Source organism: Ovis aries, chromosome 15 (assembly GCF_016772045.2).
Source record: "Ovis aries strain OAR_USU_Benz2616 breed Rambouillet chromosome 15, ARS-UI_Ramb_v3.0, whole genome shotgun sequence".
Lineage (NCBI taxonomy): Eukaryota > Metazoa > Chordata > Mammalia > Artiodactyla > Bovidae > Ovis > Ovis aries.
The window spans coordinates 58,302,800-58,446,978 of NC_056068.1; the positions used below are offsets into that span (position 1 = coordinate 58,302,800).

Consider the following 144,179-nt stretch of genomic DNA (forward strand, 5'->3'; position numbering starts at 1 on the left):
TATGGTTTCAGGTCTTACATTTATGTCTTCAGTTCATTTTGAGTGTATTTCAGTTTTTTTGCACACGCAGCTATGTAGTTTACCCAACATTCTTTTTTAAAGAAACTCTCCTTACTCCATTGGGAAGCATTTTCACTACTGTTTAAAACTTCACACTTAAAAATAGGGTGGGCAGTGGAGTCTTGGGATGAGAGACACCTGGGAACCAGAGTGTAGGGACCACCCCCCACCCACCCGCCTCCTCCACCGCTGCTGCAGGGACTTCTGTAAAGAGTTTGGCTCACATCACCTGGCATACAATCCCCAGGCTGCTGTGCTCTGTACCCCAACCCCCTTCCCACTCAGAGCCACAGGTCTGTAGTTCCTGGCCACAGAGGCCAGCCCCTGAACAAACCACGTCGGCTCAAACACCCAGCAGCCACAGGACAGTGGGAACCAGAATGAGCGAATTGTGTATGCATGAGATGCACAGCTCTAGCCCTTTCCAAAGGGACCCAAAGGGCTTAGGTAGGGCTACTAACACTAGCCTGTCACGGTCAAAGCTGCAGCAACTCGACCAACCTTTCTGCTGTTCTTGAGTCCAGCTGTTTATAGCAGGAACTTGAGTGCCTGCTCAGTCGCTTCAGTTGTGTCCAACTCATTGCGACCCCCATGGACTTAGAGGTATCTAAACTTCTTCAGTTCAGTTCAGCCGCTCAGTCGTGTCTGACTATTTGCGACCCCATGAATCGCAGCACGCCAGGCCTCCCTGTCCATCACCAACTCCCAGAGTTCACCCAAACTCACATCCATTGAGTCGGTGATGCCATTCAGCCATCTCATCCTCTGTTGTCCCCGTCTCCTGCCCCCAATCCCTCCCAGCATCAAAGTCTGTTCCAATGAGTCAACTCTTTGCATGAGGTGGCCAAAATACTGAAGTTTCAGCTTTAGCATCATTCCTTCCAAAGAACACCCAGGGCTTATCTCCTTTAGAATGGACTGGTTGGATCTCCTTGCAGTCCAAGGGACTCTCAAGAGTCTTCTTCAACACCACAGTTCAAAAGCATCAATTCTTTGGTGCTCAGCTTTCTTCACAGTCCAACTCTCACATCCATACATGACCACTGGAAAAACCATAGCCTTGACTAGACGGACCTTAGTCAGCAAAGTAATGTCTCTGCTTTCGAATATACTATCTAGGTTGGTCATAACTTTCCTTCCAAGGAGTAAGCGTCTTTTAATTTCATGGCTGAAGTCACCATCTGCAGTGATTTTGGAGCCCCCAAAAAATGAAGTCTGACACTGTTTCCACTGTTTCTTCATCTATTTCCCATGAAGTGATGGGACCAGATGCCATGATTTTCGCTTTCTGAATGTTGAGTTTTAAGCCAACTTTTTCACTGTCCTCTTTCACTATCATCAAGAGGCTTTTTAGTTCCTCTTCACTTTCTGCCATAAGGGTGGTGTCATCTGCATATCTGAGGTTATTGACATTTCCCCCGGCAATCTTGATTCCAGCTTGTGCTTCTTCCAGCCCAGCGTTTCTCATGATGTACTCTGCATATAAGTTAAATAAGCAGGGTGACAATATACAGCTTTAATTTACTCCTTTTCCTATTTGGAACCAGTCTATTTTTCCATGTCCAGCTCTAACTGTTGCTTCCTGACCTGCATATAGGTTTTTCAAGAGGCAGGTCAGGTGGTCTGGTATTCCCTTATCTTTCAGAATTTTCCACAGTTTATTGTGATCCACACAGTCAAAGGCTTTGGCATAGTCAATAAAGCAGAAATAGACGTTTTTCAGAAACTCTCTTTCTTTTTCGATGATCCAGAGGATGTTGGCAATTTGATCTCTGGTTCCTCTGCCTTTTCTAAAACCAGCTTGAACATCTGGAAGGTCACGATTCATGTATTGCTAAACTTCTTAGAAGTATCTAAACTTCAGACTAGGAGACCAACTCTGCCTGTCTCTCAAACATCTGCCTTTAAGGGCAGCTTCAGAGTGTTACTTAATTTCTGACCCAGCCCAACTGGTAGCAGCCTGGAGAAGCTAGTTCCTCCACTCAGTGTCCTCCATCAGGAACTATTTTCTCCTTTAACATCGTCAGAGGGGCTCGCAGCAGGGACTGGGGGCCTGGTTCAGGTGAGTGGTGTGTGGAATCTCTGAGGAGGGCAGGGACTCTGCAGGGTGTGTTCTGTGACTTCCGGCTCATGTGCTTTGTTCACCTTTCTGGGCTCTGTATTCTGTGCCATTGATCTATGTTGGGCATGTGTGACAAGTCATGTCTGACTCTTGCGACCTCATGAACTGTTGCCACCAGAATTTACAATGTTACCTCTGTCGGGAGGATTTCCCAGCAAGAATACTAGAGTGGGTTGCCATTTCCTACTGCAGGGGATCTTCCCACCCAGGGATCAAACCTGTGTCTCCTGCAATGGCAGGCAGATTCTTGACCACTGAGCCACCTAGGTCTATTTTATGTTGGGACTATATATAATTTTTTTTTTGCAATAGTTTTGCTGCTATCTTTTGAAGTCAGGAGCATTGGATTCAAGCTCTACTCTTCACTTTCCCCACTTTCCTCCAAGCTGTGCTAGTTCTGCCTGTTGTACCCCTGGTCCTCAGGAACAGCAGCAACATGCCCAGTTCCTTTTTGTTCTCTGTGGCCCTCAGGCATCAGGAGTACTCTGGGTTCCATTAGGGCATTGAGATAGGCGTAACAAAAACCAGTCTCTGGGGCAGCCATTGGGAAAAGCTAGAACATTGCTGCGTGTTCCAACTCTCCCTCCTCTGGGAGAAGCCACCAGCTGGGGATTTCTCCCTGCTCCTTCGTGCTGATCTGGTAGGAGGGGACTATGGGTGGGGGGAGGGATGATGGCTGTGAGTGTGTGCTAGTCCAAATTGTTGCCTTTGTTCTCAGCAGCAACCAACCTGACCTTTTAGATGCAGGCAAGATAGAAACTGGCCCCTTGGGTACCTGCCCGCAATGTCTGCATGTTAACCTGCATATTTCAATCTTTTCTTTTCCTCCCCAGGGAGAATCCAGGAAGTGGGAGTTTTCTCCTGACTGTGCCACAGGGCCCCAAGGGTGAGGACTAGGTGAGTGAGTGCCCTGGATCTTCTTACCAGCTTCCATACAGCTAGTTTCGCTCTTCCATACAGCTCCATGTGGGAACCTCTTAACCAGTTCATGGAGATTTCACAAAGGGAATTTGTTCCTGTATTGCTGTAGAGTAAATGGCTCCTTAGGGAAAAGAGGGTCTAGGTCTTCCTATTCTGCCACGTTGTTGATATCCTGTCCTCTGTGTGTGTGTGTGTGTGTGTGTGTATTTTGCATTTTATCTTTTTCTTTCAGTTTTTGAGATATAATTGGTGTACCACACTGTGTAAGTTTAAGGTATACTGTAGAACGCTTTGCATTCATTATGAAGTGATTATCAACCATAAGTTTAGTAAATATATATATATATATATATATATATATATATATATATATACACACACACACACACACACACAATTAAAGAAATAGGAAAAAAGGCTTTTGGTTTGTGTTGAGAATTCTTAGAAATTACTGTGTTAACAACTTCCATATCTAACATATAGCATATCTAACATATAGATCTTTTTCTTGTGAGTTTGTTTGTTTTTGAGGTATAATTAATCTAGAACACTATGTTCCTGTTACACAACCTGATTCGGTGTTTCTATACATTTCAAACTGATAACCACAATAGTGTTGTTATTGTATGTCACTATAGAAAGACGTTACACAGTTGCAGACTATATTCCCACACTTATGTTTCATACCTGTGACTCATTTATTTTACAGATGGAAATTGGTACCTCTTGATTTCCCTTACCTATTACTTTGCTCCCCTAACTCCTCCAGCAAACACTTGCTTATCTTCTGTATCTATAACTCTGTTTCTGTTTAATTATATTCGTTCATTTTTTTGGTTCCACTGGTTTAGATTGGTTTATGAATATCTCATAAAGGTATTTGTCCTTGTATTACTGTAGAGTAGGTCTCTCCTTAGGGTAAGGAGGGTCTGGGGCTTCCTATTCTACCATCTTGGTACAAAATTCAATATATATGCTTTAATTTGATACCATCATTAATACTTTATTGTTAAATTCTCTGTGCCCTATTTATCTTTTCAAATATTTTCTTTGGCTACATATTAAAGAATTAAATTCTCTCAGATATTGAGAGCTATTATTATATCCCTGCATTTCAAGCTATTTTTAATGTACATACTTCAGTGTTATGGGCTTTTGTTTAACCTTATTCAGACCAGGGATTTATCAATTATGTTTAAATTTGTCAAAGTCCACGAATTTATCAAAGTCCATGAATTTATCGATTTATGTTTAAAAATAGACTTGATCCTTGTAGAATTCTACAGTTTACTTTTTGTCTTAGATTTTAAGGACTTTGCCTTAGATTGTTCTTATTTATTTGTATGTATTTTAACCCCTGCTTTACTTTATGTGTTTGCCTAAAACATATGTATTCATTCTTTTATTTTTAAACTTTTTTATTTTAGCTGTGCCTCTTAAGATTATTTATTTTTGACCTAATCAAAACCTTGTTCTTTTAAGAGAGTTTAAACCATTTGTATTTGACATGAAGTTGTTAGTTGCTCAGTTATGTCTGACTCTTTGGGAATACATGGACTGTAGTCTGCCAGGCTCCTCTGTCTGTGAAATTCTCCAGGCAAGAATACTAGAATGGGTAGCCATTCCGGTCTCCAGATTAAAGTAATAAGTATATATTTTGATATATATTTTAAAATATTTTAAATATTCTTAGTGTTTTAGAAAGTATATCTTATAGTTGTAATTATGTAAGTGGTTTCCTTAGCTTTCAAAATATTTCCTAATCATTAAAGTCGCAAGTTTAATGTTCTCTTTCTTCTCTGCAGAAAATACAGGATTTACTAGAACTTTGTTTTGTCTACATCTCATCTTTATAAATATAGCATTAGTTGTATTAGTTGTATCTTAGTATTATTGTAACTGATTTTTAAAATTACAGATGTTCTCTTCTAATCTTAATTTTATATTTGAATTTGGAGTTTCATATCCAGCATCAACTCAGATATTTATTTTTACTACTCATTTACATTCTCTTCAGTTCAAATACTTCTGTTTTCAAATACTAAATTTTGATTACCCTGTGGGCCATCTCAAGTCTGTCTTCAGAAATGGTGAAGTGAAAGTCACTCAATTGTGTCCGACTCTCTGAGACCCCATGGACTGTAGCCTGCCAGGGTCCTCTGTCCATGGGATTATCCAGGTCAGAATACTGGAGTGGGTTACCATGTCCTTCTCCAGGGGGTCTTCCCAACCCAGGGGTCAAATCCAGGTCTTCCAAATTGCAGGTGGATTATTTACTGTCTGAGCCACCAGAAAATGGGTCTGTAGTCTTTTTACTTGTATCCCTGATAGTGTCAGTCTTGTCTTGTTCTTGCCTTCTCATTTATTTAAGTCAAATTGACTGTTTCACTTTTATGTCTTCCAAAACTTTATCTTGAAATAGAGCTATGTAGCTTTATTTTTTCATATAATATTATAAAACAATCTGAACAGTTCTGATGTTTATTTTTATCTAGGCATCCTGTTTTTTTTTCTTGTTAATTTTTTGAGGTTGGATTTTATTCAGTTTTTTTATATTTTGCTTTTACTAATTCTGTGTATATGAATTCAGTTATTTAACTTTTCATTTCCTTATTATTTTTCCTATTCTAGCTCTCTTTTTATCCTATTCTATGGTATTTCATTCTCAGCATCTTCTGTTTTCATGACTTCCTGATGTTGTTTCAAAAGGTCATGTTTTTTTGCCTCACATTGTTAGATCTATCTAGATCAAATTTGAGTCAGCATCCAAGTATAGAGATTTGTATTGGTTCACCGTTTCCATTCAGGTGATGGGTGAAACTCTTTCCAACAGATACAACTGGATGGAAACTTCTTTTGCAGTACTAGCCCACATGCTTTTTCACGCCTCACAGTTTGGTTCTTTGAAACTGTGAGAGAGATGGTGCACGTGGAAAGAAAAGACTAGAATCCTAATTGTATGACAGTTCTCAGTGCTTCTCTTTCTGTATTTCCTCATATACTCCTTTATTTGTGGGTTCCACACTTCCCAGGGCATCATGCTCCAGAAAATACCTTTCAGTACCTTTCTTATGGGCTTCCTAGGTGGCGCTCGTGGTAAAGAACCCACTGCGAATGCAGGAAACATAAAAGATGTGGGTTTGATCCCTGGGTAGGGAAGATAACCTGGAGAAGGAGATGGCAACCCACTCATGTGTTTTTGTCTGTAGAATCCCATGGACAGAGGAGCCTGGTGGGCAACAGTCCATAGGGTCACTGAGTCAGACATGACTGAAGCAACTGAGCCCACATCTTTCTTATATTTGAAATCTTCAACTGAATGTAAACAGTAAGATGCTCTGACGCATAGGATGTGCTAATTTTTCTGTATACACATCTTGGTTGTTGTGTTTTTTTTTTTTTTTTTTTTTTTTTAGCCATTGAAAAAGTAGGTAAAGAAAGACAAACAATATGCTTGCCTACTTTTTACAGGATTAGTGTACTATTGACTAACCTTTTCAGGAAAATTTTTCATTATTATAATTTATAGAAAATTTCCTAGATCTTGACCAGGGTTGGATAGCAGTAGTCTTATTTTGCCTTTATTTTGCTTTTGATTTTACGGTCTCTCAGTATAATTTGGTGGGAAATTGATGGGGGCTCTGTCGTGAAGAACTAGCCAGTTATCTTATACCTTTCTTATAATTTAATAATTGTGAATGTCAGGATCCTCCATAAAGTGGACTCATTTCCCCTTATCAAATGATGCTTTTCACTGTTCCTCAGCAAAAACTTAATGTACCAATAGGGAGAAACACAGTGTTCTTTCTCTGTTGCTTATATCTTCCTGTTTTTCTCATTCATGTATTGCTGATCATCAAGGGTCAAATAATATGTCATTATGAGGGTTTTTAAAATTAAACTCAAAATGTATTCTTTATATCATAAATCGAGTCTCTAAGTTACTATTTTTGTCTTCTGACTGTTCCATAGGTTTAGCCTTAATTCCATGATTTTAATTTTTTGGCACCAGGGCAGATGTATCCTGCCAGGTTTGCTTATTAAATATTCTTTAAAAATCCACAGTATGTTGTGATAGACTTTGTTAAGGATATTTCAGGTTAAAAAGTCCCAGTTCCAAAGAGTTCAATATCCAGTAAAGAAAATTCTTTGTAGATTTCTCCATAAAGACTCAAGTTACTGTAGTTTGGATAACAGATTACACATTCCATATGTTATAAAATCAAAGGCGGGATAAATGACTTTCTCTAGTATCGATCTGACAGTGGCCTTAGTGATATATGAGGGAGTGAAGGGGTCACAAGCATGGACTGATTAGTCTAGTGAGAAACCACCTTGATCAGTTGGTTATAACCTCCTAGACATGTGCTTGGTGGGTGAAAATAAAAAAAAAAAATCTTGGAAAGTTACTAAAGAAAAGATGAAAAAAAATGAGGTAGCATTTGGCAGTTTACTAGATTTATGAAGGGCAGAAATGATTATATTCCCTGGGCTAACATATTTTAGATGTAAAAACAACCAAGCTGCTAGCAGAAATTTATTTTCTCAACTCACTTTGCCTGCTAACTAAAAGTTTATGGTAATACTATTCAATTAGGGGAATAAAGTGATGCTAAGTCACGTTTGAAATCTGAATGTTGCTCAGCAGGTATCAGATTTTTGTTTGAACTGCAAATTTGTACCTGGATTCCATCTTTCCTTTCATTGCAATCTTATTCTTGCCAATCTAAGTGACACATGATAATGTAATTAATTAGTCTAATTTGTCTTCACTGAAGCTTAATTTCATAGTTTCAAAATGTATAGGCTGTCATCTTCTAACAGATAATATTGAGTTAATAAGTACATGTGCTATGCTGCATTTACTATAATATAATGATCCATGTAATACAATCAGGGTGTCACAAATTAAAGCACAAATGTTCAAATAATATTTGCAAAGACTGAAAATGGTATTTTCCTTTTAGTCTCCTTTGAATGGACAGCATTTGAATTTAAATGTTAGATACAATTTGATCATTCCATTTACGGTTAATTCCATGCCTATTTTTATTTAATTTGAAGGTTTTATCTCTGTAATCATTTTTAAAATTCAAAGGATCAGACTACATGTTGTTTAACATATTTGTTGATATCGATATAACCAGTATTTCTTTTTCTGTTCTTGACAGAGCATTTAGCAACTTTGTAAGCTTTGAGGCATTGCTTCTTGGAATCTAAGAGCTGGCATTCACTGGACCCTTCTGCTATACCTCCTCCATTATTTTAAGTTCTGAGAAATGAAGCATAGATTTGTTAAAGGATTTGCCCTTCTTTGTATTTGTGTTTTATATAGAATCCATATTGAAACATACATATTTTTTGATGAAGCAATTCAGATTTTTGCCCAGGGTCAATGTTGAATTAACTGATAACGTAGATTTTAGTGCTCACTGTTATTAAAAACTAGGGAAAGATTTCCCTGATTCCAACATTTTTCTTCTCATAGAGCTCTAATCCTGGCTTGGTATTGCTTCATTTCCAAATTTACCACTCTGGAACATAATTTATTTGGGCCAGGACACTCAAATAACAGGACACTCAAGCTTATTTGGTTCCTTCTATCTTCTCAGTACTTTGGGGAACAATGTTCTTTTAAAGTTTCTTTCTGACATGAGAAAGCAATGAGTGTTAATTAAAACTATAGAATTGTTGATACCTGTGTTTAAATTGAATACTGTGAAAGGCTCTCCTTTTGAAAGTATATATAGCAACGTTTAGGCTTCCCTGCTCACTCAGACAATAAAGAATCCACCTGCAATGCTAGAGACCAGGGTTCAATCCTTGGATCAGGATGATCCCTTGGAGAAGGGAATGGCTACCCACCCCAGTATTCTTGCCTGGAGAATCCCATGTACAGAGAAGCCTGGTGGGCTACAGTCCATGGGGTGGCAAAGATTTGGATATGACTGAGCGACTAAGCACGATACCAGTGTTCAAGCACAAATTTAGCCAGTTATTAGCTGTTATTGTTTTTTGAAATATTTCCATGCCTTCAGAGCTACCTCATATTGAATAACTAAATATAAACAATTTGCTGTTTTAAGTCCTTTACATATAATAAATTATTTAATACGTAATCATGACTACCATTATTCCTATTTAATAAATAAGGTGATCAAGACATAAAGAGGTTAAGTAGTTTGCCACAAAGTAACTAGTAACTAGTCACAAAGTAACTAGTGGTAGAACCGGAAGAGAAACTGTCTCAATTCAGTTTGGTCTTTTTACATTTGTATTCTACCATAGCATCCCTAATTATTTTTTTTTAATTTTAGTTTTTTATTTTTTAAATTTTAAAATCTTTAATTCTTACATGCATTCCCAAACATGAACCCCCCTCCCACCTCCCTCCCCATAACATCTTTCTGGGTCATCCCCATGCACCAGCCCCAAGCATGCTGCATCCTGCGTCAGACATAGACTGGCGATTCAATTCACATGATAGTATACATGTTAGAATGTGATTCTCCCAAATCATCCCACCCTCTCCCTCTCCCTCTGAATTGCAGATGATAATAATTTAACCTTATTGAATTGTGATTATTATATGAAACAGGACATGTAAAACAGAAATAACTAAGGGCCTGGTATGAACACAGTCAACAGATGTTGTCTTCTCCTCCCCTCCCCCAACTTCTTCCTTCTCTTCCACTTTGCCTTCTTTAAAATATTAATCAGGGCTAAGTAAAAGAATAAACAGCTTGCAGAAACATGGAGTTCTATACATTTTTGTTGTTGTTCTTAGTAGCTCACAAATTATGAATTTTGTCAAGATTTGTCTATGAATCTTTTCCCCTCCACTTGATTATTCTCTATCTTTTCTATTAATAGCCACTTCACATGTGGAATTGTGTCCTATACACAAAGGAATTTAGGAGATTGTAATGACAGAAAGTTGAAAGTGAAGGGACTTCCCTGGTGGGCCAGTGGTTAAGACTTCGCCTCCCAATGTAGCAGGTGTGGGTGTGTTTGCTGGTGGGGAACTAAGATCCCACTTGCCTAGCCGTCAAAAAACCATACATAAAACAGAAGCAATATTGTAACAAATTCAATAAATACTTTAAAAATGGTCCACATAAGTGAAACCATATATTGTAATTTGTGTGTGTGTGTTTGTGTGTATGTCGACTACAGAGAGATTAAGTTATAGTCTTACATTCCAGGTTGAAAAAATATGTTAATGAAATGGTCGGGGTTAGCACAACTTGGTTTCTCAACAGAAATATCATTTTGAGTGTTGGTTTTGAAAATAATTAAGAAACTATCGTCAAGTGTTAGTAAGATGATTAGCATCATTGTAATATTTTAGTTAGATCCCTCCCTTTAAAAAGTATGGTTTTCTCAGAAGAAGTGAGAGACTATTGGAAATTTTTCTGACGTACTTTGAAATATGGAGAGAAAGTGATTCAGATTGTATTGATTGATGCCTTCTGGTCATCTTGACCAGATTTGCAAATAGCCACATATTCTTGTTAATGCAATCAGCATTTGCCTAATGAAATGAGAAAAGTCTATTATTTGGATCCTGAAAACAGTTTCTGTGGGAAGAGACTGCTTTAAATGATTTCCCCCCTACTTTTTAACTAAAAGCACTGGCAGCCTGAGCAGGCAGTGTCTCTTCTAGGTTGGAGGTACGAGTAGTTATCTGGTTATCAAGAGTTTGCTCATCTCACTCCCAATATTTTTATAGGAAATGGGATCTTGGGTCTGAAAGAGGTAAAGAATTAAGACTAAGATGCCTGAATAGGCTATCACCTCATCAAAAGATAGATTGATCATAATCTACCACATCACAAAGAACTGACAAGAAACTATATCTAGGCCTGGATTCTTGACTAGGGTGGGAGAAGAGTCGCCTGAAACGTTGCAGACTTGAATCTGTATTTACAGCAGTTTAAAATTTGAATTTATGCTATTAAAACATTTTAAAACACTTCACACTCAGAAATGACCATAAAAGTAGACCTAACTGATGAAAATTGCTGCACATACGGTAGAGACGAAAGGAAAACCATCCTGGAAAGATGATTTCACAATGTAGACCACTGGGACTCTCACACATAATAAATAGCCTCTGACGAAGATCAACTCTCAGTTAGAAACTTTAAAATGTATGATCAGCAGTGCAACATCAATGAGACTTAAATTAGATATAGAAAAATACTCTGAAAAAGAATATAAAATAGTTAGGCTTAAATGATTAAAAACATAAAAGAACTTAAAATGACTTGTAAAAGTAGCAAATATAATTTTGAGAAATGAAGGAAAAACTATTGATATTAAAAACTAAACAAATTAAGTAGATTGAAAGTGAAGGTGGAAGGTTAGTTGCCCAGTTGTGTCCAACTCTGCAATAGATTTCTTTGTCCATGGAATTCTCCAGGCAAGAATGCTGGAGTGGGTTGCCATTCCCTTCTCCAGGGGATCTTTTTGACCCAGGGACTGAACCTAATTCTCCCTCGTTGCAGGTAGATATTTTACCATCTAAGCCACAAGGGTAAGTGTTATGTAGATTAGGCATATCTGAAAAGAAAGTTAATGAATAAGAATGATACCAAGCAAATTACCCGAAAGTGAAAAAAGACATCCAAAAATTAAAAAGAAAGAAAAATAGTGTATAGGCAAAGCAAACAGAATGAAATGTTTAACATATGCACAGAAAAAATTATAAAAAAAGGAATGGGGGAATGGGCCATTGATGGTATATGAATAAAGAATACTTTAGATTTTCCTTTATAAAATATATAAATGTTTCAATTAAGAAGTTGTAATTCATTTTAAGTCATTTTAAAAATTAAAGTGTAGTTAATTTATAATGTGTAGGTTTCAATTGTACAGCAAGGAGAATGAATTATGCATACGTGTATATATGTGTGTGTGTGTGTGTGTGTGTATTTTCCAGGTTCTTTTCCATTATAGGTTATTGAATATATTATAGTTCACTGTGTTATACAGTAAGTCCTTCTTTATTTTATAGATAGTAGTGTGTACATGTTAATCCCAAACTCCTAATTTATCTTCGCCCTCTTCTGCTCCAACTATCTCCTTTGGTAACCATAAGTTTGTTTTCTAGGTCTATGAGTCTATATTTGCTTTGTAAATAAGTTCATTTGATCATTGTTTTAGATTCCACATATAGTGATACTATATGATATTTGTCTTTCTCTGATTTCCTTCATGTAGTATGACAATCTGTAAGTCCATCCGTGTTGCTGCAAATGGCATTATTTCATTCTTGTTTCATGGCTTAGTAATATTCCCTCCTGTGTGTGTCTATGTGTGTGTGAGTATATATGTACATATACAAATTTTTTTTTCTTTTAATTTTTATTTTGACTTTATTTTACTTTACAGTACTGTATTGGTTTTGCCATACATTGACATGAATCCACCATGGGTGTACATGAGTTCCTAATATCTTCTACATCTTATTTATCCACTCATCTGTTGGTGGACATTTAGGTTGCTTCCGTGTCTTGGCTATTATAACTAGTGCTACTGTGAACATTGGGGTGAATGTATCTTTTCAAATTAGAGTTTTTTATGATATATATGGGCTTCTCAGGGAGTGCTAGAGGTAAAGAACCTGCTTGCCAATGCAGGAGACGTAAGAGATCTGGGTTCGATCCCTGGGTTGGGAAGATCTGGAGGAGGGCACAGCAACCCACTCCAGTGTTCTTGCCTGGGAAATCCCCATCGATAGAGAAGTCTGGTGGTCTACAGTTCATGGGATTGCAAAGAGTTGGACATGACCAAAGTGACTTATCATGCGCACAAGCATGGATATATGACCAGGAATAGGATTGCGGGATCAATTTTTAAGGAAACTCCATACTGTTTTCCACAGTAGCTAGGCAAGTTTATAATCAAAGCAACAGTGTAGGAAGGTTCCTTATTCTCCACATCCTCTCCAGCATTTATTATTTATAGATATTTTAATGATGGCTCACACCAGTATTCTGACCGGTGTGAGGTGGTAGCTCATTGTAATTTTGATATGCTTTTTTCTAATAATTAGCAATATTGAACATCTTTTCATGTGCCTGTTGGCTTTCTGTACATCTTCTTTGGAGAAATGTCTGCTTAGGTCTTTGGCTCATTTCTTTGGTTGGGTTGTTTGTCTTTATAGTAAGCTATATGACCTGTTTCTATGTTTTGGAAATTAATCTGTTGTGGGTCACATCATTTGCAAATATTTTCTCCCAGTTCATTGGTTGTCTCTTCATTTTGTTTATGGTTTCCTTCACTGTGCCAAAGGTTTTAAGTTTAATTAGGTCCCATTTGTTTAGTTTTTTTCTTTTTTTATGTACCTTACCCTAAGATGTGGATCCAAAAAAACATTGTTGTGATTTATGTCAAATAGTGTTCTGCCTGTGTTTTCCTCTAGGAGTTTTATCGTATCCAACCTTACATTTTGCATATGTGTATATGTGTGTTTGTGTGTGTGTATATGATATTAGAGAATACTCTAATTTTATTCTCTTAAATGTAGCTGTCCAGTTTTCCAAGCACCACTTATTGAAGAGACTGTTTTTGCTCCATTGTATATTCCTGTCTCCACTGTGCTTTCTTTGTCATAGATTAATTGACCATAAGCGTCAGGGTTTATTTTTGGCCTTTCTGTCATGTTCTATTGATCTATATGTCTGTTTTTGTTCCATTGCCATACTGTTCAATCAGTGTTGCTTTGTAGTATAGTCTGAAGTCTGAGAACTTGATTCTTCCAATTCCATTTTTCTTTCTTAAGACTGTTTTGGCTATTCAGGTCTTTTGTGTTTCCACACAGACTTTATTTTTTTTTTTTTATTTTTATTTTTTTTAAGAAAACAAATTTATTTGCCAGATCAAAGAGAATAAAACACTTAGAAATAAACTTAGCAAAATAAATTCAAGTCATATACTGAATACTAAAAATATTGCTGAGAAATTAAACATTTAACAATTAAACATTTACTGTTCATGTTCACACACTGAAATAGTCAATACTAAGGACAAGTTGTCAACATGGCAACTCTCCCCAAACTGAAATTCAATACAATCCCTATCAAGCTCAACAGATTTTTTTTTATAGAAAATGACAAGCTTATTCTAAAATTTATGTGGAAATGCAGAACTCTTTTTTTTTTTTTTTTGGTGCTCAGCTTTCTTTATTTTATTTTATTTTTTAAGCTTTTTATTTTTTAAATTTTAAAATCTTTAATTCTTACATGCATTCCCAAACATGAACCCCCCTCCCACCTCCCTCCCCATAACATCTTTCTGGGTCATCCCCATGCACCAGCCCCAAGCATGCTGCATCCTGCGTCAGACATAGACTGGTGATTCAATTCACATGATAGTATACATGTTAGAATGTCATTCTCCCAAATCATTCCACCCTCTCCCTCTCCCTCTGAGTCCAAAAGTCCATTATACACATCTGTGTCTCTTTCCCTGTCTTGCATACAGGGTCGTCATTGCCATCTTCCTAAATTCCATATATATGTGTTAGTATACTGTATTGGTGTTTTTCTTTCTGGCTTACTTCACTCAGTATAATCGGCTCCAGTTTCATCCATCTCATCAGAACTGATTCAAATGAATTCTTTTTAACGGCTGAGTAATACTCCATTGTGTATATGTACCACAGCTTGCTTATCCATTCATCTGCTGATGGACATCTAGGTTGTTTCCATGTCCTGGCTATTATAAACAGTGCTGCGATGAACATTGGGGTACATGTGTCTCTTTCAATTCTGGTTTCCTTGGTGTGTATGCCCAGAAGTGGGATTGCTGGGTCATAAGGTAGTTCTATTTGCAATTTTTAAGGAATCTCCACACTGTTTTCCATAGTGGCTGTACTAGTTTGCATTCCCACCAACAGTGTAGGAGGGTTCCTTTTCTCCACACCCTCTCCAGCATTTATTGCTTGCAGATTTTTGGATCGCAGCCATTCTGACTGGTGTGAAGTGGTACCTCATTGTGGTTTTGATTTGCATTTCTCTAATAATGAGTGATGTTGAGCATCTTTTCATGTGTTTGTTAGCCATCCGTATGTCTTCTTTGGAGAAATGTCTATTTAGTTCTTTGGCCCATTTTTGATTGGGTCGTTTATTTTTCTGGAGTTGAGCTGCAGAAGTTGCTTGTATATTTTTGAGATTAGTTGTTTGTCAGTTGCTTCATTTGCTATTATTTTCTCCCATTCCGAAGGCTGTCTTTTCACCTTGCTTATATTTTCCTTTGTTGTGCAGAAGCTTTTAATTTTAATTAGATCCCATTTGTTTATTTTTGCTTTTATTTCCAGAATTCTGGGAGGTGGATCATAGAGGATCCTGCTGTGATTTATGTCTGAGAGTGTTTTGCCTATGTTCTCCTCTAGGAGTTTTATAGTTTCTGATCTTACATTTAGATCTTTAATCCATTTTGAGTTTATTTTTGTGTGCGGTGTTAGAAAGTGATCTAGTTTCATTCTTTTACAAGTGGTTGACCAGTTTTCCCAGCACCACTTGTTAAAGAGATTGTCTTTACTCCATTGTATATTCTTGCCTCCTTTGTCAAAGATAAGGTGTCCATATGTGTGTGGATTTATCTCTGGGCTTTCTATTTTGTTCCATTGATCTATATGTCTGTCTTTGTGCCAGTACCATACTGTTTTGATGACTGTGGCTTTGTAGTAGAGCCTGAAGTCAGGCAAGTTGATTCCTCCAGTTCCATTCTTCTTTCTCAAGATTGCTTTGGCTATTCGAGGTTTTTGTATTTCCATACAAATCTTGAAATTATTTGTTCTAGTTCTGTGAAAAATGTGGCTGGTAGCTTGATAGGGATTGCATTGAATTTGTAAATTGCTTTGGGTAGTATACTCATTTTCACTATATTGATTCTTCCAATCCATGAACATGGTATATTTCTCCATCTATTAGTGTCCTCTTTGATTTCTTTCATCAGTGTTTTATAGTTTTCTATATATAGGTCTTTAGTTTCTTTAGGTAGATATATTCCTAAGTATTTTATTCTTTTCGTTGCAATGGTGAATGGAATTGTTTCCTTAATTTCTTTTTCTACTTTCTCATTATTCGTGTATAGGAATGCAAGGGATTTCTGTGTGTTGATTTTATATCCTGCAACTTTGCTATATTCATTGATGAGCTCTAGTAATTTTCTGGTGGAGTCTTTAGGGTTTTCCATGTAGAGGATCATGTCATCTGCAAACAGTGAGAGTTTTACTTCTTCTTTTCCAATTTGGATTCCTTTTATTTCTTTTTCTGCTCTGATTGCTGTGGCCAAAACTTCCAGAACTATGTTGAATAGTAGCGGTGAAAGTGGACACCCTTGTCTTGTTCCTGACTTTAGGGAAATGCTTTCAATTTTTCACCATTGAGGATAATGTTTGCTGTGGGTTTGTCATAGATAGCTTTTATTATGTTGAGGTATGTTCCTTCTATTCCTGCTTTCTGGAGAGTTTTTATCATAAATGGATGTTGAATTTTGTCAAAGGCCTTCTCTGCATCTATTGAGATAATCATATGGTTTTTATTTTTCAATTTGTTAATGTGGTGAATTACATTGATTGATTTGCGGATATTGAAGAATCCTTGCATCCCTGGGATAAAGCCCACTTGGTCATGGTGTATGATCTTTTTAATGTGTTGTTGGATTCTGATTGCTAGAATTTTGTTGAGGATTTTTGCATCTATGTTCATCAGAGATATTGGCCTGTAGTTTTCTTTTTTGTGACATCTTTGTCAGGTTTTGGTATTAGGGTGATGGTGGCCTCATAGAATGAGTTTGGAAGTTTCCCTTCCTCTGCAATTTTCTGGAAGAGTTTGAGGAGGATAGGTGTTAGCTCTTCTCAAAATTTTTGGTAGAATTCAGCTGTGAAGCCATCTGGACCTGGGCTTTTGTTTGCTGGAAGATTTCTGATTACAGTATCAATTTCCGTGCTTGTGATGGGTCTGTTAAGATTTTCGATTTCTTCCTGGTTCAGTTTTTGGAAAATTGTACTTTTCTAAGAATTTGTCCATTTCTTCCACGTTGTCCATTTTATTGGCATACAACTGCTGATAGTAGTCTCTTATGATCCTTTGTATTTCTGTGTTGTCTGTTGTGATCTCTCCATTTTCATTTCTAATTTTATTGATTTGATTTTTCTCTCTTTGCTTCTTGATGAGTCTGGCTAATGGTTTGTCAATTTTATTTATCCTTTCAAAGAACCAGCTTTTGGCTTTGTTGATTTTTGCTATGGTCTCTTTTGTTTCTTTTGCATTTATTTCTGCCCTAATTTTTAAGATTTCTTTCCTTCTACTCACTCTGGGGTTCTCCAACTCTTCCTTTTCTAGTTGCTTTAGTTGTAGAGTTAGGTTATTTATTTGACTTTTTTCTTGTTTCTTGAGGTATGCCTGTATTGCTATGAACTTTCCTCTTAGCACTGCTTTTATAGTGTCCCACAGGTTTTGGGTTGTTGTGTTTTCATTTTCATTAGTTTCTATGCATATTTTGATTTCTTTTTGATTTCTTCTGTGATTTGTTGGTTATTCAGAAGTGTGTTGTTCAACCTCCATATGTTGGAATTTTTAATAGTTTTTCTCCTGTAATTGAGATCTAATCTTAATGCATTATGGTCAGAAAAGATGCTTGGAATGATTTCGATTTTTTGAATTTATCAAGTTTAGATTTATGGCCCAGGATGTGATCTATCCTGGAGAAGGTTCCATGAGCACTTGAAAAAAGGTGAAATTTGTTGTTTTGGGGTGAAATGTCCTATAGATATCAATTAGGTCTAACTGATCTAATGTATCATTTAAAGTTTGCGTTTCTTTGTTAATTTTCTGTTTAGTTGATCTGTCCATAGGTGTGAGTGGGGTATTAAAGTCTCCCACTATTATTGTGTTATTGTTGATTTCCCCTTTCATACTTGTTAGCATTTGTCTTACATATTGCGGTGCTCCTATATTGGGTGCATATATATTTATAATTGTTATATCTTCTTCTTGGATTGTTCCTTTGATCATTATGTAGTGGCCTTCTTTGTCTCTTTTCACAGCCTTTGTTTTAAAGTCTATTTTATCGGATATGAGTATTGCCACTCCTGCTTTCTTTTGGTCTCTATTCGCGTGGTATATCTTTTTCCAGCCCTTCACTTTCAGTCTGTATGTGTCCCTTGTTTTGAGGTGGGTCTCTTGTAAGCAGCATATAGAGGGGTCTTGTTTTTGTATCCATTCGGCCAGTCTTTGTCTTTTGGTTGGGGCATTCAACCCATTTATGTTTAAGGTAATTATTGATAAGTATGATCCTGTTGCCATTTACTTTATTGTTTTGGGTTCGGGTTTATACACCCTTTTCGTGTTTCCTGTCTAGAGGATATCCTTTAGAATTTGTTGGAGAGCTGGTTTGGTGGTGCTGAATTCTCTCAGCTTTTGCTTGTCTGTAAAGCTTTTGATTTCTCCTTCGTATTTGAATGAAATCCTTGCTGGGTACAGTAATCTGGGCTGTAGGTTATTGTCTTTCATCACTTTAAGTATGTCTTGCCATTCCCTCCTGGCCTGAAGAGTTTCTATTGACAGATCAGCTGTTATCCTTATGGGAATCCCCTTGTGTGTTATTTGTTGTTTTTCCCTTGCTGCTTTTAATATTTGTTCTTTGTGTTTGATCTTTGTTAATTTGATTAATATGTGTCTTGGGGTGTTTCGCCTTGGGTTTATCCTATTTGGGACTCTCTGTGTTTCTTGGACTTGGGTGATTATTTCCTTCCCCATTTTAGGGAAGTTTTCAACTATTATCTCCTCAAGGATTTTCTCATGATCTTTCTTTCTGTCTTCTTCTTCTGGGACTCCTATAATTCGAATGTTGGAGCGTTTCATATTGTCCTGGAGGTCTCTGAGATTGTCCTCGTTTCTTTTAATTCGTTTTTCTTGTTTCCTCTCTGATTCATTTATTTCTACCATTCTATCTTCTATTTCACTAATCCTATCTTCTGCCTCTGTTATTCTGCTATTTGTTGCCTCCAGAGTGTTTCTGATCTCATTTATTGTGTTATTCATTATATTTTGACTCTTTTTATTTCTTCTAGGTCCTTGTTAAACCTTTCTTGCATCTTCTCAATCCTTGTCTCTAGGCTATTTATCTGTGTTTCCATTTTGATTTCAAGATTTTGGATCATTTTCACTATCAATATTCGGAATTCCTTCTCCGGTAGATTCCCTACTTCTTCCTCTTTTGTTTGATTTGGTGGGCAACTCTCCTGTTCCTTTACCTGCTGAGTATTCCTCTGTCTCTTCATCTTGGTTATATTGCTGCGTTTGGGGTGGCCTTTTTATATTCTGATAATTTGTGGAGTTCTCTTTATTATGGAGCTTCCTCACTTTGGGTGGGGTTCTATCAGTGGCTTGTCAAGGTTTCCTGGTTAGGGAGGCTTGTGTTGGAGTTTTGGTGGGTGGAGCTGGGTTTCTTCTCTCTGGAGTGCAGTGGAGTGACCCGTAATGGGTTATGAGACATCAAAGGTATTGGGATAATTTTGAGCTGCCTGTATATTGAGGCTCAGGGGAGTTAAAATTATTTGTTTTAGTTCTGTGAAAAATGCTGTTGGTAATTTGATAGTGATTGTGTTGAACCTATAGATTACCTTGGGTATTACGGTCATTTTAACAATACTGATTCTTCCAGTCCAAGAACATGGTGTATCTTTCCATCTTTTTGAGTTATCTTTAGTTTCTTTTAATCAGCATTTTATAGTTTTCAGAATACAGGTCTTTTGCCTTCTTACATAGGTTTATTCCTAGGTATTTTATTGTTTTTGATGTGATGGTAAACCAGATTGTTTCCTTAATTTCTCTTTCTGATATTTCATTGTTAGTATATAGAAGTGAAACAGATTTCTGTATATTAATTTTATACCCAGCAACTGTACTGAATTCGTCGATGAGCTCTCATAGTTATCTGGTAGCATCCTTAGGATTTTCTCTTTGCTATATAAAAACAGTGACCATTTTTCTTATTTTCCAATTTGGATTTTTTAATTTCTTTTTCTTATCTAATTATTGTGGCTAGGACTTCCAATACTATGTTGAATTAAAGATGATAGAATGGGCATTCTTACTTTGTTCCTGATTTTAGAGGAAACACTTTCCATTTTTCACCATTGAGTATGATGTTAGCTATGGGTTTTTCATATATGACCTTTATATGTTGTGAGGTATATTCCCTCTATACCCACTTTCTGGAGAGCTTTTATCATAAATGGATGTTCAATTATATCAGAAAGCTTTTCCTGCATCTATTAAGATGCAGAAAAAAGAAGCTATAATTCAGAACAAGAAATCAGACAAATAAATTAATAAAAATACTATGTGTAGTCTGTAGAATAAAAAGATAAATATGATGAGGTGAACATCTAAATGTAATTGAGGACAAGAAGTAACAATTAAACCAATTAAGCTAGATATCATTAGTAAAAAGCAGAGAACATATAAATGTTTGCAAATAAAGGGATAACTTGTATGTGTTACTTTTTTCATAATAGCTTTACTGAGCTATATCTCACATGCAACACAGTTCACACATTTAAAACATATAATTTAATGGTTTTTAACATAGTGATGGAGTAGTACAGCTGTCATCACAGTCAATTTTAGAACAATTTCATCATGTCTGAAAGACATCCCCAAACTTCTAGCTATTAACCCCAATTCCTTGTCCCATACTTCCAGCCTAAAGCAATTATCAATCTACCTTCTATCTCTATATATTTTCCTCTTTTGGCAATTTCATGTAAGTGAAGTCATGATAGGTGATATTTTGTAACTGGTTTCTTTTACTTAGCATAAAGTCTTCAAAGTTTATCCATGCTGTAGTATAATCAGTACATCACTTCATTCTTATGGCTGAATTATATTCTGTTGTATGGATATACCACTTTTGTTTATTCCTACATCAGCTGATAGACATTTGCATTGTTTCTGCCCTTTATCTAGTCTAAATAATGTGATACAAATTTTTGCATGGACATACATTTTCATTTCTCTTGGGTATATATGTAGAATTTGAATTGCTGGGTAAAAAGGTAATTTTATGTTTAATTTTTTGAGGGAGTACCAGACTATTTTTCACTGTGGTTGTACCATTTCACCTCTTTGAGTTTTTACTCTAATGTCACCTTTCAATTTCTAATTGCCCCCCTCCCAGCTCTGAATCTTCCTTACTTTGCTCCATTATTTCATTTTTCTAGAGCATTAGTCACTCACTCACTGAATATAAAATATACTTATTAATTATGATTGTTGATTATAATCTGTCTCACCCATCTAAATGAGCTGTGAACGGTCAACAATCTTTATTTCTTTAGTTTGCTGATGTGTTCCAAATATCTGAAATAATGTCTAGCACATGGTAGGCATTCATCATATAGTTGTTAAATGTTTAAATAAATGAAATAACATCAGAATATTGGTTATTCTTGGGGAGGAAGAGAAGAAGGCAAAAGGGATGGAAAAGTGAGTCTTTAGCTGCACTATACTTCATGAAAGAGGGGTAGCAGATATGGTGAAATGTTAACATACATTTTCAGCGGTATGTACATACAGAGGTCTATTGAATATTTGTACTTTTAATATGCCTAATTGTATACTTAGGACTCAATATGGAAATAGCATTTAAATTTACAGTGAAGTCAGAGACCCAATGAAAACAGGTGTTCATAGTGTTGGCAAGAAATTAACCTGTGAATTATATACTTGAGTACTTTCTACATCAAGGGTATATCTTCGATATGATAGATATTTACACATATTAAAATCATGCAGAAATGTGTTTAGAAAGTCCTAAAACCATTGTTGATTCTTCATTATTGTTATATTTTTCTTTTATCTGTCATCATATTCTCAGGAGCCTATCCTGACAATAGTCATTCTTGCAGTAATATCACTTGAGATTCTTGGGATGGACCAACTACTAGCTGATGGCAGGAGCCATGACTCTTTCTTGTTATTCCATTCCTACTCATATAAAATGTTCTTGGTATATATAAAAAAGTAAATACTTACAGGAATATATTGATAAACTTCAGCAAGGTATTAATCATCTGTTGTAGTCTTAGGAAATAATATATAAAGTTGTAATAGGTAGACTTTGAGGCTTTCCTGGTGGCTCAGTGGTAAAAAATTCGCCTGCAGTGAAGGAGCCACAGGAGACATGGGTTGGGGGGATCCAGTAGAGGAGGGCATGGCAACCCACTCCAGTATTCTTGCCTGGAAAATCCCTTGGACAGAGGAGCAAGGTGGGGTATAATCCATAGGGTCGCAAAGAGTCAGACACAACTGAAGTGACTTAGCGTGCATGCATTGAGGACATATAATATATATTTGGTAAAATGATTGACTCATAAAATGCTGTTACTTTAGATGCAGTGATGGGGCATATCATAAGTTACATGGAGATAAGGGACATTTTAAGTGACTGCACATCTTACTAATGAGATGGCTGTCAACTTTATTCACTTTACATGGCCAGCTAAAGGGAGGGATATAACTAGTTTATGCCTAGTTATTGTGAATTTTTCACAGGTAATTAACGTATTATAGACTGAAGGTTAGTTTTTTGCTAGATCATTTTCCCCCTGTAAATCTAAAGTAGATTTGTAACCCCTGAAATACTTCAGTGTAAGTGAATCTGGAATTGTTTCATCCCTATATTATTTTAAATAGAATTTAGGGTGTCTGTAAAATGCCTTTCCACTAGTGGCATCTGGTCATGACACTCATCTATATGAGAAGTGTGATAAAGCTTAAAGAAGAGGGCAATTCCAAACTCAGCTATTTTCCTATGTGTGATGACTCTAAACTTCTTTGATTTTTTTTTTAACAGAAATTACAGAATTCTTCTGAGTAGAACAAATGCTACCATTGAGATTGGCAGACCTTATTTATATCACTCTTTCTCTTTGGAGAAGGGAATGGCAACCCACTCCCGTATTCTTGTCTGGAGAATCCCTTGGACAGACGCAGCCCATGGGGTCACAAAGAGTTGGATGTGACTGGTTAACTAAGACACACTCTTCTTCTTCCTCCTCTTCTCTCTTCTCCTTTTTTCTTCTCTGCATGCTTATTGCTCTCTTGTTTTTCCTTTTTGTGCACTTAAAGTACATTTTCTGAAGCACCAGGATCAAGGAACTTCATTTCCATTCTTAATGAAGTTATGCAGTCTGGTTTCTCAGGAAATCACTGGAGGCTTTACAAACTTTGCTTTTTAATTCAGATTTATATAACCTACTCCACTTAGTGTCTGACCCCAAAATTGAGATATGAGAATATCATTCTTTGAGCAAATATACTATAAATCAGGGTTAATTTCTTCCTATTGCCTAAATTCCTTGGGGGAGGGGAACAAAGAATGACTTTGAAATTATAAATTTTGTGTGCTCCATTTTGTGTGCTCCAGGCTTACTTGGGACAAAAATTTCATTTTAGAGATGGCTTATGCTCTTGGCTGTTTTACTAACACAACTGTGATAATGTAGAAAAGAATGTTGCAGTAGTGGAAAGGGTAAGGTAACACTAATGTTCCTACACAATTGATGCCTGAAAGAATTCTCTCCTTAAAGATGGCCATCTATTGGTTAATGAGCATTTGGTACCTACTAGGCATTGTACTTTGTGCTTTATATACATCATTTAAAAAACCCTTAAAAATAGAAAACATTTTAAGGATTGTTCATGTACTGTGATCTTAATTTCATAGAGGAAATTCAGGGAACTTAGTAACTTGTCAAAGGTTTACAAATAATAAGTAACAAAGTCCTAACTCAAATCTATTTTTCATGGCTCCAAAGCCACACTCTTAGTACTTCAAGATACTGCCTTCTTTTATTTCCATCCACTTTCATTGGCTTTACAATAGATTACAAAAAAACTGTATGTATTCTGTTTTATGAGCATAAAAGAGAAGATTTTGGTTCCCTTTTATAAAAATCTATGATGACCTACATTCTTCAGAAGGGAATTTGTCCTCAGTTGGCTGTATAATATAAGCAGAAAATAATAGAAAATTTGGAAAATTATTAGCTCATTAATTGATTATGTTAGAGTCCTTCTGAATATTGATTTCTTAGAGGAAAAAATGTTTTGAAAGTGAAGTTTTTGAGATACTGTTTTAAAAATCACTGTTGTTTTGGATTTTTAAAATGGTTCTTGGTGGTCAAATACTCTAGACAATGAAAGAATACCATTTTTAGATTCTCTCACTGCATATACGAAGTTTTGTCAAGAACAAAGGGAATGGACATAATTGGCATTTGAAAAGTTGTAGTTCTCAAGCACAAGTAAAAGTCTGCAGTTTAACGCATTTACCATAGGATCATATTGGACCACAGTGTTACTGAGGGGGGAAAAAAATCCCTTTAAACAAAAAACATATTAGACAAACTATGTATCGTGACTCTGATATTCTTATCCTTAATAAATTCACTCCAGAAGGAGAATATAAGATGATTTCATCACATGGATAGAATTGATTTAAACCAAAGTAATCCCTAAATGGATTGTACTTTATCTTTGTAGTATAAAAATGATGCTCTCAGGTAGCATCATTGGAAGGATGCCTAAAGACTGAGCAACTAATACTGCTACTACTAAGGGTCTCATATGTTCCTACACCTATTAAAAGGCATAAAAGTCCTTTTTTTACACTATTAATTGGTATTGAAGAACATAGGAGAATTATTTTGAAACTTCATTAAATCATATCAGAGTAAGGTCATTTATTGGGTTATTATTCATTAAGTGCCTATGTTAATTGATTATTTCATTGATTTTTAAAAAAAATCGGTAATACTTTAAAATATTTTAGGCATCTCATAGGAAAAGGCATACAGATATCAAAAAGGCTTCTAATGGAAGTTATGTGTGTCAATAATAGTAGCATCTCTGACTAAAGAGTAGGAGGTGGCCAAACAGAAGTAGTCATGGAGGATACTTTATGTAGACAGAAAAGAGCAGATTTCAAATTCAGGTTTCCTCCGGAGTGAGAAGATGCTTTTTTTGTATACGGTGAGGAAGCCATAACACTCATCAAAACCCATCTTACACATGATAGAACACAGAGACTGAGAAATGCAGAAAGTCATTGGACCGCCAACATAAAGACAGGGCATGCCCAATTAATAAACAATGACAGCAGATAATCCATGAATTAGACTGAAGGAAGCAACATGCTTACCGTTATCAGTGGTAAATACTTCAAGGCAGTTTAAGCCATGGCACTTGCAGTGACAAATAATGTTTTGCGATTAAAATTCAGACACTTTTGGACTTTAGGATGCTGTGGGAGAGGGAGAGGGTGGGATGATTTGGGAGAATGGCATTGAAACATGTATACTATCATGTAAGAAACGAATCGCCAGACTATGTTCGATACAGGATACAGGATGCTTGGGGCTGGTGCACGGGGAAGATCCAGAGAGATGACATGGGGTGGGAGGTGGGAGGGAGGTTCATGATTGGGAACTCATGTACACCTGTGGCAGATTCATGTCAATGTATGGCCAAACCAATACAGTATTGTAAAGTAAAATAAAGTAAAAATTAAAATAAAAAAAAATAAAATTCAGACACATGTACAGATATTTCTAATGCAGTTAGAAAATATAGTAAATTTTGCTTGGTCCTATGGTAGAAGAGAAACAGACATAAGGCAATCCAATGGAGGTGTGAGGTAATAGAGAAATCTTTTTGGAAGGAGCAATACCTGAGATAGACCTCGAGAACTGAACAGAATTTACAAATACAAAGAAAGAGCATCTGAGAAAAGAAAATCTGAAATTTTTTAAAATATAAATTTATTTATATTAATTGGAGGTTAATTACTTTACAATATTATATTGGTTTTGCCATACATCAGCATGAATCCGCCACAGGTATACACGTGTTCCCCATCCTGAACCCCCCTCCCTCCTCCCTCCCCATGTCATCTCTCTGGATCATCCCAGTGCATCAGCCCCAAGCATCCTCAGAGGGGATGAAATGTTTTTAAGACAAGGTGAATTTTGTCTGTAGAGGGAGTGAGAGAGTGGTGAATTTAGAAAAGGGATACTTGTTTAGAATGGTGGGAGTCTTTCTTGGCTGGAGGGGATTGGAAAGAAAGAAGCTACAGAAGTAGGAAAGGATCAGATTTTTAAGGACCTTGAGTGTCATGTTAATGTTTTTGAGTTGTTTCCCCTATGTGTAAAAGTGAAGTGAAAGTGTCAGTCCCTCAGTGTGTCCAGCTCTTTGTGACCCCATGGGCTGTAGCCTGCCAGGCTCCTCTGTCTGTGAGGTTCTTCAAGCAAGAATACTGGAGTGGGTTGCCATTCCCTTCTCCAGGGGATCTTCCTGACCCTAGGATTGGACTCGGGTTATAGGCAAATTCTTTACGATCTAAGCCACTGAAGAATAGGGCTATTAAAGGATTTTAAGAAAGGAAATAGTATCATTTTATTTTCCATCTTAGCAAACCTTTCCAAGTACATTGAGAAGAATAGATTGAATAACATATGTACAGGAATAGGGAGAAATCTTTTGAGTATCTGGTAAACATTTTTGAGTGAGATGATGAAACACTGGGGACAGTAACTGGCAGGAAAGAAGTGGAAGCAGAATAAAATGGCAGAATATAAAATCAATTGATTGGATATTGAGGATAGGAAAAATAATTATAGAGAACCAGGTTGCTGTTAGTGGTACTCATTAATATAATAATGGATGAAGGGAACCAGCTGGTTGTGATGCAAGGAATGATGGATTCAACTTTAAAGGCATTAATTTGGATTGCTGTGGCACATCCAGGTGGGGATGTCCCGTATGGAACCTACAAATATTGCATTCATGAGTGAGAGTTACGCAGAAAACATAGATTTCAGAGATGCTTCATGGGCATGAATTAGATAACTCAGAAGGATAAAAAGATACCAAGGTCTTTGGCAAAAATTGGGGAGTAAAGGGAGTGAGCTTGAGGAAGAAAAGAGCATCACTGAATATAAGACTATGGGAAAATTGTTTTGCACCTAAAAAAAATTTGTTCCTGTCTCTAGAATTCACATGGGATGCATTTTTAATTTGTCATTTTTAAACCAAAGGAACAAGAACTGAAAGTAAATTGATTGGTCATGAGTCACCAAGTTTTTGAATGTTAGAACTATAGTAACATTCTGGGTATATTAGCCAGAAAGATTTTCAGGAGCAGCAGATGTTTCTGGGATTAAGGACATGGTGGGAGAGATGAGCACAAGGTGAAGGACCCATAAAAACACTTTTGAAAGATGAACAACAGGAGTTGGTAATAATTTAAGTAACAGGGGAAAGGAATGGAAGGCTCGGCGGCTTGAAATCACAGAAAAGTTGATTTCCCATTGCATTAACTCAGCAAAGACTGCATCATTACAGTCCAGCCCCACACTCTGGCCCCTTTGGTAGCAGACTTCATCCATTGGCATTTGAAATTCTTATTTGAATAAATATGGAGAGAAAGGCTATCATATTACTTTAAGAGGCAAATTAGGATAATATGCCTAATATCTTCAGTCTTTGAAATCTTGTGAAATTGATGGTGTCCAAATAATAGACAGATGGAAAGGTTTAGGATTACGGAAGCAAACCAGATCAGCAGCAATACATTATTCTAAATATTGGCACTCAGTAAATTATAAAGCATGTTTACAAATATAGAATAGAAATTAAGAAGTATTAAAACAGGAAATGCTAAATGTAGAAATCCTAAAGCAACATTATTCTCTAGTTTTCTTGAATAATGTGATTTATGGGCAAAGAGCTAGCACCTCCACTAATCTCTGGCCATGAGTCAGCAATGGCTGACTTTCTTCCTGTAACAGGATCATGTCCTTAGTTTGGATTAGTGGGGAAACTACCATGCTGCTATTCTTGATATTTTATAGAGATGAGCCTCAATCTACCTACTCAGGACAACTAGATCACAGAGTACTTTAGGGAGTTATATTTTGGGAATTCTCAGATATTGCAAGTATGTTCAAGAAGATGTCATCAGTTTGGTTAGTTACCTTGTGGTGCTACTGATGGGCTCCACAAGTGGCGCTGGTGGTAAAGAACCTGCCTGCCAGTTTAGGAGACTTAAGAGATGCAGTTTGGATCCCTAGGTAGGGAGGGTCCCCTGGAGGAGAGCACAGCAACCTACTCCAGGATTCTTGCCTGGAGAATCCCAAGGAAAGAAGAGTCTGGTGGGCTGCCGTCCATACGGTTGCATAGAGTCAGACACAACTGAAGTGACTTAGCATGCATGCACACACTACTGATATTCCACTTGTCTCCTTCCTGAATCACCATTGCTGTGTGTCTCTACACTTGCCGGGCATTGCCAGGAACCTTTGTGGCTTCTGTAGAGTTCTGCAGTTTGAGGCTGCAGGGCATGGCCAACACTTGCCAGTCTGATGCTCTGTTGGTATACAAAAACTGATCACTGGGATGCATGATTTTCTCTTGTGAAAGAGAAAGGAATGTCTCTCATTCTTTTGTGACATACCCTATTATAAGGTACTAAAGCAGCAATCCTTGGGCCATAAGATCATGTGGAATGTTGACTCATTCTAGGCAAGTCACCTTGTGTCCAGCTTGAAATAATGGGCAAAAAAGCAGTCAAGTTAGTAGAGGAGCCAGAGGTACTCAAATTCCAATAACAACACATGCAAGTACAAAAATAAAATGGTGGAAAGGACTGTAAGAGGAAGTAAAAGGCTACTAAGTGATTCAAAAGATCAGTAAAAAACTAACTAATAAAGTGCAATGGATAGAGTGGGAAAGAGGGGTAGATAATTCCAACAGAAAGTGAAAAGTGAAGTTGCTCAGTCGTGTGTCTCTTTGTGACCTGGTGGACTGTGTCCATGGGATTTTCCAGGCAAGAGTACTGGAGTGGGTTGCCATTTCCTTATCCAGGGGATCTTCCTGACCCAGGAATCGAACCCGGGTCTCCCACATTGTAGGCAGATGCTTTACCATCTGAGCCACCAGGGAAGTCTAGGCCGTGGTGATTGAAGCACAGATCTTCTCAGGATCTGAAGAAATCCAAGGTGGCTGAAGTTCAGAGAAGACGGGATAGAATGGTGCAGCCTGTTGCTGAAGTCTGTAAGGACTGGAGCGGGCCTTGTTAAGGTCTGATGTCTTCATTCCAAGACTAAAGTGTTATAAGCTGTAAGTGAGAAGTGTGTTTTTGTTACAGTTTCAGGCTTCTGTGGAGAGCTGCTTAAAGAAAGGCAGGACTTATTTTAAATGAAACAAGATTTTCTGTGTTTTATACAAAGCCCACCTCCTTTCCTTCACTCACTCACATTCTCAATAGGACCGAGCAGTGAGTCTAAAAAGGAGGCTGTGCTTAGAGATAAATCTAAGGAGCAGCTGTGTTGTAGTCAGAATTGTTTTTATCCTCTGATAACTGTGGATGTCTGGTTGAGTCCACCTCTTTTTGTGGCTGGCCCTGTAGAAAGCATCTCATGAGAATTAACCTTGTTTAGGACTGTCTCAGCAATTTATCTAGGGATTCCTTGGTGGCTCAGACAGTAAAGAATCTGCCCGCAATGTGAAAGACCTGGATTTGACCCCTGGGTCAGAAAGATCCCCTAGAGAAGGGAATGGCATTCTACTCCAGTATTCTTGCTTGGAGAATTCCATGGACGGAGGAGCCTGGCAAGCTACAGTCCATGGGTTTGCAAAGAGTTGAACATGACTTGAGCGACTCGCACACACACACAACAATGTACCTAAAATGCCCAGCTATCTCTGAGTCTCAACACATTTAATTCCAGCTAAGATCTCCACTCTATTAGCGTAGTGGTGGTTGTTGTTCAGTCACTAACTCTTTGTGATCCCATGGACTGTAGTATGGCAGGCTCCCCTGTTCTTTACTATCTCCCGAGTTTTGCTCAAATTCATGTCCATTGAATCGGTGATGCTATCTAACCATCTCATCTGCCATCCCCTTCTCCTTTTGCCTTTTCCCAGCATCAAGGTCTTTTCCAATAAGTTGGCTCTTTGCATCAGGTAGCCAGAGTACTAGAGCTTCAGCATCAGTTCTTCCAATGAATATTCAGAGTTAATTTCCTTTAGGATTAACTGGTTTGATCTCCTTGCTGTCCAAGGGATTCTCAAGTGTCTTCAGTACCACAATTCAAAGGCATCAATTCTTTGGCACTCAGTCTTCATTATGGTCCAACTCTCACATCTGTACATGACTACGAGAAAAACCATAGCTTGACTATACAGATCTTTGATGGCAAAGTGAAGTCTCTACTTTTTAATACACTGTCTAGGTTGGTCATAGCACTCCTTTCAAGGAGCAAGTGTCTTTTAATTTCATGATTGCAGTCACCATCTGCAGTGATTTTGGAGCCCAAGAAAAAAAAAGTGCCACTGTTTCTAGATTTTTCCCCTTCTATTTGGCATGAAGTGATGGGACTGGATGGCATGATCTTAGTCTTTTTAATGTTGAGTTTTAGGCCAGCTCTTTCCTTTCCTCTTTTACTCTCATCAAGAGGTTCTTTAGTTCCTCTTTACTTTTTGCCATTAGAGTAGTATCATTTGCATTTCCGAGGTTGTTAATATTTCTGAGCTTGTTAATTCTTTGAATGTTAATCTGAGGTTGTTAGTTTTTTGACTGTTGAGTTTTAAGCCAGCTTTTCCACTCTCCCCTTTCCCTTTCATCAACAGGCCCTTTGGTTACTCTTTGTTGTCTGTGGTATCATCTGCATATCTAAGGTTATATTTCTCCCGGGATATTTCTCCCGGCAATCTTGATTTAAGCTTGTGCTTCATCCAGCCCAGTGTTTTGAATGATGTACTCTGCATGTAAGTTAAATAAGCAGGCTGTACAGTACTGTACATTGCATTGTATGGACAGTACAGTACATTGTCACAATATACAGTGATGCACTGCTTCCCCAATTTGGAACAAGTCTGTTCCATGTCCGGTTCTAACTGTTGCTTCTTTACCTAAATACAGATTTCTCAGGAGGCAGGTAAAGTGGTCTGGTATTCCCATCTCTCAGAGAATTTTCCCCAGTTTGTTGTGACCCACACATCAAAGACTTTAGCATAGTCAATGAAGCAGAAGTAGACATTTTTCTGGAATTCTCTTGCTTTTTCTGTGATCTAACGGTTGTTGGCAATTTGATCTCTGGTTCTTCTTCCTTTTCTAAATCCAGCTTGAACATCTGGAATTTCTTGGTTCACCCACTGTTGGAGCTTAGCTTGGAAAATTTTGAGCATTACTTTGCTACCGTATGAGATTAGTGCAATTGTGTGGTAGTATGAACATTCTTTATCATTGCCTTTCTTTAGGATTGGAATAAAAACAGACCTTCTCCAGTCCTGTGGCCACTGATGAGTTGTCCAAAGTTGCTGGCGTATTGAAGGCAGCATGTTAACAGCATCATCCTTTAGGATTTGAAATAGTTCAACTGGAATTCCGTTCACCTCCACTAGGTTTTTTTTATAGTGATGTTTCCTAAAGTCCACTTGACTTTCCACTTCGAGATATTTGGCTCTAGGTGAGTGATCATACCATTGTGATTATCTAGGTCATTAAGATCTTTTTTTTTTTGGTAATAGTTCTGTGTATTCTTGCAACCTCTTCTTAATATCTTCTGCTCCTGTTAGGACCATACCGTTTCTGTCCATTATTGTGTCCACATTTGCAGGAAATGTTCCCTTGGTATCTCTAGTTTTCTTTAAGATATCTCTAATCTTCCCCATTCTATTGTTTTCCTCTATTTCTTTGCATTGATCACTGAAGAAGACTTTCTTATCTCTCCTTGCCATTCTTTGAAACTCTGTATTCAGGTGGGTATATCTTTCCTTTTCTCCTTTGCCTTTTGCTTCTCTTCTTTTCTCATCTATTTGTAAGGGCTTCTCAGATAGCTATTCTGCCTTTTTGAATTTCTTTTTCTTGGGGATGGTTTTAATCACTGCCTCCTGGACAATGTAGTGAACCTCTGTCCATAGTTCTTCAGGCACTATGTCTATCAGATCTGATCCCTTGAATCTATTTGTCACTTCCACTCTATAATCCTAAGGGATTTGATGTAGGCCATACCTGAATGGTCTAGTGGGTTTCCCTATTTTCTTCAATTTAAGGCTGAATTTTGCAAAAAGGAGTTCATGATCTGGGCCACAGTCAGCTCCTGGTATTATATTTGCTGACTGTATAGAGCTTCTCCCATCTTCCGCTGCAGAGTATAATCAGTCTGATTTTGGTATTGACAATCTGGTGATGTCCATGTCCATGTGTAAAGTCATCTCTTGTGTTGTTGGAAAAGGCTGTTTGCTCTTGACCAGTACATTTTCTTGTCAAAACTCTGTTAGCCTCTGCCCTGCTTCGTTTTGTATTTCAAGGCCAAACTTGCCTGTTATTCCAGGTATCTCTTGACTTCCTACTTTTGCATTCCAGTCCCCTATGATGAAAAGGATATCATATTTTATTTTATTTTATTTTGTGGTGTTAGTTCTAGAAAGTCTTGTAGGTCTTCATAAAACTGTTCAACTTCAGCTTCTTTGGCACTAGTGGTTGGGGCGTAGACTAGAATTACTGTGATTTTGAATGTGATTTTCATTTCCCTTGGAAATAAACAGAGATCATTCTGTCATTTTTGAGACTGCACCTAAGTACTGCATTTCATACTCTTGTTGACTGTGAGGGCTACTCCATTTCTTCTAATGGATTCTTGCCCACAGTAGTAGATATAATGGTCATCTGAATTAAATTTGCCCATTCCAGTCCATTTTAGTTTACCGACTCCTAAAATGTTGATGTTCACTCTTGCCATCTCCTGTTTGACACTTCCAATTTACACCCACTCCTGGCCCTAATGTTCCCAGGTTCCTATGCAATACTCTTCTTTACGCTTTGGACTTTACTTCCATCACCAGTCACACGCACAACTGGGCATTGTTTCATGATGGAGAACATGCATCTCCTTCCATGCTCTGTGTTCACTGTCTTTAAAATTGGCTGTATTAATCCATCAGTCTCCCTAGTCAGGGAAGATAGTTCTGATTTTATTACTATACTTTTTAATTTGACCCCATCAATTGGGATCCATGATTCAAATAATAGTCATTTTAATTGAATCTGCAACAGCCACACTAATATATATTTATCTTGTGGTTTCAAATATTTGTTTCAAAACAAATATATATGTTTTGTGGTTGAAAGTGAAAGTTGCTCAGTCATGTCCAACTCTTTGCGATCCCATGGACTGTGCAGTCCATGGAATTCTCCAGGCCAGAATAGTGGAGTGGGTAACGTTTTCCGTCTCCAGGGGATCTTCCCAACCCAGAGATCGAACCCAGGTCTGCTGTACTGCAAGTGGATTCTTTACCAGCTTTACAAGGGAAGCCCTTGTGGTTAACTAACTATATAATTTAAAGGCAGAATAACATAGGGATTTCAACTGATGTTAGACAGATGGGGGTACAAATTCTAGCTTAGGTGCTTAAAGCTCTGAAATCTTCGGCAAATTTCTTTAATCGCTGATACTCAGTCTCCTCATGTGAAAAATAATTGTATGGTAGTTGTGAGTATACATTAAAATAGTACTATATATAAAGTGCTTAGAAAAGCACTTAGTGTATCACATTCAACAATTATTATTATTGCTGTACCATCATTATTAATCAAGTTTAATGGTGAATAGTACAGCATGATAAAGATAAATGACCTTCCATCAAGTCTTTTTTCTCCCTTTTTTCTTGCTATTTAGTGAAAGCTTCATGCCTATAGATATTAGTAATATCTTGCCTTAATAAACAGCACATGAGATTATTTTTACAAAGCTTCATAAGAATGGAAAATTTAAGTTTTGTGTTCTACTCCAAAAGCATATGGGAAAAACAGTTTCAGAGGCTTTAAATATTAAAAGGAGGAACATGGCATAATGATACAGGGAAAAAGTGCGAGCATAAATGCTCAGAATTGCTTTTAGTGGGAAAAAGCAGCCAGCGTTTGTTGAGAGCTAAAGATTTTTTTTTTTTAAATAGATCCGACTTTAATTGGCAGGGCTTGGCATCATTTACAGGAAAATATGTTTTATTTATTTCAGTTTAAATATATTTCAAACACTATTTTAAAATACAGTTCTGCCAAATGATAGGGCAGCTGTTAAGTGGTTCAGGATTTAATGCCCTCGTTAGCCTTTCACCTCTGAGGCCCTTGATCTATCTCCATGTAATTAAGCTCATACATTAAATGAGTTTTATGGAATAAGGGAGCCCCAAGTGGAATATGGACATTTCATACTAGGAAGCCATTTTGGATAATTGGCCTCTTCAACTTGAAAAGCACTTGCAGTGTGAATGAATGAGTGTTGAAGTTTACACTGGCCTCAGCAAAAATAGAGTGGTGAAATTGAACCCTTTTCTGTTTTTAAGCGGGGCCAACTTAAAGCAAAATTCTAAAGTAGATGAAAAGTATCTTCATTGGGATTGCATCTCAAGCAGTATTTTTTCCCTCCCTCTTTCTTCTCTACCCTCAGGTGAGTGGACTTGCACCCTTCCGTGAGATGTAATTTCTTATCGGGGCTCTGCGACTGCAGTATCATGTTGCGGACCTAACCACTTGCAGTTTTCTCTGCCATGCAGATTCATAGCTCATGCCTTTCCTTGTTCTGTTAACTCCTGCTTAGGATGACAGTCCCTAGCTCCCAAACTACTCAGGGCTCCCTGGCGAACAAAACAATTTATCTTTCAAAACTGAAGCAAGAGCACCCTCCAGGCAGATAATCAGGTAGAATCAGGCAATCCAGGCAGAGCTTCATCATCTCTGCCCTCTCTGAATCCTGTACAAACTTCTTTTACAATACAACTACGGTTGTTGCTATTCAGTCACTAAATTGTGTCTCTTTGCAACCCCATGGACTGAGGCATGTCAGGCTCCTCTGTTCTCCACTGTCTCATGGAGTTTGCTCAAATTCATGTCCACAAAGTCAGTGATGCTATCTAACCATCTCATCTTCTGCTGTCTTCTCCTTCTGCCTTCAATCTTTCCCAGCATCAGAGTCTTTTCCAATGAGTTGGCTCTTCTCATCAGGTGGCCAGATTATCAGAGCTTCAGCTTCAGTGTCAATCCTTCCAATGAATATTCAGAGTTGATTTCCTTTAGACTGACTGGTTTTATCTCCTTGCAGTCCAACTACAGTAGTTCCAGGGTAATCGAGTGAAGATAGAGTGAGTTATGGCATGTGGGCCCTAAATTTCAGTGACTTGGCATGACTAAGCTTATTTCTTATTCTCTTGCATATCTGGTGCACTGAGTGGAGGACATTCCTCACTGAGACAATCACTCAGGGGCCTGGGCAGAAAGAGGTGCCACAATCTTAATGATGCTGCCGCATTAGCAGTGGGCATCTAAGATTACCTTGATAGGAAAAGGGAAAAGAGCAAGTATGGAAAATTCACACTAATTTCTAAATGCCCTGGACCAAAGTGACAAAGTCATTTCTGTTTTTGGCCTATTGGCCACAACCAATCCAATTGCAAGGCCTACAAGTTAGCACGAGGCATCAGCTGAACCAGGTGAGGCCAGGTGAACAGGACTTGCTCACACATAACTGGTAACAAGTTAGTACTCTTGCTTCCATGACTGCTCTCTCGATAACCCACATCTATGTTCTCCAGGACTGGAAATTTGCCCTCACATAGTGTTGAAATACTGTGCATTGGCAATGAATTCATGGTAGAGAATTAGTATGTTGGCCTGTAAAGAGAGAGGTAGAGAAAGGAATAAAATACCTCACACACACGAGATCATTAAATTCTCACCGAAATGGAAGACAGTGTTGCTCTCTTCATCTTACAGATAGGACTCTCAGGCTCAGATTACTTAAGTGAATTATAACAAAGTCGGAATTCCAGCTTAGGCTGACTCTTGAATATATGCTACATTTCAAATTTTGAAATGTCTCATTTCCAAAGGAGATATCTGGAAAGACTAAAACAGAAAGGAAGGAATTTCTCATGTGAAGTTCTCATGGCTTAATTTATACCATAAGTAAGGGTAAGTTTGGTGTTTGTGACAAAGCACATTTGGGGAAGCTTTGAATTATAAAATCAATGCGACCCTGACCAGGGTTTGAATGCTGTAGTAAATCCCATGTTTAATGCTCTGACAATCTGACCTTTTGGCCCATCTGATAGTGAATACAGTCTCATGAGTATTTGGAGAGGTTGAAAGGAGATATAAAGTTTATAAAGTGCCTAGAATCATCTGGTGGTGGTGGTGGTTTATTTGCTAAGTCTTGTTCAACTCTTGTGACCCCATGGACTGTAGACTGCCAGGCTCCTCTGCCCATGGGATTTCCCAGGCAAGAATACTGGAGTCGGGTGGCATTTCTTTCTCCGGGGGATCTTCCTGACCCAGGGATCGAACCTGCATCTCCTGCTTGCGGGTGGTCTGCTGCATTGAAGGCAGATTCGTTACTGATTGAGCCACCAGGAAAGCCAAAGATCATCTCGCACAAAGCATATCCTCCAAACCATTGGTCCTGTGCCCGCCTGACTTCTACCCCATCTTGGTTGAATAGAACCTTCGTGCATTCCACAAAGCGGGTATTACTTTTCAAGTCATGCACGAAGATGACTGTTTTATTGGAATGGGAGCATGATAGGGCTTTAGATATGTGGGGGCTTTAGTTTACAGGGCTTTTCGTTTCTGGTTCAAGGAGGAAGAAGTGGCTTCTTCAAGTCACAAATGTGGCAGTAGTAGGAAGAGTCTCAGCTCCTAATTCAGCACATTTCCCCTCTCTGAGCAGTGAGGAGGTGCTCAGTGGTAAGTATTTTCAGTGATTTCATGATTAAGAATATCAAATGCCTTCCATTTGACTGTGTGCATGATTTGTTTTCAGTCTCTACGTTGTATTCAACTCTTTTGTGACCCCCTGGACTGTAGTTCAACAGGCTCCATTGTCCATTGGATTTCCCAGGCAAAAGTACCTGAGTAGGTTGCCATTTCCTTCTCCAGGGGATTTTCTTGACCCAGGAATCAAACATGAGCCTCCTGCATTGGTAGGCGGATTCTTTACCACTAAAACCACCTGGAAAGCCCAAGGTGAAGTCTGAGTTGGGGGAGGAGGAATCTCACTGAAGATTTGGTTCCTATCTTTAGAAAAGTACTCTTCCAGCCAATGTTTTCAATAGAATGATTGCTTTGTATTCATAACCAATTCAAACTCTTCAGCAACTGTTTCTTTCCCATGTGAGAAGCCTGGTGAGCATTTCCATTCCATCTTTTTTTTTTTTTTTTTTTTTTTTTCTTTTTCTGCCTTTTTATTCTTTTTTTTTTTTTTTTTTTTAGTTTTTTATTTTTTAAATTTTAAAATCTTTAAATCTTACATGCATTCCCAAACATGAACCTCCCTCCCACCTCCCTCCCCATAACATCTTTCTGGGTCATCCCCATGCACCAGCCCCAAGCATGCTGCATCCTGCGTCAGACATAGACTGGCGATTCAATTCACATGATAGTATACATGTTAGAATGTCATTCTCCCAAATCATCCCACCTCTCCCTCTCCCTCTGAGTCCAAAAGTCCGTTATACACATCTGTGTCTCTTTCCCTGTCTTGCATACAGGGTCGTCATTGCCATCTTCCTAAATTCCATATATATGTGTTAGTATACTGTATTGGTGTTTTTCTTTCTGGCTTACTTCACTCTGTATAATCGGCTCCAGTTTCATCCATCTCATCAGAACTGATTCAAATGAATTCTTTTAACGGCTGAGTAATACTCCATTGTGTATATGTACCACAGCTTTCTTATCCATTCATCTGCTGATGGACATCTAGGTTGTTTCCATGTCCTGGCTATTATAAACAGTGCTGCGATGAACATTGGGGTACATGTGTCTCTTTCAATTCTGGTTTCCTCGGTGTGTATGCCCAGCAGTGGGATTGCTGGGTCATAAGGTAGTTCTATTTGCAATTTTTAAGGAATCTCCACACTGTTTTCCATAGTGGCTGTACTAGTTTGCATTCCCACCAACAGTGTAGGAGGGTTCCCTTTTCTCCACACCCTCGCCAGCATTTATGGCTTGCAGATTTTTGGATCGCAGCCATTCTGACTGGTGTGAAGTGGTACCTCATTGTGGTTTTGATTTGCATTTCTCTAATAATGAGTGATGTTGAGCATCTTTTCATGTGTTTGTTAGCCATCCGTATGTCTTCTTTGGAGAAATGTCTATTTAGTTCTTTGGCCCATTTTTGATTGGGTCGTTTATTTTTCTGGAGTTGAGCTGCAGAAGTTGCTTGTATATTTTTGAAATTAGTTGTTTGTCAGTTGCTTCATTTGCTATTATTTTCTCCCATTCCGAAGGCTGTCTTTTCACCTTGCTTATATTTTCCTTTGTTGTGCAGAAGCTTTTAATTTTAATTAGATCCCATTTGTTTATTTTTGCTTTTATTTCCAGAATTCTGGGAGGTGGATCATAGAGGATCCTGCTGTGATTTATGTCTGAGAGTGTTTTGCCTATGTTCTCCTCTAGGAGTTTTATAGTTTCTGATCTTACATTTAGATCTTTAATCCATTTTGAGTTTATTTTTGTGTGCGGTGTTAGAAAGTGATCTAGTTTCATTCTTTTACAAGTGGTTGACCAGTTTTCCCAGCACCACTTGTTAAAGAGATTGTCTTTACTCCATTGTATATTCTTGCCTCCTTTGTCAAAGATAAGGTGTCCATATGTGTGTGGATTTATCTCTGGGCTTTCTATTTTGTTCCATTGATCTATATGTCTGTCTTTGTGCCAGTACCATACTGTCTTGATGACTGTGGCTTTGTAGTAGAGCCTGAAGTCAGGCAAGTTGATTCCTCCAGTTCCATTCTTCTTTCTCAAGATTGCTTTGGCTATTCGAGGTTTTTTGTATTTCCATACAAATCTTGAAATTATTTGTTCTAGTTCTGTGAAAAATGTGGCTGGTAGCTTGATAGGGATTGCATTGAATTTGTAAATTGCTTTGGGTAGTATACTCATTTTCACTATATTGATTCTTCCAATCCATGAACATGGTATATTTCTCCATCTATTAGTGTCCTCTTTGATTTCTTTCATCAGTGTTTTATAGTTTTCTATATATAGGTCTTTAGTTTCTTTAGGTAGATACATTCCTAAGTATTTTATTCTTTTCGTTGCAATGGTGAATGGAATTGTTTCCTTAATTTCTTTTTCTACTTTCTCATTATTCGTGTATAGGAATGCAAGGGATTTCTGTGTGTTGATTTTATATCCTGCAACTTTACTATATTCATTGATGATCTCTAGTAATCCATTCCATCTTGAAATAATATTTTCATTTTTGGGTCTAAACATAGTAACTAGGGTAAAGACTTAGTCTAAACTTAGCTGCTAATAGCCCAGGCTGTTAAGTTTGCCATTACAATAATTCTTTATTTTTTCCTGAGTGCAGAACTGTCAGAGTTGGATGAAACAGTCTTTTGTTAGCCTCTGAAGCTATTGCTTTTAGCCATGTAATTTCCATAAAATAAAGAAGACAGTTTAGCATGTTTTACCTCTTATTAACAGATGATATCGTCACAATGTGTTGCATGAACCTTTCCAGTTAGAGGGATGGCGGGGGAAGAGTGGGCAGAAACCACATTAGGTGATGGAGTCTATAACCAGGAGCCTCTGCATTTATTTCCAAGGTGATTGATACCTTTCTGAGGAGGAGGGTGTGATAACGGTGCATATTCTATCACCCACCATAATGTGGGAGGAAAAGAAAGGCTCTCTTGATATTATTTTCTGACTTACTCTGCCCTCTAAATGTGAGTTCAAATTCACAATTAAATCATCTTCAAACATAATATTTTATATAAAAAGTTGAAGTTCAAACATAAACATCAACAGAAAGGAAGATAATCTAAGAGGTTATCTAATTTATTCTGAGTGACATTTTCCTTAAACCTAAATAGCTCTTACTGCTTGTGATAACAAAGAATCTAAACAGTCATAGACAAAATTCCAGCATTCAGAATATCTGTTTGAGGGGCTGACTAACAAACCAAATGTGTGTGTGTGTGTGTGTGTGTGTGTGTGTGTGAAGGAAGGTTATATTTTGCAAAAGCGGGTCTGAGGGTTTAAGACTGCTTCTGGGTTGTGATTATTTTCAAACTAAAGTAGAGGATAATCTATCTCAGTTGGGATATCTCAGCTCTATTTGATGCACTTGCACACCAAACTCAATATCATGTGAAAAAGGAGTCATTCTCTCATAGTTGGGCTTCCCTTCTTGGTGTGTGCATGGGAGCCCAGTCATGCCGACTCTTTACAACCCACCAGGCTCTTCTGTCCATGGAATTTTCCAGGCAAGAATACTAGAGTGGGGTGCCAGTTCCTCCTCGGGGGATTTTCCCAACCCAGGGATCTTGAATTCCTTAGTCCATCATCATAGTTACTCTTTCTCTCACTCACAGACATTGAAATGGGCTGTCCACATTCCCCTTCATGGAAGAATTGGCTGACCAGTGTAGGGAGTGCAGTCACAGGCAGGATCCTGTTCTCAGCCCCCTTCTGAGTTAGCCCCAACCACAGAATCACCTTGCCTGAAGTCTCCCTGCCAGAGCAGTCCTTACATACTGATGGAGCAAGGCAGGGGTATCAATGACACCCAGCATTTTCTACCTGACATGGTCAGGTGGGAAAAATCCTGATGGCAAATATTCACTCCAGAGCACCTCACAAGGTTGAGCAAACTTTTTGTGGTGTCTGCATTTCAGGTGAACTCCTCTGTCTACTGAACCCTGCATCCGTCCTCTTCCTTCCACAGGTACAGATTCCTGGATAACATCTTTCTCCCTGAACATCACCTCAGCATCTGCATCTGGGGAACTTACCTTGTGACAGTCCTAACTTACTCATTCCTATATCCCCTCCATCCTGCATGTCTGATTAAGACTCACCCAGATAAACCCAACAGTTTTTCATCTGTCCCCAAGCAGATGAACAGGTCTGGAGAAAAAGAGATGACCATGTAGATAGACCTACTTTAAATGCATGATCCCTGGTCTCAAAAGAGTATTCAGGCCTGCCACCTTCTCCCATTGTGTTTCCATGGGTCGTACTCTCTCGGATTCTCCGCATTTTCTATTTCTCCTCTAGTATCGTTACCTCAGTACTCTTTCCTCTTCACAGTTTAGCGAGAAAGATCTAGAAGATCTCACTTTACAGTTTGGTGATAAGAAAATACACATCTGGTAACGCCCTCATCTTCCCACCACCAAATGTGTAGAACTACTAGCAATACCTCCGCACGCATGCTCTCTCCCTTGCCTCGGGTGAGAGGTGTCCCCCTCCTCATCTATGACGCCATCTTGTTCTCGGTCTCCTTCAGTCTCGCCCTCTTAAGGACTTTGCTTCTGCACTGTTACTCTCTTTCTCTGGCACCATCAAATATTCTGTTTACTGGTTGATTCTTACCAGCATAACAATACATGGAGTAAAGGCAGACTAACATAGCAAGGGACCCTTCCGAGTAGAAATTAAAACAAGAAACTCTGGAGTCAGGCTGTCTTGGTTGACACACTGTCTCAGTGTTCACCAAGTGAAGCACAGGACTCTGCCCCTCTCTGTCTTACTCCCCTCATCTATAAACTGGGGATCGTATTAGTACTTCCCTCATAGGAGTTTTGCGAAGTTTGTTTGTTGTTTTTTTTTTTTTTTAATAAAATCAGGGAATGCATTTAGAAGAGCGCACCTTGTACATAGTAATCATTAATTAAGTAGCAGGAACCAGTAGTAATTATATCTCCCATCTCAAGTAACATGTAAGCAATCCAAAAACTCTTTTGACGGATCTTCTAGATCCGACCCCATTTCTCTGTCCTCCTTCGACTCCGAGTTGACAGGTTGTTAGTAGCTCCACTTCTTCTCATCCCATTCTCTCCTCAGAGCCCTCTGCTTGGGCTTTATTTCCTGCCTCTTTACTCGTTGCCAAGCCATATTTGAAAAGCCAATGATCCATCTCCAAATCCAGTAGCATTTTTCTGCTGCTTTGCAGGATCTCTCAGCATGTTTGGATGGTGATCATGCCATCTTCTTAGAAAACAGACTAACATTGTTTTTTGTTTTGTTTTGCTTTATTACTGTGATCCCACCACTTCCTGGTTTTCCAGATACCTTCCCAGTGGCAACTTTTCTGATTTCTTTGCAATCTCTTTTAACTATTGGTTTTCCTCTTGATTTAGCACTAGGTTCTTCTATTTTTCCTCAGTCATACTTTCCCCCCCGCCCCCAGGTGATCTCAGCTATCCTGGTGATTTTAAATGCCATCATGTGGACTGTTGACTTTGCAAATAAAAAATTGTCTCTCCTGGCGTATCTATTTAGTTATAAATATGTGTCTCCAATGACTCCGCTGGGTGGCCAAAATGAGCTCTACATTTTCTTCTCTACTTAAACCTATTTCTCCCCCAGTCTCCTCCAGTTAGCAAATGGTAGCATCTGGTCCTAGTTGAAAATGATAGCATCAAATCCCAATTGAAAGAATCTTATTATTTCTGTTCTATTACACTTATATCTAATTTGTCCATAAGTTCTGTGTTTCTAAGATAAAACCTCATATAGTCCACTTCTTTGCATCTCTACCACTTTTGGCTAAGATATTAACTTACTTTCTTAGAATCCTGGAAGAGTCTCCTACTGGGCATTCTTATTTCCACACTTGCCTCATTAAAATCTATTGCCACCTAAGCAGTCCATACAGGTACTTTTTTCTTTTCCAGCTTGGATTCCTTTTCTTTTTCTTGTTTGATTATTGTGGCTAGTACTTCCAATACTGTGTTGAATAAAACTGGTGAGAATGGGCATCTTGTCTTATTCCAGATCTTCGAGGAAATCTTTCAGTTTTTCACTGTTGAGTATGATGTTAGCTGTGAGTTTGTCATAAATGACTTTTATTATGTTGAAGTATGTTCCGTCTTTAATCATGGATTCCGTTTCTAATGTTCACGACTCCTTTTGTGAGTTTTTGCTAATTGTAAATATTCCTAAAACTTGTATGTATTTATTCAGTGCCTATTCCTGATATTGCCCTTGCTTTCCACACTTAATACCCAGGCAGCACACTACTCCTTTAGTTCAATTCAATTCAGTTTAGTCCTTGCTGCTTCAGCTTTGGTACTGTCCAGCCACAGTGGTTTTTTTTTAAGTGGGAGATCATCTCAGCTCCCTGTAGAAAACAACCATTTTCCCTGTTATGAGGATAGATAATTCATTTGCCCTGTACATTTCTGGCATGAAAGGTTAGCTCTTGGGAAAAAACACGAAATCAGGTCCTCTAGGGAAAAATCAAACAGATGCTTTCCCAGTTATCATTTTAACTATTGGCTCAAGCAGACCCTTATTCATAACCCAGTTGTACTGACAATGGTAATAATTATCATAAAAAATAAAGCAATAATTGATAATTCACAGTATGCCAGGAAATATGCTAATATATATTACATATATGACTTAATTTCAATTTCAAACAATACTATGAGGAGATTCCATTATTATCAGCTCTGTTTTCCAGAATATGATAATAAATATGGAGGCGTTAAGTGACTTGGCTCTACACAACTGATGATGTTAGAACCAGGATTTTCATACAGATGGTGACTCCACAGTCCACACACCTAATAACTCCCAAATTCTCTTTTGCAGTGCCATTCTTTCTAGTGATTCTGTAGACTTTCTTCTCTTGCAGGCCTATGGCTGATATGTCTTCAACTGTTATATTTAACCTGTTTCTGTATGTTCATCCTAGGTTGATTTTTCTTTGTAAATAGAGAATCCAGATGCTATTTACAAGGCAGTGGTGATTAGAATAATAGAGAAGGTTGGGTTTTTTTAGATCACAATATTAATCACAAGACATTTATTGACCACGTGCCAAGCATTATACTAGGAATAACACATAAATTTGCACAAATTCAGTGATTCTTAGAGGTAAATGGTAGTATACTCACTTTAAAAATCAGGAAATTAGTCTTAGGTTCAGCGATTTACCCAAGCTCACAGAAATAGTGAGAGGATGAAAATGAAATTTGTACATAGATCTGTCTACATACTAAATCCATCATATTTCTACTGTATTAAATAGGAGTGTTTTGAAAAGATGGCACTGAAGAAGTTTGAAATTGTGAAAAATTCAGTAGATGGTTTCTGAGAAATAGCTCTAATAATGGCAATATCAATAACTTGTTCCATGGATATCATTGGAAGAACAGGTATTACTGCTTTTCTGAGAAAGCTGATCTTATCACTTTGCAGCCTGCTATCCAACCAGGCAATGATGGTTAGTGAGGATTCTTTACCACAAGTGTTTGCTATGCATTTTCATCTTACTTTTTATTTGCCTACTATAATGCATCTTACTGGATCTTCTTAAAGATATCTATCAGAAGTAGACAATATTCCTAAGTTCAAGGGATGGTTATGTGCTAGCCATGTGTAGTGAGATTTTCACAAGACTCAAAGCATGACACAGAAATAAACATATGTGTTTGGCTCCAGGAGTATCTAAATGAAAATTCTGCTTCCAGAAGTTAATACATAACTCCAGGCAAGACCCTCAATGCCTTGAGTCTCAGCTTTCTCATGTGTACAACAGGATGATGTCTACCTCATAGGGCTGTGGTGAGGATTAAAGAAGGGATCTTAGTATGGCACCTAGACTATAGCAGGAATGAAATAAATGTAATTTTCCTTGTTTTTTTACAGAGAGTATAATACAGATAGGAAATAAGACAATTCCAAAATCATTGTAATGATTCATATGAAAGGTCAAAATCGTAGCATGCCTCAATTTTTAGTGGACTGAGGTAGTGAAGATCTGGGATAGCCAAAATTAAATAAATGAATAAATACATATTTTTTGAAAAGCAAAAGCAGTAGAAAGGGCATTCCAAGTGAGGACTTCCAGGAGGAAGAGTATGAGGAGAGGAAAAGATGGGAGGAATTGTTGAGGTGATGGCAGGAGCCAGATTGTAAAAGGCCTTACATTCCCCTCTGAGTTTTACTTAATTCACCAGGTAAAAGAAGGGTATCTAGAGAGTTTCAGTGAAGAAGATTAGTACACTTGAAACACTACTTTAAGAATATTACTCTGCTGACTGACTTTGTAGATAGAGAAGGGAAAATGAAAGGAAGCCTTGATTTCTCCTGCCCCACATTAAAGACTTCACCATTCACAGAACCAGGGACAGTTTATAATAGTTGCAAGTGGACATGGCAACTCACTCCAGTATTCTTGCCTGGGAAATCCCATGGACAGAGGAGCCTGCCAGGCTACAGTCCATGGGGTCACAAAAGAGTTGGACATGACTTAGCCATTAAACAGCAACAACAACAAGGGGAAGTGCAGGAGTTCTAGAAAGAGACAGACTTATGCCTGTTGTGTGACCATGGGTAAGTTACAAGATCTCTTTGAGTTTCATTTTCCTGGATGTAAACCAAGAAGTATGTTACTCATCTTGGAGTTTTGTTATAAGGACCTAACTAGAACTCAAACACATGACAGATACATAGTAGACATTTAATAAATGAGAATGAAATGCATTGTATATTTTCCTGATTTGGGGAAAGAGACAATAAGCTGGATGTGGAAATGAACAAAATTAAAGCAGCCTGTTGGAAATGGTAAAAAAAAAAAAAAAAAAAGAATATGACTCTGGCACTTGCCTATTGACTAAGCAAAAGGCAAAGGAAACAGAGACATTGGGCCCCTTGGAGGAGACAAATGGAAGAAAGTCTATGGAGGGGAACCTATATTATGCCTTTGAGGAGGGAATAAGGTTCTACCCGTGGCCTACAGGTAATTTTTCCAGTAGGCAAAGCTATCCAGTGTTTCCTTTGCAGCTTTTAACCCCTCTCCAGTTTTGTCAATGGCTCTAGCTGGTTTCATTCAATGGCACTGACATCTGCCTATTTTGAAGTCTGAAAATGAAAAACATTTCCCAGCATGCTGTAAGCACAGGGATTGCTTACGTCCAGGTGGATGGCTGCCAAGAGATCTTAGAAGGCAGAGTTTTCCCTGATCAAGTTGCTGTACATCAGAGTTTGGGTGTTACATACTTCTAAACTCAGGTTTTTGTTTTGTTTTGTTGATTGTTGTTGCTATTAATGTTGTTTGGGGTTTTTTGGGTATCAAAGAAATTATTCAATTTGGATGTCTTGACTCATGCTAACTAATTCCACAGGAAATTGATGTATAAATATCTCTTTAATTGACAAGAAGAATATAGCTGAGAGCAGAGCCCCAGACTGGTCAATATTGATTGGGTAGGAGGACATTGTAGAATTTAGGTCGGGAAGTTTTAGAATTCTCCAGGCAATGAGAGCTCCTGTGGGAAATGAAGATACCATCCTTCTTGCAGCTCACACACAGATACTTTATTATGACCCCACCTACACACCCTTAGGTCCATCTTTGAGTCAGAAACCAGTGATTCAGAAACAGGAATTGCGCATGTACTTCATGCTGGAGTGTCACATGGTGACGCTTTGGTGGCAGCCACATCCAGTGTCGAAAGGCAGCGATTTTTAGGTTACTGTCCATGCCCTGTATCAGCGCTGTGGGCACTGAGAGCTGAGGGCTTGCCATGAGGCAGTGGCAGCAGTACTGTCTTAACTTGATTAACTTGCAGTATAACTTTGTTGGTTCACCCTGCCCACAGAGCCACCACCCAGCCATAAGGCTGTTTGTCTGTATATAGTTATTCCTCCACATATGCTTATATGGGAAATGTAAGTAAATAAAGGATTAAAGAGTTACTCTGTAATATCCAGATTTTTTACCTCCAGAGAAATCAGGAATTCATGCAGTTCTGGAGTTTGAATAAGGTTTTAGAAACAATCGCTTACAATAATGTCATACCTTCTAGAAAGTGAATTCCAGCAGGATAAAGGACTATACCTTATTTAATCTATCTTTATCCTTACCTGATGCAGTCAGTAACAGGCATTTGGCACATACTCAATAAATGCATTTTAAATGAATAGACCATCTAGTTCTTGCAAGGTAAGTACCTGGCAAAATACTTTTCCAGGCTCTGTTTCCTCCCACATGTCCAGTAGACCTCAGTAACTCATCAGGTTAGTGTTAGTTTTCCGTTGATTTTATATATGACTGCAGAGCTCTTCTCAACATAAGGAGTTGGCATGAAGATGGAACATTTGGCCATTTCTGAAATGTGCCAAATTCAGTGTTTTCCATAGAGATGAGAAAACTGAGGTGTAAAATGTTAACTATTTTAAGAAAGATCATTAATAGCTGGTTGGTGGCAGAATCAGGAATAAAATTCCAACTTTAGAGTCTAAAACTAGCATTTTCCCACTTTTTCACACTGCCTATTCATTTTTAATACATCTGACTAATCAAGAATGTTTTGTTTTCGAGGAAACTAAAGAATTAATGTATTAATTAATAACTAAGTGAAATAGGGGTTGAAGAAGCCATGTATCTTAATTAAAATAATGTAGAGTCAGACACAACTGAGCAACTTCCATTTCACTTTTCCCTTTCATGCTCTGGAGAAGGAAATGGCAACCCACTCCAGTGTTCTTGCCTGGAGAATCCCAGGGACGGGGGAGCCTGGTGGGCTGCCGTCTATGGGGTCACACAGAGTCAGACATGACTGAAGCGACTTAGCAGCAGCAGCAGCAGCAGCAGCAGCAGCAGCAGCAGCAGCAGCAGCAGCAGCAGCAAGGCACTACAATGCTACATGATTGTGTTGCTATGAAAATTTTCATGAAGCAGTCATTAGAGGGGACTCTCATTAAACAAAAACTTTGAATTGTTTGTCCTGGGACCAGTAATGGGGAAGTTTATTTAAAATCTGTACAAAATTTGCTAATGAATTTAAATATCTAAACCAACATTGGATGTTAAAGAAACTACAGTATTTTCCAGTGATTTTACAATTAATTTTTACCAAGTGTACAGTTCCCTTTCTCTAGTATCTGACAGCACTTTTCTGATAACCATACTTGTACCATATGTATGTACTTGTTCCAACGTGGCCTTGGCTGTTATTGATTGGAGAAATGGTACAAGTGGTACCACTTGTACTAACGTGGCCTTGGCTGTTATTGATTGGAGAAATGATAGACACTTGAGGGAATCTGGGCCAATCACATGTTAGAGTCTTGGGACTTTGATCTCTGAATAAAAGTTGGGAGTTGAGTTGAACAACTGGTAGAGTTTTAGAAAGAATGTCCTTAAAACCTTCTAGTGGATTCTCTCAAGGTGTCTAGTTCTGCATTGTTTCTGAGACCCATTTGCTCTACTTTTTTTAATTACCTGATATCGCTAACAATAAATTCCATTTCCCCCCTTAAACTTCCTTAAATAATTTCATCCCTTATTCTTCTCTAAAAATAAGTAAAAATAGCTGATACATTAAAAATAGTTTACCTGCTTGATTTTTATCCCATTCATCTTATGTTTCCTACTCATCAAGTTTACTTTTTTTTCTCCTATCTTCTTAATGTGGACTTTTCTGGGATCAGTCATTGGACCCCTTCTCTTTTATATCCAAACTTGCTTTTTTAGTAGTATTATCTAGTCTCATGATTTTAAATACCATCTATATGCAGATGATTCCAAAATTTAAATCTACACTCCAGACCTCTTCCCTCACCACCAGACTTATAAATCCAAATCTCAGTTAATCCACTCAGATGTCCAACAGGAATGCCAAGCTTACCATGTCCAAAACCAAACCCTTAGCCTACTTTCCACTGTTCTTTTAGTCCAGTTGATAGTAACTCCATCTGCTTGAAGACATCCTTGATGCCACCCTTCCAAAACCCCACATGTCAACACTCTTTGCACCTAAACCTTCAAAATATGCCCCAAATATGATGACTTCTCACCAATTTCACTGTCTTTACCCTTAGTCCATTCTAGCATGGTTTCTTAGTTTTGCCAACAGTCTTTTTCCATCCTTGTTTCTCTTTGGGCTGTGCTCATCAAAGTAGCTGGGATGATGTTCTGTTAAAAATACAGTGACATCATGTGAGAGCAATGAAGCCAAATTCTTCATGCTGTTTTGTCCAGCTCGGTACCTGACCAACACTGGCTCTTTGACCCTATCTTTTCCCAGAACCTCCTTCCTACCTCTATTCCAGATTTGCTAGCTTCTTTGCTCCTGAACGTGGCCGGGCATTCTTCTATTCAGAAAAGGTGTAAATGCTGTTTCCTCTGCCTAAATACTCTTTTTCCAGCTGAATAATTTGCTTCTCTCTTTCTCAGTAAAGTTTTGTGACTATCCTATTTATATTGCAGCCTTCCTCTATAGCCCAGGAATTCCCTATGTTACTTCCTTGCTTCATGTTTCTCTGTAGCATTTACCAGCTTTTACCATATTATATATTTTAGGTATTATCAGACTTCCCACAAGAATATAAGCCCTAAAGAGGCAGGAATTTTGTTTACTTTTCTTCCATTGCTATATCTCCATTTCTTATGACTGGATTACTAACTGATATATTCTGTTATCAAAAGTTATGACATTTCTTGTTTTGGTCCCACTATATTTGCAGTGACCACAGGCAAGTAGAGGTCAAGATTTCTATAAAGAATTTAAAAGCTCAGTTTTATCTCACTAGCCCACCCTGACATTGCCTCAGTTTAGCCGAGGAAAGATAAGCTTATTTTATTTTTAAGTGTTACAGGATATGGGCAGAACAGGAACTTAAGATGAACAGACCCAGATTCCTGTTTTTGTTTCCATATCAAGTTATTTGCCATCAACTTTGTGATTTAGCCTCTTTAAGCTTCAGATTTCTATTCTATAAAATAGAATTTAAATCACCCACTTTTAAAAATTTCAGGATTAGTGATTATTTTTAAGGTATGGTCCATTGTCTGATACATAATAGATATTCACTTAGTAAATGGTGACAATATTGGCAGAAGTATTGGAATTTTACTTCTGGGTAATAAGTCAGAATTAAAAAAAATATGTGTCTAAGGTTGCAGTTTTTGTACTAGGACCCAGGAAGAGAAGAGTGACTATTGAATCTCATGTGACCAAGGGCATTCTCTGGACCTAACTTCATTCAGTTCTTAGGTTTGCATTTCCTAGATGAGTAATTTTGGGTAAATTATTCATTCTAGGCCTCAGTTTCCTAATTTTAAAAAGAAGTAAAAATAGACTTCTGCCTCTTTGAGTTGCTATAAGGATAAAATGAATTATTATTTATAAAATGCAGTAAGTCCTCTATATGTGACCCTTCAAGTTGAGCAGTTTCAAAGATGTGAACGTGCATTCACATGTCCCATCATGTTAGTTCACATGTCCAGTGTACCTTGTCATGTGCGTGCAGCCTCTACAAGTTGTTGTGCTTTTGTGTAGTTTACCGTACAGTACTGGGCTTCCCAGGTGGCTCAGTGGTAAAGAATCTGCCTGCCGATGCAGGAGACATGAGAAATGCAGGTTTTATCCCTGGGTCAGGCAGATCCCCTGGAAAAGGGCATGACAACTCACTCCAGTATTCTTGCCTGGAGAATCGCATGGACAAAGGAGCCTAGTGGGCTACAGTCCATAGGGGTCGCACAGAGTCAGACATGACTGGAGGGACTTAGGATGCACGTCACTGTATAGAGTACAGTAATATAGTATCTTTATTTCAAGCCCAGGATATTCAGAAGCAAACGTAAAAGCAGCAGTGATGTAGCAGGTACTGAATGTCAGGACTGAGTGAAATAGAAGTTGCCCTCCACCTCCTGTTGCTGACGATCCTTCAGCTCTACCATCTCCCACCTCCTTTTCTGCTTCCAGTCAGTAAGTCTTGCCTGTTCACTCGATGCCAGCTCCTGTATGCCAGCTGTTGTGCTGTACTGCTGTACTTTTCAGAGTACTGTACTATAAGACTAAAAACATTTATTTTTTGTGTTTGTTTACCTTTTATGTATTATTTGTGTGAAAAGTATTATAAACAAACCTATTACAGTACAGTACTATATAGTTGATTTTGTTAGTTGGGTACCTAGGCAATGGCACGCCACTCCAGTACCCTTGCCTGGAAAATCCCATGGACAGAGGAGCCTGGTAGGCTGCAGTCCATGGAGTCGCTAAGAGTCAGACACGACTGAGTGACTTCACTTTCACTCTTCACTTTCATGCATTGGAGAAGGAAATGGCAACCCATTCCAGTGTTCTTGCCTGGAGAATCCCAGGGACGGGGCAGCCTGATGGGCTGCCGTCTATGGGGTCACACAGAGTCAGACACAACTGAAGCGACTTAGCAGCAGCAGCAGCAGGCTAACTTTGTTGGACTTATGAACGTGCCCTCAGAATGGAACTTGTTCATATGTAGAGGACTTACTGCATTTAGAATGGTGCAGGAGATATTGTAAGCATTCAGGAGATATCAACTATTATTAATAACAGAATGCCTGAAATCATGTTGGTTTTGCACCTGATAGTAAAACTAGCCACTTAGCCCATCATAGGTCCTTAATAAATATTAATAAGGTAAAGCTATTAATTAATCCTTATGCTTTAAAGCATCCCATATTTATAAATGTACAAGCTTGCGTTCTTTTGCCAAATTAAACATATACTCAAGAGTATATACTGGGTAGTGACTTGGGGGGCCTACAAGTAGATGACTTGCTTTTTTCTTAGCAGGTTCACAGAGACCATGATTTAAATGCACATCTCTGGAAAAATGATCACAGATTACCTGTCAGGGCTCTTTGGGGTTGCATGAGAAGAGTCAACTCATAAAGTAGTCAAGTGTGCTCATGCCAAGGGTTCACTGTACATCATCACCACTTTGTGTGGCCTGATACATGCTTGATTACTGGCTTTTTCTCCCTCTGCTTTTCTAGCCTTATCATTCCACTAGAAATAATCTGTTTTGAAAAGATGACAAACAACAGGCCATAGAATAAATTGTCATAAATAAATGAAATCAACAAAACATGATGAGCGTTAATAATAAGGCCCCAGTTAGCTTTGATATTAGATGAAGCAGCATCCAGAATATGAAGGCAATGGACTAGAGCATCTTTCTTGTTTCTCAGAAATGAAGGCAGCTCATGGCAGGCTTTTACTGGCATTAGATACCTTCTTGCAGGAAAAAAGTATCAGATGTAGCCAGTGTATTCACACTTGTACTACTTCCTTATGAAAAAAATCCATAGCCCTCTTAAGAAATAAAATTAATATTAAATATTCCATTGGCTGAATCCCATGCAGACACTAATGGGAATCTGAAAAGAGCGTAGCTTTTGGTAAGCAGTCTTCAATGATTTTTTTCTTTTCATAATATTAACAAAAATATGGATCTAGTTCTCACTTCTTTTGCCTCTATGAATCTATCCTAAACTCTTTGAATATAAACTGGCATATTTAGATGGTTTAATGAACAAAATGGATAATATAGCTCAGTTCTCCTAAAAGCTTCCTTGTCCAGCTTCATAGGCAGCCATAATATAAATGAAAGCAAGTGTCAATATCAAATAAGAAGGCCAATGTAATGGTATTGTTTGCCAACTTCATCTCTAATCTCTTCTGGTCTGCAAGTCTGCTTATTTATTTGACGTTCTTCTTTGTATTTATTTCATCAATATTATTGCATATTATCATTAGTTATCCATTATAATAAATTAATAATGAATAATAATGAAGATACAACCAAATAGCACTGGTTCTCTCTGAGCTTGTTACCACTTTGATACCCCATTCTTTATGTTGTTCTTGTACCTAACCAGACTTTCTGACTTTTCTTCCTCAATGGCTTTAAGCCCTTCAGTACAAATCTAGCAATGATCCCTAGTGCATTTCATCCTTTCTCTGATGGATATTTCTCTAATTAATCAAATATTCATTTGAATTATCCTTCTGTTATCTTGTGTTACAGGCAGCCATACTCAAGTTAATGTCATCTACTGATTGCATGAACATAATTTTCATGCTATTAATGAGGTCATTGGTAAGGATAAAATAATTATCTCTGTTCTAAAAGAGCTTCCTTCTAAAGAAGATTCATAGAATAATCCTTTAGACTCAATTGTTGTGTATGCTACACCCACTTTTCACCATCAAAACCAAATTGCACCAACCTTCATCAATTTCCTCATGAACTGATTATCTTGCTCATGTGCACCTATCAAAATTGTAGCATGCTCCTATTGGAAAAACAAATTATTTTATCAGGCTGGGTAATTAACTCTCTCATGATAGTAAATTTGGCAATACCTTAAAGGTCAAATCAGGAAAGTAAATACACTCAATATTATATTGTGTAAGAAATAGCCAACAGCCAGCAGAGACATTACTTTGCCAACAAAGGTCCATCTAGTCAAGGCTATAGAGTTAGGCAGAAAGTGAGCTGTTTTGACAAGGTACATAGTCAAACTCAAGTCAGAGGCAGAGAAATATATTCTGCTTTAGTGATGGAAACTGCAAAAATCACACATTAAAGGATATAGCTACTGGGTAGGTGAAGAAACAGGACCATGGATGTAATCTAGTAAGAGAGATAAACTGAGTGATAATAAGCACATTAGACTGCAAGACAGTGAGGAGTAAATAGGAGGGACTTAGAGATGCTGAATGTAGATGACATACTTCATAAAACGATGGATTACCAGAGTTAGAAGGAAACATGGGTCAGGTAGTAGAGCCTCCAACTTTAGGCTTCTTTCTGCAGGAGCCTCAGAAAGTAATCTTTATGTCACTTCTTGGATGCCTGGATTGACAAGAAATTTCCCACCTTTCCTGTTTACTACACCTTACATTCTTAGAAATCTACATTCCTCATATCTCTTTTACAATTCTTCATGAAATAGGCTGACATATGTTTCTGGCACTGCTTGGTGTTAGTTCTGATCTTCATGTCAATGCAGAATAAGACCTTTTTTTTTTTTTTTTTCATTTGAAAGATCATATGCTAACTGTTTAAAATCAACTACCATGCTTTGTATTTGCCAAAATAGCTCACTTTCTACCCTCCTAACTCAGTTGGCAAATCATCTGCCTGCAATGCAGGAGACCTGGGTTCGATTCCTGGGTGGGGAAGATCCCCTGGAGAAGGAAATGGCAATGCACCCCAATATTCTTGCCTGGAGAATCTCATGGACAGAGGAGCCTGGAAGGCTACAGTCCATGGGATCATAAGAGTTGGACACAACTTAGTGACTAAACCACCACCATCACCTTTTAGACTTCATTAGTTGAGCAAAGAGCTTTTAGGAAAGTTAAGGCTAGCAATACACAGCATCCTAATATGCCCCAATACATAATTAAGTAAGCTAGTTTGTCCTACATGATAGCACTAGCCACTGTGGCTATTAAAATTAACTGTAATTAAGTTTGGGTTCGTCAATTATAGTATCAACATTTAAACATTTTTTAAATTTAATTCTATTATTTATTCTTCTGTGCCAGGTCTTAGTCATGATACATGGGAACTTCCATCTTCATTGAGTCCTATGGGATAATTTAGTTGTAGCATGTGGGATCAGGAATTAAACCTGGGCCCCTTACACTGGGAACTCAGAGTCTTAGTCAGTGGATCAACAGAGAAGTTCCCACAGTGTCTACATTTTAACTGCTCAGTTAGCTACACGTGGCTAATAGGTACCTTTTTGGACAGTACAGAGTGTATTTTCATTGGTGCCGAAAGTGCTATCAGATATTATGGCAGAGCAATCTAATAAAATCCCACTAAATGTTTTAGAGAACTCAGTTGCACTATTTGATACCATCCTGGACTAAAACATACTGAGACTGTTCAAAATGTAAGAAGACCATCAGATCCCTAACTTCTTCAAAGCAGGAAGTTGCTCAGCCTCAGAAATGTCCAGTCTGTCAAGGCTCTCTTCACAAGTAGTGCAGGAAGTGTGATAGAAAAGAAGGGTGCTTCAGAGGTCAGAGCCATGGAGAACAATGTGCAGGGGACTCACTCCCAGAGAGAGAATTAGTGACTAATAAACCTCCCCTACCCAAGAGACAACACCCTTATGGCAGAAAGTGAAGAGAAACTAAAAAGCCTCTTGATGAAAGTGAAAGAGGAGGGTAAAAAGGTTGGCTTAAAGCTCAACATTCAGAAAACTAAGATCATGGCATCCAGTCCCATCACTTCATGGGAAATAGATGGGGAAACAGTGGAAACAGTGTCAGACTTCATTTTGGGGGGCTCCAAAATCACTGCAGATGGTGACTGCAGCCATGAAATTAAAAGACGCTTACTCATTGGAAGGAAAGTGATGACCAACCTAGATAGCATATTCAAAAGCAGAGATATTACTTTGCCAACTAAGGTCCGTCTAGTCCATGCTATGGTTTTTCCTGTGGTCATGTATGGATGTGAGAGTTGGACTGTGAAGAAAACTGAGCGCTGAAGAATTGATGCTTTTGAACTGTGGTGTTGGAGAAGACTCTTGAGAGTCCCTTGGACTGCAAGGAGATCCAACCAGTCCATTCTGAAGGAGATCAGCCCTGGAATTCCTTTGGAAGGAATGATGCTAAAGCTGAAACTCCAGTACTTTGGCCACCTCATGCGAAGTGTTGACTCATTGGAAAAGACTCTGATGCTGGGAGGGATTGGGGGCAGGAGGAGAAGGGGACTACCGAGGATGAGATGGCTGGATGGCATCACTGACTCGATGAACGTGAGTCTGAGTGAACTCCGGGAGTTGGTGATGGATAGGGAGGCCTGGCGTGCTGCGACTCATGGGGTCGCAAAGAGTCGGACACGACTGAGTGACTGAACTGAAGTGAACCCAAGAGAAGGAGACAGTTCTGCACAGGGTAATTTTAGAATTGCAGTGTTCACCAAGCTGCCATCTCATTTCTCCTTTTGTTCTGGAGTGTTCTTGCTCTTATCTTGCCCCTGGTTTCACCATTGTGTATTGATCTGTGTAGGGTAGATAACTTGTCTTTTTAGTTAGTGTCTTTAGATCATGGGAAGTCACATTTGAACATGATATGCAGAGCACAATATCCTACCTGGTTAGATGAATATTTTGTGGTTTCTGAGATGAGACTCAGGGTATTTTGCACATGAGAGGGATATGAATAATTTTAATGGGGAAGGCAGACGGCAACAGATTACTTTATTGGCTCTGATAATTCTTCCCTCTCTGTGCCCAGGTCTTTGCTCTGTGACTCTAGTTTTTATAACTAAGAAAGCAGAGTACCTTTCCTTTTTCTTTGACTTAGGATTCAACCATGGCTTTGGGAAGTGAAATGTTACTGAGTATGATAGGACCAAATACTTGAACAAGCTTATGTGACTGGGTTTATCTTCTTGACCCCTAAGAGTTCCATGAAAATAATGTTTCTGGACTAGCTTGGTAGTTCCAGGAAGTGGATGAGCAGATATGAATGGCTCCAGCTGAATTCAGACTAGATGAGCTGATGTTCTAGCAATATCCAGAAAAGTGAGAATAAATGATTGTGGTTTTAAACCTCCTGTTTGGGAATTGTCTTGTTGCATTTATGTGTCAATTGCAGACTGATGAAAGTCACAAGTTATCTCTTGTCTATTAAACTCAACAGCACTTCTAAATTTTGTCACTCTGACCACTTCCTCTTCTTGTAACTTGATTTCCATAACCCACTTGTTTTTCACCTGCCTGCTGTTATGGTTGCTCTTTCTTAACTTTCTTTTGTGGGAATTATTTTCTCTGTTTCTTCTTCAAATCCAGGTTTTGTCCACCCTTAGCTTTGTTCTCTTTGTACTCCATATACTGTTCTTGGTGATGCATCTGTCTTCTTGACGTAATTCTCTTCTTCCAACTTATAATGCCCAGATCTCTGCGTCCCACTATGATCTCTTTGTGCTCTAGAATTTTTAACCATTGATGGGCTACTTAAGCATGCTTGCATCACTGGATTTGTCTAAACACATGTTCCTTGTTTTCATCCTTAAGTAGATACTGCTTCCTGTGTATCTGAGTGACTTGAATCCTCCTTTCCCTCACTTCCCACGTCTGATGAATTGCAAAGTCCTGTCAGTTCTATCTTTTTATATATTTTATTTGCATTTACTTCATTTAAATCCTCTAGCCTCTATGTTCTTCTAGGGCCCTATTATCTCTTGCCTAGATTTCCACAGCTGCCTTTTAATTGTTTTTTATTCTTCCAGTTTTGTATTTATTCAAGTCATTCATTTCACCACTATCAAGGCTGTTTATATTAATTAGGGTTCTTTTGTGGAAATCAAGAGAAAGCATCTCTGACTCACTTAATAAAAAAGATGATGTATTGGAACAAATTAGAAAGATATGTGAATATTTAAAGATAGGTATTTTTAAAGAATAATTTTCTGAACAGATATAAACTAATTATGATCAGTGGGAATTGCTCTGTAGGTTTGCCTAGGCACACTTGTTGGAAATGAAAAATATGGGTATATTTTCACTTGATTGACTGGAATTAGGTGGTGCTTTTGTTCTGAATGATTATCAGACAGTAGTGACAGAAAGTATGTGACAGTTGGAAACTCCAGTGACTCAGTTGCTGAAGACAGAAGAAACTGGAATTACAATCTCTAACGTTGTACACAATGAGACAGAGGTCATCCCCAAGAGGGAAATTGGAGTGTTGTTAGGAAGGGGAGATAAATGCTGGGTGGCCCTAAATGGCTAAATGATTATTATTCTATTTTCCTTGCTTTGCTCAAAAACATTTTAGTATGTCTTCTTGTCCTTCAAAGTAAATCCCATGGTCCCTACCTTGACAGGTGATGCTTTTTCTGAGCTCTTATGTCTTCAAAGTTATTAGGGTGGGATGATTTGGGAGAATGACATTCTAACATGTATACTATCATGTGAATTGAATCGCCAGTCTATGTCTGACGCAGGATGCAGCATGCTTGGGGCTGGTGCATGGGGATGACCCAGAAAGATGTTATGGGAGGGAGGTGGGAGGGGGTTCATGTTTGGGAATGCATGTAAGAATTAAAGATTTTAAAATTTAAAAAATAAAAACTAAAAAAAAATAAATAAAAATAAAAATACAAAAAAAAAAGTTATTAACATCTAAATTATCAAAATCAGCAGAAGAATCAGAGAGACTACTTATACTTCTTCTAATGTAAGTCCTCATCTGGTTCAGGGACCACGGCTCTTGCTACCTCCCGGGTCTGCTCCCAGTTCTGCCCAGCTAACTCCATCTAATCCTTCAGAACTCACTTACAGTTCATCTCTTCCAAACAATGAGATGGCATAGCCTGTTTCTCATGAGCTCATGTAGGCCCCCAGGCTTGCTTCTAACATAAAGGACTTATGCTGAGTTTTAATTGTCTTTTAAAGAAGCTGGAGTGATTCCCACTCACATCTGAACTCTCAGTGGCTCATACTGTCATAGGCACATAGTAAACACTCAATAAATATAAGAAAAGTTCAACAATATGTTTCTTATTTCACTGGTAGATTGCTTGCAAGCACCATTAAAATGGTAGTAACATTAACCACATGGCAAAGATGCAAGATAGCAAGTCTTTGAATTAATGAAATCCACCCACTCTGGCCTCATAAATCACACTGCAACATTTTGTTCTAGGTTCCACAAGTGCAATGGTTACATTTAATTGCACTGATCAAACTCTCCTTATGCTAAATTCCTGTATATATCATCCTCTGGGTAGGATCAACTGAACAGTTTCAAATCCATTTGTTTCAAAATCCCAGGAGGACTCTGTGTTCTTGTGTGACTTTGTGTTACTTCCTGATGACTCATGGAGTATAAGAGAAATGAAAGTAGATGCTGCGTAAATAGATTCTCCTGGGGAGAAAATTCCTCTTTAAATCAATTTAATTTTCCAAGTTTTTTGAAATGTGAGCTAAGCATGTTGCATCTTTCTTTTAAGGAGCTCAAGCTCCTTTGCAAATACTTGGTCCCACATTTTTGAAGCATTCTTAAAGCCTAAAATGACCGGCTTTAGCTTCCTGGTTTCCTAGTTACCTGTAGTTTTGTAGGTATATCAAAGGCTAGAATCCATTCGCTAGAATAATAATAAAGAAAATGATACAAAAATATGGATTTCTACAGAGCATGTTTTTGTTTCAGAACTGAAAATTCTTTCCCATATATTATATTATCATATTATTTGTTTTGTCTTAGTGCATGCTTGCGAAGTTGCTTCAGTCATGTCTGACTCTTTGTGACCCTATGGACTGTAGCCCACCAGGCTCCTCTGTCCATAGGATTCTCCAGATCAGAATACTGGAGTGGGTTGCCATGCCCTTCTTCAGGGGATTTTCCCAACCCAGGGATTGAACCTGTATCTCTTATGTCTCCTGCATTGGCAGGCAGGTTCTTTACCACTAGTGTTACCTGAGAAGCCTATAAAACATAAATGTGGAAATAAAATGGTTGGGGATGCAAAGGCATAAGAAATTGCTTTTAATCAGGTTTCCAGGCTTATTCTGCTGCTGTCTCCAAAACATGCTGTTGCCCACCCACATTTACAATGCTGGCTTATGATCATTTGAATATCACAATGGGTATATTGGCAAATTCCTCTCAATTTTTCTCTGGTTAGTATGCTTGAGAATAAGAATGACTCCCAATTGACCAGTGCAATGTTTTGAATACATACTATAATGAATCAATTTGCACAGGCAAACATTGGTTTCCCTTACTGATTTGATTTTCTGAAACCTACTGAATGAAAGTCAGAATTCATTAGCTCGACTCTAAGTCTTCTGACATCAGATCCCCTAAGCATTCCCTATCTCTGTTCTAAACAAGCACTTTACAATGTTATATTGACTAAACATTAGTCCTCTAAACTATTTTCAGAAGGAAGTGAATTTCATAGTAAAATAAGTTTATTAATGACTGTATATTTAAAATGCAAATTAGTATCTCAAAAGCTCTGAGAAATCTTTTAATAAAGAAACAGTTTCCATTTTGTTTAACCCAGTGTTTTCCTAGGGTTAACCAAGGGATCATAGATTACTATTTCACATACCTCTAACTACCTTAGAAAAGAGTTTCTGAGTTTGGGAAAGCCGTGCTTTGTGTGTGCATGCTCAGTCACTCAGTCGTGTCCAACTCTTTGTGACTGTAACCTGCCAGGCTCCTCTGTCCGTGGGATTCTCCAGGCAAGAATACTGGAGTGGGTTGCCATTTCCTCCTTCAGGGGATTTTCTGGACCCAGGAATTGAATCTGAGCCTTGCTTTAGCCACACTGAATTGTTGCCCAGGAGTTTCCTATGTTCATTCAGTTCTCTCATCTTGGAATATTTCATCCACCATTTTCAAATATCTTTCAAAGCTAAGTCTGTGTTCTGTCCATCATCTTACCAGGTATTCTCAGGAATCTGTGTCCCTTCCCACTTCTGAACTGTTAGTGTGTTTTAGCTCTCTCAGATGACACTGCTTGTACTTGGCATTGATCAGTTTAACAATGGACTTTGGGTTCCTTGAGAGTAGAGCCAAGTTTTAATCATTATTCTATCATCATCTGTACTTTTTATACATCATTAATCAAATGTCACTGTAGTGTTAAGGCTAGGTTCAACTCTGTAGAAAAAATTTTGTTGATGATATGCAAAATGACCAAATATATAACTTAATGACATTGATACCTGATTGACAGTTGAATTTATGCAGGGATAAGATGTCAGTTATCAGCCCCTCCCAAGTCAGGCCTACTATTGTTACCTATCTCTTTCATAAACACAAACCATTAAGAATCAAACATCTTAGCCCAATTTTCAGGGGTCTCTTGTACTAGGGTCCTGTTACTTCAGTCTTTGACTGTCTTCAATAGTGAAAATCTGTTCTAAAAAAATGTCTCCTCATCAAATGAATAAATTGTCTCTTCTTGCCTTCATGCTAACTTTCATGCTATAGACTGTTCCCTTGAATGCTTTTCATTCTCCTAATCACTTAGCCATGCCTACTCATTCTTCCGGGCCTCATTTGAGTCCCAAGTTCAAAATGAAGCCTTGATCACTTCAGGCACCTTATTTCCTTTGACATGTAGCATAATAGATTTTGTAGTATTGATTAGTTACCTTTCGGTCAACCTTTCCACACCAGGCCTCGAACGTCTCAAGACAGGTACATTATGTTTGTCCATTTGTTGCCTCAGAGAACAGTAATCATAACATTAATACATGGTGTTTAGTGGACTCTTACTGTGTCTCAATCATGACTCAGCACTTTGCATGGATTGATTTGGTAAATCTTCAGTAATCTGGGGCACAGAGAAGTTAAATACTTTGTCTAAAGTAACACAACTTGCTTTTGATTAAAACTCAAGTGATTTGGCTATGGGACTCATATGCTTAACCACTAAATGGTTAGTTAAAATAGGTAATTTCCATTTTCTTAGGCACTTTGAACAGTGAATATCCATACACATATTTGGACTTGCCTGGTGGTTCAGTTGGTAAAGAATCCACTTGCATCGCAGGAGACCTGGGTTCCATCCCTGGATTGGGAAGATCCCCTGAAGAAGGAAAAGGCTACCCACTCCAGTATTCTGGCCTGGAGAATTTCATGGACTGCATAGTCCATGGGTCACAAATAGTCGGACACAACTGAGCAACTTTCACCTCACATACACATATTTATTGCATGGATTATATTGATAAAATACATATGTTCTCATATATTATTGTAACAAAATTCTATAGAAGAAGAATTTCTTTTTAATTGGCAAGGACTGAATAAATATCTCCAAAAGAGAACTAGAACCCAGGTTAGTTATACATTTTTTAGTCAAGTGAAAAAACTTATATCCAAGCCCAAACATGAAATACATAATACAAAGACATAATTACAGAATTTTATTTTATTTGAGATAAAACTCTGTATGTATACTTTTAGGAAAAAAAAGCTCACTGTACTGTGATAGCTTATGGAACATAACAGACATTTTAAAATCTCAGGGAAGGTAATATGTTTTAGATTTTTTTTTTAATTTTTTTTTATTTTTTTATTTTTATTTTTTTTTAATTTTAGTTTTTTATTTTTTAAATTTTAAAATCTTTAATTCTTACATGCATTCCCAAACATGAACCCCCTCCCACCTCCCTCCCCATAACGAGGAAAATGACAGTTTTTAGACAAACTAGAAATATCAACTATAAGCTAATATTGTTGTTTGGTCACTAAGTCATGTCCATCTCTTTGCCACCCCATGGACTGCAACACACCAAGCTTCCCTGTCCTTCACTATCTCCCAGAATTTTCTTAAACTCTTGCCAATTGAGTTGGTGATGCTATTCAACCGTTTCCTCCTCTGTCACCACCGTCTCCATCTGTCCTCAATCTTTCACAGCATCAAGGTCTTTTCCAACAAGTTGGCTCTTCACATCAGATAGCCAGAGTATTAGAGTTTCATCATCAGTCCTTCCAATGAATATTCAGGGTTAATTTCCTTTAGGATTGACTGGTTTGATCTCCTTGCTGTCCAAGGGATGCTCAAGAGTCTTCTCCAGCACCACAATTCGAAAGCATCAATTCTTTGGCACTCAGTCTTCTTTATGGTTCAACTCTCACATCTGTATGATTAATCATGAGCAAATTTTGCCTCAGTTTTTGATGCAGAAGTTTTGTGCAGTAGAATCAGTGAATGGGTTAATCAAGGATCTGCTGAGTGTTTATTCTTCTCCACTTGCAAGGATCATTTGGCAGGACTTCTTGGTGTAGTAAGATTGACCTTTGCTGAACTCATAGGTGATTTTTATAGACACTTGAATCATAAACAATTTTCAGAAATTCAATATTCAGTACTTATGGAAAAATTCAGGAAGTATTTAATTTTTTTTAATTTTTATTTTTACTTTATTTTACTTTACAATACTGTATTGGTTTTGCCATACATTGACATGAATCCACCACGAGTGTACGCAGGAAGTGTTTAAAAAGAATTGAAATAAATAAAGATAACACTAGGTATTAGACACATACGTACAAAAAGTATTGATAGCACTTGCATTAGACAGATACATACAAAAAGTATTGATAGGACTTCCTTCCTTCAGTGGTTAAGAATCTGCTTGCCAATATAGGGGACATGGGTTCGGTCCCTAGTCCAGGAAGCTTCCACAGTCTGAGGAGTGACTAAACCCATGCACCACAACTACTGAACCTGGACTCTAGAACCTGGGAGCCACAACAAAAGAAGCCACTTCAGTGAAAATCCTGAGCACTGCAACAAAGAGTAGCCCACACTTGCTGCAACAAAATAAAGCCCACATGTAACAATGAAGACCCAGAGCAGTCAAACATAAATTAAAGAAATATTGATAAATAATTGATTTGCTTTGTGATGTTTTAATTCTAAGGAACCCTACTTGTATGTCAGTGATCAGGAGTGTCTCCCATAGTGCCTTCCTCCCCAAGAAGCTCAGAAAACTTGATGCCGTGTTATAATCTATGATGAAATGTAATCTGCAAAAAACGGAATCACTGTGTTGTACCCTTAAAGCTAACACAATATTATAAATCAACTATATTTCAATCAAAAATAAATATGATAATTTTAGCTCTTTTAGGGGTTTCTGTATTGTTAGGGCCTTCTTCTGACTTTTTTACACTGACATTTCTGATAACTGGTTATCTGTTAAAGAATCCTACTAAAATTTTTATGTTATACAATACCTTAGTGTGTCATCTCTCTCCAAAGTAATTACATGTAAAGGCTGGACTACCTAAGGATACATTGTGTGAAGTGAAGTGAAGTGAAGTGGAGTGGCTCAATTGTGTCCGACTCTTTGTGACCCTATGGACTGTAGCCCACCAGGCTCCTCTGTCCATGGGGTTTTCCAGGCAAGAATATTGGAGTGGGTTGCCATTTCCTTCTCCAGAGTATTTTCCTGACCCAGGGATTGAACCCAAGTCTCCCACATTGCAGGCAGATGCTTTAACCTCTGAGCCACCAGGGAAGCCCACATTGTGAGTCTCAAATACCAACATTTGAAGATGGCAATGACGACCCTGTATGCAAGACAGGGAAAGAGACACAGATGTGTATAACGGACTTTTGGACTCAGAGGGAGAGGGAGAGGGTGGGATGATTTGGGAGAATGACATTCTAACATGTATACTATCATGTGAATTGAATCGCCAGTCTATGTCTGATGCAGGATGCAGCATGCTTGGGGCTGGTGCATGGGGATGACCCAGAAAGATGTTCTGGGGAGGGAGGTGGGAGGGGGGTTCATGTTTGGGAATGCATGTAAGAACTAAAGATTTTAAAATTTAAAAAATAAAAAACAAACAAACAAAAAAATAAATAAATAAATAAAAATAAAAATGAGAAACCAAAAAAAAAAAAAAAAAAGATTGTAATTCTTTCATCAGGGTAGACCAAAAGGGGATAAAATATTGGTCCTAGAATTAGTATTAGTATTTGGCCAAAATTTTAATGGGTTTGTGTGTGTGTGTGCACATTAGCACATATAATATTTCTAGAATTCTGTTGGGTGCTCTTTAGCCTTTCATTCCCTCTCTACCATCCTCTGTAAAATTTGCCTTCTGGAAATACTCTAATGCCAGTCATTTTCAGCTTAATGCAAATTTAAGCAGAGTATTTCTCTTGAGTGGCTTCTGAATTTTAAGTCTAATTTAAAAACAAGAGATTCTCAGAGAAATGCAAATTAAACCACAATGATGTACCATCTCACAGAGGTCAGAATAAAGTGAAAGTGAAAGTGAAAATGAAGTTGCTCAGTCGTGTCCGACTCTTTGCGACCCTGTGGACTGTAGCTCACCAGGTTCCTCTGTCCATGGGATTCTCCAGGCAAGAATACTGGAGCGAGTTGCCATTTTGTTCTCCAGAGGATGTTCCCAACCCAGGGATCAAACCCAGGTCTCCTGTATTGCAAGGCAGATGCTTTAACCTCTGAGGGTATGGAGAAAAGGGAACACTCTTACACTGTTGGTGAGAATGCAAACTAGTACAGCCACTATGGAGAATAGTGTAGAGATTCCTTAAAAAACTGGAAATAGTACTCCCATATGGCCCAGTAATCCCATTGCTGGGCATACACACTGAGGAAACCAGACTTGAAAGAGACATGTGTATCCTACTGTTCATTTCAGCACTGTTTGCAATAGCTATGACATGGAAGCAACCTAGATGTCCATTGGCAGATGAATGGATAAGAAAACTGTGATACATATACACAATGGAATATTACTTAGCTATTAAAAAGAATGCATTTGTATCAGTTCTAATGAGGTGGATGGAATTGGAGCCTATTATACTGAGTGAAGTAAGTCTGAAAGAAAAACACCAATGCAGTATATTAACACATATATATGGAATTTAGAAAGATGGTAACAATGTTCAAGCTGGTTTTAGAAAAGGCAGAGGAATCAGAAATCAAATTGTCAACATCTGCTGGATCATCAAAAAAACAAGAGAGTTCCAGAAAAATGTCTATTTCTGCTTAATTGACTATGCCAAAGCCTTTGACTGTGTGGATCACAATAAACTGTGGAAAATTCTGAAAGAGATGGGAATACCAGACCACCTGACCTGCCTCTTGGAAAACTACATGCAAGTCAGGAAGCAACAGTTAGAACTGGACATGGAACAACAGACTGGTTCCAAATAGGAAAAGGAGTACGTCAAGGCTGTATATTGTCACCCTGCTTATTTAACTTCTATGCAGAGTACATCATGAGAAATGCTGGGCTGGAAGACGCACAAGCTGGAATCAAGATTGCTGGGAGAAATATCAATAACAGATGATACCACCCTTATGGCAGAAAGTGAAGAAGAACTAAAGAGCCTCTTGATGAAAGGAAAGAGGAAAGTGAAAAAGTTGGCTTAAAGCTCAACATTCAGAAAACAAAGATCATGGCATCCAGTCCCATCACTTCATGGGAAATAGATGGGGAAACAGTGGCTGACTTTATTTTATTGGCCTCCAAAATCACTGGAGATGGTGATTGCAGCCATGAAATTAAAAGATGCTTACTCCTTGGAAGGAAAGTTATGACCAACTTAGACAGCATAATAAAAGGCAGAGATATTACTTTTGTCAACAAAGGTCCATTTAGTTAAGGCTATGGTTTTTCCAGTACTCGTGTATGGATGTTAGAGCTGGACTATAAAGAAAGCTGAGTGCCGAAGAATTGATGCTTTTGAACTGTGGTGTTGGAGGAGACTCTTGAGAGTCCCTTGGACTACAAGGAGATCCAACCAGTCCATCCTAAAGAAGACCAGTCCTGGGTGTTCATTGGAAGGTCTGATGCTGAAGCTGAAACTCCAATACTTTGGCCACCTGATGCGAAGAGCTGACTCATTGGAAAAGACCCTGATGCTGGGAAAGGAGGAGAAGGGGACGACAGAGGATGAGATGGTTGGATGGCATCACTGACTTGATGGACATGGGTTTGGGTGGACTCTGGGAGTTGGTGATGGACAGGGAGGCCTGGTGTGCTGTGGCTCATGGGGTCGCAAAGAGTCGGACACGACAGAGTAACTGAACTGAACAGAACAATGACCGTATATGTGAGACAGCAAAAGAGACACAGATTTAAAGAACAAACTTTTGGACTCTGTGGGAGAAGATGAGGGTGGGATGATTTGAGAGAATAGCACTGAAACATGTGTATTACCATATGTGAAATAGATCACCAGTCCAGGTTCAATGCATGAGACTGGGTGCTCAGGGCCAGTGCACTGGGATGACCCTGAGGGATGGGATGGGGAGGCAGGTGAGAGGGGTGTTCAGGATGGGAGACACATGTACACCCATGGCTGATTCATGTCAATGTATGGCAAAAACTACTACAATATTGTAAAGTAATTAGCTTCCAATTAAAATAGATAAATTAATTTTAAAAATTAAAAGAAAACCAAGAGATTCTATCAACAGCAAGAGATGTTTTAATCATTCTAATATGAAGAGAGAAGTAAAATTCTGGCTCTACAAAACATCTGCACTGGTTGAGTAGTGTTCTCTCTCAAATTCACTCACATTCACTCTAAACTCGTGGTTATAACCTTATTTATAAATAGAGTCTTTGTAAATGTAATCCAGTTTAGATGAAGTCATATTGGATTGGATTTCCCAGGTAGCACTAGTGGTAAGGAACCTAGCTTCCAATGCAGGAGACATAAAAGACACAGGTTCAGTCCCTAGGTGAGGAAGATCCCTTGGAGAAGGGCGTGGTAATCCACTCCTATGTTCTTGCCTGGAGAATCCCATGGACAGAGGAGCAGGTGGGCTCCAGTCCATAAGATTGCGACGAGTTGGACACGACTGAAGTGACTTAGCACTCACTCTTATATTGGATTAGGCTATAATATCATTATAACAAGAGAGAAATTGGACAAAGATACAAAGGGAAGATGCTATGTGAAGACAGAAACACCGATTGAAGTTGTTGCCACAAGCCAAAGAGTGTCAAGAATTGTTGGCAACTACCAGGAGCTAGGAAGAGTCAAAAAAGAAATTCTTTTAGAGTTTTCAGAAAGAGCATGACCCTGCCAACACCTTGATAGGCGATTTCTTGCACCCAGAGTTGTGAGACAATGAATTTCTGTTCTTTTAAGCCACCCAGTTTGTGGTAATTTGTTACAGAAGCCTCAGGATACCAATAGATCATTCGGACAACTCATTGAGAAAACAAAGTTGAGTTTATTAGTTACTGTAGAAAGGAGGACCTTGTTACCCTGCCAGAGTTTTAGTAGCTTCTTAGATGGGGTAGGGGAACTTTGTCGGGATATTTATTAACGTTTTTGAAGATGGATCTTTCACTGAAGAGACTTGATTGCCAGTGTATAAAGACCACACTGTTAACTACTTAGGGTTGGTAGATAGCAAGTGAGAAAGTTGAGTTGAAGGGTCATAAAACCCTGAAGGGTGAATTGTCATTTCAGCTTTCTAATAAAGAGTTGATGTACTGCTCAGAGAGTTCCTAGCATGAACAGTACAGTTTTATGCAATTATTATCTTCTTGTCAAGAGACTCCTGGAGTAGTAAATTGTGCTGATGAAGTCCCTAGAATAGTTGCATCATGTTCCTATGGATGGTAAAGGGTGTGAGTGCAAATCGTGTCTCTTCTCCGGTAACAAAAGTCACAGCCTACAGCCAGTGAACTACTCTCACCGTCTCACATAAGCACTCACTTGCCTCAGCAAGGGGCATGCCATCCTGAGAGCCATGACCTCAGCAATTTTTCTCTTAATGTAAGCAGCTCACTAGATCGTGCCTCTGATTGGCTTACGTTTTTACGTGTAAGTACACAATTCTGCAGTGTCCAGGTCTAGAAAGAGCAAAACAGAACCATACCTCATTTTCGGTAAGACTTAAAAGAATGGATAAGGCTATCCCTTTCCAGTAGTCACGTATGGATGTGAGAGTTGGACTGTGAAGAAGGCTGAGCGCCGAAGAATTGATGCTTTTGAACTTTGGTGTTGGAGAAGACTCTTGAGAGTCCCTTGGACTGCAAGGAGATCCAACGAGTCCATCCTAAAGGAGATCAGTCCTGGGATTTCTTTGGAAGGAATGGTGCTAAAGCTGAAACTCCAGTACTTTGGCCACCTCACGTGAAGAGTTGACTCATTGGAAAAGACTCTGATGCTGGGAAGGATTGGGGGCGGGAGGAGAAGGGGACGATAGAGGATGAGATGGCTGGATGGCATCACTGACTCGATGGACGTGAGTCTGAGTGAACTCTGGGAGTTGGTGATGGACAGGGAGGCCTGGTATGCTGCGATTCATGGGGTCACAAAGAGTCAGACATGACTGAACGACTGTACTAAACTGAACTGAAGCGTTTTTAAACGACTATTAATGTGGGATCATTTTAAAAGTCTTTACTGAGTTTTGTTACACTATTGTTTCATGTTTTATGTCTTGCTTTTGTGGCTGTGAAGCAAGTGGGATCTTAGTTCCCTGATCAGGGATCAAATCCACACCCCCTGCATTGGAAAGCCAAGTCTTAAACTCTGGGCCACCATGGAAGTCCCTCCCTGAGCACTTTTAACTTGTCCATTATAGAGAGAAGGTGGCCCTAAAGGTCCAGTTTGTGTTTTCCCTCTAGACTGTGATCCAGGTAGATGTAGCTCCTTCCTCTTTTGTGTATCTTGGGCGCATGCAATCATCTTTTCTGTAGAGAATATGTAATAGAAAGAGTAGGCTAATTGCTATAACAAACAACCCCTAGATATCAACGGTTTTATACAATACATATTATTTCCTACTCAGGTAAGCATTCAGTGTGAGTACTCTGCAGACAGCCTGGTGAGCAGAGTTTCTGACATGAACGTTCCTTCCACCCTGTGGCTCTGCCAGCCATGAAGTTCTCAGAGTTCTGTTTATCAGCAGGTGAGGAAATGAGAGAGAATAAAACCTGTCCATGGTTTCTATGGGACAGAAGTGTCAAAATTTCTATCCAGATTCCATTGGCAAGAACTCATTCCCTTGACCATACTTATCTACAAGGGTGTCTGGGAAATGTGCTCTAGCTATGTTCCCAGAAGAAAAATGAAATGGCTTTTGTGCACCTACAGCAGTCTGTGTCAGATAGAATTTTTAACATCACGTTATAATTAAAATATTATTTATCTGCTCATCTCTCTCACTCTTCTGCGAGCTTCTTGAGGATAAGAACTACATTGACTTACAATTTGGTATCCTCAGAGCCTAGCAGCAAAGTCCCTGGTACAAAATAGTAGGTGTCCAATACATATTGATTGAATGATTGATTAGAGTAGCATTTGGATTGAAAAACTATCATTTGATAGTTTTAGGTTATATAAGACTTACTTATTATTGTATTTTCAAAATTACTGCCAAGTAATAAAATTGACTAAACAATAACTCACTTTCAGTGTCTGCAATTCACCCACCCAATACATTCTAAAGCACAAATTAAAGCCTCTTTTCTTCATGCTATCACGCTGCTATTACTTGAGCCTAACCTGCATGCATGCTGTTATTATGGGATTAATTTCCTCGCTTAAGTTTTACTGGAAACTGTTTTACTGACTACTATTAAGGGTAACGCCAAACACTTAGGACTTGCTCCATTAAGCAAAGCAACCATTGCTTTTAGCACTTTCCTTATGGTTCTTGATACATTATGTTTTTTTCAAAAGGCTCATTCCAGTAATACAGAGGTTTGCTCAGATCTTCACTTTAAATCCGTGGTTTTGCTCCATATATACCATCTAGGAATATTTATGTGGTAAACATTCTATACTTAAGAAAACCTATGTTAAACCTCTGAGTAGGAATCTTATTTACAGTAATTTTTAAGATATTAAAAATACCAAAATAGTATATATTTGTTGTGTATTGTTCAATATTATAATAAGTAAACACAGCTTAAATAATAATCATCAATAAATACTTGTTATACATTTGATGTATTCAGTGCAGTTATATAAAGAGAAGGCAGGGGGATATTATAGAGGTGTTAAGAGAGTAAGTCTTTGAAGTTTAACGTTAATGGGTTTAACCCTTACTTTTGCACCAGAGATATGTGATATTGAATCTACACATTCCTAAGCCCCAGTTTCCTTCTCTGTAATATGAGATGACAATAATAAGGAGAGAACTGGGGCTTTAGTAAATGGTGCGTTCATGTTCTAGGACTTGTCACACTACATCTGCTACTGTCCTTACCCCACAGGACTTACAACCCAATTGGAGAGAGAAATAAACACTCAGTGGAATAATACCCTCTGTAGCATGACAATTAACAACTGTATTCTTTCTATGCATGTGTGCATGCTAAGTTGCTTCAGTCATGTCCAATGTGTTGAGACCCAACTGACTGCAGCCCGCCAGGCTCCTCTGTCCATGGGATTATCCAAGCAAGAATACTGGAGTGGTTTGCCATGCCCTCCTCCAGCGGATCGTCCCAACTCTGGGATAGAAACTGAGACTCTCATGTCTCCTGCATTGCAAGTAGATTCTTTACTACTAGTGCCACCCGGGAAGCCCCCATTTTTCTGTGTGTCAGGCATTTAAAAATTCTTTATATATTTTGAGGTAAATGCTACCATTATCCCTATCTACAGATGAGGAAACCAAGGCAAAGAAAATGTTAGTAATTTGCCCAAATATATATATATATCTAGTATGTGTCCTTCAGAATCCCAATATTAACCCAGGCCAGCATGGCTTAAGACACTATATTCTAATTGTCAAGATACAGCCGCTACAGCACAGATATGTCAGTATATATGGTACGTGCTATGTGGGACAGAGAAAGAAAGGAACAGTCAGAATGGTAGTAGTTTAAGTGGGGAAAAGAGGCAGGACTTCTGTTTATACCTTGAAGACAAAAGAAAATGTGGGAGATGGAATGGAGAAAAAACAAGATGAGCAATTCAGGAAGATAAACTAATATGATTAAATGGTGAGATTAGCAGTCTAAACACTTCCAACATATTACAGTAAGAAGAGCTGTGCATTTGCTGATGAAAGTTTCTGGACATTGTAGCACCAACCTGGGAAGACAGAACTGTTGAGCAAAGGATTCCAAGAGCCTTCAAGTTGGAGGCGGAATGAGTGGGCAGCTATTGAAAAACACATGGGTGATTGACAGGTAGAGATGACTCAATCTATTCCTTGCCCTGAACTCCTTTCAAGGGTCATCATTAAGTGACAAGCTCCTTGAACTTCACATGAGAATCTACAGGATTTTTTAAAAAATGAACTCATATCAAAAAGTATATTGAAAATAGCCAAAGGAATCTGATAATTAAAATGGCCATGCTCTTTAACATAATTAAGGTTTTGAAATGGTTGTGCCAAGTCATGAAACTAATTTATTAGTCCAGTGATCACCTTATGTCCCGAGCAGTTGAATGAATAGTTAACTTTAATTTTTAATTTTAGTTTATTTGCCTTCAAGACTCCACTGAAGCTCTATTTTCTATTTGCACTTAATTTCTATATTAGAAAGAAATTGACCATAGCAGTGAATTTACCTCAGCGGTATTCTTTGGTAAAATCATTTCCCAGTGGAAATATCAGATGCTGAGTCTTGGGCTCTGTTTGCATTTACTTTTTGATGTATCCTCACAGCTCTTTTTTCTGTCCACAGAATTCTTACTGCTCCTTGGTGATCATTCTCTTGAGTAATGCGTTAATTCTCTTTATATTCCTACACTAACTAATAGAATAAATTCGTTCTGAGCCATTAAAAACTAGAAGCCTTGTCACCTCTACTTCTGATGGTCTGCAGTCTATATTGGTGAGAAGGTTAGGGCATGATAAGCCACAGTGAAAATCAACACTGCCATCATCACCAATGATATCATCAATGGCATCGTCAGCACCTCCATCATCATTGTTATCATCACCATCATCACTACTGATTGCAGGCTCACTGGCTGTATAAGACTAACACACCGCCTACTCTACTGAGAGGGTAGTTCATGCTCACTAGCTAGAGTTGCAACTGTATTTGTAAGACTCTTTATATCCTTGTTTTTTTTTTTTTCCCACAAGACTCATTATGAGAAAATTGTAATTATTTTTCTCACTGAACAGGTGTGGAAATAAGGCTCAGGGAACTCCTGCAAAGTCACATTTCTGGTTTGTAGAGGAGAAAATCTGGCTATACCAAAATTTACCTTTCTGAGTCTTGTTTCCTTCCTCTTTCTACTCTGGGTTTATCTCTATTTCACCAGTTTCCATCTAAAACCCTGGTCTGTGGTGTCCCAGGGTAGAATATGTCTTTCTTCTCATAGCTGACACTTTAACTCACAGTTATATAATATCTGCACATTTGATGTTTGGGTGGGATAATGCTTTTTTAGGGAAATGGGGGTGGGGCTATCTTCTGTATTGTAGCTTGGTTAGCAGTAGTACCCCTCTGCAGTCGAGACAGTCACAGATGTCACCACCTGACTCTGCCAGCTGTTCCTTGGGGGCAAAATCACCCTGGCTGAGAACCACCGAGTCAACATCTTGGAAACTATAAGCATTTCAGGAGAAGAAGAGTTATTTTTCCCAGGGACACTGCCATAGAACCGATTACAAAATGATGACAATTCTGGGCATTTCCACAGATAAGCAAAAGCTGATTTGGGGGCTGGAGTAGATGCAAGAAGTTCTTCCTGATGTCCTTGAAAGCATATGTGTTTCATCCAAGCAATCACAAGGTAAATATTGTAACAGATATTAATATAATGTAAAAGGAGCCAAAAACCCAATATAATGGTTGTTCAAATATTAGAATCTTGCTTACTTTGGACTTCTTCCACACCACACAAAATTTTAAAAAGACTGTTGCATCTCATTTCATGAATTCAGTTTTAAAGATAGGAAAAATTTTAATGAATCTTAAAAAGTGAATAACTACATTATAGAAAATTTAGAAAATCGTAGCACACAGTAAAAAATAACCACCTATCCTTAAAGTAAATACTGTTCACAATTTGGCACTTTTCTTTTTATTCAAGGTTTTTATTTGTGTGTGTCTGTGCGTGTGTGTGTATGTGTGTGATAATAACACCACCTTTCTCACAGGACTGTTATAATTCTCATTCATTGTTTGGCATAGTGCCTGGCAAACAGTATGGACTCTATTGTGGTTGCTATTTTTGTAGTTTTTATTATCTTCTAACTTAATTATAAGGTAATATATTTTGCAATTTTTATCATTTTTATCGGAATATAATTGCTTTACAGTTTATGTTGCTGCTGTAAAACGAAGTGAATCAGCTATTCACTTTGTCTTGAACTCCCCTCCCATCCCTTCCACCTGCTCCATCACAGCGCATCCGGCTGAGCTCCCTATGTTATATAGCAGCTTCCCACAAGCTCTGTTTTACACAAGATAGTGTATATATTTCAATCCTGCTCTCCAGTGCATCTCACTAGCCCCTTTCCTGCATGTCAACATGTCCTTTCTCTGTGTCTGTCTCTATTCCTGACCTGCAAATGGTCTTATCTGAACCATCTTTTTATTTTTATTTTTTTTAATTAAAAAAACTTTTTTTACTTTACAATATTGGTTTTTCCAAACATTGACATGAATCCACCACGGGGATGAACCATCTTTTTATATATTTAGTTTTCTCTGTCTGACTTACTTCACTTTGTATGACAGATTGTAGGTCCATTTTATATTTTATAGTTTAATTATATATGATATACAGATTATACTTTAATTATATAATTTAGTGAAAACTCTGTGTCATGTGAATGTATCATAATTTACTTGATTCCCCCCCCTATTTTGTGGCATTTAGATTTGTTCAAAAAATGAGAAATTACTTTTGAACTCCAAACATACTATTGGATTAAATTTCTAAAGCAATAGCTTCTTTATGGATACTCCAGATTAAAAGAGAAAATGGCCTTTTTTTCAAGGCCAAGCAATTAATCAATGAAACAATATCTTCATGCTAATATTTCCATCTGTCCACCTGGCTCCCAGTTTGATGTATGGCAAAGATAAGCATTGAGACAGAGAGGTATTGGTTAAGTTTAAGTAGGATGTGTTGTGCATTCAAACCTTCCTTTTGGGATGACCAGATCACCTGTCAAGTATTTAGATGTTTTATATGTTTATTTTTGTTTCATCAAAAATCATAGGGAAACAAATTTAATGGCTGTTGCTGTTGCTAACCAATTTCTACACAAGGTAAAACATGAAAACAGCTCCAGGAGGTTATTGCTTTAGACTCAATCAGCAGCTTGGACAGTCAGCAAATGAGATGTAGTAGCCTTCCCAACCAGCAGGCTCTCAGCAATCAGCTTACTGGTCTTTGCTTTCTAACAGATATGGTTCTGCAAAAGTGTCTGTTGGCCCATGTTAATGGCGGCAAAACATTTGCTTTAAATTGTCTTTTGAGATGATTTATGATTAAGCTTTGCAGAATAAGAAGCCACTGGGTGGAGGTGGTCCTTCCCCGGGTGTGAGAAAATTAGGGTGTTTGACAAACCTTCAGCAAAGTTATTCTAGGACCTGGGCTTTGTTTCCTCCTCTTCAACAGTTAAGAATGGAATTAGATCTCTTTTAAGTCCTCTTACCATTTTCTCACTTGATATTTAAGTTATATTTAACAAGTGTATTCAATTCCTTGCATGTAGGTTGATAGAAGTCGGTTATTAGTATGCAGTATATTAAATGTGTCAGAAAAGAGATCAGACAAAACCCCTGGTAAAGATCACTCAGCTTTTAAAGAAAGATTCAAGTTGAGTCAAAGGATTTCAATCTATGAGACTGAATGAAGGGACAGGACAGCAATAGTGGTCTACTTTGAGACACAGACACCAAATCCAAAAGTTACTTAATACAAAGACTAAAAAGAATATCTACTGGATAGTTGGTTTGAAGTCTCAAAAGCTTCTTCCCACATGGATTATATATTCAGTTAGATCACTTAAAAGAATTGGAAATAGTGGAGCCTAATGAGGCCACATTGTATCAGCTTCTCAATCTCTTCCATGGATTGTCAGAGAGCATACCCTGCTAGCAACTACAGACCTTACATCTTTAACTCTTGATCATGGTATCACAAACACAGACCTCGATTTCTTCAAATTGAGAAATAATTAACACACAAAATTGTATCAGTTTCAGGTGTACAACATAATGATTTGATATTTGTATATACCTCAAAATCATCACCGTGAGCTGTGCTGTGCTTAGTCGCTCAGTCATGTCTGACTGTTTGTGACCCCATGGACTATAGCCTGCCAGACTCGTCTGTCCATGGGATTCTCCAGGCAAGAATACTGGAATGGGTGCCATGCCCTCCTCCAGGGGAACTTAACAACCCAGGGATTGAACCCAGGTCTTGCACATTGCATGAGGGTTCTTTACCATATGAGCCACCAGGGAAGCCCAAAATTCTAGTTAATGTCTGACACCATACATAGTTATCAAAAAATGTTTTTCTTATGCTGAGGACTTTCAAGATATATGCTACAGTGTGAATGAACCTTGAAAATATTATGCTAAATAAAGAAGCCAAAGAAAAAATGACAAGTGTATGCTTCCACTTATTTGAAACATCTAGAACAGGCAAACATCATGCTGCTGCTAAGTCGCTTCAGTCGTGTCCGACTCTGTGCGACCCCAGAGACGGCAGCCCACCAGGCTCCCCTGTCCCTGGGATTCTCCAGGCAAGAACACTGGAGTGGGTTGCCATTTCCTTCTCCAATGCACGAAAGTGAGAAGTGAAAGTGAAGTCGCTCAATGGTGTCTGACTGTTTGTGACACCATGGACTGCAGCCTACCAGGCTCCCCCGTCCATGGGATTTTCCAGGCAAGAGTACTGGAGTGGGGTGCCATTGCCTTCTCTGAGGCAAACATCACAGAGATAGAGTATAGATGAGCGATTAGAAGCTAAGGAGGGGAGGGAATAGAGAATTACAATTTCATGGTTATAGAGTTTCTGTTCAGAGTGACAAAGAGGTTTATGAAATATTGGTAATGATTGCACAGCACTGTGAATTCAGTTAACACCAATGAATTGTAAATTTGAAACGATTAAAATGCAAATTTTGTTTTACACATGTAAATTTGCCATTTTAGATATATATATATACATATAAAATGAATTATGCCCAAACTCACTGAATCGAATAGTTTAACTGGGAGAATTATATGATATGTGAACTGTATCTCACAAAGCTGCTTTTTTCTTCTTTTAAGAAAAATAGTATGCTAGTCACATACCTAACTGTAAATTTTCTAGTCATTTTTTTGGGTGTGGTTAGTACTCTGTCTTCCACTGCAGGGAACATGAGTTCAGTCCCTGGTCAGGGAAGTGAGGTTCTATATGCCACTTGGTGCAGCCAAGAATTTTATAAAAAAGTGAATCAGACACCTAAATATAAAGCTAAAACTATAAAACTCTTACAAGAAAACATAGAAGTGAATCTTTGGGACCTTGGACTAAGCAGCAGTTTCTTAGATAATAGCACCAAAATTATAAACAAGGGGAAAAATAAATCAGACTTAATCTAATCATATTTTAAAAAATAAAAAAGGGTGAAATCAACCTTAACAGAATATTTTATTTCACCCAGTATGTCCCAAACATTATAATTTCAATATTTAACAATTCTGCATGTTCTATAACAATTCTGCATGTTCTATAATAAATTACATCACATTCTTTTCTTTTCTTTCTCCCAAGTCTTTGAATTTGGTATAGGTTTTACACTGAAAGCACATCTCAGTCTAGCCTCACCTCATTTCAAGTGTTCAGTAGTCACAATAGTGGTGAGTGCCCATCACTGAACAACAAATGTTCAAAGTGCGGTCCATGGGTCAGTAGCATTAGCATCCCCTTGGAGTTTGTTGAAAATGCAAGATATTTGGCCCCATCAAGACAAACAGAAGGAGAACCTGAATTCCTGTGCCCATGGCAGACATGACTAATCTATCACAGCATATTTGCCATCACTCAGTGGTTCTTATCAACAGTTATTTACAATCAGTGCATGAGGGCCTTCTGTAGCCATTCCAACCTCTGTCTTTTATCTATGTAGAAACTGTGGCCTAGAGACATTCAGCAACTCACCCTCATCTGCATGGGGCGTTGGTGACAAAGCTGGGAACACAGGTCAGGCTCCAACTCCCTTGTCCAGAGTTTGCTTTCCCCATAACATCGGTCCCTATAGACTCTTCACTCACACTCCTCTGGCATTGAGATGGTCACTATGGTGGTGTGGTCCTTTCAGAAACCATTGTTTGGTTCAGCAGTGAATTGGGGGAGGGTTTGGCAACAGGCTCAAGATCTGAGTCCTGTCTGTGGCTTTGTAATCTACAGAGGGAACCAAGTGGTCTCAGCTGCAGCTGGCATGTTCCAAGGAGGTGAGCAGCTAACTTGAAGCTCACTTTGGGAGCCTTGAGTTTGCCTCTCCAGTGACTCCCCTCAGAGGAACTGGCTTTTCCAGAATCCCAGTGTGGCTTAGCACATTGACAAGTTAGAGATGAGTCTGGGACAAGCCTGTGTTCTAGAGTAGTGCATCTCAAAATTCAGTATGCATTCATATCACCTAGGGACTTTGTTAAAGTGCAGATTCTCATTCCTCCCCCTTCTCTTCACTCAAGCCTCAGAGATTTTAGTGGGATAAGGTCTGCACAGGCATATATAATTCACTGATGCTTTCTGCATGATTTGATATAGCACTTTACTCTTTGGTATTCCCCCAAAGTCAAAGGAATACAAATTGATAAGAGCTGTAATATTGATTCTCATGCCAGCATACAGTTCATTTTATCATATAGTGGATAGTTTTAAATTTAATCATAATTTAAAGACAGACATGTAGCTGAATGAATCTGGGCCATATGCTGACTAAATCCCATATTTAGTCTGCTTCAGACTTATTGATCAGTATCTGCCCTCCTTAAGAGAAGAGGAGAAAGCCCCTCTAGCTTGACTACCTCTTCATCCATTTGTTTGACCAACATTTGTGAAGTGCCTGCTTTTGCTAAGATGTCAAGAGGTCTAACATTGTAGAGATTCATACTGTACCCATACTTGAGGGACTTAAAGTCACAATGCTGTCAAAGTGTTGTGGCAGATCTCTCCAGTGATTAATAAACAGATATTTGGCCAAAATTATGATTTTTTCAACATATTATCTTGCCCATAAGATTCTATATTTATGCACAATGTTATTAATTGTCAATTCCCCCATCCATGAAGGTGCTCGTAAAACTACTGGCAACTGAATATTCGATTTTGATTGGGAAATTAAACTATTATTATCACATGAGCTCTTCTGTTCCTCAAGCAGGTTGCCATTTTTTTTTTTCACCCAACTGCTATTAGCATATCTGGGTAAGATGTTAACTTTTTTTACTTAATAGTGTCCTCACATATCACTTCATTAAGACTGCCACAAAATGCCAGTTAACTCTAGAATTTTGCAGTAAAGGCTGGGTATTAGACCAGTATCAGTTGGGCAACTACAGTAATAATAATAATAATAACAATGATAGCAATAGTACCAATAGCAATGATACCAGCAATAATATTAACAATAATGGCACAGATGTCATAACAATGGTTATAATATGTATTATTACGTGACTAAATATGCCTGATTCTACTTTAAATATTTTTTGCACATGTTTTTAACCTTCACAAGAAGTAACATAGGAAGCCCAATTAACATCCCCAATATTATACAGCTTATAAATTGTGAAGCTGGATTCAAGCTAAGGTGTATGTCAGATTTACATATCCATTCTAATTGCATTAGGCAAACTATGACCAACAGGTAAGGGTGTTGAGATGAATTTTGAAGTTGCCATCTGTCTCTGTGACGAAGGTGAGGGCTGGCAATCCTGCCACCTCTGCGTGTGTTTTGTTGCCTTTCATGAGGGATGAAGAAACATTTCCAAAAACCTAGGCATTCTTTTAGCTGGCTTTTCAAATATTTACTCTTGTTAGGATGATATCTGGCTATATAAGCATAAATTTGTCCATTTAAAAACTGATGTTTCTACAGATGGTAAATATTATTACCAAACTCAAAACATCATTTTTTTCAAAACTCTTATTGTCATTGTCAAAACATCTCACTGTCTCATTTTCAAAAACTGTCACTGTCATCTGTAATTTAAATTCATTCTTTTTAATGGTTGTTAATATTGCACATTGTAGAGCACCACAGTCAAGCCAGTGATAACCTCTAGCTTGTTTGGGTAGTCCCTTTGTTTCCAGTTCTTGGTCACTGAATAAGGTTGAATAAGCATCCTTATTTATATTTTTTATTATCTTTATGAGTTGGTATTTTAATTTTTCTGGGGTGGATTACCATGAGTCATTTTTTGGGTGAAAGTGAAAGTGAAGTTGCTCAGTAGTGTCCGACTCTTTGAGACCCATGGACTGTAGCACACCAGGCTCCTCCATCCACAGAATTTTTGGGGCAAATATCACTAAATTGCCTTCTAAAGAGATGTAGCATTTTACATTCTCAAAAATAATATGAGATTATTTGCCATCAGAAAGACCTATAGACTCTAGAACTTAGATATTATTGTCACTCAAATCTGCAATTCCCTGCTAGTGATATTGGGCACATTTTTCCATATTTATTATTAATTTGAATTTGTTCTTCTGTGAATATTCTATTCTGATAATTTGTATATTTTTATACTATCAGTAATTTGTTTTGTTCTTTTCAGCTTGTAATAGCTGTTGTATATTATACACATTAGCCCATGATTTGTCATCTACATAATATGTGTTTTAGGACAAAATTTTTCTTTTAATTTTTTTTTCTCTTTTCTTTCATACCATCTAGGTTTCAGTTAGGAAAATCTCCCTGATTCTAAGATCATATAGTTTCTTAGAGTTCTTTGCAAGTCTTTTGGCTTTTGTTGTTGCTAACCATTTAATCTATCTTACTTTAGGAGTTATTTTTCTTTTCTTCCAAATTTTTAGCCAGTCTTGCCAGAACTATCTATTAAACAGTCTACATTTGCCCACTAAAATAATCTTTATAGACTCCTCCCAATGTCTTATTAGGTATCAAATTCTGAATTTATAATTTATTTCAGAAATTCTGTGGTTTCACTGAAAACAAATATATCAATTTTATTGCATCGGTCTTATAAAAGAGTTTCTTGGTTAAGGTTCTACAAAATGTTGCTAGAGGTTCTGTGAGAGATCAGGATTAGTGAAATAGTTTTTATGTAAATTTTGAATGCTTTGCAATTCTAACTCTGCCAGTAGTGAATACTGACTGAGCACAGCACCAATAGAAATTTTATTATAAGCGTGTCAGCCTTGTATGGCAGCACACAGTAGGAAGGGCCATTTCATTTGGTTCAGTCTATTCTCAGTTTCCAACATAAGATAAGGAAAATTGCTGATTACTGGTGACTGCTCTATTAGAGGGAGATGGCAACCCACTCCAGTGCTCTTGCCTGGAGAATCCCATAGACAGAGGAGCCTGGTAGGCTGCAGTCCATGGGGTCATGGAGCTGGAAACGACTGAGCGACTTCACTTTCACTTTTCACTTTCATGCATTGGATAAGGAAACAGCAACCCACTCCAGTGCTCTTGCCTGGAGAATCCCAGGGATGGGGGAGCCTGGTGGGCTGCCGTCTATGGGGTCGCACAGAGTCGGACACGACTGAAGTGACTTAGCAGCAGCAGCAGGGCAATATGATGATGATGCTGTCTTCTCCCCATAAATTATTTCCCTCACCCTTTCTTTTTTTCCGCTGAATGACTCACAGGATTAAACAAACTCTTCCAGGGCAACAATAAAATTGAGGAAGTTTTTCAACATAAAAAAGAAACTTTTACATACCACAACTTAGCTTCCTTCCTCTCCAGATTTTCTCCAGAGCAACTGAACTAACCGACTGACTGAAGCAAAGCGAGGACTGTATTAGAATTGGATTATATTGTAAAATTTCTTTTATTATTTTATAGTTTTATCATTTAGCTATTTATTCTACTCTTGTATACCTTATTAGCCTTCATGTGTTAAAAACATGTCTGGCTATCCAACACTGTGCTGATTAAAGATGAGATTAAGACATAGAAGAGGATTTTAGGCTTGATGACAATTCTGATACAATGAATAATGAATAATCACTACTTAGGTGCAACAAAGATTACAACAAAATTTCAAGTCACTTGTGTACAACTCACAGTTCAGTTCAGTCGCTCAGTCATGTCAGACTCTGTGACCCCATGGACTGCAGCACACCAGGCTTCCCTGTCCATCACCAACTCCCAGAGCTTACTCACACTCACATCCATTGAGTCGGTGATGCCATCCAACCATCTCATCCTCTATCATCCCCTTCTCCTCCCACCTTCAATCTTTCCCAGCATCAGGGTCTTTTCAAATGAGTCAGTTCTTCGCATCAGGTGGCCACAGTATTGTAGTTTTAGCTTCAGCATCAGTCCTTCCAATGAATATTCTGGACTGATTTCCTTTAGGATGGAATGGTTGGATCTCCTTGCAGTCCAAGGGACTCTAAGAGTCTTCTCCAACACCACAGTTCAAAAGCATCAATTATTCGGTGCTCAACTTTCTTTATAGTCCAACTCTCACATCCATACATGACTATTGGAAACACCACTAGCTTTGACTAGACGATCTTTGTTGGCAACTCACAGCCATTTGAGAAATAAAGCTACTGGTTATTTTAAGTAGCTATTATGTTCTCAAAGCACAGTAAACTTTTGTTTTAAAAAAGTCATATTCAGTCCAAAGCCTCAAGAATCAAGTTATGTTAACTGAACCTATTGTGCTGAAAAGGTCATACATCAGATGAGACACTAGTAATGTCAGCATGTAAAATTATAGTAAGTAAGCTGTTTAGCCAAGATGCAGTATGAGAAATTGAAGCCTCCAGTCTCAAGCGGTACAGTAAGTTGACATATTGATGACATGCCATGTCGACCAAAGAGGTTTCGTGTAATATACTGAAAAACAAGTTTCTCTGCAGATTGATGAGTCAACAGATTTCACCAATAAATGTTATGATGTAGCCCTGTAAGATTTGTAAATGATGGTGACATTTAAGAGAAAGGTTTTTCTGCAGCGAAGATTGCCTACAATAAGCAAATGCCAGGGTAAATTTAGTACTTTGTCTTCATATCTAGAAACACAAGTGTTATCTTGGAAGAACTGAGTTGGTGTCTATACAGATGCTGCCCTATCAGTGGTTGACTCTGCAAGTTTTGCCTCTCTTTAAAAAAAGAAAAACCTAATGCTGTTATAATACGCTACTTTCTTGAGAGAGAGGCTTACACCAATACCTGTAACAGATGAAATAACTCTGTATAATGTCACAAAAGGTCTCCTGAAAATTAACCCTAAAATCATAGTCAAGAGTAGCTTCAGTGATACTCTAGATACCTATACCTAGAATAAACTCATCACATTTGTTAAATTAAAATAAGTATGGAAGATTGGAAAGCATGTGTGCATGCTAGGTTGTTTCAATCACGTCTGACTTTTTGTAACCCTGTGGAACATAGCCCACCAGGTTCCTCTGTCCATGGGATTCTCCAGGCAAGAATACTGGAATGGGTTGCATGCCCTCCTCCAGGGGATCTTCTCGACCCAGGGATCAAACTCATGTCTCTTATGTTTCCTACATTGGCTGGGAGCTTCTTTACCACTGACACCACCTGGAAGCTCAGAAGATTGGAATAGGTTTCAATATTGCCTTACCCAATTGAAGGCAAATGGTGATTCCAAGTTCTTCAGACATTCAGATTTTGAGGTATTGGAGATCAGTTCTGGATATGGATGATGTGAAAATTTAATTCCTATATGAATCGCTAGTCTAGGCTCGTTGCAGGATACAGGATGCTTGGGGCTGGTGCACTGGGATGACCCAGATAGATGGTATGGGGAGGGAGTTGGGAGGGGGGTTCAGGATTGGGAACGTGTGTACACCCGTGCGGATTCATGTTGATGTATGGCAAAACCAATACAGTATTGTAAAGTAAAATAAAGTAAAAAAAAAAATCATTTTCTTTTAAACTGTGGTATTGGAGAAGACTCTTGAGAGTCCCTTGGACTGCAAGGAGGTCCAACCTAAAGGAAATCAGTCAATCCTAAAGGAAATCAGTCAATCTTAAAGGAAATCAGTCCTGGGTGTTCATTGGAAAGACTGATGTTGAAGCCGAAACTCTGGTATTTTGGCCACCTGATGAGAAGAGCTGACTCATTTGAAAAGACCCTGATGTTGGAAAAGATTGAGGGCAGGAGAAGGGGATGACAGAGGATGAGATGGTTGGACGGCATCACGGACTCAATGGACATGAGTTTGGGTAAACTCCAGGAGTTGGTGATGGACAGGGAGGCCTGGCGTGCTGCTATTCGTGGGGTTGCAAAGAGTCAGACACGACTGAGAGACTGAACTGAACTGAATCATTTTCTCATAGAAAGTTTATTATTTGTCTCATTATAGCATGATCTTTGAACTCTGGGCTAAGACTTAATCAGAGATACTTTGAGGTACGGGTCACTTTTGTACAGAGAGGTGTCATGTGGCTTTCGTTTATACTCACCTGCGTTGTGAGCCTAAGCTCTGTGCTGTTTGAGGATGCCACTCATTGCCAACTTCCTAACCCTAGCCCTCTTGTGTTTCCTTAGCACAAATGTTGAATCATTCTCCTGAGAGATTTCTTGGAATAGACTTTGTTGTTTCTTTTTAAGTTTGTTATTTTATATTTTCAATAAACTTTTCCTTGTTACATCCATTTGGAAAATATAAAGGCCAAAAATAGCCAAAGTTTTTCTAACTGTTCAGCCTTAATTTTGCATTGGAGTTCACGAAAATGGAGAGGTGAAACCTGTATTTTTTTCCTTGCCTTTGTTGTTATTGTTTAATTGCTCAGTCATGTCCAACTCTTTTGCAACCCCATGGACCATGGCCTGCTAGGCTCTTCTGTCCATGGGATTTCCCAGGCAAGAATACTGGAGTGGGTTGCTGTCTCCTTCTCCAGGGAATCTTCCCCACCCACAGATTAAACTTGCCTCTCCTGCAAGTCTCCTGCATTTCAGATTGATTCTTTATTACTAAGTCCCAGGGAAGCCCTTAAAGTCATCAAAATTAATATGTGATAAGACTAGGTATAGAACTTTTAAAAGAGATATTTTTTTAAAAAATCAAATATTTATTGAGGTATAATTTATATAAAATATTTATCCAGTGTGTGTGTGTGTATAACACACAATATATATAACTATATGTGTGTATATATAAATAACTTTTGAGTTTGTCACACACATACTGCCATTAATCACTGCTTTACCAAGCTATCAAATATACCTATTATAGTGAAAATTTTCCTATGGCCCACTGGTGTCAGTTTTTTCCCTCAGCTCTGTTTTCTGTCAGTCTGTGATTTGATTTCTGCACTTACAGTTTTGCCTGTTCTAGAATGTGATGTACATTGAATCAGCTATGTAGCTTTCTGACTCTGCCTTTGTTGAATATATCTGTGGCCTATTCCATGGCATTGTGTCGGTAGTATTTCTTTACAAGGGGGATCATGGTTTATTAATCCATTCATCAGTTGAAGAATATTTGACTATTCCTAGTGCTTTTGCTTATGAATAAATCTATACATATTCAGTGTGCAGTCCTTGGTGAAGCATATGTTTTAATTTATCTTATGTAAATACTAGGAGCTGTGTTGATGGGTTGTATGGAAATTGTATGTTTAACTTTTAAGAGGCTACCAAGCTGTGCCTCAAAGTGGCTGTATCATTTTGCATTCCCTCCAGCCATGTATCAGAGTGCTGGTTGCTCCATGTCCACTTCAGTATTGTCAGTATTCTCTTGTGTTTATACACGCTTTGTTACAAATATTTTGTTTTTCTTTTTCTTGGTTAATTTCATTGGGTTTTTTCCTTATCTGTAATACTTTCTTCCTTTTGCATCAGTTCAGTTCAGTTCAGTTGCTCAGTCGTGTCCGACTCTTTGCGACCCCATGAATCGCAGCACGCCAGGCCTCCCTGTCCATCACCAACTCCCAGAGTTCACTCAGACTCACGTCCATTGAGTCGGTGATGCCATCCAGCCATCTCATTCTGGGTCGTCCCCTTCTCCTCCTGCCCCCAATCCCTCCCAGCATCAGAGTCTTTTCCAATGAGTCAACTCTTCGCATGAGGTGGCCAAAGTACTGGAGTTTCAGCTTTAGCATCAGTCCTTCCAAAGGAATCCCAGGGCTGATCTCCTTCAGAATGGACTGACTGGATCTCCTTGCAGTCCAAGGGACTCTCAAGAGTCTTCTCCAACACCACAGTTCAAAAGCATCTGGTTTACTTTCTTAATTCTAGTTTTTTAACTTGGGAACTTGTATTGTTGAAGGTAAACCTCTTTTATTTTCCAATATATGCATGTAAAAGTACACATTTTCTCTTAAACCCTATCACAGCTAGATTCACCAATGTTTGACATGTGACTTCATGACAAATGTTTTCTAGTTTATTATTTGATTTCCTCTCTATCCTGTGTTCTTTGCTTATTTGTGGTTTAACTGGATTGGTTGGTGTGGGGCCAAGTGGCATGCACGCTCAGGTCTCTCATTGCACTCTCATGGCTTCTCACCCCATGATCTGTGAACAGTGACTCTGCATGGTTGTGCGATGGCTGAGATCACTGGTGGTGCTGCACTTGCACGTGCACATCATGAAGGGCTCACTTGGTGACGAGTCACTTTGTGCTGTAGGGACGTGTGAGCTCCACATAGAAAGGGGGTGGCATTTACTGCTGAGTCACAGCTGTGTCTGTTGTGTCAGCCAGGAGAGAATAAACATGTCTGTGGTTCCTATGGCTCCTCGAATCTTCTTCCAGCTTCTTAGCTTGCACCTTGCCTCTCCCCTGGGTTCAGCGAACAGTGTGGACAGTGTGAACAGCAAGACACTTGGCGTCAGGAGCAGGTTGAGACTCAAGACAGTTGGATTTGCATTTTAGGCCATTTCGGTCATTTCAGTTCTCTTACATTTGTTGATATTTGCTTCATGGCACAGAATGTGGTCCATATCAGTGACTGTTTCCTGTGCATTTGAAAATTGTATCTTACATTGCTGTTGAGTGTCAGTTCAATTCAGTCGTTCAGTCGTGTCCGACCCTTTGTGACCCCATGAATCGCAGCACGCCAGGCCTCCCTGTCCATCACCAACTCCTGGAGTTCGCTCAGACTCACATCCATCGAGTCAGTGATGCCATCCAGCCATCTCATCCTCTGTCGTCCCCTTCTCCTCCTGCCCCCAATCCCTCCCAGCATCAGAGTCTTTTCCAATGAGTCAACTCTTCCCATGAGGTGGCCAAAGTACTGGAGCTTCAGCTTTAGCATCATTTCTTCCAAAGAAATCCCAGGGCTGATCTCCTTCAGAATGGACTGGTTGGATCTCCTTGCAGTCCAAGGGACTCTCAAGAGTCTTCTCCAACACCACAGTTCAAAAGCATCAGTTCTTCGGCTCTCAGCCTTCTTCACAGTCCAACTCTCACATCCATACATGACTACTGGAAAACCATAGCCTTGACTAGACGGACCTTAGTAATGTCTCTGCTTTTCAATATGCTATCTAGGTTGGTCATAACTTTTCTTCCAAGGAGTAAGCATCTTTTAATTTCATGGGTGCAGTCACCATCTGCAGTGATTTTGGAGTCCCCCAAAATAAAGTCTCACACTGTTTCCACTGTTTCCCCATCTATTTCCCATGAAGTGATGGGACCAGATGCCATGATGTTCATTTTCTGAATGTTGAGCTTCAAGCCAACTTTTTCACTCTCCTCTTTCACTTTCATCAAGAGGCTTTTTAGTTCCTCTTCACTTTCTGCCATAAGGGTGGTATCATCTGCATATCTGAGGTGTTGGATATTTCTCCTGGCAATCTTGATTCCAGCTTGTGTTTCTTCCAGTCCAGCGTTTCTCATGATGTATTCTGCATAGAAGTTAAATAAGCAGGTGATAAAATACAGCCTTGACGTACTCCTTTTCCTATTTGGAACCAGTCTGTTGTTCCATGTCCAGTTCTAACTGTTGCTTCCTGACCTGCACACAGGTTTCTCAAGAGGCAGGTCAGGTGGTCTGGTATTCCCATCTCTTTCAGAATTTTCCACATTTTCTTGTGATCCACACAGTCAAAGGCTTTGGCATAGTCAATAAAGCAGAAATAGATGTTTTTTGGGAACTCTCTTGCTTTTTCCATGATCCAGCAGATGTTGGCAATCTGATCTCTGGTTCCTCTGCCTTTTCTAAAACCAGCTTGAACATCTGGAATTTCACGGTTCACTTATTGCTGAAGCCTGGCTTGGAGAATTTTAAGCATTACTTTACTAGCGTGTGAGATGAGTGCAATTGTGCGGTAGTTTGAGCATTCTTTGACATTGCCTTTCATTGGGACTGTTGTTGAATGTAGCATTCTATAACTGGTTGAAGTTGGTTGATAGCGTTGTTCCATTATTTTATATCCTTATTGATTTTATGTCTTCTTTTTCTGTCAGTTACACAGAGAAGAGTTTTGAAGTCTCCAACTGTAATTTTTGTGTTTTATATTTTTTTCCTGTCAGTTTGAATTTCTTTAAAAAAAATTTTTTTTTTAGACACACGATGGTTTTTAGGTCATCTTGATTAATTGACCCCTTTACCATTGGGCAGTATGCCTCTATATATCTGAAGTATTTATTCTTTCAAACTCTGTTTGTTATTCATCTAAATTTATAATTTTTTAATTACTGATAACATCCTTTTCAGTCATTTTACTGTTAACTCATCTATATCTTTATGTTTAAAGTGTTTTTTTTTTAATGGCAGAGAGTATATTTCAATTTTGCTTTGTTTTGATTTTCTTCCTCTTAATGAGGGATTGGGGGCAGGAGGAGAAGGGGACGACCGAGGATGAGGTGGCTGGATGGCATCACAGACTCGATGGACGTGAGTCTGAGTGAACTCCGGGAGATGGTGATGAACAGGGAGGCCTCTCGTGTTGTGATTCATGGGGTCGCAAAGAGTCGGACACGACTGAGCAACTGAACTGAACTGAATGAGGATTTTTACCTGTTGTTCCTTTTAGTATAATCACTGATATGGATGGATTTAAACTACCATGTTAAGAGCTATTTTCTATTTGCTCTACCCTTTGTTCCATTTTCCCTCCTTTTCTGCTTCTTCAGTTTCAATTGTTGTTTATAATTTGATCTCCATTATTAGGTTTTAGTGATATGTGTTTTTCAGTTTTTAGTTCTTGTTATAAAGTTCATATTATCCATTTTTAACTTTACATCTAACTTTTCACAATCTATCCACAAATAATATTATACAACTTTGTATATAATGTACGAAACTTATAACAGTGGTTTCAACTTCTACTTTTGAACTGTTTTTATATATTTTACCTTAAATGTGTTATAGTTTTAATAGATAATGAAACAAGAATGATAATATATGAAAGCCATTGAAAATATATAAAATTTGTCTCAAGTTTTCTTTTATTTTTACCATTTTAATGCATCATACTTCTTTGTTTAGATTGGGTATTTTCTATCTAGTGTCATATTTCTTTTGCCTGAAGAACTTCTTTAATATCTTTTATAGCATAGTTCTGCTCATTAGAGAAGTTAAATGACTTTCACTCAGATTTTCTTTGCCTACTAAAGACTATTTTACCTCCATTTGAAAACAAAATATTTTTCATGGTATAAAACTATGGCTTAAGTATGTGTGTGTGTGTGTGTGTGTGTGTGTGTGTGTGTGTGTGTGTGTGCGTGTGTGTGCTCAATTGTATCTGACTCTTTGCAACCCCATGGGCTGTAGCCCACCATGCTATAGGATTTTCCAGGCTAGAATACTAGAGTGGGTTGTCATTTCCTACTTCAGGGGATCTTCCTGACTCAGGGATCAAACTTGTGTCTCTTGCATCTCCTGCATTGGCAGGCAGGTTCTTTACCACTAGCACCACTTGGGAAGCCCAAACTATGACTTAGTTTTTTTCTTTTGATATTTTAAAAGTAATACTTTATTTTCTTCTAGCTTACACGAGTTCTAACAGTTCTGCTGTGATTCTTATTTTCCTCCATATAAGGTGTCTTTACAGCTTTCTTATCTTTATCTTCCAGACTTTTTCTTTGTCTTTGGTGTTAATAAAATTACTAAGACACGACTTTTTTATTGTATTTATCTTGATTAGAGAATCTGTGTTTTTATGAATCTGTGGTTTGATGGCTTTATTTTTCTAATTTCTAAAAAAATTTTTAAAATTGAAGTATAATTGACTTACAATAGTATATTACTTTCAGGTGAACAACATAGTAATTCAATATTTTTATGATTGCTGCTGCTGCTGCTGCTGCTGCTAAGTCGCTTCAGTCGTGTCTGACTCTGTGCGACCCCATAGATGGCAGCCCACCGTCTCCCCCGTCCCTGGGATTCTCCAGGCAAGAACACTGGAGTGGGTTGCCATTTCCTTCTCCAATGCATGAAAGTGAAAAGCGAAAGTGAAGTCACTCAGTCATGTCCTACTCCATATAATGTGAAGTGAAAGTTGCTCTGATTCTTTGTGACCCCATGGAGCATACAGTCCAAGGAATTCTCCAAGCCAGAACACTGGAGTGGGTAACTTTCCCTTCTCCAGGGAATCTTTCCAACCCAAGGGATCAAATGCAAGTCTCCTGCATTGCAGGTAGATTCTTTTACCAGCTGAGCCACAAGGGAGCCCAGGAATACTCGAATGTGTAGCCTATCCCTTCTCCAGCAGATCTTCCTGACCCAGGAATTGAACTGGGGTCTCCTGCATTACAGGGAGATTCTTTACCAACTTAGGCTTCCTGGTAGCTCAGTCCATAGAGAATCTGCCTGCAGTGCAGGAGACCTGGGTTTGATCCCAGGGTTGGTAAGATTCCCTGGAGAAGGAAATGGCTACCCACTCAAGTATCCTTGGCTGGAAAAGCTCATGGACAGAGGAGCCTGGTGGGCTGCAGTCCATGGATTCACAAAGAGTCAGGCACAGACTGAGCGACTAACACTTTCACTTTTGGTTACCAACTGAGTTATCAGGGAAGCCCATACTCCATATAAGTCATTATAAAATATTGGCTATATTCTCTGTGCTGTATATTATATCCTGTAGCTTATTTTATACTTAGTAGTTTGTACTTCTTAATCCCCTTCATCTAGTTTGCGTTTTCCCAAAGCTTTTCCTTATGGTTACCATGAGTTTGTTCTCTATATCTGAGTCTGTTTTGGGTTTGTTGAAAATGAAAGTGAAGTCGCTCAGTCCTGTCCAACTCTTTTCAACCCCATGGACTATAGCCTACCAGGCTCCTCAGTCCATGGAATTTTCCAGGCAAGAGTACTGGAGTGGGTTGCCATTCCCTTCTCCATATATAGGAGTTTTTATGGTTTCTGGTCTTAAGTTTAAGCCTTTAATCCATTTGGAATTTGTTTTTTTCCTGTAAATTGGGAGGAAATGTTCTAATCCCATTCTTTTATATGGAGCTATCCACTTTCTCAACATCTGCCATGGAAGAGACTGTCTTTTATTCATTGCACATTCTTGCCTACTTTGTTGTAGATTAATGGACCATATGTGTGTGGGTATATGTCTGGGCTCTCTATTTCATTCCGTTGATCTATGTGTAGGTTTTGTGCCTGTGAAATGCTGTTTTTGTTTTGTTTTTGGCTGCGTTGGGTCTCTGTTGCTGCTCATGGACTTTCTCCAGGTGAGGAGAGAGGCTATTCTCTAGTTGTGCTGCACACGCTTCTCTTTGTGGTGTCTTTACTTTTTGTGGAGCGTGGACTCTCGGTGTGTGGGCTTCAGTAGTTGTGACACGCATGCTTAGTCACGGAGGTGTGTGGAACCTTCTCAGACCAGGGACGGAGCCCGAGTGCCCTGCACTGTCAGGCAGCTCTCAACCACTGGACCGCCAGGAAAACCTTGTACCATACTGTTTGGATTATTGTAACTTTGTATGAATATACAAATATAGTATGCAGTTAGGGAGCTTTGTTCTTTTTATTAAGATTGCTTCGACTACTCAGGGTATTTTGGGGTTCCATACAAATTTTAGAATTACGTGTTCTAGTTCTGTGAAAGAAAGTCATGGATGTTTTGATAGGGATCACATTAAATCTGTGGATTACTTTTGATAACATGGATATCTTAATAATATTAACTTGTCAAATCCATGAATGTAAGATATCTTTTCATTTATTTGTACCATCTTCGGTTTCCTTAATTAGTGTCTTATAGCTTTCAAAGTATATATATTTACCTCCTTGGTTAAATTTATTTTTAGGTGTTTTGTTCTATTTTATATTATTATAAATGGGGTTGTTTGCTTGAGTTTTCTTTATGACAGTTTATTATTAGTGTATGTAAATACAACAGATTTCTGTGTATTAATCTGTGTTCTACAACTTTACTAAATTCCTTTATTAGTTCTAATAGTTTTGAACTAAAGTCTTTAGAGTTTTCTATATTTAGTACATGTCATCTGCAAATAGTGACAGTTTTACTTCATCCCTTCTAATTTGAATACCTTTTATTTCTTTTTCTTGTCTGTTTACTGTGGCTAGAACTTCCAATACTATGTTAAATAGAATGGCAAAAGTGAGTATCTTTGTCTTATTCCAGATCTTAGAGAAAAAACTTTCAGCTCTTCATCACTGAATATCAGCTGTGGATTTCTCATAAATGTCCTTTATTGTATTGAGATGTGTTCCCTCATTATCAACTTTGTTGAGAATTTTTGTCATGAATGAATGTTGAATTTTGTCAGATGCTTTATCTGCATCTATTGAGATGATCAGCTGCTTTTTATGCTTCATAATGTTAATGCAGTGTTTCACATGGATTGATTTTCAGAGATTGATCCTACTTGATCATGATGTATGATCCTTTTAATGTATTGTTGAGTTTGGTTGTCAAATATTTTGTTGAAGCTTTTTACATGAATTCATCAGACATACTGACCTATAATTATCTTTCTTTTTTTTTAGTGTTTTTATCTGATTTTGATATCAAGGTAATGCTAACCTTATAGAATGAATTTGGGAGTGCTTGCTCCTCTTCAATTTTTTGTAGTTTGAGAATTACAGGTATTAACTCTTCTTTAAATGTATCATAAAATTTCCCTGTAAAGCTATCTGGTCCTAGACTTTAGTTTTTTGGGAGTTTTTTGATTATTGGTTCAATTTGAATACTAATGATTGGTCTGTTTAGATTTTCTGTTTATTTTTGATTTAGTCTTGGAAGATTTTCAGTTTTTAGTATGTATAAGTGTTCATAGTATTCCCCTGTGAATGTTTGTATTTCTGTGATATTGGTTAGAACTTCTCTTTCATTTCTATCTTTCTTTATATAGGCCCTCCCTCTTTTTTCTTAATGAGTCTAGATAAAGATTAATCAATTTTGTTTATCTTTCCAAATAACCATTTCTTAGTTTCACTGATTTTTTCTATTGTTTATTTCAACTCTGACCTTTATAATCTTCCATTTACTGACTTTGGGCTTTGTTTATTATTCTTTGTCTGAATGAAATAGATAGAAAGTTAGCTTGTTTACTGAAAGTTTTCTTGTTTTTGAGATTGTCCTGTATTACTATAAACTGAGAACAACTTTTGTTGCATTCTGGAAAGTTGTGTTTTTATTTTCATTTGTCTGAAGGTATTTTGCAATTTCCTCTTTGATTTCTTCTCTGACCTATTGGTTTTTTAGTAGTAGTTGTTTACTCATAAACTGTGTTTTTTCCATTTTTCTTCCTGTAATTGATTTTTAATTTCATATCTATGTGGTTGATAAAGATGCTAGATATAACCTTTGTAAGTTTATTGAGACTTGTTTTGTGGCTTAGCACATGATCTATCATGGAGAAAGTTCCACGTGCACTTGAAAAGATTATATATTCTGCTGTTTTTGAATGGAATATCCTATAGATATCTGTAAAGTCCATATGGTTCAATATATAATTTAAGGACAGTGTTTGATTACTGATTTTCAGTCTGGATGATCTATCCACTGATATAAGTGGGGTTTTAAAGTCTCCCAATATTATTATATTGGAATCAATATATTGGTATCAGTTCCTCCCTTTGTTAATATTCGCTTATATTTAGGCCCTCCTACATTAGGTGCATATATATTTATATATGTTATAGTCTCTTCTTGTATTGACTTCTTTATCATTATATAATGCCATTCTTTGTTTTAATTACAGACTTGGTTTTAAAGTCTGCTTTGTCTGATACAAGCATTGCTACCTCAGCTTTCTTTTGTCTTTATATGCATGCACTATCACTATCTTTTTTATTTCCTCACTTTCAGTCTGTGAGTGTCTTTAGCTCTCAAGTGAATCTCTTATAGGTAACATATAGTTGAATCTTTTTTTTTTTTTGTACCATCAGCCACCCTGTGTCTTTTGAGTAGTCAGTTCATTGATATTTTTCTAAAAATTTATTTATTTTAATTGGAAGCTAATTACTTTACAATATTGTATTGGTTCTGCCACACATCAACATGAATCCACCACGGGCATACACGTGTTCCCCATCCTGAACTCCTCTCCCACCTCCCTCCTCATATCATCCCTCTGAGTCATTCCAGTGCACCAGCCCCAAGGATCCTGTATCGAACCTGGACTGGTAATTTGTTTCTTATATGATATTACACGTTTCCATGCCATTCCCCCAAATCATCCCACCCTCTCCATCTCCCACAGAGTCCAAAAGACTGTTCTATACATCTGTGTCTCTTTTGCTGTCTTGCATACAGGGTTATTATTACCATCTTTCTAAATTCCATATTTATTGCTTAGTATATTGTATTGGTGTTTTTCTTTCTGGCTTACGTCACTCTGTATAATCGGCTCCAGTTTCATCCACCTCATTAGAACTGATTCAAATGTTTTCTTTTCAATGGCTGAGTTTAATGTGATTATTGATATGTATATACTTATTTTGCTACTTGTTTTCTGGTTATTTTTATGTTTCTTCTTCTTTTAGGTTCTTTGTTGTTTGATGATTTTTCTTTAGTGTTGTGTTTGGGTTCCTTGCTGTTTGTTTTTTGTGTGTCTATTGTAGATTTTTTATTTGTGATTACCATGAAGCTTATATTTATCAACCTATAGCTATACCCACTTGTTTAAATTGATAGGAAAGCCAGGTCTGGCTGGAACATGGGTTTTATCTTCTTCCAGCATGCACTGCCAGTCACTGCCTTGATGGGATGTAGGGCTGGAGTCAGAGGGTCTAGAGCAGGAGCGAGATACAAGCCAAGGTTTCTACCAGGCTGCTGCTGCTAAGTCACTTCAGTCGTGTCCGACTCTGTGGGACCCCACAGATGGCTGCCCACCAGGCTCCCCTGTCCCTGGGATTCTCCAGGCAAGAATACTGGAGTGGGTTGCCATTTCTTTCTCCAATGCATGAAAGTGAAAAGTGAAAGTGAAGTCGCTCAATCGTCTCCCACTCTTAGCGACCCCGTAGACTGTAGCCTACCAGCCTTCTCTGTCCTTGGGATTTTTCAGGCAAGGGTACTGGAATGGGTTGCCATTTCCTTCTACCAGGCTGAGTGGTGGTAAGTCACTACTCTATCTATGGGCAGGGCTGAGTACCCTCTTACTCTCCAGTAAGCCTCATTGGTTTGCAGACAAGTTCAGGAGGTTTATTTATCATCCCAGTGTCTGGTCCCAGGGCCAAGGTGATTAATATGTGGCTCAAACCCTATATTCTTTAGGGAGGATCCTCAAGCCTGTGATATTCCCCTCTCTTGTGCCTCAGCCATGAGGTTTGGTTCCCAACTAGATCACTTCTCTCTTCTTACAAGACTCTGTGCGGTTCTTTCTTTGCAGCCTTGGATGTGTTAGAGCTATTCTGCTCGTCTTCAGACTGTTCTCAGTGAGACTGGCGTATATATAGTTGAATTTTTCATGTGTTCCTGGGGAGATCTGACTTCAGGGTCTTAGTACTCTGCCATCTTGATCATGCCTCCCAGTTTCTTCATTTTTATGTAATTTCCCACATTATTTCTTCAAACTTATTTTCTGGCCTATTCACATTCTTTTATCTCCCTGGGACTAAATATTACAAGTATCTTAATGTTCTAATATTATTCCATGGTTTTGGGTATTTACTCTTTTTTTTCCTTTTCCTTTTCTGTTTGTCTTCCAGTTGGATAATTTGTATTGACCTAACTTAAAATCATTATTTCTTCCCTCTCTTGTGTTGAAGTCTGTTAATGATGCCATTAAAGGAATTCTTCATTCCTAATATCACACTTATTTCTAGTATTTTTATTTAACTGTTTCTTATAGTTCCAATCTCTTGATGTTCACCACATGTTCATGATTTTGTCAACTATCTCTGCTGTACCCCTTAATGTATTAATTGCATCTATTTTAAAGTTCTTGTCTGTCTCATAGTTTCAACATCTGTGTCATCTTTTGAGTCTGGTAATATTAATTGCTTTATTTCTTGCCAGTGGATATTTCTTCCCTTTCTTTTGTGTATCATTTTTGATTGAATGCCTATGTTCACGTACAGAACAGCTGATAAAACAGCAAATGGTAAGTAGCCATTGAAATTGGTACAACTCTGTGGTTAAACTCAGGGTAGGGATTTGAGTCTGCCTATCAGCAGTGAACTAGTTTTGATTTGTTGTTTTCATCGTCACTCTCAGGGCTCTACAGGCTTCAAATTCCTCAGGTGGTGGGCTACTTTTGCTTTGTACTTAGAATGTGAACTGCAGTACCGATATCAGTATTCCTATTTCTTTTCTGCTTTCAGAAGTCCTTAAATCTCTATGATCTTGCTCCTCCCCTGACTCGGTCTCAGCAAACTCTGTGGATGTAGGTCTTGGGAATGAGTCTATTTCAATATTCCTGGTCCTCCTCACCTTGGCAACCAAAATTCCTTGCAGCTGTTCTTAGTCTTGGGCAGGAAATTCTTATTCTTCCCTTAGCAGTTACACACTTCTGCTTGATATAGTCCCAAGATAAATCACTGCTTCTTCCATAGCAGTAGAGAATTTTTTTTTCTGTTACTATTCTCCTAGTCCTAATAGACCTTTGTCTGGGTCCTGAGAGTAACAGATTTGCTGTTCTTCCCCAAGTGGTTTTAAATTTTGCTTTGTAGGAGAGGAGGGTCTGTGTAGTGGGCAGGGGTTCATGTCTGCCGACTAACAGCTGCCAGTCAACTTTCACATGCCTAGGCCACTGAACACAGCTATTTTCTATTCTTTCCTCCTCTCAGTCTACTTTCTAAGTACTTAATGGAGGCCCATGGTAAAATCTTGTAAATGAATATGAATTTCACTTATATTTTCTACTTCCATCTGTTCTAAAATAACATTAGCCCACATTTGGCCTTTTACTCTCTGTTACTTTTTAAATTGACTCCTTCTTATCCGCCTGTGTGGTGACCACCTAAGTCTCCCACACTCTGCCAAAGGTATAGTTCTTTTCGTGTTTTGTCTGTCCTTGGAAGAACTTGTTCTTTTTGATATTTGGTTGCTTGGCAAACTTCTCTATCTGATGGGCTCAAGAAAAAAGTTTGTTTTTTTTTTTTTTTTTAGATTTTCAGCTTTTTATCATTGTTAGGATATGAATGATATTCTTTGGAGATTTTTATCTAAAATAAAGCTTCTGCTATAGTTACTTTGACTGTCCTTAGTGATACTGACTGTCATAGAAATAAGTTATACATTTATTTTATCTGGACAAGAACCTGGAGAGCTGAGATGCTCTTAATAAATGAAGACTTGTATTTCCCCCATTCATTGGGTGTTTAAGATTGAGATAGAACAAAGTTCCTTATATCTGTTTTCATGTCCACAGATATAGGAGATTCCTAAATTGTGTTTCAAAAATATAGAGCATGTCTGACAGATGCTACTTTAGAGAGGATTGTCTCTGGATATATACCCAAATTTATTACAAAGATATCAGTTGCTGAAGTCAGGGAGAAAGGCAGTAGGAGGATTGTTGGCTGTGATGCAATGCAGGTAATTTAGGACTTCCTCCTGACCTCACCATCTTGACTTCACAAGTTTGCTTAAAGAAACACTGTTGTATAGGGAAGGAACCAAACCACCAAAGAATTTCAACCCAGAGAATCCAAACAGTTATGCTATAGAGCATTCTTTACCGAGTTTTGGGTAAAGAGGGGAAAGTATGCATCCTTGTAAGAAAGTTACTTGGATTAATTGACAGAAGCTTAGAATGAAACAGCAGGAATAGAGGTCCCATGAGTGATGTGCAGCAGTAATGAGAACAATAAGTTCAGTCAGAGTGACATCACTGTAGAACTTCTAGGGCTCCTGGCACAGTTAGTAGCCAATGTGACCACCTGGCTCTTCTCTCAGTAGCACTGGAGACATCCAGCAAAGACTATCAGAGTTATTCAGAAATCTACATTTATAGACTGTGGCCCTAAGAGGAAGGTTTCAGAATCTGCTCTTCTATCAAGTAATTGAAGATGAGCTGTAATAGTGACTAATTCATGAACATACTTAAGTGCCACTGAGGATTTGGGGCTTCCCTGTAAAAGTGGTTAAATCTCTGCTAGTAAACTCAGTTGTTGCCAGAGTCATTTTAGTTTGTTCATAAAATCCACTTGAGTGCTCAAGCTGGTGAAATACACTGGATATTGCATTTAAGGGTTAAGAAGACTATAGAAAGATTCCAATAATCACCCTAGACTCTAGTTGTGTTTGACTCTGTGACCTCTCGAACTGCAGTACACCAGGCTTCCCTGTCCTTCAGCATCTCCAGGAGTTTGCTCAAACTCACACCCATTGAGTCGGTGATGCCATCCAACCATCTCATCCTCTGTCACCCCCACTTCTCCTGCCTTCAATCTTCCCCAGCATCAGGGCTTTTCCAATGAGACAGCTCTTCACATAAGATGGCCAAAGTATTGGAGCTTTAGCTTCAGCATCAGTCCTTCTAGTAAATATCCAGGGTTGATTTCCTTGAGGATTGACTTGATCTCCTTGCTACCCAGGGGACTCTCAAGAGTCTTCTCCAGCACCACAGTTCACAGGCATCATTTCTTTGGCAGTCTTTTTTACTGTCCAGCTCTCACATCCATACGTGACTACTGGAAAAACCATAGCTTTGACTATATGAAACTATGTTGGCAAAGTAATGTCTCTGCTTTTTAACATACTGTCTGGGTTTGTCATAGCTTTTCTTCCAAGAAACAAGAGTCTTTTAATTTCATGGCTGCAGTCATAGTCCACATCAATTTTGGAACCCAAGAAAATAAAGATACACATACATGTTATTTATAACTATATCTCAGTATCTAGTTCAGTACCTGAAACCAGCAGTTTTTCATTAAATGTTTATTGAATAGATAAAAATGATCATAAACTTAAATATAATATAATGTAATACTTTGACAGTATTTATTATTTGGGTCTTTTTCTCTTGAATAAAGACCTTCTGTAAATGAGAGTTATTTTTTGACTATTATTTTAGTCAATTGCCTGTGTGTTCTTTAACACATAAAAACCTTTAAAGTATATGGGCTGTAATATTTATAAAGCTGGCTTAATAGTAATTACTATTTAACAAATGTCCACAGTTGTTTATGGCCTGTGGACTGCAGAGTATCAGTGTGTCAGATCTAAGGGCTCAGGAACCATCTAGAATTGGAATATCCTAATCAAATATTATCTGTAGACTGTATCATTAGAATACAAAGATGCTCTTCTGGAATGGGAAATACTGTTTCAAGAAACAGCAACAATAAAAAATACTATGCCTATGAAAAAATGCATTCCTGAGTACAGAGAGCACATAGTAGCAAAGATTTTCTCACTTGATTACACCTAGGATGGACAGTGAGGCTAATTCAATGCAAGCATAGTCTTAGATGGCTTCCCGGGGGGCTCAGTGGGAAAGAATCTGCCTGCAATGCAGGAGACACAGGTCCAATCCCTGAGTCGGAAAGATACCCTGGAAAAAGAAATAGCCAGCCACTCTAGGATAACTGCCTGGAAAATCCCATAGACAGAGGAGCCTAGTAGGCTATGGATCATGGGGTCACAAAAGAGTCAGAAACGACTTAGAGACTAAGCACATGCACATACACACAGTCTTAGAGAGGAGGTGACAGACTCCAACTAACAGACCCACTCTACTCCACAGCCTGTTTTTGGAAATAAAGTTTTATTTATTTATAGAGTACAGACATGTTGTTTTGTTTATGTATCCTGTAAGGGGATAATTAAGAATCTAATTGTATGGCTTCTAATGCATAATTTTTTACTATCTGATCTTTAGCAGAAAAACTTTCCCCATTTCTGTTCAATGGAAAACCAGTTATATTTGTGTGTGTGTGCACACGTGTATATATGTGTGTTTTTCTTTGTGTGTATATAGGATTTTAAGAGAGAGTGTTATGCCCAGAAATAACTAAGGCTTTTCAGGGAGAGTTTAATGTGTATGGCCCAAAGAATCTTTGAATATTATATGATGAGATTTAAGCTAATTAATGTGCAAACTTGAGTCTGACTGTTAACGTAATCTAATAACTATACACATGAATATGCTTTGGGAAATTGGGATTACATACTTATAAATATATAAAGAGAAAATCAATGATTCTTAGCCTCTCACAACAGATTCTACTTTATAGGGAGCTCTTTTAGAGAGCTTCACCATGATTTTTTATTATTACCATGAATAAAGGTTCAAGGTGTTACCACACATTTGATCAAATATTAATAAATGTGCTCGGAGAGAATGAATGTCGACCAGCAAAATAGAGGAAAAATGTCATCTGGACCTGGCAGAGAAACTTTGCAGGAAGCCAGCAGTGGAGATTGCTCTGGGAGGCAGATGAGAGAGATTATTTTTCACAACTGTAGTTGAGTGAAATGAAAATGTCTAGTTTTGTCTCTCTATGGCAAAGGCTAGGGAATGATCCATCTTGTCAGCACCTGAATGCTATTCTACTGGCGGACTTTAATTGCATAGGCTAGACAGCTTGTGAGGGAAAAAAAAAAAAATGAGAATCTCTATTCTGGGGTAAATTTCCCAAGCAGTGTGTGAGAGGTGTACGCAGAAATCCTGTTGACAAAATATTTTGTGCAAGTGCCTCCCACACACAGCTTTAAAATGCTACCCCTGTGTGTTTTCCATTCCTGCTGCTATTCAAGTAACAAATGTCTGCAGCATCTTAATCTGTTCCTTTCTCTCCCTTGCCCCATGACTCCTCCAAGAAACATTAGCAGCTATTGCATTCATCCCCTTATGTCATTCCATGTAATTTTACAATGATTTTAGAATTATATTAAGTTCTTTAGTTTCCCTGAGAAGTTATCTGGAAAGTAAGTTAAATGAACCAGGAATGCTTCACATTCTTATAATTTACTTTTTAAGGTATTAAAATTCACATTTTCATTGAAAAAGTTATACACTTTTCTGTTATATCTGTTGTGTATGTTCATTGTTTTCAGAGAGCAGTGAGAAACACACAGCTTGAGATTATGGAGTGGCGGAAATCCTTCTCCTGAAGGAGCTAAACATTTTAATGATGTCAGTGACTTCCTCAGTGACTCTGGTATCTTTCTGACTCTCACATTAAGTGAATCGTCATGTTAGTCTGTGTGTCTTTGCAGTTTCTGAAAGCTACTTGGAACATGTCCACTGAAGGAATCCATGAAAATGCCATAACAAAGAAATTCAGGTCATTCCTTCACTCACTGTTCACCCAATAAACTTTTATTGAATCCTTGTGGTGCACATATTAGAAGTATATGATACTGAGGAACATATGTTTGGACTGTGGATTCGGGAAGAGTTAGAGTAGAATCCTGGTTCTGCCCTTGCTGGCTGCATGACTTTGGTGACTATACTTAACCTCTCTGAACTTGGGTTTCTTCACATCTCATCTTCATGTACATGGATTAGAGTTACTGAAATGTATAGAGCCTAAGTGGAGAAGGAAGTGGCAACCCATTCCAATACTCTTGCCTGGAAAATTCCATGGATTGGGGAGCCTGGTAGGCTATAGTCCATGGGGTCGCAAAGAGTCGGACACGACTGAGCAACTTCACTTTCTTTCTTTCTATAGTTCCTTTTGGAGACAGAAACCCACTCCAGTGTTCTTGTCTGGAGAATCCCATGGACAGAGGGGCCTGGTGGGGCTGTGTTCTATGGGGTTGCAAAGAGTTGGACACAACTAAGCAACTAACATACACACGCACACACACACACACACACACACACACAGAGCCCAAGATTTGGAAAAACTCAGTTTAGGCAAGTGACTTTCTTGTCCTTTGTGTGTGTGCAGAGTTGAAATGAATGTTGGGAGAGACAGAGAATGACGTTGTGTGTAGTGTAGTCTTGTGTTAAGACATAGCTGGATTTGAATTCATACTCTAGTAATTTTGAGTCTAGTGAGGCCTCAAAATGAAAAGTCCTAACTCAGTGGTGCAGAGGAAAATGTAGATTATTTGCTCTATAATCAGTCAAGCTCCTGTGAACTTGGGTTCAGTGTTAAATGTCCAACACAATTTAGCTTTATAGCTCAGGCTGTGCAATAATTTACATAATTTTATTATATCAGCGGTTCTTAAACTGTAATGTACATTGGGATCACCAGGAGGGCCTTAAGATTACAGATTGCTAAACCTCGTCTCCAGCATTTCTGCTTCAGAAGGTATGGGAATTTGCATTTTCACAAATCACCAGGTGATGCTGATGCTACTGGTTGGGGTGAAATTTGAGAATTTCTACTTCAGATAATATTCAGACTTTAAGGAAAATTTCTCCTTGTCTTTTATTTCTTCCTACTCTTTCAAGTCTCTGGGTAGAGACATATGGTATTATAATATCCAACATATTATAATAAAATTTTACCTATAATTTATGAAAATATATGTATATTTGAGTTAATTCTGAATATAACATTTATATGTTTCAGGTTTCTGATATGTTAATATATTTGTATATAAATAAGTAGTAAATAATGGTTATATGTAATATATTAACATTTATATACAACATATATATAACTAACATTTCTGATAGTCAACTTATACAATGATAAAAACTTGAAGATGATATTTAAATAACTTGGGTTTATCCATATAAAACATTAAAATATAATTTTTAACTCATGACTTTAATTTAGTCTAATTTGTATTATTTACCCTTCTATGTAATATTATGAAGCCATGACACTTTAAAAGTTAACTCTCTCCAGTGAAGTTTAATTATTACTTTTGTTTTTATCCTTTCAGTTGGAATTCATGTCCTGTTTAGCGCTATTCCAGATAACTTTGAAAGTACTCTTACAGTCTGACAACAAGATATTCTGGACACATTTTGGTTTTCTCTGTCCAAAAGATACATTTCACTAAATGTCTGTAAACAATAGTGTTAGAGATCTAAAGTTTGTGTTCTCTGAAGTGTATATTAGATGAGGTAATAGAACTGGAAATAGTTATTGAAAATCATGAATTCATATTGATAGATGCAATATATTTAAATTATTCTAACTTTTAAAAGCCTTTTCTTATCTTCTAATATTTTAAAAGCTTATTCAGTCTGAGTTCATCAAATTTTAATATGCTATGCTCTATTCTGTCATTGCAAATAACATGGTTAATTGAGAATATTACCATATTCCATAGAATCTAAGGTGCCACATTATTGTATCATAAATAAACCATACTATGTGGATATCATATTCAAAAAATAAATCTACCTCACACTATACACAAACATTAATTAAGGTAGATCTAAGTGTGAAAAGTAAAAACAGTAGGGCTTTTAGAACCTTCAAATCCTGAGGTAGTAAAATATTTCTTAAGTAGGTTATAAAACCATTAGCCATAAAAGAGCATTAGTAAATTAGACTCTGTTAAAATTAGGATTACTATTTAAGACAATCTAAAATCATGCCACAAAGTGGGAGGAATTATTTATATTACATGTAGCTGAAAAGTGTTAATGTGCAGAATATATAACCACTTTTCCAAATTAATGAGAAAAAAAAAGGGATACAGCTCAATTGTAAAATATTTTAAGTGGACAAAAGACCTGGACGGTTACTTCATACACAAAAACATATCCAAATAGCCAAGTTGGATTTGAAATATTTTGACTCTTATTTGTAGTCAGAAAAATACCAAGTTAAACCCACTGTAAAATTTCACTTCATACCCACAAGAAAGACTAAAGTAAAATTGACTGAAATCCCAAATATTGGTCCAGATGTGGAGCTTCTAGAATTTTCATGCACTGATGATAGGAACCTGATTTGTGCAAACTCTTTGCAGAAGTGTTTGGTAATACTGTTAAAGTTGACATATGAATACGCTATGACCCAGCAATTCCTCTCCTAGGCATATATTTAACAAAAATTTATACATATGTACACCAAAAGCCACGCACAAGAATGTTTATAGAAGTATTACTCTTAATTGCCTAGGTCTGGAAACAGTCCAGGATCCATCAACAGTAGATTAGATAAATAAATTGTGGTATATTTATACAATGGAATGCTAAACAGCAAGGAAATGAATGAACTATTGCTACATTAAAAAAAACCTGAATGAGCTGAACAAATACAGTATTTTCCTAAAGGCACCAGACACAAAAGAATACATTTTGTAGTTTGTTGTTCAGTCGCTCAGTTGTGTCCAACTCTTTGTGACCCCACACTGGGTGTATAGTATACATATATAAACTCAGAATCAGGAAAGACTAATCTGGTGGTTTTCAAGGGAGGGGGAAGGAGAGTGACAAGTAGGTGGCAGGGAAGGGCACTCTGGGTTTCTTGTTCAGTTGCTAAGTTGTGTCCAACTCTTTGCAACCCCGTGGACTGCAGTGTGCCAGCCCTCCCTGTCCTTCACTATCTCCTGGAAGAGTTTGATCAAACTTATGTTCATTGAGTTGAAGATGCCATCCAACCATCTCATCCTCTTGTCGCCCCCTTCTCCTGCCTTCATTCTTTCCCAGGATCAGGATCTTTTCCAGTGAGTAAGCTGGGTTTCTGGAGATGTTCTATTTCTTGACTTGGTTCCAAGTTTGGCCTCACTTTGTAATAGACAATTAAGATATATTCTTTATTTTATGCACTTTTTGATTTATACCTCAATGAGAACATTTTTTTTGTTGTTGAAAACCCATATGTACAAAGTTATATGAGCACAGCATAACAAAATATCTGACTTTAGACATCAAAGAAATCAGCTCAAAGCGGGGATTTGAAGTCAGGTTTTATACCATGATGCATTCCAATACAAGTTCAGAAATCCCTTTCTTTAGTAGCTTAAAAGTAAGACTTTATGTTCATTTAAAAAATAATAATAATAACCTTAGGAAAGTACATGTTTCAATTAAACATGGAACTTAGGCTAACTCCGCTTTCACTTACCTTACTCTGTATTTTGTCCTGTTGGCTTCAAGAGGCTGTTGCTTCTCCAGGGATTTAGTCTCAGCTTTAGGAATGAAGAGGAAAAAGAGGAAAAGGTTTCTTGGCAGTCACATACTCATGCCTCACTAACCAGAGCTGGGTCACCTCTAGGTTTGAAGAAGTTGATCATGATAAAATAGATAGAAACAAAAGGAAGAGGGGTTGAAATGGGTGTTCAGTAAGCCAACCTATGTGATTTATTGCACACCTAAGAGATCTGTCTTAACAACAAAACTACTCTGCTTGATATGTTTTGGGAGGGTGTGTGTGCATACTCAGGTGTGTTGGACTTTTTACAACCCCATGAACTGTAGCCCGCCACAGTCCTCTGTCCGTAGAATTTTCTATACCAGAATACTGGAGTGGGTTGTCATTTCTTACTCCAGGGGAATCTTCCCAACCCAGGATGGAACCTGTGTCTCTTGTGTCTCCTGCATTGGCAAGTGGATTTTTTTTTACCAACAGCACCACCTGGGAAGCCCCTTTGGGAGGATACTACAATGCAGTATATATGCTATGTATTTATAGGTATATATATATATATATATATATATATATATATATATACATATACATATACTTTGACTACCATCTACTTCTTTTACCTTAAGGAAGGTCACATGTTTTCAAAAACTTTCTCATCTCTTTATGTATAGTAAGGTTTAAGGTATAGTGACAGTACTTAAAGTTATGGCGATTCTCTAGGACATAAAGGGCCACAAAGGAATTCACTGCTAAGGCAGCTATTAATAATTTAGAAACAGAAAGAGAAGTGTCTGGCATAGTAACTGTGGGATGATTTTTTTTCTTTTTTGTTGTTCTTCTTTAATAGTTTGGCAGAGAAGAGATGATGGGAAAAATAATTTTAGGCATCAATTTTCTGAACCATTCAGTAGATAGGCATTCAAATTTAAAGTTTATTTTAAAAAAGCAAGGAAAGAGGAAAAAATACGTCAGTAACTTTAGAAACAACAAAACTATCTTGTTGGTCAGTTCACCTTCAGTAGCATAGAAAGAAGATTTTGTTAATTCTTGAATTCCTGAGAATTGATTACTCATTTATTCAACAAATGATTATTGTGTACCCCTATGTGCTGGTACTGTGCTACCTAATTAAATATTCATCTTCACAAAAGCCCTTGCCGATTGCAAACTATAAAACTGAGTCCCAGATGGGTTCAAGAATTAACCAATTGTACAGTTAATAAATTCTAGAATTGGAACCAAGCCCTTCTTGACTGTCTTTCTACTCTATGAGCTGCTTAAATGATCTCAATCCCTGTAATGACCTTGATGCTTGACTGCACCCACCCAACAGCCCAACTGAATAGCCAGTTCATACTAACAATATATGGACATAGTAAAATGGATGCAGTTCTACATCATGTTACATCAGCATCAGTTGTTGTCAGTAGGTTCTAAGGTATTTCAGTTCAGTTCAGTTCAGTTCAGTTCAGTCGCTCAGTCATGTCCCACTCTTTGTGACCCCATGAATCGCAGCATGCCAGGCCTGTCCATCACCAACTCCCGGAGTTCACTCAGACTCATGTCCATCGAGTCAGTGATGCCATCCAGCCATCTCATCCTTTGTCATCCCCTTCTCCTTCTGCCCCCAATCCCTCCCAGCATCAGAGTCTTTTCCAATGAGTCAACTCTTTGTATGAGGTGGCCAAAGTACTGGAGTTTCAGCTTTAGCATCATTCCTTCCAAAGAACACCCAGGGCTGATCTCCTTTAGAATGGACTGGTTGGCTCTCTCTAAGGTATTTACTATTAGCTAATTCTGAAAGGGAGAGATGTTCGTGAGGGAAGTTACACAGTTCCTCCCAGGGATGGATCACTGGATTGTAGAATTTAGGTGAGATTCTAGTTCAGTGTTCTGACTGTATAAGCATGGGGGTCTGAATTTATCTCATGCAATCAGATATTTTGAAACATCACTTTAGAAAAGATTAGAAAAATCCTTAAGCATTTAATTCTAAATGATATAAAAGAAAAGCAGCCATTTCCAGAGACGAGATACCTAAATAAAGTACATCACTCATTTTTCTAGTCTTGGCCAGTCCTAAACTGGATCCTAATCAGAGTCTATATGAGCAACTTCTAAGAAGCATTGCTGTACAGCGAGGTGGCACCCCCCAATTTAGCTTTGCATGTTAAATTATTTTCCTTGGCATTGTTGCATTGTTTGAGGACTTTGACTTTTCTTAAATTAACAGTTGAGGCAAAAGTGTTCCAAGTGATACTAAGAATGGAATCTTAAACAAAATAAAGTCCTATTCAGAACTTTAAAATAGAATCATTTTGTTCTAAAGTGTTGATAACCTCATGGCGGTGACTCAAAGCCAAATTAGGAAAACAGCATGTTGATGTCGCTGATCCTTGCACAGATGAACCTGAGGCAGGATATGCATCATCCATGAACATGTAGGAACACTGAGACTGGATTATAGTTTTGCCTTGTAAACTGTACAGAATAGTTTTACTCTTCCACTGCCCTTGAGAAACTGATAAACACTTAAGGACTACACTTAGCATATTGAGTGGGGTGGGCTTTTTCTTCCTTCTCTCTCTCTCTTTTTTAAATTTGAAGCAAAATATCTGGCTTGCCTTTCAGTCATGGAAATAGATCCATATGGGTGTGAAGGAAGCAAAGATAGAGATCTTTCATATGGCTCTTTCCAGTGTAAACCACCTTTAAAATAAATACAATCCCTTGCCTGAGAAAAACCAAATTTGTATACTTTATACGTTTTTTCTTTTGTCGGGAAGACATTGCAGAGGATGGAAAATCCCTTCTAGTGGCTCTGAAACTTGTCACAGGTAGGTGGCAACTGATGACTCACAAAAGAGGAATTGTGGTGCAGATTAATTTTTTTTTGGCTATAAAATAATGCTGGTTTACTTTGCACTAATAATAGGAAAGTTAATAAATGTCATTCAAGTCATTAAAACTGAAGTTTCTGATGCTATTGGAAACTTTAATCCAAGAATATTTTGAGGAAACTAACATGTACGGTAGACTATCAAAATTGCTAATATTTTTACTATTAATTTAGTTTGCCATTTAACCTACCGTTAATTGTTCTGTTCAGTTCAGTTCAGTTGCTCAGTCATGTCCAACTCTTTGCGACCCCATGAATCGCAGCACACCAGGCCTCCCTGTCCATCACCAACTCCTTCCTGTCCATAACCAACTCCCGGGCTTCACTCAGACTCATGTCCATCGAGTCAGTGATGCTATCCAGCCATGTCTCATCCTCTGCCGTCCCCTTTTCCTCCTTCCCACAATCCCTCCCAGCATCAGAGTCTTTTCCAATGAGTCAACTCTTCTCATGAGGTGGCCAAAATATTGGCGTTTCAGCTTTAGCATCATTCCTTCCAAAGAACAGCCAGGGCTAATATCCTTTAGAATGGACTGGTTGGAACTCCTTGCAGTCCAAGAGACTCTCAAGTGTCTTCTTCAACACCACCCTTCAAAAGCATCAATTCTTCGGCACTCAGCTTTCTTCACAGTCCAACTCTCACATCCATACATGACTCCTGGAAAAACCATAGCCTTGACTAGATGGACCTTTGTTTGCAAAGTAATGTCTCTGTTTTTGAATATGCTATATAGGTTGGTCATAACTTTTCTTCCAAGGAGTAAGTGTCTTTTAATTTCATGGCTGCAATCACCATCTGCAGTGATTTTGGAGCCCCAAAAAATAAAGTCTGGCACTGTTTCCACTGTTTCGCCATCTATTTCCCATGAAGTGATGGGACCAGATGCCATGATCTTTGTTTTCTGAGTGTTGAGCTTTAAGCCAACTTTTTCATCTCCACTTTCACTTTCATCAAGAGGCTTTTTAGTTCCTCTTCACTTTCTGCCATAAGGGTGGTGTCATCTGCATATCTGAGGTTATTGTTATTTATCCTGGCAATCTTGATTCCAGCTTGTACTTCTTCCAGCCCAGCATTTCTCATGATGTACTCTGCATAGAAGTTAAATAAGCAGGGTGACAAAATACAGCCTTGATGTACTCCTTTTCCTATTTGGACCCAGTCTGTTTTTCCATGTCCACTTCGAACTGTTGCTCCCTGACCTGTATATAGGTTTCTCAAGAGGCAGGTCAGGTGGTCTGGTATTCCCATCTCTTTCAGAATTTTCCACAGTTTATTGTGATCCACACAGTCAAAGGCTTTGGCATAGTCAATAAAGCAGAAATAGATGTTTTTCGGGAACTCTCTTGCTTTTTCGATGATCCAGCAGAGGTTGGCAATTTGATCTCTGGTTCCTCTGCCTTTTCTAAAACCAGCTTGAATATCAGGAAGTTCATGGTTCACGTATTGCTGAAGCCTGGCTTGGAGAATTTTGAGCATTACTTTACTAGCGTGTGAGATGAGTGCAATTGTGCAGTAGTTTGAACATTCTTTGGCATTGCCTTCCTTTGGGATTGGAATGAAAACTGACCTTTTCCAGTCCTGTGGCCACTGCTGAGTTTCCCAAATTTGCTGGCATATTGAGTGCAGCACTTTCACAGCATCATCTTTCAGGATTTGAAATAGCTCAACTAGAATTCCATCACCTCCACTAGCTTTGTTTGTAGTGATGCTTTCTAAGGCCCACTTGACTTCACATTACAGGATGTCTGGCTCTAGGTGAGTGATCACATCATCATCATTATCTGGGTCATGAAGATCTTTTTTGTACAGTTTTACTGTGTATTCTTGCCACCTTTTCTTAATATTTTCTGCTTCTTTTAGGTCCATAACATTTCTGTCCTTTATTGAGCCCATCTTTGCATGAAATGTTCCCTTGGTATCCCTAATTTTCTTAAAGAGATCTCCAGTCTTTCCCATTCTGTTGTTTTCCTCTATTTCTTTGCATTGATTGCTGAAGAAGGCTTTCTTATCTCTTCTTGCTATTCTTTGGCACTATGCATTCAGATGCTTATATCTTTCCTTTTCTCCTTTGCTTTTCACTTCTCTTCTTTTCACAGCTATTTGTAAGGCCTCCCCAGACAGCCATTTTGCTTTTTTGCATTTCTTTTCCATGGGGATGGTCTTGATCCCTGTCTCCAGTACAGTGTCACGAACCTCATTCCATAGTTCATCAGGCACTCTATCTATCAGATATCAGATTTAGGCCCTTAAATCTATTTCTCACTTCCACTGTATAGTCATAAGGGATTTGACATAGGTCATACCTGAATGGTCTAGTGGTTTTCCCTACTTTCTTCAATTTAAGTCTGAATTTGGCAATAAGGAGCTCATGATCTGAGCCACAGTCAGCTCCTGGTCTTGTTTTTGTTGACTGCATAGAGCTTCTCCATCTTTGGCTGCAAAGAATATAATCAATCTGGTTTTGGTGTTGACCATCTGGTGATGTCCATGTGTAGAGTCTTCTCTTGTGTTGTCAGAAGTGGGTGTTGCTATGACCAGTGCATTCTCTTGGAAAAACTCTATTAGTCTTTGTCCTGCTTCTTTCCGTATTCCAAGGCCAAATTTGCCTGTTACTCCAGGTGTTTCTTGACTTTCCTACTTTTGCATTCCAGTCCCCTATAATGAAAAGGACATTTTTTTAGGGTGTTAGTTCTACAAGGTCTTGTAGGTCTTCATAGAACCATTCAACTTCAGCCTCTTCAGCATTACTGGTTGGGGCATAGACTTGGATTACTGTGATATTGAACGGTTTGCCTTGGAAATGAACAGAGATCATCATCTTCATCAAGCAATGGATAACTTGCTTTTCTATTTTGGCCAAACAGGATGATCTAAACATTAGCACTTAATACTGAAGTTTTTTCCTACACATACATATCACGCCATAAAATAGCTTTTAAATATGCCATTAGCCAGGGCTTGTGTGGGCGAGGGTGTTAGAGAATGGACATCTTTATATTTTACTTGTGGGAGTAAACTAGTACTCCCTCTAGTATTTCTAGAGGGCAGCGTGTATCAAAAGGTGACATTCTCCTTGAAATTCGAGTCTAATTTTAGAAAGCTGTTCCAAAGAATCAATCATATGAATTCTAAGGATTTTTATCACTGTAAGATTTACACTAGAAAAAATGAAATCATTAAAATTTACTATAAGAGGACTTGAAAGATGTTATCATTGATCTATATCATAAAACATGTCACATTTAAAACTATTATGTGAATTTATGTTTTTGATATGGAAGATATTCATAATATGTTGTTAAGAAACATAAAGAAGTTACAGAAAACTGTATATGGTATCCCTACTTTTGTAAAAATAAGTGTATTTATTTAGAGTTTAACATGTATGATATATAGATATGTGATCTGTGTAACGAGTGCTTAGACAATTATAACTATATTAAATAGATGTGAATGATTAGAATAGAAAGAGTATTATAAAATTAAGACAGTCATTTATGTATGCATAGATGATTTAAAATTTTCCTTCTGCTCTTACCTGTATTTAAAAAAAATAAGTATGAATACTTGAACAGTGAAAATTAACGACTTTTCCCTACTCTGCCACTGGGATGACTCCAACCTCTTGTGAAATTGTAAGTGCAGAAAGAACATTCTAAGCAGTAAGCTACCTAAATCACACCTCCTAATTTCAACTACACAGAAGGCACCAGAAATCAGTCTCTGAATCTCTCTCTAATTTTCCTCCTTTCATCAGCTGATTGAATTTTCCCCTTCTTTTGAGTTTGAAGGATGTGCTTCCACTATTATGTATTTTTATCCATATAGGTAAGGACTTTGAAACTTTGCATCTGTGTATCAGCAAGTCAAATTCTTCAGCTGGAGGTCTGGTGCTTCAAAAGAGAATTATCCTTCACTCAACTTCCTCTCCTGTTTAGAAATGTCAGAAAGGACTTCCCAAGCCCAAGACTGATGACTCTTGCCATCTAGGATATAAAGGGAATCTAGAGAGGTGTTAGGCAAAGCCTTAGGAGGGATTTTCACTCCATTTTGGACATTACATCAGTTTAGATGTAGAATAACACTGGTCCTGCCAAAGGGCCAATTTGAAAGGATACAGGAGATGATAGATAAGGGAAACCATGAAAGTTAGTGGTTACTAACATGCCTTGTTGTGTTAGGCACACCTGGGTTTGATTTCTAACTTTGCCATTTACCACTGGGTGACCTTATGGCAATTCACTTAGGCTCCCTAAACCTCAGGTTCTTCATATGTGAAACTACTATAAGAATACCTATCATTCAGTTATTTTTAATGTGAAGATAAAATAGACAGTATATGCAAAGTAATTAGAGTAATGCCTAGTATAGCATCAGTTCAGTTCAGTTCAGTCGCTCAGTCATGTCCGACTCTTTGCGACCCCATGAATTGCAGGCCTCCCTGTCCATCACCAACTCCTGGAGTTCACTCAGACTCATGTCCATCGAGTCAGTGATGCCATCCAGCCATCTCATCCTCTGTCGTCCCCTTCTCCTCCTGCCCCCAATCCCTCCCAGCATCAGAGTCTTTTCTAATGAGTCAACTATTTGCATGAGGTGGCCAAAGTACTGGAGTTTCAGTTTTAGCATCATTCCTTCCAAAGAAATCCCAGGGCTGATCTTCAGAATGGACTGGTTGGATCTCCTTGTAGTCCAAAGGACTCTCAAGAGCCTTCTCCAACACCACAGTTTAAAAGCATCAATTCTTCAGCGCTCAGCCTTCTTCACAGTCCAACTCTGACATCCATACATGACCACTGGAAAAACCATAGCCTTGACTAGATGGACCTTAGTTGGCAAAGTAATGTCTGTACTTTTGAATATGCTATCTAGATTAGTCATGACTTTTCTTCCAAGGAGTAAGCGTCTTTTAATTTCATGGTTGCAGTTATAGCATAAGAGTACAAAAATGGTAACTTATAGTGATAATGATTATTCATGTGGGTTGTCATCATTATCATCCTTATCATTAGATGGAGTCCATCTAGGAAAGTAGAGAAGGCTGAGAATCTGGGTTAGAAATCACAATAGTAAACACAATTGTTATTCATACAGAAGAGTAACCACAGAGTTCATTGGCCCATATTCCCATGTATATATTTATATATATATATTTACCATCCATTATGTGTTGTTGTTCAGCTGCTCAGTTTGTCTGACTCTGTGACCCCATGGACTGCAGAACGCCAGGCTTCCCTGTCCTTCACCATCTCCTGGAGCTTGCTCAAATTCTTGTCCATTGAGTCAGTGATGCCATCCAATCATCTCATCCTTTGTTGTCCCCTTCTCCTCCTGCCTTCTGTCTTTTCCAGCATCAGAGTCTTTTCCAACGAGTCATCTCTTCGCATCAGGTAGCCAAAGTATTGGAGCTTCAGCTTCAGCATCAGTCCTTTCAATGAATATTCAGGGTTGATTTCCTTTAGAATGGACTGGTTTGATCTCCTTGCAGTCCAAGGGACTCTCAAGGGTCTTCATTCAAAAGCACCAATTCTTCAGTGCTCAGTATTCTTTATGGTCCAGCTCTCACATCCATATATGACTACTGGGAAAACCATAGCTTTAAATATATGGGCCTTTGTTGGCAGAGTAATGTCTCTGCTTTTTAACACTCTTTCTGGGTTTCTCATAGCTTTTCTTCCAAGGTGCAAGGTTTCATTACTTCTAAGTCTGGTTATACTACATGTGTAAGTTCAGCCTTTGGCTCAAAAGTGGAACAAAACAAAACATACACAGCTAAAACAGATTTGTACTTATTCCTATGTAAGGTTGACCTGTTTGCTCCAAATTGGGACAGATCCTGACAACTAGGAGTCTGAAATCAAGATGTTGGTTGGCAGGAACATGGTCCTTCTGAGGACACAAGGAAAGAATCCCTTTTTGCCTCTGTCTTCCCATGGCTTTCTTCCCTCTGTGTATCTGTATGTCTGTTATCTTCTCTTGTAAGGATATCAGTTGTTGGATTTAGGGCCCAGTCTAACTCAATATGACCTCGTTTTACCTTGATTGTATGGGTGAAGACCAAATCCCCAAATAAAGTCACCTTGTATACTGTATACTTTGAGTAAAGCTATGGTTTTTCCAGTAGTCATGTGAGGATGTCAGTTGGACTATAAAGCAGGCCAAATGCCAAAGAATTGATGTTTTTGAATTGTGGTGCTGAAGAAGACTCTTAAGAGTTCCTTGGACTGCAAGAGATCAGGTCAGTCAATTCAAAAGGAAATCAACCCTGAATATTCATGGGAAGGACTGATGCTGAAGCTCCAACACTTGGGCCACCTGATGCGAAGAGCTGACTCATAGTAAAAGACCCTGTAGCTGACTGAGGGCAGGAGGAGAGGGGATGGCAGAGGATGAGATAGATGGTTAGATAGCATCACTGACTCAATGGACATGAATCTCAGCAAACTCCAGGAGATAATGAAGAAAAGTTAAGGAGGACGAGACTGATGTGCTGCAGCCCATGGGGTCACAAAGACTTGGACACAACTTAGCGACTGAACAAAAAGAACAACAACAACATGGGTACCAGGGATTAGGACTTAGACATATCTTTTGGGAGACACAGTTCATCCCACAACAATCACACAGCACTTTATACCTGAGTTATAGTGCTTAATGTGTAATTACTAACTTACGTAATGTCCACACCTTTCCCCACCATCTCCTATTGCCCAACCCTCAAGGGCAAGATTAATTTCTTAATTATCTTTATATCTGCCTTTGAAGTTAGCATGTTGCTAAACCTATTCCCTTAATTAAGTTAAGTGGTGGATAGAATGGAGGAGGTGAAGAGTAACATGAGAATTCTAAAAGAAGAGTTGGTTGACACCAGTGGTTTGCACAACTTGCTGGTTGTCAGCAGTGTTTTGCAACCTTTGAAAAAAGAATCGTGTGTTTTTCCCCTAGATATTCTCATTCATTGAATGAGAATTATGTGACCCAGGAAATCTGTATTATAGAAAACTTGCTCAGATGATTTAACTTTGGGTCAGAAAAGTTTAACTTTTGGTACAGAAAACACTCTATCCCTTGTGATTATAGGAAAATGACAGGGGGAACGTGCAGGCAGCTAGCCTTCATTTCTCAGGCCAGTGCAAGCTGTTTTTCCTTAGTCAATTGCTTTGTTATCCTGAAGATTTTTCTTCATTGGCAAAAGAAGTGACAGTAACTACTAGAATTCATTTTTTCCTATTCAAGGTTGTTGTTTGGCCTTAAAAATGTGTGAGTGTAGTGGCAGAATTTCCACCTTTGGTCTTTATAGAGGACATAGTATATTATATTTGAAATGATTTCTCAAGTGTCATCTTGGCCCAGCGATTCTGAATTGTAAGAAAAGTGTCAATGTTGGTTATCTTTTAGTGTTAAAACAATAGATACTTCTTTCTATTACTTGCTTCTATATTTCACATCTATATAATGAGTCTGTATTAACTTTATAGTGGAGATCTATTAATAGACATTATAGGTTTGTTTAACAAGCAAAAATTAAATACCAGGAAAAGAAATGCAAGAAGTTAAGTGCTATTAATAGTAAAGAACTAAAGGGAAAAAAACACAAACACAAAACATAAGACAAACACAAAAAACACAACAAAAAAACTTCACAAAACTTAGAAAAATTCAAGAGGCAAAGAGAAGCAAAAGAAGTGCATATACAATTTAAAATAGGGAAACAGAGTTTACATAAAAGTTGATGGGGTATTAGATTTTCAATGTCAATATTTGTGGCTTTTCTTTTAATTTATATCTTCCCTAAGATATTTGGAATTCTTTTACTATAAAATGGTATTTTTCTCTTAAGTTTTCTAAGCTGAAGTTTATTCAAACTTAGAATATATTGGACTTGTCCAACCCTCAGCCAATGGATAAAATAATGAAACTGTCATATTGAGGGTGACATGTCAGCAGCACTGTCAGAAAGTGGGTGTTCTCAGATGAAGACACAAATATAAGAAAACTGGGATAAATGAAAATTGCTTACACTTTATTCTTTAAAGAGGACTGAATGGAAAATATTTGTACATAAAGTACATAATCTGTATTTTTACATACATATCTATATACTTATAGTTTAAGAATTTGCAACAAGAATTTAGCTTTCCTGTGTTGAATTCAGGTTTCAAAATCTATTCTTTAGAAGAAATCAAACCCCAGGAAAAAGGACACTGCAGAATGGGTTGACAAGAAAACCAATGTGACATGTGACAGCTTTATTATTTCCTCTGATTTTATAAGAGGCTTTGTCTTGAGAGAGAAAGTCACACTGAAAAACTTCTACATGAATGGGAGAATTTATCTTTGTGAATTCAGACAGGTCTTCAGCAGTCAGACGATTCCTACAAAAATTATTGAGGACCTAATTTTGACCATTAGGAGAAACAGATCATGGAAGTGCTGTGAATAATGGAGACCACGCCTTGAATTATTTTGGAAACAATTACTCTATTAAAAGGAAAAGAGAATCTCAATTAAAAATTGAAGTTGGATCCAATATTAGAAAAGTTACTTAATTCATTGTGTTACCGTCTTTGTTTTTGTCCCAGATTCAAAACTCACATCAAAATTCCCAATATTAACCAAGAAGGTATATGAAAGTGAAAGTCTCTCAGTCCTGTTCAACTCTTTGTGACCCCAAGGACTATAGTCCATGGAATTCTTTAGGCCAAAATATTGGAATAGGTAGCCTTTCCCTTCTCCAGGTAATCTTCCCAACCCAGGGATCCAAGCTTCAATTTTATATGATTTATATGATTACTTAATTAGTGCCATTCTTCCCCACTAAGTCATTAGTTCCATAGGCATAGAAATCAAGTCTTTTTCGGTCATTATTGACTCTTCCTTTCCTAGCATATAGTCTAACACTTGGTTGGTACTCAATAAATATTTTCTTGAATATATAAAAGGATGAATATAGTAAATTCTTTCTTTTTTAACTTTTAAAAGGCAATCTGAGGTGACACTATAATCAGTATCCTAACATGTCCATAGAGTAATTATTTTTCAATATTCCAAGGTCAATGTGCTCCTTTTAAATCACAATAATTAAAAATAGTTAGAGTTGCCCTCTTTCTAAAGTACTTCTAGTTCAGGAAAGTATGAAAACACCTATCTTCTTTTGGAATCAAAACATATAAAATTTTTCATGTTTTCTCCTCATTTGCCATCACACAGGTAGCATTATAAAACCTTGATGAAATACTATGCAGCCTTGGAAAGAAAAACTCCATTTAAAAGCTCCATAACTCCATTTTTATTAACAAATAGCAGAGATAAAACTGACCTGTTTTAAGAAAGATGTGTAGTATAAATGGATGCTATAATGATAAATTATTTTACTTATTTTATTTATTCATTTTAGCTCCTGGAATTTTTAGAGATAATTTCTTTTTTATTTTTTTGGAAAATCAATGATACAAAACCAAACTTAATCAGTGGTGTGGGCAGGGTCACTAATTAAATTTCTAAAATTACCTTCTCTATTAATATTTAGAAATTCTCCTCTGAATTAAGTTAGGTGGCATTATGTAAAAAGAAGCAACCAAAGTGCTAAACCAAAGGCCCAAATTAGTAGCAGGCTTTACTGCTATTTGTAACTTGTAAATTAAAAAATCACAAACATTAATTGCATCTTTGTAGTATAAAAATTGATAATATAATGATGACTTCATCTTCATGTTTAATCTTACCAAAATAAAACTCACTTTATGATTAATTCAGTCATCTTAAATTTAGAGCTATTGGGTATTCTCATAAATCAAAATTATTTCCATAAAGTGTCAGTTCAAGGTATAATTATCTTTGGAGCTATATTTAATGTGTTTTACCACTATAAGAAAATATATCCACAAAGTAGCCAACTGTAGCACATGTTTATAATTGACAACTAATAAAGGCCACCATAGAATTTGCAAGTTCACAATTTTCTTTATGCTAAACTTCTTTCCTTTGCTGATTAGTATCAATTTTTGTGATTTGGGAGCAACTGAGTTCAAGATCAGGGTGCCAGTATGGTTGGTTTTTGTGAGGACAATTCTTGACTTGCAGATGCTTGCCTTCTAGCTAATTGTGTGCTCAAGTGGCTTTTCGCTGATGCAAATACATCTTTCTCTTCCTCATACCACCAGTCCTATCAAATTAAGTATCCACTCTTTTGACTTAATTTAACCTTCAATTAAAACTCTATCTCCAAATAAAAAGGTTTATAAAGACCTACAAGGCCTTCTAGAACTAACACCAAAAAAGATGTTCTTGTCATCATAGGGTACTGGAATGCAAAAGTAGCAAGTTAGGAAATATTTGGAGTAACAGGAAAGTTTGGCCTTGGAGTACAAAATGAAGCAGGGCAAAGGCTAACAGAGTTTTGCCGAGAGAATGCACTGGTCATAGGAAACACACTATTCCAGCAACACAAGAGACAACTCTATACATGGACATCACCAGATGGTCAGTACCGAAATCAGATTGATTATATTCTTTGCAGCTGAAGATGGAGATGCTCTATACAGTCAGCAAAAACAAGACTGGGAGCTGACTGTGATTCAGATCATGAACTCCTTATTGCAAAATTCAGACTTAAATTGAAGAAAGTAGGGAAAACCACTAGGCCATTCAGGAATGACCCAAATCAAATCCCTTCAATTATACAGTAGAAGTGACAAATAGATTCAAGGGATTAGATCTGATAGACAGAGTGGCTGAAGAACTATGGAAGGAGATTTGTACATTGTGTAGGAGGTGGTGATCAAGACCATCCTCCTGAAAAAGAAATGCAAAAAGGCAAAATATTTATCTGAGGAGGGCTTACAAATAGTTAGGAAAAGAAGAGAAGTGAAAGGCAAAAGAGAAAAGGAAAGATATACCCACCTGAATGCAGAGTTCCAGAGAATAGCAAGGAGAGATAAGAAAGTGTTCCTAAGTGAACAATGCAAAGAAATAGAGGAAAACAATAGAATGGGAAAGACTAGAGATCTCTTCAAGAAAATGAAAGATACCAAGGGAATATTTCATGCAAAGATGGGCACAATAAAGGACAGAACAGTATTGACCTAACCGAAGCAGAAGATATTAAGAGGTAGCAAGAATACACACAAGAGCTATACAAAAAAAAAAACAACAACAACAAAAAGATCTTAATGACCCAGATAACCACAGTGGTGTGATCACTCACCTAGAACTAGACATCCTGGAATTCGAAGCCAAGTGGGCATTAGGAAGCATCACTGTGAACAAAGTTAGTGGAGGTGATGGAATTCTAGTTGAGCTATTTCAAATCTTAAAAGATGATGCTGTTAAGGTACTGCATTCAATATGCCAGCAAGTTTGGAAAACTCAGCAGTGGCCACAGGACTGGAAAAGGTCAGTATTCATCCAACTCCCAAAGAAGGGCAATGCCAAAGAATGTTCCATCTACTACACAATTGTATTCACTTCACATGCTAGCAAAGTAATGCTAAACATTCTCCAAGCTAGCCTTCAACAGTACATGAAGTGAGAACTCCCAGATGTTCAAGCTGGATTTAGAAAAGGCAGAAGAACCAGAGATCAAATTACCAGCATCTATTAGATCATAAAAAAAAAAAAAGCCAGAGAATTCCAGAAAAACATCTACCTCTGCTTCATTGACTATGCTAAAGCCTTTGACTGTGTATATCATAAAAAACTACGGAAAATTCTTAAAAGGGATAGAAATATTAGACCATCTTACATGCCTCCTGTGAAATCTGTATGCAAGTCAAGAAGGAACAGTTAGAACCAGACATGGAACAACAGACTGGTTCAAAACTGGGAAAGGAGTATGTCAAGGCTATATATTGTCACCCAGCTTATTTAACTTATATGCTGAGTACATCATGAGAAACGCCAGGCTCGATGAAGCACAAGCTGGAATCAAGATTACTGGGAGAAATATGAATAACCTCAGATATCCAGATGACACCACCCTTATGGCAGAAAGTAAAGAGGCACATGATGAATGTGAAAGAGGAGAGTGAAAAAGCTGGCTTAAAGCTCAACATTCAGAAAACTAAGATCATGGCATCCAGTCCCATCACTTCATGGCAAACAGATGGGGAAACGATGGAAACAGTGAGAGACTTTATTTTCTTGGGCTCCAAAATCACTGCAGATGGTGACTGCAGCCATGAAATTAAAGGATGCTGGCTCCTTGGAAGAAAAATTAACCTAAACATTGTATTCAAAAGCAGAGACAGTACTTTCCCAACAAAGGTCTGTGTAGTCAGAGCTATGGGTTTTCCAGTAGTCATGTATGAATGTGAAAGCTGGACTATGAAGAAGGCTGAGTGCCAAAGAATTGAGGCTTTGTAAATGTGTTGGAGAATTGGTGTTGAGTGTTCCTTGGACTGCAAGGAGATCAAATCAATCAATCCTAACGGAAATCAACCCTGAATATTCATTGGAAGGATCGATGCTGATGCTGAAGCTCCAATACTTTGGCCACTGATGCAAAGAATCGACTTACTGGAAAAGACCCGGATGCTGGGAAAGCTTGAAGGCAGGAGGAAAAAGGGACCACAGGGGATGAGACGGCTGAGTGGCATCACTGACTCAGTGGACATGAGTTTGAACAAGCTCCAGGAGATGGTGAAGGACAGAGAAGTCTAGGTGCTGCAGTCCATGGGGTCGCAAAGGGAGTCAGACATGACTGAGCAACTGAACAACAACATCTCCAAATATGAGACTGGATGTTAAGGTGTCAAAATATGAATTCTAGTGTTACACAATTCAGTCCATAGGATATAACTGTAAACTTGTTACCAGTCTATTACTTCCATGTCTCCATGATAGGATTTCCTGCCATAGTTAATGGGCTGCTTGCTTGGAGCAATACTCTACAAAGGAAGGATTTTTAAAGACCATAAAATACATTTTTCTAAAATCAGCTGAGAGGGATTTGGCCAGTAGTTTCCGTATGAGGCACTCAGTCATTTTTCGCCATCTTTACAGGTTAACACAATTGGAGAAGATATGATTCACACAGGACAAGTTTCCTGTCTTGCTGTGTTCCTATAAAGATCTGACTCAAGTGTGAGGATCCAATTTAAAACCAGCCTCTTGCCTGGATCAAGATTGAAGAGGGGGTGGAAGTGGTGGCCGTGTTTAAGCTTTCTTAAATATAAATTACTTTTATGGAACAAATTGTACCTTCTTTGAATATAGCTAAGTGGAAGTCTTATTTGGATTGAAGCTTAAAAATACAGGTGTCAACTGATAAAGTAATGAAGCCCCAATATAGGAAGAAGCTTATAGGAAGAAGCTTATTTGAATATATGTGGCTATATTCTGTTGGTTTCTTCTACAGAACTGTAACCAATATTTTCTACTATGTCACTTTGCCACATTTGAAAGCCAAAAGGGATTTTTGTAATGATTATACTTGATTGAAAAATACAAACTTAGAATCATCAAAAAAGTAGATTATTGAAAGCTATCTGAAGAAAAGTTGCATACTCAGTCTGTAAGCTTATATAGTCCCAGTTTATTCTTATAATTTTTATATCACAACTCAGGAAAAACTCAGGACAACCTACGGCAGTATCCTGTTGGTTCCTCTAACCCAAGCTAAATCATAAAGTATTGTTGTTGTTGTCTTAGTCACTGAGTTGTATCTGGCTCTTTTGAACCCCATGGACTGTAGCCCACCAGGCTCCTCTGTCCATGTGATTTCTCAGGGGAGACTACTAGAAAAGGTTAACCATTTCTTTCTCAAGGAAACCTTCCTGGCCCAGAGATCAAACCCATATCTCCTGCACTGACAGGTGGATTCTTTACCACTGAGCCACCTGGAAAGCCCAAACCATAAGGTATATGTTCATGAAAATCTTTTAGTTAATGCTGTGTGGACTGTCTGCTCCAGAATGATTTTACTTAAACACTAAAGTCAGTTGTTCTGTTTAGACATAGTCTTGATTCTGTATTCTTGATGAAGCTCTGGACTAATCTACTAGAGACACTAAATGTTTGCCCCCTCCAAACCCCTTCTTGAGAAAACCCCCTGTCCACAGCCCTAGATTCCAGTTAGATTATCTCTTCTAGTTACAGAGAGAATGTGAATTAGTTAACTGGGGAGTTGGTGGTAATGATTGACCATATTGAAGGATACAGGAAAAAAACAGCTTTCAGAGAGATCAACTAGAGGAAAAATAGAAAATCAGCAGCAAGAAACAGAAAGAGAAGATAATTCTGAGCAAGAGAAAGGAATACATTTTCACTAGTGAATTTGCAGGTCTCTCACTCATCTTCTCTGATGTCTACTCCTTTCATTTTCCAGTTATAAATGAATGTGTATTTCATGATTACATCTGTTCTTAAAGGACATCTGTTATTAACTTTATTTTTGATTTTTGCTCTTTGCCACCAAACATATCTAACTTACAGAGCTACCAAGAACAGGACTCTATATTTTGCCCTCTAGATGCTTTATTTCTTCTTCTTATGGAGTAGAGCTTTGTGTATAATTCGAGAGTGAAATTTAACAAGGCTGATACAGTGATTCTATCCTTCGGTACCAGGAGACCTGGTTAGTAGGAGAGCTCTTCTTACTCCTGATCTTGTCATTGAGGATTCTGGCTCTGGCCTTTCTCCAAAAGCAAAGCCAAGTTATGGTAAAGAGTCCCATCTTAGGTGTTTGATACTGGGTCATTCATTTTTGTCTGTTTTCAGCCACAGAGTCATTTGCCTTGTGAGAACTGAGAACCACACTTAACAGAAATAGATAGGAACTCTGAAACATAGCTGAAAAGCTATTCTTATTACTTCTCAAGTTCTAAATAACATGCCACATTCATATCTGAATCATTGAGACTTCTACCATAATCATATTTCATATTTTTCCTTTATGCCAATTAGCAGCAATGATATTAACCGTACTATATTATTAGTCTTTAAGGCACATCATTTCCAGGACTAGAATTGCTACACTTTGCTTTATTTATGTGTGTAATCCAACTGTAGATCACTGCATGCTCTTTTTAATCTTCAAAGATGCTTCTTATTCCCCAAACATCTATTATCCCCACTGCTTACTCACTGTGTTTTGGCTGTCAGCCCATAGATTACTGATGAAAGAAAATGCACAAGAGTGCGACAATTATAGATTCATTCTATGGAGTCTCATCAGGATCATGCCTGTCATCACATCACACCTTTTATTCACCTATCAAATGTCACAAAGCGCTTCTCTCACTTATTATCGTTTTCTCCTGGAAACATTCACCTATCTTCCATTTTCTCCCCCTCATTCTTAGTGAAAATATTGCTTCTTATGTTGCAAACGTAATATTCCTGCAAACTTGGTCACATTCCTTCATCATCAATTTAGTAACTTCTCATGAATTCATATGGGGCCTTCAGAGAAGAGTCCACTGGATTGTTAAGTCCTTGAGGGCAACCCTCATGATTTTTTTATTCACCCTTATATTTTTGATGCCCAGCTAATTTTCTATATTGTAAAGATGGCTTCCAAGCACACTCAACAATATCTGCTATTAAAACAATAAACACCTCCCTTGACATTATTACTTCTTCTGAAGGTGTTAGTGCTCAGCCATGTCTGACTCTTTGTGAGCCCATGGACTGTAGCCCGCCAGGCTCCTCTGTCCATGGGTTTCTCCAGGCAAGGATACTGGAGTGGGTTGCCATGCCCTCATCCAGGGGATCTTCTCAACCCAAGGATCAAACTCAGGTCTCCCTTGTTGCAGGCCAAGATTCTTTACTATCTGATCCACCAGGAAGCCCAAGAAAACTGGAGTGGGTAGCCTATCCTTTCTCCAGGGGATCTTCCTGTCCCAGGAATTGAACCTGGGTCCCCCTCAATGCAGGCAGATTCTTTACTGTCTGAGTGACTGTAGCTACATTTTAATCTTTTCATTTGTTATTGAAATCTTAAGTTTTTTCCATTGCTTCCACTTCCAATCTGACTCATTTTAACTATGAGAGATAGGATTCTGCTTTCTTCCAACCCTATGAACTCTTGAGAACAGTATCAAAAGATTACGAGTGACCTTTATGTCCCTAAAGCCAATAACTGTCCCTTTCCTCTTATGTTCCTTCAATGCACTTAGATGTTTGATATTTGAGAACATATTCTTCTTGAATCTTTCTTCTGCCTGAGCCTTTGCTGTTCTTACAGATATTCACAGCTTCATTTCTGATCTCTATGTAGATAATTCCCAAATGCCATCTTTAGCCCTCCTCGCCTGTGTGCCTTCTTCCTGAGTTTATTCTCAGCTAGCAATCGTATGGGTTGGATTGAACTGTGGATAACATGTGAATTCAGTGCATGCTAAATGAATTCAGTATTTTGCTCCCCTAACTGTACTTTCTAGATAAAATTGTATGCAGTATCTCTCTCATATGTCTAGGTCCCTGAACTTAAATCAGAGCATTGTCCTTCATTCTTCTCTCTCTGTCATACACAGAATCCAGTATGTCACTTTGCCTTTTGATTCTTCTTTTGAAAAATCTCTGGGTTTCTTTGTTTCCCCTCTCATTATTCACAAAAGCCCAGGCTTTCAACACTGCAGCCTTGATACTATCGCATGATTTTCTGGTCTTTTCCATTGTTTTTCTATCATTGGACCATCACTGTGGCACTGATATTAAGAGAAACTTTAAACCTGTCACTCCATACTTGACTTGCCTACAACATCAAGTTCATATTTTCCGGGTTGGGTTTAGTATTCTGATAAGCTTACCTCACTTTATCTTGCTAATACTTTCTCCTTAAACACTAACTTCTAACCTCTGCCCCAGATCAATCTGTGTTCTCACATTTTCTATCTGAACTTTACAAACATATGCCAGGCTCTTCCTTATTTCTAGATTTTACGTATTCATCTTCCCCGATGTAATCCTGCATTTCCTGTGCTACAGTACCTATCTCATTAAATTTCAATTTCCTGTTTACTCATCAGTCTTACCAGACTCATAGTGCATAAGGGTTTTGTTATTATGTTTCCTGCTTATACACAGTGCTTAGCACTATGTCTGTCATTTAGCTAGTGCTCGGTGTATATTGAAAAATAAATATCCTAGCTCTGAATCACCTACAGGATCTAGTCAACTAAGGGCCACATACTATGTCCACCATTCATCTTGGCTGTTTAATTGATGTACAGACTTTTCTTCTTCGTCACAAGTGAATGATATCTATTATCGGCACCACTTCGTTGGGTAGATTTATACTAAGCACACTCATATTTATATTTGGTTTTTACTTCTCCAATGTCTTTAATACCATGTCTAAATAGCTAAATTGCCAAAAATAATTTCAGTAATACCTAATGTATTAAGCATTTACTTTCAATGATTTTATATGAAATAGATATATTATGCTGACTATAAAAGGGAAAACATTACTTACCCACTTAATACTCCTTCCTTGACCTCATTAAAAATTAGTGGCAAAGAAATTTCACACTTTGTCCCATCTACAGTTTATATAATTTCATGCTGGTTGATGTAACTCTCTGTTCTGTACCTATGTAGTTAATGTATGATATTTGCTTAGAAACAAGTGGGGCTTTTGTTCAATATATTCAGACTAAACAAGGTTTATTCTATTATTTATTAATGTTAATATTATTATTATTCAGACTCTAAAGATTCTCAAAGTAAGTTATTAGGCTTAACTGTATTATCGAGGTAAATAATTTGTGAAGAAATTTGTGAAGAAATTGTGGAGAATAATTGTGAAGAAGGCTGAGTGCCAAAGTATTGATGCTTTTGCTGTGGTGTTGGAGAAGACTCTTGAGAGTTCCTTGGACTGCAAGGAGATCAAACCAGTCAATCCTAAAGGAAATCAACCCTGAATATTCATTGGAAGGACTGATGCTGAAGCTGAAGCTCCAGTACTCTGGCCACGTGATGCGAATAACTGACTCATTGTAAAAGGCCCTGATGCTGGGAAATATTGAAGACACGAGGAAAAGGGACGACAGAGGATGAGATGGTTGGATGGCATCACTGACTCAATAGGCATGAATTTGAGCAAGCTCAAGGAGTTGGTGACGGACAGGGAAGCCTAGTGTGCTAAAGTACACAGGGTCGCAAAGAGTCAGACACAATTGAGTGACTGATGTGAACTGAAATAATTTATGTCCCTTAAATATATTTCATAAAATTTACAGCAGTTAAGTATGGGAAGACAACCCAGCACTTCTATAGTGAAATCACAGTGCAGAGAACTTTTGTTCAGACATTCGTACATTCATGAACATAATAGGATAAAAGCAGTGAAAAATTATGAGTATCTCTGATTTAATAATGTACAGGTTTTAAAATATATTTTTGGTTTGCTCCATATAATTCCAAATTACTAAAGACATTCAGCATACATTTTAGACAAATGACTACATTCTTTATATATTCTTGAATATTAAGCTTTGCTGTAAAAGTTACACAGTTCTTGATAAAGCAAGAGGCAACAGATTCTTTAAGAATCTTTAAGTATAAAGATTGTGCTTAAAGACTCTTAAAATTGACTTAACCTTTGGTTTCATTGGTTTTGGGGGTGCTTGACAAGTTTTCTTTTAAGGAATTTGCTAAACATAAGTACTTTCATAGATAGAAATGTATAGTAATGTGACTTATGCATCACCATAGGTTAAAATACCAAAAGAAGTAATGGGAAACCTGTACTAAGTCTCTTTTCTGCTGGAGACCTTCCCCTCTATCACCTGCCACCCACTTCTGACCTATGAGTCACTGACTATTCCAACTTCATTTAAAGTCTTCATTAAATTACTTTGAATCCTAAGCCTCTGTACTAAGAAAAAAAAAATGTATTGGATTTTACACCTTTAAAATGAAGAATTGTAGTGGAGATTACAGAATCTTTGACTTGCTTGTGTATATATATTTTTGTGTGTGAAAACATATATGTGTGGGTATATGTATGAATGCAGCTGAATTGACATCCACCTCTATTTTCCATAAGTCTCTGATAGCATGTAGTATTCTTTGAGAAGGAATAACAACACAAATAATGATGAACATTTATGGAGTGTTTATTATGTGCAAAGTACTATGCTAAGTGCTTTGTCGCACATTTTCACTAATGAAATCTCCTCCGTTCAGTGGTAAGTTGAGTATAGTAGCCTGTGTGTATCTTGTTTATTGCTAGATAATGTTTACTGAGTAGTGGATACTCAATAAACATTAACTGAGTGAAGGAATGATATTCTATATTTTTAAGGTATTATGCAAATGAGAAAATGAGACTGAGAACTCCAGATTCACTCTTCGTGCAAAGCCCATGGGTTTAATTACATTATAATTAGATAGGAGCATTCACCAGAGGCAAACATTTTTGGACAAAATTTCCAATTTAATTTATTAATTCCTTTGTGGAAAAAATTCTATTACTAACACATAATTCTTTATCTCTCATGAAACAGTAGCCTACTAAAAACTTTTCCTTAAGTAAAAGTGTCTACAATGCTTTACACAGTTTCAGATTAGTAATAAATGGTTTCTGGGTAATTTAAAAATATGTTTATGTTGCTTTAAGCTATTTTCATTGTATAGATATGGAACTCATAAACTAGATATATTTAATAAGTAAGTTTATATCAGTTAGTTCAGTTCAATCGCTCAGTCGTGTCCGATTCTTTGCGACCCCATGGACTGCAGCACGCCAGGTCTCACTGTCCATTGCCAACTCCTGAAGTTTACCCAAACTCAGTTTTAGAATTATTTATTTAAGTTTGGAATTATCTCTTGGGTTAATCTATCAGAAAAATCTTTACTCTTGTCTTTGATATAAGTGAATAGAAGGTAGATGCCTATGAGCTATTTGTATTTGCCCCTTTAAAAACTGAAGAAAAAAAAATAATAAAAACTGAAGAAAAAGTTTCCCAAGAAGTCAGAAGTATTTTTTTTTTCTGGAGTTCTCTGGGAAATCAATGCCTTCTAAAATTGATACTATGTTACCCACCTGTCTTCATATAGTCTTCATTTCCAGTCTTGATCACTCGAACTGTTCACATGTTCCTAATATCACTTGTTGAATTCTAATTTAACAGTAGCCTACATCAGCATGGCTGAGAAGTAAAATGTTCTCCAAAGTATACAATGCATTTAGAAACAACATATTTTATATGGTTTATTGTCATTTCCTTTCCATTGTACTAGCTGATAAGAATACATTTAGTGAGCAAATTAAGCGTTAGTTACCAAATGTCTCATATACATGTGTCAAGCATTAAGCTAGGGAATGGGGATTCTAGGATGAATGAAACCAGTATCTCCCTTACCTTCAGTCTGAGTTCATAATGTAATGGGGAAAATACAGTAAACTTAACTGAAGAATATAGAAATGCAAATTGCATGATAGAGAAAATTTGAGGTACTCTCAAAACACTTAAGAAGGGCATATGATCCATGTTGAGACAATGAAAGAATGCTTCCAGGAGGAAGTGTCATTTAAGCAGAGAAGTGGAAGATGAATAGGAGCTTATCATTTCTAAGGACATGAGAAGAGTGTGTAAGCGGTAAGATGAGGATGACAGAACACTAACAGTAACATCATCTATTGTGGGTTAGATAAGAGTCTAATTCCCATTTCAAAAGAAATGAGCTCAAAACCAGGACTTGTGGCTTTCTAGAAAATAGATCAATTCTCTAAATAATTTAAGAAATGTCTATTTTGTTATTATAAAAGTAATAAATGATCATTTTTGAAAAATCTGGAAAATACTGAAAATTGAGAAAAATTGAGTGTGAATCACCTAGATTTAGGCCATGTATCACCTAGATTTAGGCCATACAGAGTTCTGGGATATTAAATCTTGTCAAGTTTACTACAGGAATTTAATTTCTTCATGTTTCCCTGGACCCAGGGACTCGGGACTTGCCATATGACCAGTTTTAGGTAATGGAAAATATGACGCAAACAGAGCGATGAAACATGCCTTTGGGGCTTGCTATCTGCCCACTCCAGCTCCATGAGACTGCCCTCGGGAAGAGCAGCCCAAGCTAGCCTGCTGGGTGATGGAGCAGAGAGGACTTGTCTCAGCTAAGACCTCCTACAGCTACCAGACTTCCAACTTGTCAGTGAGACCATCCAGAATCATCCAACCCTAGTCAAAATGTCCCAGACCATAGGAATATCAAGCCAGCTTACTATCATGAAAAAAAAAAAAAAGTTTGTTCCTTTACACCTTGAGTTTTGGGGTGATTTGTTAATAAAGCAAAAGTTAACTGATAGGATAGGTGCTAAATGAATTAGCAAATGAGAGATATTTTACCCATACTTAGAAAACTTGGGTTTGATCTCAACTCTACTCTGCCCTGACTATATGACCTTGGGTAGGAAATGGCGACCCACTTCAGTACTCTTGCCTGGAAAATTCCATGGACAGAGGAGCCTTGTAGGCTACAGTCCATGGGGTCGCAAAGAGTTGGACACGACTGAGCGACTTCACTTCAATTAACTTCACCTATTTGAACTTCCATTTCTTTATCAGTAGAGAATTTCTCTAGCTCTACTGAGTGTCCAACTCTTTGAGACCCCATGGACTGTAGTCCACCAGGCTCCTCTGTCCATGGAATTCTCCAGGCAAGAATACTGGAGTGGGTAGCCATTCCCTTCTCCAGGAGATCTTCCCAACCCAGGGATTGAACCTGGGGTCTCCTGCATCACAGGCAGATTCTTTACCGTTTGAGCCACCAGGGTAATTTCAGAGTATTTCTCCAGATTAAGGGTAATAATGAAAATGAAATTACTGAATAAGCTCTGAAACATTATCTGTAATTGTTTTGTTTTATGAATCTCTTTTCTCTAAACCAATTTTCCTACTAAGCAACTATCAATTTAATATGACAAAATTCTCATCCAGTTTATACTATTGCAGTATCCAATACACTGTACTAAGAAATTATGGAAGTATCCATATTTGCCAAAGCAAAACATGACCTGGAATTATTTCTGTTGTTGTTCAGTTGCCAAGTCATGTCCGACTCTCTATGACCTCATGAACTGCAGCATGCCAGGCTTTCCTGTCCTTTGCTATCTCCCTGAGTTAGTATTTTGATAATTATTATAAGAATAAAGGTAAAAGCTCAGATTATATTGAGGGATTTGTGGTATGTTTTGTCCATTTTACATCATGGAAAGTTCACAACAACCCCATTACCCCTTTTTATGTGGGGAAATGACCAGGACTTAGCCTCTAAGTCAGGTTTTTCTGAATTCAGTATCTGGGCTCTTAACTACTATATTGTGTTCTAGAAATAGAGTCCAAGGTTTCAGAGAGTAAACTGTAGAAACCCTTGTAAAATTCACATATCACTTGGGGCATCAACTTAGCAACACTCTATTCAGTTATAGCTTTTCTAAGAGTGAAACTATATTCCCAGATCTCCCTACAGAATATCCCTGGGACATTTCAGGATGCTTTATCCATGGTCCCTTACTTAGAAACTCTGAGAGATATCAAAACACTCCCTGCTTACCTGCAATTAACCAGTAAAAATTTCTGGAAAATATATCTCTTCCTACATAGATTTATCATATCCTTTTAAGCCGTCTTTTCATCCTATGTCAGGTGGTTTGCACCAGTGTTAAAATTTAAGCCTTAAAAATTTATAATTCTTATCAGGCTTACTATCTTTCTTTTTACAAAGAATTCTCCTTTCAAGCTAACCTCTGTCCTGACCCTTGCTTTAAGGCAGTGCTGACTCACTTAATAACAGTTCAAAAATATGAATATGATTTTGGCTAAAGGTTTCTCTGGGCTGGTGTTAAAAACCAAACTTTTATAGATATTTTTTCCTTTCCAAAATAAATGCTTTCAGTCTTAATAATTTCATTTCAAACCAAGACAACATAGCTCCTAATGTAGAGTCAGAAGATAACAAAGTATCATTAACTCCATCGACTCATTCCTTTTACCTGTTTCTCTTTATTCACTACTGCCCCCTCTAAGCCACTCCAGGGACAACATTACTATGGGAATTCAGAAGTTTAAATAGTTTGAAATGATTTTTTCTTATGGCTCAGGTATGTGGTTACATGTTTTGCAGATATGGGGTTATACCTCACTTCTTGATTTATAAGTTACTGCCAGGTTTGTGCTAGTAGCGAAAGTTACTTTTCCTCTCTAAATTACAGCCTTTAAGACAATGTATCCTTCCTGTTTCTTCTTTGTGACAGATGTTTCCTGATGTAATGTAAGCAGGAATGCCATGATAAGGCACTGTTTGAAAATCTGATAATTGATATTTGCATGTATTTTAGGTTTACATTTAAAACTAAACTGTAGTTAAAAGAGGTTATGATTTTGATCTATTGCCTGAGTGTGCATTTTTTCACACTAACACTAAAAACAAACAAAACCTGTTACAATATCTGTTGAATAGCCATGTTCTTGCATACTATCATTCTCAAGTTATCACATTTTATTTTTCTTGAACGTCTAGATTTTGGGGTACTTTTATTCTTTATTTGCTTTATGTCCTATTGCTCCCAATAATAAAGTGTCCCTTGCTATATATACCTGAATCACATATCATTTTATATTGCACTTGTCAGTTTTCCTAGGTCTCTTGCTATCTAGAGTTTGAATTTCTCAAGGGTGGGGATTTTAATTGGCTTTCTCGCACCAGTGCCTAATTTAAAGACTTACTTACAGTGGGTCTTCAAAAATATCTGTTGAGTAAATACATCAACTTATGATGTGTCTAACTTATCCTTTCCCTTCAGATTTCCCTGTCAATTTTCCTCTTTCTCTCTTCCTATCTCACTCTTCATGTTTTAAATCTACCTGGGCTCATAACAACCTTCTAGAGTATCCAAGACCTAATCTTTGGCTCTCACGTAGGAAGCCCAGTGTCTCTGTCTTCCTGGTTCCCTGCAGATTCATTACTATTTGCTCAGATCTTTGCACAACAGCTTTATTATTACATTTTCTGTTTCTCCAACTAGCACTTCCAGATCTTTAGATAGCTCTATTCCTTTATTTTCCCATGAGGTCCCAAAGCACAAGCCAGATGAGATGAATGGACTGGAGTTGAAGTGAAGTAAGCTCATGGCATCCCAGCAGAGAAAGTTCCTACAGCTCGTCATTTCACTGGAGTACAGTTTACAGTCCAAACATAGCCTATCTGGTAAATAACTGTAGTAGGCCTTGGGCCCAGGGAATAATCCACTGTATAAATGTACATCAGCTGTTACTCTGCACTTTATTTTTTTACATTTTATTTATGTAATGAAAGAAAAGATCTTGGTTTTAATGTTTGAAAAGAAATATTCCAATATAACACACTGTAAAATACTCACTTTCTCTTAAAATGATCATGAAAGACTATGACACTAAAATGATTCAGATGTTTGTTTTATAGCTTTATAAATCAAACTTCATTATCTGTTGGTATAAAAATCTAACTTTTTTAAAAATATAAACTTATTTATTTTAATTGGATATTAAATTAAATATTATTTAATTTACAATATTGTATTGGTTTTGCCATACATCAACATGAATCCACCACAGGTATACACGTGTTCCCCATCCTGAACCCCCACCCCCCATACCATCCCTCTGGGTCATCCCAGTGCACCAGCCCCCTGCATCCTGTATCCTGCATCAAACCTGGACTGGAGATTCGTTTCGTATATGATATTATACATGTTTCAATGCCATTCTCCCAAATCATCCCACCCTCTCCCTCTCCCACAGAGTCCAAAAGACTGCTCTATACATCTGTGTCTCTTTTGCTGTCTTGCATACAGGGTTATTGTTACCATCTTTCTAAATTCCATATATATGTGTTAGTATACTATATTGGTGTTTTTTCTTTCTGGCTTACTTCACTCTGTATAATAGGCTCCAGTTACATCCACCTCATTAGAACTGATTCAAATGTATTCTTTTTAATGGCTGAGTAATACTCTATTGTGTATATGTACCACAGCTTTCTGATCCATTCATCTGCTGATGGACATCTAGGTTGCTTCCATGTCCTAGCTATTATAAACAGTGCTGTGATGAGCATTGGGGTACATGTGTCTCTTTCAATTCTGGTTTCCTTGGTGTGTATGCCCAGCAGTGGGATTGCTGGGTCATAAGGCAATTCTATTTCCAGTTTTTTAAGGAATCTCCACACTATTCTCCATAGTGGCTGTACTAGTTTGCATTCCCACCAACAGTGTAAGAGGGTTCCCTTTTCTCCACACCCTCTCCAGCATTTATTGCTTGTAGACTTGGAACGCAGCCATTCTGACTGGTGTGAAATGGTACCTCATCATGGTTTTGATTTGCATTTCTCTGATAATGAGTGATTGTTGAGCATCTTTTCATGTGTTTGTTAGCCATCTGTATGTCTTCTTTGGAGAAATGTCTGTTTAGTTCTTTGGCCCATTTTTTGATTGGCTCGTTTATTTTTCTGGAGTTGAACTGCAGGAGTTGCTTGTATATTTTTGAGATTAGTTTTTTGTCAGTTGCTTCATTTGTTATTATTTTCTCCCATTCTGAAGGCTGTCTTTTCACCTTGCTTATAGTTTCCTTTGTTGTGCAGAAGCTTTTAAGTTTAATTAGGTCCCACTTGTTTATTTTTGCTTTTATTTCCAATATTCTGGGAGGTGGGTCATAGAGGATTCTGCTGTGATTTATGTCGGAGAGTGTTTTGCCTATGTTCTCCTGTAGGAGTTTTATAGTTTCTGGTCTTACGTTTAGATCTTTAATCCATTTTGAGTTTATTTTTGTGTATGGTGTTAGAAAGTGTTCTAGTTTCATTCTTTTACAAGTGGTTGACCAGTCTTCCCAGCACCACTTGTTAAAGAGATTGTCTTTAATCCATTGTATATTCTTGCCTCCTTTGTTAAAGATAAGGTGTCCATAGGTGCGTGGATTTATCTCTGGGCTTTCTATTTTGTTCCATTGATCTCTATTTCTGTCTTTGTGCCAGTACCATACTGTCTTGATGACTGTGGCTTTGTAGTAGAGCCTGAAGTCAGGCAGGTTGGTTCCTCCAGTTCCCTCTTCTCTTTATAATCTGCAACTTTTCTTTATTCTATGTGGCCAGCTGCTGGCCTGCCACTTGGCAGGCTCACACCAATGTGGTGTTAACTGATTTGATTTCCTCTCAATTTGTTCTTGAAATTGATCCATGCATATCTGATTCATTACTTCAGACAAGCCCCTGATGCAGAGGCTTGAGCATCATAGGCGGCCACTTTACCTGGGGGAAGCAAAAGATCCTGCAGAGATGATCTTGTTAGAATCAGTAGATAGCCCTACTTTTATTTATAGCACTAGTACCTGATTTCCTGTGTATAGCAAGTATTAATTCATATTTTGTCATGATCATATTTCTCTAGCTCTCAAGTGAATTTAATATAATGAGATACAACTTTGCATTTCTTTCTACATAGGGAAAACCACATTTATCTAATGTATTTTCTGGTCACTAGTACTTATCTGAGCCCTCTTATCTCAGCGCTCAAACATTTTCTAACAAGGAAAGCATGATCACATTCTAGGGCAAAATGGACTTATACTCAAATATTGCTGAAAAGGTATTATATCTTCATCTCTTCAGTATAAATGGAAAAGGAAAGATACTGTAAAACATTGTAAAAATATTGTAAAACATTTACATTGTTCTTACTAGGTAAGGGCCAAAAATGTGCATTTTGGGCATTGTGTTAAAATTTTTCTTTTAATTTTCAGAATAACCCTGTGAGAAAAAGAGATATACAATGCCCATATTACAGAGGAGAAAACAGGGCTTCGTAAAGTTAAGTCACTTGCTTGGGCTCACACAGTTATTAAACCATAGAATTGAGAAGAAAACCACTTTTGCTGAGCACTGAATTCTATACAGCTATATTTTACATTATGCTATTGTGTCTGTGGAAACTAATAACACTGGTCGGTACATGGGGTATTGTGGAAAGAACTGCAGATTTGCAAGTGAAAATTCCATTTTATTATAGTTAATCCAGTAGCCTAATATTCTCTGGAACAAGTCACTCAGTCTCCCTGGAATCCTACTATACCACACCATTCACAGGGTTTGTTTTTTTTCAGTTTAATTTTTCAAGATCTCTACTTTTGATATATTCTGATTGGTTTGATGGTTCTATATTTGTTTGTTTTTACTGAGTGGAAATGGGGACTCAGAATTGCTGGTAGTATGGCATATGGAATTATTTGCAGTCTGACTGATGCAATATACTTCATTTTTGTCTCTGTATTTTTTTCCCATCCCCTTTTTTCCCCAGTAAATATACTATTGAAGACACTGTGCAGGTTACTATTTATCTCAAATGCATCATTTTCTTTTATACCTCTGAGATTTTGCACATACTATTCCTCAACATATGCAAATCACTTAAAACAGTTAAAGTGCTGTGACAAAATAAGAGGTAATGTATTATTACTGTTAATATCATTATTTTCCTCCTGTCAAATTGCTCTTCAACTTTTAAGAGTCAGTTAAAATGTTATTTTTTTCTGTGATCCCATGTATTGGAAAGAAATTCCATTGCATGTGACACAAAGCTGTACTCAAACTGAATTAATCCAGTAAACAAAAACTACATGTGCTGTGCCTAGTCAGTTGTGTCCAACTCTTTGCGACCCCATGGGCTATAGCCCTCCCGTCTCTTCTCTCCATGGGGATTCTCCAGGCAAGCATACTGGAGTGGGTTGCCATGCCCTCCTCAAATGAGAGGAAATTTGACTTATGTAACTGAAATACTCAGGAGGGTTAAATGAGTAGGTTCATGGACTTGTGAAAGCCAAGTGCCTGACTGAAAGATACTTCTAGTGCAGTGAAGTAATGGATTTAGTATTCATTTGTCTGTTTATTCAAGTAATACTCATAAACCACCTCTAATGTGCCAGGCAGCATACCAACTATTAGGCTTATGGCAGATGAGAGATAAGAGAAAGATCATCTCTGTTCTCATGGAGTTTACAGCCTACTGGAAGAAGCCAACATGCAATTATAAATGAATAATGTTGTGATAGAGACTAAAAGGACCTTTGGAAATTTGGGAACAAATTGACCTAACCTAGAGATCTGGAGAAGGCAATGGCAACCCACTCCAGTGCTCTTGCCTGGAAAATCCCATGGACAGAGGAGCCTGGTAGGCTGCAGTCCATGGGGTCGCTAAGAGTCGGACACAACTGAGCGACTTCACTTTCGCTTTTCACCTTCATGCATTGGAGAAGGACATGGCAACCCACTTCAGTGTTCTTTCCTGGAGAATCCCAGGGATGGGAAGCCTGGTGGGCTGCCGTCTTTGGGGTCGCACAGAGTCGGACATGACTGAAGCGACTTAGCAGCAGTTTAGAGATCAAGGGAAGGTGCATGTTGCGTTTATCTTTAAACCGAGCCATGTGGGGATGAGTAAATTAAGGTAAGAGAGCCTTATGAATCAGCACAGGACTTGCCTAGTGGTCCAGTAGTTAAGAATCTGCCTGCCAATGCAGGGGACATGGATTTGATTCCTGGTCGGGGAAGATTCCTCATGCCACAGAGCAACTAAAACTTTGCACCGCAACTACTGAGCCTGCATGCAGCAACTACTGAAGCCCGCACACCTAGAGCCTTGTTGCTCCTCAGCAAGAGAGGCCACCACAATGAGAAGCCTGTGCACCACAACAGAGAGTAACCCCCGCCAGCTGCAACTAAAGAAAGCCAGTGGGCAGCAACAAAGACAGCACAATGGCAAGGCGTAAATAAAGAAATAATTTAAAAGGTAATTAGTGCAGGATACAGGATGCTTGGGGCTGGTGCACGGGGATGACCCAGAGAGATGTTATGGGGAGGGAGGTGGGAGGGGGGGTTCATGTTTGGGAGCGCATGTACACCCATGGTGGATTCATGTCAATGTGTGGCAAAACCAATACAGTATTGTAAAGTAAAATAAAGTAAAAATAAAAATTAAAAAAATAATAAAATAAAATACATTTTAAAAAAGGTAATTAGCATAGTGCATTCAAAGAACTGAAAGAAATTCCGGTGGATGTTTAGGATGAGGGTGGTTTAGGCTGGGCGATGCTGAGGGGTGAGGCTTAAAAATCCTTACTGGGACTGTGAAGCTAATCTGAAGAGAAATGGAAAGTCTCAATACACGATCATATCTGAATCGTATGGTAATGACTGTATTAAAGGTAGATGTATAACCAGGTTGCATGCTTCCGAGAAAGTCACTGAGAAGAGCTTGCAAAAGAAATGATCTGTTTCTTGTACTTTGGAGAATGAATAGAAGTTTTCTATTGCAAAATGGGTAATGATAAGACAACAGTGCCGTTAGCAGGTTGATGCAAAGGAACCTTATAATGTTCTGGATTTGGTGGACTTCTGGTGAGTATTGGCAGGATACTGTGCCTAGTAGGGTGTTGAGAGGGTTGGATATGAACCTGGAAAGGTAGTTAGCGGCCAGTTTGTGAACATCTTTGCTTGCCATTGTAAGAAAACTGAATTTTATCCTATAGTCAGCAAGGGGTTTTAGATAATGATAGCCATTGTCTTCCAATTCTTTCAGGTGTACCCTGTTGTCAATTCTGGAATAATAAGGAACAATAAATATACAGCTAAACTATGTTTTAATTTAGTTATAAAGACCAACAAAATAATTTACATGATTTTTTTAGATTGATACTTCAGTACTCCTTGAAATTTTTAATAACACAGATCACAAAATTGCTGACCTTCAAAAGACCACATTTGACGTCACCCAGTAGTCCTAAAATAACTCCTTGTTTCCTATATTTGCTGCACAATACATTTTCTTTTGCTCACACCTTAGAAGATCTCTGTTGTTTTGTAGGCAGCTGCTCTTTCCCTTTACAAGGGAAGTAACATTTTATCACCTACCAAAGATCACTGTTGTGAAAATAAGAATTATCACTCAGTCAATGACCTATTTAAACTACCTTCCTTGAGTAGTGATCAGAAATGGGCTGCATAAAACAGAACTGAAAGTATTCAAATCTACTTATAGTACAGAGGAAGCAAGAAAAGCTACAGTCTTGACTCTACTGGTTTCTCATTATACAGTAGCATAATCTGCTCTTGAAAACTTCTACAATATCAAGGAATAGATTGCAAATATCACTTGCTAAATCGTCCAGGAACGTGGAAACTATATTGGTATAATTTTAATTTTTGAAAATATGTAGAATGTATTAGGTACCTTTTTACAGATTCTATTTTGACAAGACAGCTGTGTTAAAAATAGCTCACTCGGGAATAAGCTTGCCTTTAGGCATCAGCTTCTTTCTGCCTGATGTTCTAGGTGCCTGCTTCTGCTCCTTTCCTCAGATCACCATTTAAGCATTACAGTTTGTCCCTCAAACAGCCTCATTTATACAAGTCATAAAATATCATCTATCTGCATTATTTTCCTAGATTCCTGATTCCTGGATAGGGAATTAGTTTAATAAATGAAAGAACGCTAATGCATGATGCAATAATTTTAGACAGAAACTTTTCATGATGGTATTTTAGTTTTAGAAAGGCAGTTCTCATGAAAGTGGGTTGAATGCATTAAATGGTAGGACTTGCGGGTTGCTGTGGGAACAGGTGAGAGATGATGAAAGCATTAGCCAGGAGACAGTAAATGTTAAAGAGTGCTTCCCTGGTGGTCCAGAGGTTAAAACATCATGCTTTTCCTGCAGAGGCCATGGATTCAATCCATGGTTAGGAAACTAAGGTCCTGCATGCCTTGTGTGGCCAAAAAATAGATTTTTTTTAAAAAAAGAATATAATAATGATGAATACATGTCACTATACATTATCTTCCCGACCAGGGATTGAACCCAGATCTTTCACATTGCAGACAGATTCTTTACCATCTGAGCCACCAGGGATGCCTAAAAAGAATGTGATAGGTTCTAGACACACATACGCAGCCAGCATATGGAATTTATAGAGTTGGTTTTTGTGGGAAATGACGAATAAGAAATGCAAGAATGGTAAGAAAGTGGACAATGGGAGGACATTGACTCAAAAACATATAAAAAGAGAAAGGCCTTTGGGGTAAGGAAATAAAAATTAATACAATTATAGGCATCTGAGTCTTAAGGTGCCTTTGGGCATATCTAAGTGTGGCTGCACAATAGACCGTGAAAATATGTCTGTAACTCCAGGGAGATGTGAACTGTAGAAGTAGATTTGATAATCTTCAATATATTATATTATGGATATATAATTTTATGTTACCCACAACTAGATTGAAAGTCAAACTATTTAGAAGTTTCCAAATCAAAACGCTGTTCTCTCAGAACTGTTTAATCGCATTTGAATTCTGTTTTGCTAATGAGAATTTCATTGCTGATCTGATTCTGTCTTGGTTACATGTAATCTTCTCCTATTCCCCTTGTTCCTTCTTCTGCTCTAAATCTTTAGTAGCTTCCCTGTATTTGTGATATACTAAAATTTCACGATAATGGAGTTAGAGTGTTTTGCATCGGCTCTCTCAACAATTTCCGTGTTTTGATGCTTTGAATTTGTCATTTTTTTCTGTGGAAATTTTCTTAGGTTTTTTTTTTTTTTTGGTATTAGTTTCTCTTTCCCATTTCTCTTTTCTTTATTTGTGAAATACTTTTACGGTTGCGTGTTAGGTTTTGTCTCTTCACATTTCTTTATTTTATGTCATTTAGCACTGTTCTTAAGATTTTTCTCTTTTTTTCCTATTCTTTTTAATCAGCTGGTATATTAGACCACATAAACTTAATTGATATTTGTAGGACATTCCATCTGAAAGTAGTAGAATACATTATTAAGACATGATTTTTTTAAAAAATATAGGTGTTATGGGCTTCCCAGGTGGAGCTAGGGATAAAGAACTGTCCTGTCAATGCTGGAGACATTAGAGATGCAGGTTTGATCCCTGAATGGGAAAGACACCCTGGAGGAGAGCACGAAAACCCACTCCAGTATTCTTGCCTAGAGAATCCTATGGACAGAAGAGCCTGGCGGGCTACAGTCCATAGGGTCGCAAGCGTTGGACATAGCTAAAGTGATTTAGCACAGCACACACATAGGGTGTATAGAGGTAAAGCTTGAAAGATAATCATAACCTACAACCAAAGCCATTACTCCTAGAGGGGAGGTTTTCTATGGTTCTCAGCTCACATCTGTTCTTGTAGAGGGGTGACTTCTCCATTTTCTGTTAAATAAATTTTTGCTTTTCTTTGTAGTCTAAGTATGTACTAAGTACATACCCCTCCACAAAATACCATTGCCCATGTTTTCAGATATTTAAAAAATATTATATTTTATAGTTTTCTAAAGTTATACTTTCTAAATAGCATATTATTAAGACCTGTTCATTTTGCTATATGTGATTATAGTTGGATTTCATTCAGATGAAAAATTTCATTGTAAATACATGAGGTTGTCAGACAGTCAGCCAACAGGAGCAGAGACTTGAAATCCAGCCTGAGCTATTGCTCTGAGATTCAGTCCAGAAGAGGAATACTTCTTTGTAATTGTCTACCCAGAAGGGAGATTCTTGGATTTTATGCAGAGATGTCATATGAGGTGAGAGATAAATAGGGGCTGATTCCACAATTGGCTTATTTATTCTCTGTCAATGATTTTTAAAATTATTTGTTTTTTTCCCAGGGTTTGTTTTTTAAAGACTAATGCTTTTATGAAATACCTTGTGCATGTTTTCAGGGTTTTTTTTTTTTCTTTTCTTATTCCTATATATAAGCAGACTTCTCTGGGCTGGAATTACTGGGTAATGGTATGCAAATGTCTGACATTACAAGAAAATACCAAATTAAAGTTTGCTATTTACATTCCTATCAACAGTTTGTGAGGGTTCTCATTGTTCTGTAACTTGACCAGCTGGGATGCTGTCAAAATTTAAAACTTTTGCCAACTACTATTGAATTTGACCATATTTTTATACAAGGGGTAATTTTGTTAATTTCCATGAAAAATATTAACACATTGAAATTTTTATTAGAACTCCAGTTAGTCTAGAGATCATTTTATGGAAAATTTATATTTTATGATATTTAGTTGGGGCTTCTCTGATACCTCAATTGGTAAAGAATCTGCCTGAAATGCAGGAGACCCTGGTTCAATTCCTGGGTTGGGAAGATCTGCTGGAGAAGGGATAGGCTACCCTTTCCAGTATACTTGGGCTTCCCTTGTGGCTCAGCTGGTAAAGAAATCCTCCTGCAATGCGGGAGACCTGAGTTTGATCCCTGGGTTGGGAAGATCCCCTGGAGAAGAGAAAGACTACCCACTCCAGTATTCTGGCCTGGAGAATTCCTTGGACTGTATAGTCCATTAGTCAATATGTCCAAGGAAATAATCTCTTTTGGGGGATCTTCTTTATTGTTATTGCTATGAAGTTTTATGCTTTCCTCCATAAAGATCTTATATACTTAGGCCCATCAACTTTGATAAACCCTCATATTCATTTTGGACTTCCCAAGTGACTCAGTGGTAAAGAACCCACCTGACAATGCAAGGATTTGACCCGTGGTTTGGGAAGGTTCCTTTGGAGATGAAAATGGCAACCCACTCTAGTATTCTTGCCTGCGAAATCCCATGGACATTGGAGTCTAGCCAGCTATAGTCCATGGGGTGCCAGCAGTCGGCCGTGACTTAGTGACTAAACAACAACATATTCATTTTGGATTCCTTTTGATTTTTCTTAGTGGCAAAAAAAATCTGTTAGTGGCTACTTGAATGATTCTTGTGTAGATTTCCCATGTATTAAACTGTATTTTCCTTTGTTTATTGCAATTTAGTACTTATACAGTACACTATTTAGTATAAATGGTGAAATTTGGCATTTTTTATCTTGGTCTACATTTTTTTTTTTTCATTGAAAATGTTTTATTGGCCTTTTGGATAGAAACGGGAATTTATTTGCCAGGAAGGAAAAATATGGAATGCTTCACAAATTTGTGTGTCATCCTTGAGCAGGGGCCATGCTAATCTTCTCTGTATCATTGCAATTTTAGTATATGAGCTGCCGAAGCAAGCACCTTGGTCTACATTTTCAAATTAAGTTCTTATTTTTTTCTACTAAGAATTTATTAATTACTTTTGATCAAGTCTTATATCATTTGTTTTATAAATAGGAATATTATGCTACGATATGCCAGTCACTTAACTTTTAATTATTTCAGTAGATTTCTGGAATAAGTATTTTCCATACTTATGTAAGAAATAATAAAAAAATAATATGCATGTGGAAAAGACCTACTTAAGGGCTTCATTTACATTCTTTTAAATCAAAATTTTATTTAATAACATATGTGTTATTGGAATGGTATGTATTTTTTCAGTCTTATGGGATAAGTGTTTTCTATATTTAGCCCATGAGTCTATTGAAATAATTAAAACAGTTAGTATATATTAAAAAAATTTTTTTCCTGGCTTTATGTAGGCCATGGTTTTGCAAACAGATGGACATGACAGTGACTGAACAACAACAAATGGGATAAGTACTAGTTTGCTTAAAGCTGTTTGTTATAATATACATGGTATTTTATTTAAAGCTGTATATTACTCATACAAACTGTATCCTTTTTCTCCTTAATATATTAATAAATCAAATTATGTTTACAGATTTTTTTAAAGTGAAGGCATCCAGACCAGGACTCTATGGAGCCTTCCTGGAACAGACCTTCCCCAATATCCTCTGCTTTAGCTCCTCTCTGAAGTACCTGTTGAATCAGTTCAGTTCAGTCACTTAGTCGTGGTCCAACTCTTTGCAGCTCCACAGACTGCAGCATGCCAGGTTTCCCTGTCCATCACCAAATCCCAAAGTTTACTGAAACTCATGTCCATTGAGTCAGTGATGCCATCCAACCATCTCATCCTCTGTCGTCCCCTTCTCCTTGTGCCTTCAATCTTTCCCAGCATCAGGGTCTTCTCAAATGAGTCAGTTCTTCACATCAGGTGGCCAAAGTATTGGAGTTTCAGCTTCAGCATCAGTCCTTCCAATTAATATTTAAGACTGATTTCCTTTAGGGTGGACTGGTTGGGTTTCCTTGTAGTCCAAGGGACTCTCAAGAGTCTTTTCCAGCACCAAATTCTAAAGCATCAATTCTTCAGCACTCAGCTTTCTTTATAGTCCAACTCTCACATCCACGCATGACTACTGGAAAAACCATAGCCTGACTAGACGGACTTTTGTTGGCAAAGTAATGTCTCTGCTTTTTAATATGCTGTCTAGGTTGGTCATAACTTTTCTTCCAAGGAGTAAGCATCTTTTAATTTCATGGCTTCAGTTACCATCTGCAGTGATTTTGGAGCTCCCCAAAATAAAGTCTGTCACTGTTTTCATTGTTTCCCCATCTATTTGCCATGAAGTGATGGGACCAGATGCCATGATCTTAGTTTTCTGAATGTTGAGTTTTAAGTCAACTTTTTACTCTCCATATATAGATAACAGTATTTGATACAGATTTCCTAAATTGTTTTACAGTTGTGCAAACCCCCTACCAAATGGAAGATGTTCACTACTTGATGATCATGAGCACACAGTCCCTGGCCTCCTGGAGCCTAAGGAGTGATAAAGTTAACCCCTGTGACCCACCTGTTCCCTCACCATCAGCCAATCAGAGAACTCTGCATGAACTGATCAAGTACCCTGCAACCCCGCTCCCTCACCTGGCTTTTAAAAATGCTTTGCTGAAACCCTTCAGGGAGTTCAGGGCTTTTTAAGGCAGGAGCTACCTGACTACTTGCATGAACCTTCAGTAAACCTTTCTTTGCTCCAAACTGTGCATCAAGCACATGAACTTATGCTAAAAATCCTTGCAAATTAGATAAACTCCAACTGATCTTGATATATTATCTGTTATATATATATAGACATAGAATACATAGATATACTGTTTCTTAATAATTCCAACATCACAGTTTTCCCTTCTATATTGGTATAGACCATTGATTCTTCACTTGAACCACAGGTAGATTATTATTATTTTTTTTACAAAGGCTGTCATATGAAAAATATATACTTTTAAAGAGTAGACATAGCAAAGTCAGATGTTATTGCTTTAAGATGAACAAAGGAACTGAGACTAAACAAGGGAGGAATATATTTTAGACTGCAAATTGTTCCCTCTGGAACACATGCCCAGTGAGTGGAATAATGACAAATTATTTTTACATTTATGCTATAACCATCTCTCTCACTCTAATTTTTTATTTGCCCAGAAAACAGATTTGATTTTGAGTAGGTCAAAAGCATGTATGTGACTACACTGTGCCTAGTTTATTGTGTCATTGTGAGGATCAAATAAGATGGGCAATGTGATTGCCTTAGAAGGGTCAGTACTAAGTGCTTAGGGAGTGC

The 144,179-nt window shown here is 37.9% G+C and overlaps 1 non-coding gene across 1 annotated transcript; it reads right to left on the reverse strand.

Moving 5' to 3' along the window:
- Positions 1-141,748: 141,748 nt before the first annotated feature.
- On the reverse strand, positions 141,749-141,855 carry LOC114118604 (U6 spliceosomal RNA). Its single transcript, XR_003591843.2, has one exon. It is a non-coding gene; the product is annotated as a U6 spliceosomal RNA (small nuclear RNA).
- Between the last annotated feature and the right edge of the window lie 2,324 nt (positions 141,856-144,179).